At 41.5% G+C, this 144,179-nt stretch overlaps 4 protein-coding genes, 2 long non-coding RNA genes and 1 pseudogene across 9 annotated transcripts in view; 1 reads left to right on the top strand and 6 right to left on the bottom strand.

The window, feature by feature from the left end:
* hdac5 (histone deacetylase 5) overlaps positions 1 to 1,782 on the bottom strand; it is a 73,601-nt gene extending 71,819 nt beyond the window's left edge. The window contains exon 1 of the mRNA XM_051389090.1: positions 1,697 to 1,782. The gene's annotated coding sequence lies outside the window, so the exon portion shown is untranslated. The remainder of the gene's footprint in view (positions 1 to 1,696) is intronic.
* A 24,625-nt stretch (positions 1,783 to 26,407) lies between these two features.
* LOC127357064 (uncharacterized) lies at positions 26,408 to 48,887 on the bottom strand. 3 transcript variants are annotated; one of them, XR_007882127.1, is made up of 3 exons: positions 48,687 to 48,887; positions 39,983 to 40,063; positions 26,408 to 26,527 (listed from the first exon to the last, which is right to left on the bottom strand). It is a non-coding gene; the product is annotated as an uncharacterized LOC127357064 (long non-coding RNA). The 3 variants fall into 3 exon arrangements; XR_007882128.1 differs by lacking the exon at positions 39,983 to 40,063 and adding an exon at positions 30,748 to 30,828; XR_007882129.1 differs by lacking the exon at positions 26,408 to 26,527 and adding an exon at positions 34,687 to 34,702.
* Positions 48,305 to 59,614, top strand: LOC127357037 (transmembrane ascorbate-dependent reductase CYB561). The gene is made up of 6 exons (XM_051389201.1): positions 48,305 to 48,412; positions 49,828 to 50,035; positions 56,085 to 56,183; positions 56,289 to 56,392; positions 56,497 to 56,654; positions 57,298 to 59,614. The coding sequence occupies exons 2-6, from the start codon at positions 49,831 to 49,833 to the stop codon at positions 57,488 to 57,490; spliced, it is 759 nt and encodes a 252-aa protein (XP_051245161.1). The 5' UTR covers positions 48,305 to 48,412; positions 49,828 to 49,830; the 3' UTR covers positions 57,491 to 59,614.
* Positions 59,615 to 60,702: 1,088 nt separating this feature from the next.
* Positions 60,703 to 111,281, bottom strand: LOC127356969 (protein TANC2-like). Its single transcript, XM_051389071.1, is given in 30 exon segments — positions 60,703 to 64,253; positions 64,255 to 65,328; positions 66,218 to 66,318; positions 66,585 to 66,719; positions 66,845 to 66,936; positions 67,198 to 67,330; positions 67,533 to 67,708; positions 67,890 to 68,013; positions 68,110 to 68,243; positions 70,826 to 70,919; positions 71,091 to 71,282; positions 72,267 to 72,365; positions 72,539 to 72,676; positions 72,753 to 72,875; positions 73,545 to 73,653; positions 73,745 to 73,941; positions 74,139 to 74,273; positions 75,056 to 75,256; positions 75,338 to 75,418; positions 76,784 to 76,956; positions 77,051 to 77,282; positions 77,870 to 78,006; positions 80,793 to 81,059; positions 81,167 to 81,292; positions 84,189 to 84,506; positions 84,583 to 84,751; positions 85,983 to 86,122; positions 95,230 to 95,337; positions 95,558 to 95,665; positions 110,970 to 111,281. Coding segments are annotated over 29 exon segments (5,898 nt in total). The 5' UTR covers positions 95,616 to 95,665; positions 110,970 to 111,281; the 3' UTR covers positions 60,703 to 63,421.
* Positions 111,282 to 113,394: 2,113 nt separating this feature from the next.
* On the bottom strand, positions 113,395 to 127,818 carry LOC127357001 (synaptic vesicular amine transporter-like; annotated as a pseudogene).
* An 8,704-nt stretch (positions 127,819 to 136,522) lies between these two features.
* LOC127357004 (ornithine decarboxylase-like) overlaps positions 136,523 to 144,179 on the bottom strand; it is a 14,280-nt gene continuing 6,623 nt past the window's right edge. Inside the window, exons 6-9 of one of the 2 annotated variants that reach the window (XM_051389149.1) lie at positions 138,311 to 138,394; positions 137,743 to 137,902; positions 137,311 to 137,432; positions 136,523 to 136,812 (exon numbers count right to left, since the gene is read on the bottom strand). In XM_051389149.1, the coding sequence (XP_051245109.1) occupies positions 136,570 to 136,812; positions 137,311 to 137,432; positions 137,743 to 137,902; positions 138,311 to 138,394 (609 nt within the window). In that variant the 3' untranslated portion in view covers positions 136,523 to 136,569. The remainder of the gene's footprint in view (positions 136,813 to 137,310; positions 137,433 to 137,742; positions 137,903 to 138,310; positions 138,395 to 144,179) is intronic. The other variant, XM_051389150.1, reaches the window with a different exon arrangement.
* Positions 141,916 to 144,179, bottom strand: part of LOC127357066 (uncharacterized) — a 3,606-nt gene continuing 1,342 nt past the window's right edge. The window contains exon 3 of the long non-coding RNA XR_007882131.1: positions 141,916 to 142,176. This is a non-coding gene — a long non-coding RNA (uncharacterized LOC127357066). The remainder of the gene's footprint in view (positions 142,177 to 144,179) is intronic.

Below are 144,179 nucleotides of genomic sequence, written 5' to 3'. Positions count from 1 at the left end.
CAGTTGGACTCCTGGAAGCGACTGCACCAAGAAACAGTTTTTCTCCATGTAATACCCAGAACTCTGCAGTTTTACACATATTGTTGTACAGATTAAACAATGAGATATGTTTATTAGTGAACTCTAGAGCTTTTTTTGTTAATTTTGGACAGAGCCAGGCTAGCTGTTCCCATTTGGTTTCCAGTTTTTATGCTAAGCTAAGCTGCTGGCTGTAGTGGTATCAGCTATAAACTATAATATATAACCTTTCTGCATTAAAATGCCTATAAACTTTAGAGCTACGCTCTATATGTAGTTGAGTTGTGTTCTTCCATTATCCCAAATGTTTCCAACAAAGTTCAAACTCAGAGAAATCTGTCATTTTATTCAGGTAACGCTGCGTTTCACCGGTCACCTGTCAATGGCGTCATATCCCCTTTGTGCCTGCGTCAGCGTTGTGGTTGTCTGACAGAAGCTGTCACACATTGACTGGGGGAGAATCAGTGTTTTTAGAGGTTAGCTTTGGAAAGGAGGAGACCTCTGTGGATAATTGGGCTCCCTGTAGAAACCTCCTGAACCATGAACACAGAAGGAATCCTAACCGGGAGAAGCTGACTGCAATGACGCCAATGGTGGTGAAGACAACAAGTCACGCTACTTCACGACATCACCAAACTTCGTCTCTGTTTTGATGTGAGAGACTCCCTAACGGCAGAAATTACATATTGTACGTTTGACTCTCTCTCTCTCTCTCTCTCCCTCTCTCTCTCTCTTTCTCTCTCTTTCTCTTTCTCTCTCTCTCTCTCTCTCTCTCTCTCTCTCTCTCTCTCTCTCTCTCTCACACACACACACACACACACACACACACACATAAACACACACATACACAAAAACATCTGAGCCTGTGCTAGAGCTAGCTGAAACTGGTTTCAGGTGATATGATGGACAAATGAAATTCACAAAATGACCTACAATTTCTGTTCCATCCAGAAATAAGTGTTTCTTTAATTGTGACCTTGGTCCACACCAGTGGGTGGATATAAAATCTCAGACTAATAGAAGCAAAGGTTCAAACCCACACAGGTAGAAAATGTGTCCAGTCATACTGAAGGAGGGCCAAAGACTTCATTATACTGGTAAGAAGGTGGAGGAAATGGGCCCACTGGTGTCATTAAAAGTTATAAGACAATAAAAGATGGAGAGGGGGGAGAGAGAGAGAGAGAGAGAGAGAGAGAGAGAGAGAGAAAAAAATGAACGAATAACACGTCAATATGAAGCACACACACACACACACACACACACACACACACACAGCAAAAGGAGCAGTGGTGAGTCAGCCTCCTGTGAGTCACAGGAGAAACTAGAAATGTCAGACAGAAAAAGAGCACGCGCACACACACACACATACACAAACACGCACACTCACAGCAAACACATTCATACACACACACGCACACACACGGCAAACACACGCACACGGCTGTAGCCACCAGTTTCTGACATTAATGAAGATAGCCCTGACAACTGTTCTCTTTTCACCTTCTGAGTTAAAGAAAGAGTGGAAGGCTTGATACACACACACAAACACACACGCACACACACATGCAGACACACACACACACACACACACACACACACACACACTGATCACAGCGCAGCAGCACATTTTCAGCTAAAACTGTACCAGCAGTGTTACCTCCTCAGACCTTAGACTAACCTCTGATGGTAAAAGGAAGCTCCTCAATAATCCTCCATCTCTCTGTGTCTCCCTCTGAGACCCTCGAGTCCCCCAGCAGGTCCCCAGACCCTAGGGTGAACACCACAGATCCCGCTGCTGCAATAGATACTGCACTTCAGCCTGATCATACACGAGATTATCCAAGACTGCAGTGCCCTCCAGAGGAGACGAAGGGAGGATGCATGGATGTTAACTGACAGTCAGTAGTTATCAGTACTTAGAGATACAGACTCAACTACAAAATCAACTTGAACTCGTTTGATTCTGATTGTCAATTAATGACCGATTGTCATGAAATTTGGTCTGTTATAAATGTGAGAAACTGAACGTGTGACTGGTGACTGGTGATTCAGTCACTGGGGGAGGATCTAATCAGCTCTTGATTCTCTTTTCACTTGGGAAAATGCTGCAGGCGTGTGCAGGTTCTGGATGTACAAACAGACGAAATAATCAAGCAGGCACTGCTAGTCAGACCAGCACTGAATACATGTATACTAGTGTGAGGTGTCACATATAATATCAACACATGTTGGGCTACAGATTACCGTCTAACTGTCTACAACTGGCGAGAAAGGGGGTGTGTGGGGAAAAGAATTCACCTGTAGAATTATATGTTTTTCTGTCGACAAATTTCACAAAAACAAACAACAATAGCGTTGTAACAATATAATAGATATGGAAATCTACATTTTTAGAGAAACTGACAAAAGCTAGGATTCTGTATAATTTATACACACTAGATTGCAGCCTGCAGGTCCCAGTGGAAGTTGTGGCTATTCAGAAGCTTTAGATTAGATCTGCCCTCAGTGACTGAATTATTTCCTACCAGTAGTAACCAGTATCAGTTTCTCACATTTATAACAAACCAAAATTCATGACAATCGGTTTAGAATTAAGCGATTTACAATAGATTTTGTAGTGAAGTCTGCATCTCTCATAGGGATAGATATATAGCAGATTTTGACCTCCACAATATGGCGACTGTGCAGACGTATAGTGGCGGCATACAGCAGTGGACAATGTAGTATCTATGTTTCTATGGCGGCCACCCCTAAAAAATGCCTGGTTTGGTGTCAAACACTCACAAATTTAACACACGTTAAATAACACGTTAAAAAATAAGTTAATTTAATGATCTGTTATGTACACATTTAAGACTCAGCGATAGGCTTAAGTTCAATTAAAAACAAATAATAAAACAATATATTGATTTCTAATGGCAGCTTTAGATACTTCCATTCAATGTGCCAGAATAATGTAATATTTTGGGCATTCCAAGCAAATATTGATACATGGATGGTAAATCAGAAAATATCTCTTTAGATCCACCTCTGCCTGCTGACATGACGCAGTGTACAGGGGGTCTGAAGATTTGCTTTGGCCTTACAAATCTCACGTTGTAAAGATGAAACAGCTCGCATCTATGTAGCAGAGTTAAATACCAGCTGTGCAGTCTGTGTGTAAAATGACACACTGTACGTCAGCAACTGGCGCCTGCATGTGTGATACACACATCCTGCTGCTGATGGCGGCAGGTATCTGGAAAGCAATGTATTATGATCCACACGCTTATCACAGTGATAGCAGCTGAACTGAAGAGAAAGAGAGATTTTTCAGTTGTTATCTGGTTGTATTGCCTTTCTCTAAGACCTGTCAGTCAAACCAAACAAGATTTATATTTAGGTGGAGTGCATACAGCCTGCTTCTCTCTGCCCCACCCTAACCACACCTCACCTCTCCAACTCCTGTCACGCTCTGATGACACTTCAAATAACAAACTGTTGTGTTCTCTTGTACTAATGTCAAATATGTTTTCCCTTATCATGTCAGCATGAAATGTTTTCAGACAGTAACAGTCTTGTAGTTTCAGTTCATTAATGATATCCAAATATACATTTTAACGAGTTAAAAGATCTGAGGACTTAAAGCAGCCAAAGTGAGGAAGCTGGAGGGAAAGGTGGGGGCCACTGGGAGAAAGCCTCAAAACACTTGTTAACTAAGTTGTTAACTAAGGAGACCCTTAGGGCAGTAGTTCCCAACCTTCTTCCATAAGGGACCCCTTGTCGTTGACTAAATTACATATTTCATGGATATTTCATATCATATTCAATGCATAACAATGACAGTAGAGAACGACTAATAAACTGCATAATGAACCCAAACAGTGAACACAATAACTGAAGGAGGATTTGGATGAATTTTGAGCAGATTAACTTATATATTCAATTCCTGTGAATATTGATAAGAGATTTTTTCTCTGATAAGAGAGTTTTCCTGATATTTTTAGGAAGTTTTTATACAATTTGCGACCCCCAGGTTGGGAACCATTGCCTTAGGAGACATGCTGGAGGAAAAAAAACAAAACTTTTGTATTCCCCTGAGAAATATTTTGAGTGTCAAAAAGTCCTTCTGGGCAAAACCATATAAAATGGACAGTATGATGCTGTCTGTCTGAGGTGTTGGGATCTATTGGGAGGAGACTCTGAATGGAGTTCCTGCCTCCCAGTGTCTGCTCAAACAGACTCAGAAGAACACAGTTAAATCCTCTGTATTAAGTGAAACTCCTCAACTCTTTGCTCATTAAACAGGATGAGCTGCTCTGATTGGAAACTCCACTCCACCTGCCTTTGTCTGGTTTATTTCATCAGTACTGTAATCAAAGTGAGTAGGATTTGTGTGGATTTGATTATTTGATTTCACTGTTTGGCAGTTTAACAGCAACCTGTCGTTCTGCAGCCTCTGCCAGCACCCTGCACCCTCCGCCTCCGCATGCAGATTCTGGCAGACTGTCACAACTTGAATTTACCGATGACCTGACTTTGAACGTTGCTTATGCAAACTGCCGACCACAACGAATCATTAAAGTGCAAAAAGGAAGCATTAAATATAATATTGGATGTAAACTGCATGTGAGAGACATAATTAAACATTTTCAGGTCTTTACTTGGTTACTTTACCATTAATAAGCTGAGCTAAGCTCATGGCTTTTAACAAACTATAAATGTATGTATTTTAGAAATGTTGGACCTGGTTTTTATTATATTAACCCTTCCTTCTCCAGGAAACTATATCCAGCGCTATGTCAAGGATGTGACCATTTCTTCCCCTCATCACTTCCAGTATGCTGAATAAATAAAAATGATACATGTTTAGCATTTTTGTTTTCTTTTGGTGAAAGATTTTTATTTAATTTTTTTCTAAAACAAATTTTTGTCTGAATATTATTTAATAAAGTTCACCAACATAATGTGTGTAAGCTCATTTGTTCATAGTTGTGCTGATGTGTGTACAATAATGCAACTACTATAAATATTGTGAGACTTTGTATTCAAACAGCAAAACTGAAAAGTCTCTGTAACAATAAAATTGACAGCACAAAGAATATTTAATATATTAATATTTATAATTTGGACTTTTGCTTGTAAATGACAGCTGTGATGGGCTGGACTCCCCCTGAGGACGGCTTCTAGTTTATACTGGATACACCTGTGTGCAACAGCAAACGCCCATGAAAGACAATAACAGTTAGATCCCGACTGATCCTGTGGTCAATTGGAAATATTTAAATGTTAAAAGAAGGTGCGTCGGCTGTGCTACGTGTGTAAATGTGCAGAGCACTGGGTGATGCGCGTATCGCTGCTGCTGCTGTGTGATGACTACAGGTATTTAATAAAGGGAGGAGAGAAAACTACGTATAAACCGTTGTGAGGAACAAACAGCACTGATTATGTATAGTGAACAACATTATTGGTAAAACTCATTAATCTCATCTGTTACAGAGAGGTTTCTTTATGTGCTTCCTTTAAGTACTGTGTTTAGGGAATAATGTACATAGTAGTGTGAGAGTGGACAAACCTGACAGATAGAGTGAAAAAAACAAACTATTTTGAATATATGTAGAAATAGTTTTTCATAAATGAGCCTGGAATGTGTCAAAATGATGCACAAGCCTGCTGAGATTTATAGTCAGAACCTATAAGGAGCAGTTCATTTAAAGAGTGAAAGCAAACTTCTATCATACAATAGAGTGAGGACGCAGTCAGAGCTGGACATTTCTTAGATTCATAGTTAGATATGGACATGATCTCAGGTGTTTTGCACATTAAATGGATAAAAGTTGAAATCCAGAGGTGAGATGTGACTGTAGAACAGATGTGCACAAAAGGATGGGGAGGATTCCACGGTTGCTATGTTTGTCTCCAGGTGCATCATTTATATTCCATTATCATTTAAAAACAAACAAAGCTTCTCAAAGTCAAGAAAAGTTTTTCACGAGTTTTACTCAACGATTTCTTCAAATTTAGAGCTTCTACTGAGGATTGTCCGTCCTGACAAGAGCCAAAGACTCACTGAGACTGATTAAAGCGACACAACTAACTTCCATCATGGAAAATGTGAGATTTGAACACTTTGAAAGTCTGTGCTGTTGTCTGTGTTTTACCGTCGAGAGGCCTTAAGGTTCACTGATTCATTGCTAACAGGCTGTGGCACACATGATAAAGAGAATAAACACGCATAGTACAAAGAATATATTGCAAATACAATTAATATAACGGATTAATAAAGTGCAGGGAAGAGAAGCGCCTGTTCAGGCCAACGCATGCGCGTTACACATAATGTGGGAGTGGGTTACTGTATCAATGTACACTGTCTGGCTGTATCACCTCAATACCGCTGTTCATTAAAGCAAATAAATGAATGAAATGCGCAGAAAATAATTACAATTACCGTCTTTATCTTTAAAAATATCCAATAAAATAATTAAAATCACATATTTACATCAGCCAGCTCCCAGCTGAGATAGATAGTGATATTGTGAATTGTCATAAGTACAACTGTGAGGTCCTTGAACTTATTTAATTGTCATCAGTAATTTGCCTTTATATTTTCATGCATTATATGAATATATATATATATATATATATATATATATACAAGTGAAAAAGTACAGCCTCTGAAATGTAAATGTAAATGAAAATACTCTCTTGGTTTCTCTGGATGACATTTCTACCAGCTGTTTCTGTCTAAAGCTAACTGAAGCTTCAGATAGGGTTGAGTCTTCCTTTCTAATCTGTTTGGTCTCATCTTTTTCGAATTTTATGTTGTTTTCTTCATGTAGCGTCTGTCAAACCTGATATACTCCAGTCTTAATGTTCAGAATGATTCCCCTCAAATGCATTAACACTACAGTAACAAACCTGTTAAAAAATAATAGGAGTAGAAAGTACGGATATTTGGGTAAAAATGTAGGGAGTGAAATAAATAAGAAAAAAAATAGTCAAGCAAAGTACAGATACGTTTATTTCTTGACTTACAAACCCTGTCTGGAAGTCAGGGGCCCCTGTGTCACAATCTGGGTTTAAAACCTTCATTAATTCAGATTTGGTTGAATTTTCCTAAACTGTCGTCTTTAATGTGTTACCGCACAGTAAATCTGGGGCCATGTAGTTCCAGCACTGAAAAACTGTGCACACTGTAAGAGTGTGAGTAATGGGAGTTAATAGGGGCCCAGTACTTCGTTGTTTTTCTCCAGCGGGTAATTTTAGCCTGTTTTGGAGGACATGTTAGGGAGCAAAAAAGCTCCATGAGATGAAAAGGTCAGCAGGCCTCTGTTTGATAAAAAGTGATTTTATGGTGAAAGTAAACTATTTTGCAGCCACTGGTGCTATGAAATCTACATTATTCAATGCCACTTGTTGCTTGTTGAGCCTCATTCTAACGTGTGTGTGTGTGTGTGTGTATTGTTGCAGTGTGACGTTCTCATCCACCTGAAAGACACTCAATACGGGAGGAAGAGGAGAACTTCTGCACGACAGGCACAAGGTGCACAGAAGTCTGGCGCTCGCAGCAGGTGTCCGTGCTGCAGGGAGGACCAGGTTAGACATCTGGATTAAAAGATTAACAGAACAGTTCAAATTGTTTAGTCATACGCTGCTCAAGAATTCCATGTAGAAAATACTTGAAGTTCATTTGTATTGTCCTTTAAGTTCTTACTGCAGAACTTAAATGGACAGAATATGTAAAGGGTCTTTGACTTATCTGTAGTTCATCTGATGGAGATTGTCTCTTGTCAGATTATAAAAATATAAATGTTAGAGGGGTGGACTCGAGTCACAAATCTATTGACTTCAGACTCGACTTGACAAAATTTGAAAAAAAGAATTCCCCTGATCCAATTTGTCTGACCAAATCTGACTGGGAACTTGACTAGGTAGTTGCCTGTCTTGTCTTGGGACTTAAGACTTGCAAAACAATGACTTATCCACCTCTGTTAATAGTAAAAATGTTATCAGAGTCTGACATCCTCTCGTGTGCTGCTGACCTTCCCCAGGTGCTGACTGTGACCCCAGGGCCCCAGCAATCCGCTGCTAAAGCCAAACTTCCCCAAAAGAGGAAGCGGAGATCCGAGCCCAGTCCTAACAAACCCTCTGCAGAACATCCAGAGAAGCTGAATTTGGTGCCCAGGCCTCTATCCGCCATCCCTCCTGCTGAGCTACCTGTTGTGTCAGATGTGCTGCCCAGCCCCCGGCCCTCCACTGCTGATAACCAGCTGAACTCCACTGCTGTAAACGATGACAGCCCACTGAGAATACACAACTATTCTGTGGAAGATTACCAGCAGATCTACCACGAGGTGGTAGATGATATGCTGAGGTATGTTTGTGTCATAAATTCAAAATAAAATCACAAAGTTTATCACTCAGCCTTTCAACATAGAAGCTTTTCAATCACAAGAATCATCATGATTACATTTCTGTACATTCCACTCCTCATAGATACAAGAATGGCCGGGCTCGTCCATACAGTCTGGGGCTGGGACTACGAATTAAACAGAAGCTGTGGGAGCGACTGAATCGCCCCACAATGACAGTGTCAGAAAGTGATGGTGGACTCATGCGTGTGGACATATCATATGGAGTTGGAAGTTCTCCACCCCTTCATAATATTGACACGCTGGGAGAGCCGAGCCCTGCTCAGCCACCAAGTAAAAGGGCTAAGAACTCAAAGTGACACTGAAGGAGCAGTTACTCTGCATCTGTAAATATTATACTAGTTCAATAGAATAGGGTTTTTTAAACATCAGTAAATGCAGCCTTTAATTCAACCTCAACCTCAACCACCACCTATCACCTGCCAGGACTACAGTCTCCTCCACCCACTTCAGATCTAAACTCTGCCTTCCTATGACATCAACCATCTGCTCCTCTAGTCTCCACCTACAGACAGCAGAAAACTGTAAAGACATGCTCCACTGAAACCTTCTGCCAGAAACATCAAATGCCCCTCCTAAATCTAACATTTTAACTCTCTAACCTCTCTTTTTTTAATTCTAGAGCCTCTTCCAGCAACCTGCACCTTCCTCCACCTACATCCTGTGCCTAAAAACTGCAGCCGCCTCCACCTGCAGATTCTGGCAAAATGCTAGGACCACAAACTCCACCTGCAGCCTCTTCCAGCAACCTGCAGCTGCCTCCACCTGCAGATTCTGGCAAAATGCTAAGACCACAAACTCCACCTGCAGCCTCTTCCAGCAACCTGCAGCTTCCTCCACCTGCAGATTCTGGCCAAAGGCTGAGACCTCAAACTCCACCTGTAGCCTCTCCTAGCAACCTGCAGCGTCCTCCACCTGCAGATTCTAGCCAAAGGCTGAGACCTCAAACTCCACCTGTAGCCTCTTCCACCAACCTGCAGCCTCCTCCACCTACATCCTGTGCTAAAAAGCTGCATCTTCCTCCACCTGCAGATTCTGGCCAAAGGCTGAGACCTCAAACTCCACCTTTAACCTCTTCCAGCAACCTGCAGTTTCCTCCACCTGCAGATTCTGGCCAAAGGCTGAGACCTCAAACTCCACCTGTAGCCTCCTCCAACAACCTGCAGCTTTCTCCACCTGCAGATCCTGGAAGACAGCTGAGACCTCAAACTCCACCTGTAGCCTCAGCCTTGTGGCAGAAAACTGCGGGCTAAACCTCCACCTACATCCTGTGCCAAAAAGCTGCATCTTTCTCCACCTGCAGATTGTGGCCAAAGGCTGAGACCTCAAACTCCACCTGTAGCCTCTTCCAGCAACCTGCAACTTCCTCCAACTGCAGATTCTTGCCAAAGGCTGAGACCTCAAACTCCACCTGTAGCCTCTTCCAGCAACCTGCAGCTTCCTCCACCTGCAGATTCTGGCCAAAGGCTGATACCTCAAACTCCACCTGTAGCCTCCTCCAGCAACCTGCAGCTTCCTCCACCTGCAGATTCTGGCCAAAGGCTGAGACCTCAAACTCCACCTGTAGCCTCTTCCAGCAACCTGCAGCTTCCTCCACCTACATCCTGTGCTAAAAAGCTGCAGCTTCCTCCACCTGCAGATTCTGGCCAAAGGCTGAGACCTCAAACTCCACCTTTAACCTCTTCCAGCAACCTGCAGTTTCCTCCACCTGCAGATTCTGGCCAAAGGCTGAGACCTCAAACTCCACATGTAGCCTCCTACAACAACCTGCAGCTTTCTCCACCTGCAGATTCTGGAAGACAGCTGAGACCTCAAACTCCACCTGTAGCCTCAGCCTTGTGGCAGAAAACTGCGGGCTAAACCTCCACCTACATCTTGTGCCAAAAAGCTGCATCTTTCTCCACCTGCAGATTGTGGCCAAAGGCTGAGACCTCAAACTCCACCTGTAGCCTCTTCCAGCAACCTACAACTTCCTCCACCTGCAGATTCTGGCCAAAGGCTGAGACCTCAAACTCCACCTGTAGCCTCTTCCAGCAACCTGCAGCTTCCTCCACCTGCAGATTCTGGCCAAAGGCTGAGACCTCAAACTCCACCTGTACCCTCTCCAAGCAAACATGCAGCTTCCTCCACCTGCAGATTCTGGCCAAAGGCTGAGACCTCAAACTCCACCTGTAGCCTCCTCCAGCAACCTGCAGCTTCCTCCACCTGCAGATTCTGGCCAAAGGCTGATACCTCAAACTCCACCTGTAGCCTCTTCCAGCAACCTGCAGCCTCCTCCACCTGCAGATTCTGGATGAAGGTCTGAAGAACCTCTGTCAACAACGTCATCTGCAACCTGCAGTTTCTTGAAAATACCTGCAACCAAATTCCTCCAACATCCAGCAGCCTGAGACCTCAAACTCCACCTGTAGCCTCTTCCGGCAACCTGCAGCTTCCTCCACCTACATCCTGTGCTAAAAAGCTGCAGCTTCCTCCACCATCAGATTCTGGCCAAAGGCTGAGACCTCAAACTCCACCTTTAACCTCTTCCAGCAACCTGCTGTTTCCTCCACCTGCAGATTCTGGCCAAAGGCTGAGACCTCAAACTCCACCTGTAGCCTCCTCCAACAACCTGCAGCTTTCTCCACCTGCAGATTCTGGAAGACAGCTGAGACCTCAAACTCCACCTGTATCCTCAGCCTTGTGGCAGAAAACTGTGGGCTAAACCTCCACCTACATCCTGTGCCAAAAAGCTGCAGCTTTCTCCACCTGCAGATTCTGGCCAAAGGCTGAGACCTCAAACTCCATCTGTAGCCTCTTCCAGCAACCTGCAGCTTCCTCCACCTGCAGATTCTGGCCAAAGGCTGAGACCTCAAACTCCACCTGTAGCCTCTTCCAGCAACCTGCAGCTTCCTCCACCTGCAGATTCTGGCCAAAGGCTGAGACCTCAAACTCCACCTGTAGCCTCTTCCAGCAACCTGCAGCTTCCTCCACCCACTGATTCTGGCCAAAGGCTGAGACCTCAAACTCCACCTGTTGCCTCTTCCAGCAACCTGCAGCTTCCTCCACCTGCAGATTCTGGAAGACAGCTGAGAGCTCAAACTCCACCTGTAGCCTCTTCCAGCAACCTGCAGCTTCCTCCACCTGCAGATTCTGGCCAAAGGCTGATACCTCACCTTCTACATTCAGACTCAGTCAGTAACCTGCAGTTATCACCTCCCCCATCCGATTCTGGCAGACAGCTGAGACCTTAAGTCTCTTGCAAATGTCTGCAGCCTCTTAGAGGCAACCTGCAGTTACCTCCACCTGCAGGTACTGCCACCTGCAACCCACTGTCAGCCAACAGCCACCAGCCTCCACCTGAAGATTCTGGAAGACAGCTGAGACCCAAACCCCTTTGAAAACTACAACCCACACCACCATCTGTTTTATGAAGATTGTAATTGTAAAGTGTTGTCGAAAAGTGTGTGGGTTACCTTTGTAAACTGCTTCAATAAAAGTGGAGTAGACTGTAACTGTTTTAAATTATTTTTTAATTAAATGAAACCAACTTAACAGTATAAGCAACACAATAATCGATTTATGAAAATAATGAAAAGTAAAAATATTCATATTTTTTTCACTGGATTTGTATTACCAGAGAAAAGTCAGTAACTACAAGGGACATTCCTTTATTTTATCACTTAAAATATACTAAATGTACAAATGGTACATGTGCATTTTTTCTACATATTATTCAATATAGTTTTCTGAAATAGTGTTTGTAGGTTTACTTGTATAATCAAAGGCCAGTGATGTCATTAGTTTCTCTAATGAAATAATCTGAAAACCAACCAAAACCATTTCAGTAAAAATACACATGGATGGTGCAAATCCAGTAGTGAAAACACCCTGTAATAATAAACTTGTCATCACAGAAAATATTTAATATTTCATTTCAATTTGGACTTTAACTTACCAGTCAAATGTCCTGACAGCTCTTATGGGGCTGGACTCCTTACCTCCATCCTCTGCCAGCAACAGGCAGCTTTCTCCTCATCTGAAATCATTGGGACGTCATCATTACCTCACAGATGATACTGACGTATTTTGACTTTCAAATCATTAATTTAATAGAATGTGTTGTAGCTTATTACATGGCCAAGGGGGCATTCGGAATTATACTAGTACTTTTACCTTTGATAATGATAATAAGTCCATTATTTACTGTACTTAAAGTCTCCTTCCAGTCAATAATATGTTTTTCACTGTGCAGAATGCCGTCTGTGCAGAGTTTGACACTAAAAGGATGTTTTCACATTCCTCTGCTGAAAGTGGAAAGTTTCTCTGTTCTCTGTACTTGAACATTTGATTGTAAGGGCCGGGGCACTAATAGTTAACAACTAACAGTTAGCAACTAATTAGTAAGATGTAGAAACTTGAAGCCGCACATTCACTGAGAATGGACTTTACAGTGAAGTAGGAGACATCTTGTGTCCAGCAGGAAACTTTAGAGATGAACAACATTTGTATATTCAGAGATTCTGGAAGTGTTAATGAGGTAGAAGGAGGAGATGGGTTTTTAAGGGTTTTAATGTGGAAACCTTTTTGCAGGAAAAAACAAATCAGACACACAATATTGTTTCAAGCAGACTATTGTATATATATCTTGATACATATCTGGTGGGAATCTTAGTAAAATGTGGGTTTAAATCCTGCAAACATTACTACCTGAATAAGTGCTATTACACTACTTACATCATAGGTCACTGTAATGGGCCAAAACAAAGCAGTAGCTTACAATACAAAAATACAAATTATGCTCCATTACACTTTTTGAATCGATTGAAAATAATTAGAAACAAGTGCATTTTATTATCAGCATCACTAGTCCTATCAGTGCTTGTAACAGTATTAGGAGTAGCAGTATTAGTCCTATTGTTCTAACAGCAGGAGGAGCAGGTATGGCAATAGTAGCAGTAATGTGACACACATGATAAAGAGAATAAACACGCATAGTACAAAGAATATATTACAAGTACAATTAATACAACGGATTAATAAAGTGCAGGGAAGAGAAGCGCCTGTTCAGGCAAACGCATGCGTGTTATACATAATGTGGGAGTGGGTTACTGTATCAGTGTACACTGTCTGGCTGTATCACCTCAATACCTCTGTTCATTAAAGCAAATAAATGAATGTAATGCGCAGAAATTTAAATAATTTCCCCCTGGGATTATTAAAGTATTTCTGATTGTGATTCTGATTCTGATAAAATAATTACAATTACCATCTTTATCTTTAAAAATATCCAACAAAATAATTAAAATCACATATTTATATCAGCCAGCTCCCAGCTGAGATAGATAGTGATATTGTGAATTGTCATAAGTACAACTGTGAGGTCCTTGAACTTATTTAATTGTCATCAGTAATTTGCCTTTATATTTTCATGCATTATATGGTAAAATACTGGTTTGGAGTAATTTAATTGGAAATGTATTTTGGAATTTGCAACACTAAAGCACAACTGACACCATAAAGGTCTGAAAGGTCCAGTGTGCAGAGGTGGCAAAAGTTTTACTCCAGTAGTAGTCCAAAGACATGTGGAGTAGAAAGTACGGATATTTGGGTGAAAATGTAGGGAGTGAAATAAATCAGAAAAATAAATACTCAAGCAAAGTACAGATTTGTTTATTTCTTGACTTACAAACCCAATCTGGGTTTAAAACCTTCATTAATTCAGATTTGTACATACATGTTGAACTTTCCTAAACTGTCGTGTTTAACGTGTTACTGCACAGTAAATCTGGGTCAATCAATCAAAATCCAAAATAAAATATTGTTTTGTGAATGTGGAGAGGGTTCTTTATGTGCTTCCTTTAAGTACTGTGTTTATGGAATAATGTTCATAGTAGTGTGAGAGTGGACAAACCTGACAGATAGAGTGAAAAAAACAAACTATTTTGAATATATGTAGAAATAGTTTTTCATAAATGAGCCTGGAATGTGTCAAAATGATGCACAAGCCTGCTGAGATTTATAGTCAGAACCTATAAGGAGCAGTTCATTTAAAGAGTGAAAGCAAACTTCTATCATACAATAGAGTGAGGACGCAGTCAGAGCTGGACATTTCTTAGATTCATAGTTAGATATGGACGTGATCTCAGGTGTTTTGCACATTAAATGGATAAAAGTTGAAATCCAGAGGTGAGATGTGACTGTAGAACAGATGTGCACAAAAGGATGGGGAGGATTCCACGGTTGCTATGTTTGTCTCCAGGTGCATCATTTATATTCCATTATCATTTAAAAACAAACAAAGCTTCTAAAAGTCAAGAAAAGTTTTTCACGAGTTTTACTCAACGATTTCTTCAAATTTAGAGCTTCTACTGAGGATTGTCCGTCCTGACAAGAGCCAAAGACTCACTGAGACTGATTAAAGCGACACAACTAACTTCCATCATGGAAAATGTGAGATTTGAACACTTTGAAAGTCTGTGCTGTTGTCTGTGTTTTACCGTCGAGAGGCCTTAAGGTTCACTGATTCATTGCTAACAGGCTGTGACACACATGATAAAGAGAATAAACACGCATAGTACAAAGAATATATTGCAAATACAATTAATACAACGGATTAATAAAGTGCAGGGAAGAGAAGCGCCTGTTCAGGCCAACGCATGCGCGTTACACATAATGTGGGAGTGGGTTACTGTATCAATGTACACTGTCTGGCTGTATCACCTCAATACCTCTGTTCATTAAAGCAAATAAATGAATGTAATGCGCAGAAAATAATTACAATTACCGTCTTTATCTTTAAAAATATCCAATAAAATAATTAAAATCACATATTTACATCAGCCAGCTCCCAGCTGAGATAGATAGTGATATTGTGAATTGTCATAAGTACAACTGTGAGGTCCTTGAACTTATTTAATTGTCATCAGTAATTTGCCTTTATATTTTCGTGCATTATATGAATATATATATATATATAAATATATATATAAAAGTGAAAAAGTACAGCCTCTGAAATGTAAATGTAAATGAAAATACTCTCTTGGTTTCTCTGGATGACATTTCTACCAGCTGTTTCTGTCTAAAGCTAACTGAAGCTTCAGATAGGGTTGAGTCTTCCTTTCTAATCTGTTTGGTCTCGTCTTTTTTGAATTTTATGTTGTTTTCTTCATGTAACGTCTGTCAAACGTGATATACTCCAGTCTTAATGTTCAGAATGATTCCCCTCAAATGCATTAACACTACAGTAACAAACCTGTTAAAAAATAATAGGAGTAGAAAGTACGGATATTTGGGTAAAAATGTAGGGAGTGAAATGAATAAGAAAAAAAATACTCAAGCAAAGTACAGATACGTTTATTTCTTGACTTACAAACCCTGTCTGGAAGTCAGGGGCCCCTGTGTCACAATCTGGGTTTAAAACCTTCATTAATTCAGATTTGGTTGAATTTTCCTAAACTGTCGTGTTTAATGTGTTACCGCACAGTAAATCTGGGGCCATGTAGTTCCAGCACTGAATAACTGTGCACACTGTAAGAGTGTGAGTAATGGGAGTTAATAGGGGCCCAGTACTTCGTTGTTTTTCTCCAGCGGGTAATTTTAGCCTGTTTTGGAGGACATGTTAGGGAGCAACAAAGCTCCATGAGATGAAAAGGTCAACAGGCCTCTGTTTGATAAAAAGTAATTTTTTTGGTGAAAGTAAACTATTTTGCAGCCACTGGTGCTATGAAATCTACATTATTCAATGCCACTTGTTGCTTGTTGAGCCTCATTCTAACGGTGTGTGTGTGTGTGTGTATTGTTGCAGTGTGACGTTCTCATCCACCTGAAAGACACTCAATACGGGAGGAAGAGGAGAACTTCTGCACGACAGGCACAAGGTGCACAGAAGTCTGGCGCTCGCAGCAGGTGTCCGTGCTGCAGGGAGGACCAGGTTAGACATCTGGATTAAAAGATTAACAGAACAGTTCAAATTGTTTAGTCATACGCTGCTCAAGAATTCCATGTAGAAAATACTTGAAGTTCATTTGTATTGTCCTTTAAGTTCTTACTGCAGAACTTAAATGGACAGAATATGTGAAGGGTCTTTGACTTATCTGTAGTTCATCTGATGGAGATTGTCTCTTGTCAGATTATAAAAATATAAATGTTAGAGGGGTGGACTCGAGTCACAAATCTATTGACTTCAGACTCGACTTGACAAAATTTGAAAAAAGAATTCCCCTGATCCAATTTGTCTGACCAAATCTGACTGGGAACTTGACTAGGTAGTTGCCTGTCTTGTCTTGGGACTTAAGACTTGCAAAACAATGACTTATCCACCTCTGTTAATAGTAAAAATGTTATCAGAGTCTGACATCCTCTCGTGTGCTGCTGACCTTCCCCAGGTGCTAACTGTGACCCCAGGGCCCCAGCAATCCGCTGCTAAAGCCAAACTTCCCCAAAAGAGGAAGCGGAGATCCGAGCCCAGTCCTAACAAACCCTCTGCAGAACATCCAGAGAAGCTGAATTTGGTGCCCAGGCCTCTATCCGCCATCCCTCCTGCTGAGCTACCTGTTGTGTCAGATGTGCTGCCCAGCCCCCGGCCCTCCACTGCTGATAACCAGCTGAACTCCACTGCTGTAAACGATGACAGCCCACTGAGAATACACAACTATTCTGTGGAAGATTACCAGCAGATCTACCACGAGGTGGTAGATGATATGCTGAGGTATGTTTGTGTCATAAATTCAAAATAAAATCACAAAGTTTATCACTCAGCCTTTCAACATAGAAGCTTTTCAATCACAAGAATCATCATGATTACATTTCTGTACATTCCACTCCTCATAGATACAAGAATGGCCGGGCTCGTCCATACAGTCTGGGGCTGGGACTACGAATTAAACAGAAGCTGTGGGAGCGACTGAATCGCCCCACAATGACAGTGTCAGAAAGTGATGGTGGACTCATGCGTGTGGACATATCATATGGAGTTGGAAGTTCTCCACCCCTTCATAATATTGACACGCTGGGAGAGCCGAGCCCTGCTCAGCCACCAAGTAAAAGGGCTAAGAACTCAAAGTGACACTGAAGGAGCAGTTACTCTGCATCTGTAAATATTATACTAGTTCAATAGAATAGGGTTTTTTAAACATCAGTAAATGCAGCCTTTAATTCAACCTCAACCTCAACCACCACCTATCACCTGCCAGGACTACAGTCTCCTCCACCCACTTCAGATCTAAACTCTGCCTTCCTATGACATCAACCATCTGCTCCTCTAGTCTCCACCTACAGAGAGCAGAAAACTGTAAAGACATGCTCCACTGAAACCTTCTGCCAGAAACATCAAATTTTCTAGAGCCTCTTCCAGCAACCTGCACCTTCCTCCACCTACATCCTGTGCCTAAAAACTGCAGCCGCCTCCACCTGCAGATTCTGGCAAAATGCTAGGACCACAAACTCCACCTGCAGCCTCTTCCAGCAACCTGCAGCTGCCTCCACCTGCAGATTCTGGCCAAAGGCTGATACCTCAAACTCCACCTGCAGCCTCTTCCAGCAACCTGCAGCTTCCTCCACCTGCAGATTCTGGAAGACAGCTGAGAACAAAAACGCCACATGTAGCCTCTTCAACCAACCTGCAGCCTTCTCCACCTACATCCTGTGCTAAAAAGCTGCAGCTTCCTCCACCTGCGGATTCTGGCTAAAGGCTAAGACCTCAAACTCCACCTGGAGCCTCTTATAGCAACCTGCAGCTTCCTCCACCTGCAGATTCTGGCCAAAGGCTGAGACCTCAAACTCCACCTGTAGCCTCTCCTAGCAACCTGCAGCGTCCTCCACCTGCAGATTCTGGCCAAAGGCTGAAACCTCAAACTCCACCTGTAGCCTCTTCCACCAACCTGCAGCCTCCTCCACCTACATCCTGTGCTAAAAAGCTGCATCTTCCTCACCTGCAGATTCTGGCCAAAGGCTGAGACCTCAAACTCCACCTGTCGCCTCTTCCAGCAACCTGCAGCTTCCTCCACCTGCAGATTCTGGCCAAAGGCTGAGACCTCAAACTCCACCTGTAGCCTCTCCCAGCAACCTGCACCTTCCTCCACCTGCAGATTCTGGCCAAAGGCTGAGACCTCAAACTCCACCTGTAGCCTCTTCCAGCAACCTGCAGCTTCCTCCACCTGCAGATTCTGGCCAAAGGCTGAGACCTCAAACTCCACCTGTAGCCTCTTCCAGCAACCTGCAGCTTCCTCCACCTGCAGATTCTGGCCCAAGGCTGAGACCTCAAACTCCACCTGTAGCCTCCTCCAACAACCTGCAGCTTTCTCCACCTGCAGATTCTGGAAGACAGCTGAGACCTCAAACTCCACCTGTAGCCTCAGCCTTGTGGCAGAAAACTGCGGGCTAAACCTCCACCTACATCCTGTGCCAAAAAGCTGCATCTTTCTCCACCTGCAGATTGTGGCCAAAGGCTGAGACCTCAAACTCCACCTGTAGCCTCTTCCAGCAACCTGCAACTTCCTCCACCTGCAGATTCTGGCCAAAGGCTGAGACCTCAAACTCCACCTGTAGCCTCTTCCAGCAACCTGCAGCTTCCTCCACCTGCAGATTCTGGCCAAAGGCTGAGACCTCCAACTCCACCTGTAGCCTCTTCCAGCAACCTGCAGCTTCCTCCACCTGCAGATTCTGGCCAAAGGCTGAGACCTCAAACTCCAACTGTAGCCTCTTCCAGCAACCTGCAGCTTCCTCCACCTACATCCTGTGCTAAAAAGCTGCAGCTTCCTCCACCTGCAGATTCTGGCCAAAGGCTGAGACCTCAAACTCCACCTTTAACCTCTTCCAGCAACCTGCAGTTTCCTCCACCTGCAGATTCTGGCCAAAGGCTGAGACCTCAAACTCCACCTGTAGCCTCCTCCAACAACCTGCAGCTTTCTCCACCTGCAGATTCTGGAAGACAGCTGAGACCTCAAACTCCACCTGTAGCCTCAGCATTGTGGCAGAAAACTGCGGGCTAAACCTCCACCTACATCTTGTGCCAAAAAGCTGCATCTTTCTCCACCTGCAGATTGTGGCCAAAGGCTGAGACCTCAAACTCCACCTGTAGCCTCTTCCAGCAACCTACAACTTCCTCCACCTGCAGATTCTGGCCAAAGGCTGAGACCTCAAACTCCACCTGTAGCCTCTTCCAGCAACCTGCAGCTTCCTCCACCTGCAGATTCTGGCCAAAGGCTGAGACCTCAAACTCCACCTGTAGCCTCTTCCAGCAACCTGCAGCTTCCTCCACCTGCAGATTCTGGCCAAAGGCTGATACCTCAAACTCCACCTGTAGCCTCTTCCAGCAACCTGCAGCTTCCTCCACCTGCAGATTCTGGATGAAGGTCTGAAGAACCTCTGTCAACAACATCATCTGCAACCTGCAGTTTCTTGAAAATACCTGCAACCAAATTCCTCCAACATCCAGCAACCTGAGACCTCAAACTCCACCTGTAGCCTCTTCCAGCAACCTGCAGCTTCCTCCACCTGCAGATTCTGGCCAAAGGCTGAGACCTCAAACTCCACCTGTAGCCTCTCCCAGCAACGTGCAGCTTCCTCCACCTGCAGATTCTGGCCAAAGGCTGAGACCTCAAACTCCACCTGTAGCCTCTCCCAGCAACCTGCAGCTTCCTCCACCTACATCCTGTGCTAAAAAGCTGCAGCTTCCTCCACCTGCAGATTCTGGCCAAAGGCTGAGACCTCAAACTCCACCTGTAGCCTCTTCCAGCAACCTGCAGTTTCCTCCACCTGCAGATTCTGGCCAAAGGCTGAGACCTCAAACTCCACCTGTAGCCTCCTCCAACAACCTGCAGCTTTCTCCACCTGCAGATTCTGGAAGACAGCTGAGACCTCAAACTCCACCTGTAGCCTCAGCATTGTGGCAGAAAACTGCGGGCTAAACCTCCACCTACATCTTGTGCCAAAAAGCTGCATCTTTCTCCACCTGCAGATTGTGGCCAAAGGCTGAGACCTCAAACTCCACCTGTAGCCTCTTCCAGCAACCTACAGCTTCCTCCACCTGCAGATTCTGGCCAAAGGCTGAGACCTCAAACTCCACCTGTAGCCTCCTCCAGCAACCTGCAGCTTCCTCCACCTGCAGATTCTGGCCAAAGGCTGAGACCTCAAACTCCACCTGTAGCCTCTTCCAGCAACCTGCAGCTTCCTCCACCTGCAGATTCTGGCCAAAGGCTGATACCTCAAACTCCACCTGTAGCCTCTTCCAGCAACCTGCAGCTTCCTCCACCTGCAGATTCTGGATGAAGGTCTGAAGAACCTCTGTCAACAACATCATCTGCAACCTGCAGTTTCTTGAAAATACCTGCAACCAAATTCCTCCAACATCCAGCAACCTGAGACCTCAAACTCCACCTGTAGCCTCTTCCAGCAACCTGCAGCTTCCTCCACCTGCAGATTCTGGCCGAAGGCTGAGAACTCAAGCTCCACCTGTAGCCTCTCCCAGCAACGTGCAGCTTTCTCCACCTGCAGATTCTGGCCAAAGGCTGAGACCTCAAACTCCACCTGTAGCCTCTTCCAGCAACCTGCAGCTTCCTCCACCTACATCCTGTGCTAAAAAGCTGCAGCTTCCTCCACCTGCAGATTCTGGCCAAAGGCTGAGACCTCAAACTCCACCTGTAGCCTCTTCCAGCAACCTGCAGCTTCCTCCACCTGCAGATTCTGGCCAAAGGCTGAGACCTCAAACTCCACCTGTAGCCTCTTCCAGCAACCTGCAGCTTTCTCCACCTGCAGATTCTGGAAGACAGCTGAGACCTCAAACTCCACCTGTAGCCTCAGCCTTGTGGCAGAAAACTGCGGGCTAAACCTCCACCTACATCCTTTGCCAAAAAGCTGCATCTTTCTCCACCTGCAGATTGTGGCCAAAGGCTGAGACCTCAAACTCCACCTGTAGCCTCTTCCAGCAACCTGCAACTTCCTCCACCTGCAGATTCTGGCCAAAGGCTGAGACCTCAAACTCCACCTGTAGCCTCTTCCAGCAACCTGCAGCTTCCTCCACCTGCAGATTCTGGCCAAAGGCTGAGACCTCAAACTCCACCTGTAGCCTCCTCCAGCAACCTGCAGCTTCCTCCACCTGCAGATTCTGGCCAAAGGCTGAGACCTCAAACTCCACCTGTAGCCTCCTCCAACAACCTGCAGCTTTCTCCACCTGCAGATTCTGGCCAAAGGCTGAGACCTCAAACTCCACCTGTAGCCTCTTCCAGCAACCTGCAGCTTCCTCCACCTGCAGATTCTGGCCAAAGGCTGAGACCTCAAACTCCACCTGTAGCCTCTTCCAGCAACCTGCAGCTTCCTCCACCTGCAGATTCTGGCCAAAGGCTGAGACCTCAAACTCCACCTGTAGCCTCTTCCAGCAACCTGCAGCTTCCTCCACCTGCAGATTCTGGCCAAAGGCTGAGACCTCAAACTCCACCTGTAGCCTCCTCCAACAACCTGCAGCTTTCTCCACCTGCAGATTCTGGAAGACAGCTGAGACCTTAAGTCTCTTGCAAATGTCTGCAGCCTCTTCTAGCAACCTGCAGTTACCTCCACCTGCAGGTACTCCCCTGCAACCCATGTCAGCAACAGCCACCACCTCCACCTGAAGATTCTGGAAGACTACAACCCACACCACCATCTGTTTTATGAAGATTGTAATTGTAAAGTGTTGTCGAAAAGTGTGTGGGTTACCTTTGTAAACTGCTTCAATAAAAGTGGAGTAGACTGTAACTGTTTTAAATTATTTTTTAATTAAATGAAACCAACTTAACAGTATAAGCAACACAATAATCGATTTATGAAAATAATGAAAAGTTAAAATATTCATATTTTTTTCACTGGATTTGTATTACCAGAGAAAAGTCAGTAACTACAAGGGACATTCCTTTATTTTATCACTTAAAATATACTAAATGTACAAATGGTACATGTACATTTTTTCTACATATTATTCAATATAGTTTTCTGAAATAGTGTTTGTAGGTTTACTTGTATAATCAAAGGCCAGTGATGTCATTAGTTTCTCTAATGAAATAATCTGAAAACCAACCAAAACCATTTCAGTAAAAATACACATGGAATGTGCAAATCCAGTAGTGAAAACACCCTGTAATAATAAACTTGTCATCACAGAAAATATTTAATATTTCATTTCAATTTGGACTTTAACTTACCAGTCAAATGTCCTGACAGCTCTGATGGGGCTGGACTCCTTACCTCCATCCTCTGCCAGCAACAGGCAGCTTTCTCCTCATCTGAAATCATTGGGACGTCATCATTACCTCACAGATGATACTGACGTATTTTGACTTTCAAATCATTCATTTAATAGAATGTGTTGTAGCTTATTACATGGCCAAAGGGGGCATTCGGAATTATACTAGTACTTTTACCTTTGATAATGATAATAAGTCCATTATTTACTGTACTTAAAGTCTCCTTCCAGTCAATAATATGTTTTTCACTGTGCAGAATGCCGTCTGTGCAGAGTTTGACACTAAAAGGATGTTTTCACATTCCTCTGCTGAAAGTGGAAAGTTTCTCTGTACTCTACTTGAACATTTGATTGTAAGGGCTGGGGCACTAATAGTTAACAAATAGTTTGGAAGTCAGTCCTGATCGGGCATGCAACTAATTAGTAAGATGTAGAAACTTGAAGCCACCAGTGCACATCCACTGAGAATGGACTTTACAGTGAAGTAGGAGACATCTTGTGTCCAGCAGGAAACTTTAGAGATGAACAACATTTGTATATTCAGAGATTCTGGAAGTGTTAATGAGGTAGAAGGAGGAGATGGGTTTTTAAGGGTTTTAATGTGGAAACCTTTTTTCAGGAAAAAACAAATCAGACACACAATATTGTTTCAAGCAGACTATTGTATATATATCTTGATACATATCTGGTGGGAATCTTAGTAAAATGTGGGTTCAAATCCTGCAAATATTACTACCTGAATAAGTGCTATTACACTACTTACATCATAGGTCACCGTAATGGGCCAAAACAAAGCTGTAGCTTACAATACAAAAACAAACATTATGCTCCATTACACTTTTTGAATCAATTGAAAATAATTAGAAACAAGTGCATTTTACCATCAGCATCACTAGTCCTATCAGTGCTTGTAACAGTATTAAGAGTAGTAGTATTAGTCCTATTGTTCTAACAGCAGGAGGAGCAGGTATGGCAATATTAGCGGTAATGTGACACACATGATAAAGAGAATAAACACGCATAGTACAAAGAATATATTGCAAGTACAATTAATACAACGGATTAATAAAGTGCAGGGAAGAGAAGCGCCTGTTCAGGCCAACGCATGCGCGTTACACATAATGTGGGAGTGGGTTACTGTATCAATGTACACTGTCTGGCTGTATCACCTCAATACCTCTGTTCAGTAAAGCAAATAAATGAATGTAATGCGCAGTTTATAATTTTTTTAAAATAATTACAATTACCATCTTTATCTTTAAAAATATCCAATAAAATAATTAAAACCACATATTTATATCAGCCAGCTCCCAGCTGAGATAGATAGTGATATTGTGAATTGTCATAAGTACAACTGTGAGGTCCTTGAACTTATTTAATTGTCATCAGTAATTTGCCTTTATATTTTCATGCATTATATGGTAAAATACTGGTTTGGAGTAATTTAATTGGAAATGTATTTTGGAATTTGCAACACTAAAGCACAACTGACACCATAAAGGTCTGAAAGGTCCAGTGTGCAGAGGTGGCAAAAGTTTTACTCCAGTAGTAGTCCAAAGACATGTGGAGTAGAAAGTACGGATATTTGGGTGAAAATGTAGGGAGTGAAATAAATCAGAAAAATAAATACTCAAGCAAAGTACAGATTTGTTTATTTCTTGACTTACAAACCCAATCTGGCTTTAAAACCTTCATTAATTAAGATTTGTACATACATGTTGAATTTTCCTAAACTGTCGTGTTTAATGTGTTACAGCACAGTAAATCTGGGTCAATCAATCAAAATCCAAAATAAAATATTGTTTTGTGATTGTGGAGAGGGTTCTTTATGTGCTTCCTTTAAGTACTGTGTTTATGGAATAATGTTCATAGTAGTGTGAGAGTGGACAAACCTGACAGATAGAGTGAAAAAAACAAACTATTTTGAATATATGTAGAAATAGTTTTTCATAAATGAGCCTGGAATGTGTCAAAATGATGCACAAGCCTGCTGAGATTTATAGTCAGAACCTATAAGGAGCAGTTCATTTAAAGAGTGAAAGCAAACTTCTATCGTACAATAGAGTGAGGACGCAGTCAGAGCTGGACATTTCTTAGATTCATAGTTAGATATGGACGTGATCTCAGGTGTTTTGCACATTAAATGGATAAAAGTTGAAATCCAGAGGTGAGATGTGACTGTAGAACAGATGTGCACAAAAGGGTGGGGAGGATTCCACGGTTGCTATGTTTGTCTCCAGGTGCATCATTTATATTCCATTATCATTTAAAAACAAACAAAGCTTCTAAAAGTCAAGAAAAGTTTTTCACGAGTTTTACTCAACGATTTCTTCAAATTTAGAGCTTCTACTGAGGATTGTCCGTCCTGACAAGAGCCAAAGACTCACTGAGACTGATTAAAGCGACACAACTAACTTCCATCATGGAAAATGTGAGATTTGAACACTTTGAAAGTCTGTGCTGTTGTCTGTGTTTTACCGTCGAGAGGCCTTAAGGTTCACTGATTCATTGCTAACAGGCTGTGGCACACATGATAAAGAGAATAAACACGCATAGTACAAAGAATATATTGCAAGTACAATTAATACAACGGATTAATAAAGTGCAGGGAAGAGAAGCGCCTGTTCAGGCCAACGCATGCGCGTTACACATAATGTGGGAGTGGGTTACTGTATCAATGTACACTGTCTGGCTGTATCACCTCAATACCTCTGTTCATTAAAGCAAATAAATGAAAGTAATGCGCAGAAAATAATTACAATTACCATCTTTATCTTTAAAAATATCCAATAAAATAATTAAAATCACATATTTACATCAGCCAGCTCCCAGCTGAGATAGATAGTGATATTGTGAATTGTCATAAGTACAACTGTGAGGTCCTTGAACTTATTTAATTGTCATCAGTAATTTGCCTTTATATTTTCATGCATTATATGAATATATATATATAAAAGTGAAAAAGTACAGCCTCTGAAATGTAAATGTAAATGAAAATACTCTCTTGGTTTCTCTGGATGACATTTCTACCAGCTGTTTCTGTCTAAAGCTAACTGAAGCTTCAGATAGGGTTGAGTCTTCCTTTCTAATCTGTTTGGTCTCATCTTTTTCAAATTTTATGTTGTTTTCTTCATGTAACGTCTGTCAAACGTGATATACTCCAGTCTTAATGTTCAGAATGATTCCCCTCAAATGCATTAACACTACAGTAACAAACCTGTTAAAAAATAATAGGAGTAGAAAGTACGGATATTTGGGTAAAAATGTAGGGAGTGAAATAAATAAGAAAAAAAATACTCAAGCAAAGTACAGATACGTTTATTTCTTGACTTACAAACCCTGTCTGGAAGTCAGGGGCCCCTGTGTCACAATCTGGGTTTAAAACCTTCATTAATTCAGATTTGGTTGAATTTTCCTAAACTGTCGTGTTTAATGTGTTACCGCACAGTAAATCTGGGGCCATGTAGTTCCAGCACTGAAAAACTGTGCACACTGTAAGAGTGTGAGTAATGGGAGTTAATAGGGGCCCAGTACCTCGTTGTTTTTCTCCAGCGGGTAATTTTAGCCTGTTTTGGAGGACATGTTAGGGAGCAACAAAGCTCCATGAGATGAAAAGGTCAACAGGCCTCTGTTTGATAAAAAGTGATTTTATGGTGAAAGTAAACTATTTTGCAGCCACTGGTGCTATGAAATCTACATTATTCAATGCCACTTGTTGCTTGTTGAGCCTCATTCTAACGTGTGTGTGTGTGTGTGTGTATTGTTGCAGTGTGACGTTCTCATCCACCTGAAAGACCATCATTACGGGAGGAAGAGGAGAACTTCTGCACGACAGGCACAAGGTGCACAGAAGTCTGGCGCTCGCAGCAGGTGTCCGTGCTGCAGGGAGGACCAGGTTAGACATCTGGATTAAAAGATTAACAGAACAGTTCAAATTGTTTAGTCATACGCTGCTCAAGAATTCCATGTAGAAAATACTTGAAGTTCATTTGTATTGTCCTTTAAGTTCTTACTGCAGAACTTAAATGGACAGAATATGTGAAGGGTCTTTGACTTATCTGTAGTTCATCTGATGGAGATTGTCTCTTGTCAGATTATAAAAATATAAATGTTAGAGGGGTGGACTCGAGTCACAAATCTATTGACTTCAGACTCGACTTGACAAAATTTGAAAAAAAGAATTCCCCTGATGCAATTTGTCTGACCAAATTTGACTGGGAACTTGACTAGGTAGTTGCCTGTCTTGTCTTGGGACTTAAGACTTGCAAAACAATGACTTATCCACCTCTGTTAATAGTAAAAATGTTATCAGAGTCTGACATCCTCTCGTGTGCTGCTGACCTTCCCCAGGTGCTGACTGTGACCCCAGGGCCCCAGCAATCCGCTGCTAAAGCCAAACTTCCCCAAAAGAGGAAGCGGAGATCCGAGCCCAGTCCTAACAAACCCTCTGCAGAACATCCAGAGAAGCTGAATTTGGTGCCCAGGCCTCTATCCGCCATCCCTCCTGCTGAGCTACCTGTTGTGTCAGATGTGCTGCCCAGCCCCCGGCCCTCCACTGCTGATAACCAGCTGAACTCCACTGCTGTAAACGATGACAGCCCACTGAGAATACACAACTATTCTGTGGAAGATTACCAGCAGATCTACCACGAGGTGGTAGATGATATGCTGAGGTATGTTTGTGTCATAAATTCGAAATAAAATCACAAAGTTTATCACTCAGCCTTTCAACATAGAAGCTTTTCAATCACAAGAATCATCATGATTACATTTCTGGACATTCCACTCCTCATAGATACAAGAATGGCCGGGCTCGTCCATACAGTCTGGGGCTGGGACTACGAATTAAACAGAAGCTGTGGGAGCGACTGAATCGCCCCACAATGACAGTGTCAGAAAGTGATGGTGGACTCATGCGTGTGGACATATCATATGGAGTTGGAAGTTCTCCACCCCTTCATAATATTGACACGCTGGGAGAGCCGAGCCCTGCTCAGCCACCAAGTAAAAGGGCTAAGAACTCAAAGTGACACTGAAGGAGCAGTTACTCTGCATCTGTAAATATTATACTAGTTCAATAGAATAGGGTTTTTTAAACATCAGTAAATGCAGCCTTTAATTCAACCTCAACCTCAACCACCACCTATCACCTGCCAGGACTACAGTCTCCTCCACCCACTTCAGATCTAAACTCTGCCTTCCTATGACATCAACCATCTGCTCCTCTAGTCTCCACCTACAGAGAGCAGAAAACTGTAAAGACATGCTCCACTGAAACCTTCTGCCAGAAACATCAAATGCCACCTCCACCTGCCAAATCCTCCCAACACAGCTGTTTCAAACCTCTGCCTGCAACCTGCACCACTGCCTCCACCTGCAGATTCTGGCCAAAGGCTGAGACCTCAAACTCCACCTGTAGCCTCTTCCAGCAACCTGCAGCTTCCTCCACCTGCAGATTCTGGCCAAAGGCTGAGACCTCAAACTCCAACTGTAGCCTCTTCCAGCAACCTGCAGCTTCCCAACTCCACCTACATCCTGTGCTAAAAAGCTGCCTCCACCTGCAGATTCTGGCCAAAGGCTGAGACCTCAAACTCCACCTTTAACCTCTTCCAGCAACCTGCAGTTTCCTCCACCTGCAGATTCTGGCCAAAGGCTGATACCTCAAACTCCACCTGTAGCCTCCTCCAACAACCTGCAGCTTTCTCCACCTGCAGATTCTGGAAGACAGCTGAGACCTCAAACTCCACCTGTAGCCTCAGCATTGTGGCAGAAAACTGGGGCTACCACTGCGGGCTAAACCTCCACCTACATCTTGTGCCAAAAAGCTGCATCTTTCTCCACCTGCAGATTGTGGCCAAAGGCTGAGACCTCAAACTCCACCTGTAGCCTCTTCCAGCAACCTACAACTTCCTCCACCTGCAGATTCTGGCCAAAGGCTGAGACCTCAAACTCCACATGTAGCCTCCTCCAGCAACCTGCAGCTTCCTCCACCTGCAGATTCTGGCCAAAGGCTGAGACCTCAAACTCCTCCTATAGCCTCTTGCAGCAACCTGCAGCTTCCTCCACCTGCAGATTCTGGCCAAAGGCTGATACCTCAAACTCCACCTGTAGCCTCTTCCAGCAACCTGCAGCTTCCTCCACCTGCAGATTCTGGATGAAGGCTAAGACCTCTGTCACAACATCATCTGCAACCTGCATTTTGAAAATACCTGCAACCAAATTCCTCCAACATCCAGCAACCTGAGACCTCAAACTCCACCTGTAGCCTCTTCCAGCAACCTGCAGCTTCCTCCACCTGCAGATTCTGGCCAAGGCTGAGAACTCAAGCTCCACCTGTAGCCTCTCCCAGCAACTGCAGCTTCCTCCCCTGCAGATTCTGGCCAAGGCTGAGCCTCAAACTCCACTTTCCTCCAGCAACCTGCAGCTTCCTCCACCTGCAGATTCTGGCCAAGGCTGAGAACTCAAACTCCACCAGTAGCCTCTCCCAGCAACTGCAGCTTCCTCCACCTGCAGATTCTGGCCAAAGGCTGAGACCTCAAACTCCACCTGTAGCCTCTCCCAGCAACCTGCAGCTTCTCCACCTGTAGATTCTGGATGAAGGTCTAAACCTTTAACATTTGCACCTGGTTTTTGAAATACCTGACAATCCTCCACACCAGAACCTGGACCTCAAACTCCACCTGTAGCCTTTCCAGAACCTGCAGCTTCCTCCACCTGCGATTCTGGCCAAGGCTGAGACTAACTCCACCTGTAGCCTTCAGCAACCTGCAGCTTCCTCCACCTGCAGATTCTGGCCAGAGGCTGAGAACTCAAACTCCACCTGTAGCCTCCTCCAGCAACCTGCAGCTTTCTCCACCTGCAGATTCTGGAAGACAGCTGAGACCTCAAACTCCACCTGTAGCCTCAGCCTTGTGGCAGAAAACTGCGGGCTAAACCTCCACCTACATCCTGTGCCAAAAAGCTGCATCTTTCTCCACCTGCAGATTGTGGCCAAAGGCTGAGACCTCAAGCTCCACCTGTAGCCTCTTCCAGCAACCTGCAACTTCCTCCACCTGCAGATTCTTGCCAAAGGCTGAGACCTCAAACTCCACCTGTAGCCTCCTCCAGCAACCTGCAGCTTCCTCCACCTGCAGATTCTGGCCAAAGGCTGAGACCTCAAACTCCACCTGTAGCCTCTTCCAGCAACCTGCAGCTTCCTCCACCTGCAGATTCTGGCCAAAGGCTGAGACCTCAAACTCCACCTGTAGCCTCTTCCAGCAACCTGCAGCTTCTTCCTCCACCTGCAGATTCTGGCCAAAGGCTGAGACCTCAAATTCCACCTGTAGCCTCTTCCAGCAACTGTTCCCTGCGATTCTGGAGGCTCTACCCCTGTTCTTCCTACCCTCCTAGCCTCCTCCCTCTCAACCTGCAGCTTTCTCCACCTGCAGATTCTGGAAGACAGCTGAGACCTTAAGTCTCTTGCAAATGTCTGCAGCCTCTTCCAGCAACCTGCAGTTACCTCCACCTGCAGGTACTCCCCTGCAACCCATGTCAGCAACAGCCACCACCTCCACCTAAAGATTCTGGAAGACTACAACCGACACCACCATCTGTTTTATGAAGATTGTAATTGTAAAGTGTTGTCGAAAAGTGTGTGGGTTACCTTTGTAAACTGCTTCAATAAAAGTGGAGTAGACTGTAACTGTTTTAAATTATTTTTTAATTAAATGAAACCAACTTAACAGTATAAGCAACACAATAATCGATTTATGAAAATAATGAAAAGTTAAAATATTCATATTTTTTTCACTGGATTTGTATTACCAGAGAAAAGTCAGTAACTACAAGGGACATTCCTTTATTTTATCACTTAAAATATACTAAATGTACAAATGGTACATGTACATTTTTTCTACATATTATTCAATATAGTTTTCTGAAATAGTGTTTGTAGGTTTACTTGTATAATCAAAGGCCAGTGATGTCATTAGTTTCTCTAATGAAATAATCTGAAAACCAACCAAAACCATTTCAGTAAAAATACACATGGAATGTGCAAATCCAGTAGTGAAAACACCCTGTAATAATAAACTTGTCATCACAGAAAATATTTAATATTTCATTTCAATTTGGACTTTTACTTACCAGTCAAATGTCCTGACAGCTCTGATGGGGCTGGACTCCTTACCTCCATCCTCTGCCAGCAACAGGCAGCTTTCTCCTCATCTGAAATCATTGGGACACCATCATTACCTCACAGATGATACTGACGTATTTTGACTTTCAAATCATTCATTTAATAGAATGTGTTGTAGGCTATTACATGGCCAAGGGGGCATTCAGAATTATACTAGTACTTTTACCTCTGATAATGATAAAAAGTCCATTATTTACTGTACTTAAAGTCTCCTTATAGTCAATAATATGTTTTTCACTGTGCAGAATGCCGTCTGTGCAGAGTTTGACACTAAAAGGATGTTTTCACATTCCTCTGCTGAAAGTGGAAAGTTTCTCTGTACTCATTGAACATTTGATTGTAAGGGCTGGGGCACTAATAGTTACAAATAGTTTGGAAGTCAGTCCTGATCGGGCATGCAACTAATTAGTAAGATGTAGAAACTTGAAGCCACCAGTGCACATCCACTGAGAATGGACTTTACAGTGAAGTAGGAGACATCTTGTGTCCAGCAGGAAACTTTAGAGATGAACAACATTTGTATATTCAGAGATTCTGGAAGTGTTAATGAGGTAGAAGGAGGAGATGGGTTTTTAAGGGTTTTAATGTGGAAACCTTTTTGCAGGAAAAAACAAATCAGACACACAATATTGTTTCAAGCAGACTATTGTATATATATCTTGATACATATCTGGTGGGAATCTTAGTAAAATGTGGGTTCAAATCCTGCAAATATTACTACCTGAATAAGTGCTATTACACTACTTACATCATAGGTCACTGTAATGGGCCAAAACAAAGCAGTAGCTTACAATACAAAAATAAAAATTATGCTCCATTACACTTTTTGAATCGATTGAAAATAATTAGAAACTAGAGCATTTTATTATCAGCATCACTAGTCCTATCAGTGCTTGTAACAGTATTAGGAGTAGCAGTATTAGTCCTATTGTTCTAACAGCAGGAGGAGCAGGTATGGCAATAGTAGCAGTAATGTGACACACATGATAAAGAGAATAAACACGCATAGTACAAAGAATATATTGCAAGTACAATTAATACAACGGATTAATAAAGTGCATGGAAGAGAAGCGCCTGTTCAGGCCAACGCATGCGCGTTACACATAATGTGGGAGTGGGTTACTGTATCAATGTACACTGTCTGGCTGTATCACCTCAATACCTCTGTTCAGTAAAGCAAATAAATGAATGTAATGCGCAGAAAATAATTACAATTACCATCTTTATCTTTAAAAATATCCAATAAAATAATTAAAACCACATATTTATATCAGCCAGCTCCCAGCTGAGATAGATAGCGATATTGTGAATTTTCATAAGTACAACTGTGAGGTCCTTAAACTTATTTAATTGTCATCAGTAATTTGCCTTTATATTTTCATGCATTATATGGTAAAATACTGGTTTGGAGTAATTTAATTGGAAATGTACTTTGGAATTTGCAACACTAAAGCACAACTGACACAATAAAGGTCTGAAAGGTCCAGTGTGCAGAGGTGGCAAAAGTTTTACTCCAGTAGTAGTCCAAAGACATGTGGAGTAGAAAGTACGGATATTTGGGTGAAAATGTAGGGAGTGAAATAAATCAGAAAAATAAATACTCAAGCAAAGTACAGATTTGTTTATTTCTTGACTTACAAACCCTGTCTTGAAGTCAGGGGCCCCTGTGTCACAATCTGGGTTTAAAACCTTCATTAATTCAGATTTGTACATACATGTTGAATTTTCCTAAACTGTCGTGTTTAACGTGTTACCGCACAGTAAATCTGGGTCAATCAATCAAAATCCAAAATAAAATATTGTTTTGTGATTGTGGAGAGGTTTCTTTATGCGCTTCCTTTAAGTACTGTGTTTATGGAATAATGTTCATAGTAGTGTGAGAGTGGACAAACCTGACAGATAGAGTGAAAAAAACAAACTATTTTGAATATATGTAGAAATAGCTTTTCATAAATGAGCCTGGAATGTGTCAAAATGATGCACAAGCCTGCAGAACCTATAAGGAGCAGTTCATTTAAAGAGTGAAAGCAAACTTCTATCATACAATAGAGTGAGGACACAGTCAGAGCTGGACATTTCTTAGATTCATAGTTAGATATGGACGTGATCTCAGGTGTTTTGCACATTAAATGGATAAAAGTTGAAATCCAGAGGTGAGATGTGACTGTAGAACAGATGTGCACAAAAGGCTGGGGAGGATTCCACGGTTGCTATGTTTGTCTCCAGGTGCATCATTTATATTCCATTATCATTTAAAAACAAACAAAGCTTCTAAAAGTCAAGAAAAGTTTTTCACGAGTTTTACTCAACGATTTCTTCAAATTTAGAGCTTCTACTGAGGATTGTCCGTCCTGACAAGAGCCAAAGACTCACTGAGACTGATTAAAGCGACACAACTAACTTCCATCATGGAAAATGTGAGATTTGAACACTTTGAAAGTCTGTGCTGTTGTCTGTGTTTTACCGTCGAGAGGCCTTAAGGTTCACTGATTCATTGCTAACAGGCTGTGGCACACATGATAAAGAGAATAAGCACGCATAGTACAAAGAATATATTGCAAGTACAATTAATACAACGGATTAATAAAGTGCAGGGAAGAGAAGCGCCTGTTCAGGCCAACACATGCGCGTTACACATAATGTGGGAGTGGGTACTGTATCAATGTACACTGTCTGGCTGTATCACCTCAATACCTCTGTTCATTAAAGCAAATAAATGAAAGTAATGCGCAGAAAATAATTACAATTACCGTCTTTATCTTTAAAAATATCCATTAAAATAATTAAAATCACATATTTACATCAGCCAGCTCCCAGCTGAGATAGATAGTGATATTGTGAATTGTCATAAGTACAACTGTGAGGTCCTTGAACTTATTTAATTGTCATCAGTAATTTGCCTTTATATTTTCATGCATTATATGAATATATATATATATATAAATATATAAATAAAAGTGAAAAAGTACAGCCTCTGAAATGTAAATGTAAATGAAAATACTCTCTTGGTTTCTCTGGATAACATTTCTACCAGCTGTTTCTGTCTAAAGCTAACTGAAGCTTCAGATAGGGTTGAGTCTTCCTTTCTAAACTGTTTGGTCTCATCTTTTTCGAATTTTATGTTGTTTTCTTCATGTAACGTCTGTCAAACGTGATATACTCCAGTCTTAATGTCCAGAATGATTCCCCTCAAATGCATTAACACTACAGTAACAAACCTGTTAAAAAATAATAGGAGTAGAAAGTACGGATATTTGGGTAAAAATGAAGGGAGTGAAATAAATAAGAAAAAAAATACTCAAGCAAAGTACAGATACGTTTATTTCTTGACTTACAAACCCTGTCTGGAAGTCAGGGGCCCCTGTGTCACAATCTGGGTTTAAAACCTTCATTAATTCAGATTTGGTTGAATTTTCCTAAACTGTCGTGTTTAATGTGTTACCGCACAGTAAATCTGGGGCCATGTAGTTCCAGCACTGAATAACTGTGCACACTGTAAGAGTGTGAGTAATGGGAGTTAATAGGGGCCCAGTACTTCGTTGTTTTTCTCCAGCAGGTAATTTTAGCCTGTTTTGGAGGACATGTTAGGGAGCAACAAAGCTCCATGAGATGAAAAGGTCAACAGGCCTCTGTTTGATAAAAAGTGATTTTTTGGTGAAAGTTAACTATTTTGCAGCCACTGGTGCTATGAAATCTACATTATTCAATGCCACTTGTTGCTTGTTGAGCCTCATTCTAACGTGTGTGTGTGTGTGTGTATTGTTGCAGTGTGACGTTCTCATCCACCTGAAAGACACTCAATACGGGAGGAAGAGGAGAACTTCTGCACGACAGGCACACGGTGCACAGAAGTCTGGCGCTCGCAGCAGGTGTCCGTGCTGCAGGGAGGACCAGGTTAGACATCTGGATTAAAAGATTAACAGAACAGTTCAAATTGTTTAGTCATACGCTGCTCAAGAATTCCATGTAGAAAATACTTGAAGTTCATTTGTATTGTCCTTTAAGTTCTTACTGCAGAACTTAAATGGACAGAATATGTGAAGGGTCTTTGACTTATCTGTAGTTCATCTGATGGAGATTGTCTCTTGTCAGATTATAAAAATATAAATGTTAGAGGGGTGGACTCGAGTCACAAATCTATTGACTTCAGACTCGACTTGCCAAAATTTGAAAAAAAGAATTCCCCTGATGCAATTTGTCTGACCAAATCTGACTGGGAACTTGACTAGGTAGTTGCCTGTCTTGTCTTGGGACTTGAGACTTGCAAAACAATGACTTGTCCACCTCTGTTAATAGTAAAAATGTTATCAGAGTCTGACATCCTCTCGTGTGCTGCTGACCTTCCCCAGGTGCTGACTGTGACCCCAGGGCCCCAGCAATCCGCTGCTAAAGCCAAACTTCCCCAAAAGAGGAAGCGGAGATCCGAGCCCAGTCCTAACAAACCCTCTGCAGAACATCCAGAGAAGCTGAATTTGGTGCCCAGGCCTCTATCCGCCATCCCTCCTGCTGAGCTACCTGTTGTGTCAGATGTGCTGCCCAGCCCCCGGCCCTCCACTGCTGATAACCAGCTGAACTCCACTGCTGTAAACGATGACAGCCCACTGAGAATACACAACTATTCTGTGGAAGATTACCAGCAGATCTACCACGAGGTGGTAGATGATATGCTGAGGTATGTTTGTGTCATAAATTCAAAATAAAATCACAAAGTTTATCACTCAGCCTTTCAACATAGAAGCTTTTCAATCACAAGAATCATCATGATTACATTTCTGTACATTCCACTCCTCATAGATACAAGAATGGCCGGGCTCGTCCATACAGTCTGGGGCTGGGACTACGAATTAAACAGAAGCTGTGGGAGCGACTGAATCGCCCCACAATGACAGTGTCAGAAAGTGATGGTGGACTCATGCGTGTGGACATATCATATGGAGTTGGAAGTTCTCCACCCCTTCATAATATTGACACGCTGGGAGAGCCGAGCCCTGCTCAGCCACCAAGTAAAAGGGCTAAGAACTCAAAGTGACACTGAAGGAGCAGTTACTCTGCATCTGTAAATATTATACTAGTTCAATAGAATAGGGTTTTTTAAACATCAGTAAATGCAGCCTTTAATTCAACCTCAACCTCAACCACCACCTATCACCTGCCAGGACTACAGTCTCCTCCACCCACTTCAGATCTAAACTCTGCCTTCCTATGACATCAACCATCTGCTCCTCTAGTCTCCACCTACAGAGAGCAGAAAACTGTAAAGACATGCTCCACTGAAACCTTCTGCCAGAAACATCAAATGCCACCTCCACCTGCCAAATCCTCCCAACACAGCTGTTTCAAACCTCTGCCTGCAACCTGCACCACTGCCTCCACCTGCAGATTCTGGCCAAAGGCTGATACCTCAAACTCCACCTGTAGCCTCTTCCAGCAACCTGCAGCTTCCTCCACCTGCAGATTCTGGCCAAAGGCTGAGACCTCCAACTCCACCTGTAGCCTCTTCCGGCAACCTGCAGCTTCCTCCACCTGCAGATTCTGGCCAAAGGCTGAGACCTCAAACTCCAACTGTAGCCTCTTCCAGCAACCTGCAGCTTCCTCCACCTACATCCTGTGCTAAAAAGCTGCAGCTTCCTCCACCTGCAGATTCTGGCCAAAGGCTGAGACCTCAAACTCCACCTTTAACCTCTTCCAGCAACCTGCAGTTTCCTCCACCTGCAGATTCTGGCCAAAGGCTGATACCTCAAACTCCACCTGTAGCCTCCTCCAACAACCAGCAGCTTTCTCCACCTGCAGATTCTGGAAGACAGCTGAGACCTCAAACTCCACCTGTAGCCTCAGCATTGTGGCAGAAAACTGCGGGCTAAACCTCCACCTACATCTTGTGCCAAAAAGCTGCATCTTTCTCCACCTGCAGATTGTGGCCAAAGGCTGAGACCTCAAACTCCACCTGTAGCCTCTTCCAGCAACCTACAACTTCCTCCACCTGCAGATTCTGGCCAAAGGCTGAGACCTCAAACTCCACATGCAGCCTCCTCCAGCAACCTGCAGCTTCCTCCACCTGCAGATTCTGGCCAAAGGCTGAGACCTCAAACTCCTCCTATAGCCTCTTGCAGCAACCTGCAGCTTCCTCCACCTGCAGATTCTGGCCAAAGGCTGATACCTCAAACTCCACCTGTAGCCTCTTCCAGCAACCTGCAGCTTCCTCCACCTGCAGATTCTGGATGAAGGTCTGAAGAACCTCTGTCAACAACATCATCTGCAACCTGCAGTTTCTTGAAAATACCTGCAACCAAATTCCTCCAACATCCAGCAACCTGAGACCTCAAACTCCACCTGTAGCCTCTTCCAGCAACCTGCAGCTTCCTCCACCTGCAGATTCTGGCCGAAGGCTGAGAACTCAAGCTCCACCTGTAGCCTCTCCCAGCAACGTGCAGCTTTCTCCACCTGCAGATTCTGGCCAAAGGCTGAGAACTCAAACTCCACCTGTAGCCTCTCCCAGCAACCTGCAGCTTCCTCCACCTACATCCTGTGCTAAAAAGCTGCAGCTTCCTCCACCTGCAGATTCTGGCCAAAGGCTGAGACCTCAAACTCCACCTGTAGCCTCTTCCAGCAACCTGCAGCTTTCTCCACCTGCAGATTCTGGAAGACAGCTGAGACCTCAATCTCCACCTGTAGCCTCAGCCTTGTGGCAGAAAACTGCGGGCTAAACCTCCACCTACATCCTTTGCCAAAAAGCTGCATCTTTCTCCACCTGCAGATTGTGGCCAAAGGCTGAGACCTCAAGCTCCACCTGTAGCCTCTTCCAGCAACCTGCAACTTCCTCCACCTGCAGATTCTTGCCAAAGGCTGAGACCTCAAACTCCACCTGTAGCCTCTTCCAGCAACCTGCAGCTTCCTCCACCTGCAGATTCTGGCCAAAGGCTGAGACCTCAAACTCCACATGTAGCCTCCTCCAACAACCTGCAGCTTCCTCCACCTGCAGATTCTGGCCAAAGGCTGAGACCTCAAACTCCACCTGTAGCCTCCTCCAACAACCTGCAGCTTTCTCCACCTGCAGATTCTGGCCAAAGGCTGAGACCTCAAACTCCACCTGTAGCCTCTTCCAGCAACCTGCAGCTTCCTCCACCTGCAGATTCTGGCCAAAGGCTGAGACCTCAAACTCCACATGTAGCCTCCTCCAACAACCTGCAGCTTCCTCCACCTGCAGATTCTGGCCAAAGGCTGAGACCTCAAACTCCTCCTGTAGCCTCTTCCAGCAACCTGCAGCTTCCTCCACCTGCAGATTCTGGCCAAAGGCTGAGAACTCAAACTCCACCAGTAGCCTCTCCCAGCAACTTGCAGCTTTCTCCACCTGCAGATTCTGGCCAAAGGCTGAGAACTCAAACTCCACCTGTAGCCTCTCCCAGCAACCTGCAGCTTCCTCCACCTACATCCTGTGCTAAAAAGCTGCAGCTTCCTCCACCTGCAGATTCTGGCCAAAGGCTGAGACCTCAAACTCCACCTGTAGCCTCTTCCAGCAACCTGCAGCTTCCTCCACCTGCAGATTCTGGCCAAAGGCTGAGACCTCAAACTCCACCTGTAGCCTCTTCCAGCAACCTGCAGCTTCCTCCACCTGCAGATTCTGGCCAAAGGCTGAGACCTCAAACTCCTCCTGTAGCCTCTTCCAGCAACCTGCAGCTTCCTCCACCTGCAGATTCTGGCCAAAGGCTGAGACCTCAAACTCCACCTGTAGCCTCTTCCAGCAACCTGCAGCTTCCTCCACCTGCAGATTCTGGCCAAAGGCTGAGACCTCAAACTCCACCTGTAGCCTCTTCCAGCAACCTGCAGCTTTCTCCACCTGCAGATTCTGGAAGAAAGCTGAGACCTCAATCTCCACCTGTAGCCTCAGCCTTGTGGCAGAAAACTGCGGGCTAAACCTCCACCTACATCCTTTGCCAAAAAGCTGCATCTTTCTCCACCTGCAGATTGTGGCCAAAGGCTGAGACCTCAAGCTCCACCTGTAGCCTCTTCCAGCAACCTGCAACTTCCTCCACCTGCAGATTCTTGCCAAAGGCTGAGACCTCAAACTCCACCTGTAGCCTCTTCCAGCAACCTGCAGCTTCCTCCACCTGCAGATTCTGGCCAAAGGCTGAGACCTCAAACTCCACATGTAGCCTCCTCCAACAACCTGCAGCTTCCTCCACCTGCAGATTCTGGCCAAAGGCTGAGACCTCAAACTCCACCTGTAGCCTCCTCCAACAACCTGCAGCTTTCTCCACCTGCAGATTCTGGCCAAAGGCTGAGACCTCAAACTCCACCTGTATCCTCTTCCAGCAACCTGCAGCTTCCTCCACCTGCAGATTCTTGCCAAAGGCTGAGACCTCAAACTCCACATGTAGCCTCCTCCAACAACCTGCAGCTTCCTCCACCTGCAGATTCTGGCCAAAGGCTGAGACCTCAAACTCCACCTGTAGCCTCCTCCAACGACCTGCAGCTTTCTCCACCTGCAGATTCTGGAAGACAGCTGAGACCTTAAGTCTCTTGCAAATGTCTGCAGCCTCTTCTAGCAACCTGCAGTTACCTCCACCTGCAGGTACTCCGCTGCAACCCATGTCAGCAACAGCCACCACCTCCACCTGAAGATTCTGGAAGACTACAACCGACACCACCATCTGTTTTATGAAGATTGTAATTGTAAAGTGTTGTCGAAAAGAGTGTGGGTTACCTTTGTAAACTGCTTCAATAAAAGTGGAGTAGACTGTAACTGTTTTAAATTATTTTTTAATTAAATGAAACCAACTTAACAGTATAAGCAACACAATAATCGATTTATGAAAATAATGAAAAGTTAAAATATTCATATTTTTTTCACTGGATTTGTATTACCAGAGAAAAGTCAGTAACTACAAGGGACATTCCTTTATTTTATCACTTAAAATATACTAAATGTACAAATGGTACATGTACATTTTTTCTACATATTATTCAATATAGTTTTCTGAAATAGTGTTTGTAGGTTTACTTGTATAATCAAAGGCCAGTGATGTCATTAGGTTCTCTAATGAAATAATCTGAAAACCAACCAAAACCATTTCAGTAAAAATACACATGGAATGTGCAAATCCAGTAGTGAAAACACCCTGTAATAATAAACTTGTCATCACAGAATATATTTAATATTTCATTTCAATTTGGAATTTTACTTACCAGTCAAATGTCCTGACAGCTCTGATGGGGCTGGACTCCTTACCTCCATCCTCTGCCAGCAACAGGCAGCTTTCTCCTCATCTGAAATCATTGGGACGTCATCATTACCTCACAGATGATACTGACGTATTTTGACTTTCAAATCATTCATTTAATGGAATGTGTTGTAGCTTATTACATGGCCAAAGGGGGCATTCGGAATTATACTAGTACTTTTACCTTTGATAATGATAATAAGTCCATTATTTACTGTACTTAAAGTCTCCTTCCAGTCAATAATATGTTTTTCACTGTGCAGAATGCCATCTGTGCAGAGTTTGACACTAAAAGGATGTTTTCACATTCCTCTGCTGAAAGTGGAAAGTTTCTCTGTACTCATTGAACATTTGGTTGTAAGGGCTGGGGCACTAATAGTTACAAATAGTTTGGAAGTCAGTCCTGATCGGGCATGCAACTAATTAGTAAGATGTAGAAACTTGAAGCCACCAGTGCACATCCACTGAGAATGGACTTTACAGTGAAGTAGGAGACATCTTGTGTCCAGCAGGAAACTTTAGAGATGAACAACATTTGTATATTCAGAGATTCTGGAAGTGTTAATGAGGTAGAAGGAGGAGATGGGTTTTTAAGGGTTTTAATGTGGAAACCTTTTTGCAGGAAAAAACAAATCAGACACACAATATTGTTTCAAGCAGACTATTGTATATATATCTTGATACATATCTGGTGGGAATCTTAGTAAAATGTGGGTTCAAATCCTGCAAATATTACTACCTGAATAAGTGCTATTACACTACTTACATCATAGGTCACTGTAATGGGCCAAAACAAAGCAGTAGCTTACAATACAAAAATACAAATTATGCTCCATTACACTTTTTGAATCGATTGAAAATAATTAGAAACTAGAGCATTTTATCATCAGCATCACTAGTCCTATCAGTGCTTGTAACAGTATTAAGAGTAGCAGTATTAGTCCTATTGTTCTAACAGCAGGAGGAGCAGGTATGGCAATATTAGCGGTAATGTGACACACATGATAAAGAGAATAAACACGCATAGTACAAAGAATATATTGCAAGTACAATTAATACAACGGATTAATAAAGTGCATGGAAGAGAAGCGCCTGTTCAGGCCAACGCATGCGCGTTACACATAATGTGGGAGTGGGTTACTGTATCAATGTACACTGTCTGGCTGTATCACCTCAATACCTCTGTTCATTAAAGCAAATAAATGAATGTAATGCGCAGAAAATAATTACAATTACCATCTTTATCTTTAAAAATATCCATTAAAATAATTAAAATCACATATTTACATCAGCCAGCTCCCAGCTGAGATAGATAGTGATATTGTGAATTGTCATAAGTACAACTGTGAGGTCCTTGAACTTTTTTAATTGTCATCAGTAATTTGCCTTTATATTTTCATGCATTATATGGTAAAATACTGGTTTGGAGTAATTTAATTGGAAATGTATTTTGGAATTTGCAACACTAAAGCACAACTGACACGATAAAGGTCTGAAAGGTCCAGTGTGCAGAGGTGGCAAAAGTTTTACTCCAGTAGTAGTCCAAAGACATGTGGAGTAGAAAGTACGGATATTTGGGTGAAAATGTAGGGAGTGAAATAAATCAGAAAAATAAATACTCAAGCAAAGTACAGATTTGTTTATTTCTTGACTTACAAACCCAATCTGGCTTTAAAACCTTCATTAATTCAGATTTGTACATACATGTTGAATTTTCCTAAACTGTCGTGTTTAACGTGTTACCGCACAGTAAATCTGGGTCAATCAATCAAAATCCAAAATAAAATATTGTTTTGTGATTGTGGAGAGGTTTCTTTATGTGCTTCCTTTAAGTACTGTGTTTATGGAATAATGTACATAGTAGTGTGAGAGTGGACAAACCTGACAGATAGAGTGAAAAAAACAAACTATTTTGAATATATGTAGAAATAGTTTTTCATAAATGAGCCTGGAATGTGTCAAAATGATGCACAAGCCTGCTGAGATTTATAGTCAGAACCTATAAGGAGCAGTTCATTTAAAGAGTGAAGGCAAACTTCTATCATACAATAGAGTGAGGACGCAGTCAGAGCTGGACATTTCTTAGATTCATAATTGGATATGGACGTGATCTCAGGTGTTTTGCACATTAAATGGATAAAAGTTGAAATCCAGAGGTGAGATGTGACTGTAGAACAGATGTGCACAAAAGGGTGGGGAGGATTCCACGGTTGCTATGTTTGTCTCCAGGTGCATCATTTATATTCCATTATCATTTAAAAACAAACAAAGCTTCTAAAAGTCAAGAAAAGTTTTTCACGAGTTTTACTCAACGATTTCTTCAAATTTAGAGCTTCTACTGAGGATTGTCCGTCCTGACAAGAGCCAAAGACTCACTGAGACTGATTAAAGCGACACAACTAACTTCCATCATGGAAAATGTGAGATTTGAACACTTTGAAAGTCTGTGCTGTTGTCTGTGTTTTACCGTCGTGAGGCCTTAAGGTTCACTGATTCATTGCTAACAGGCTGTGGCACACATGATAAAGAGAATAAACACGCATAGTAGAAAGAATATATTGCAAATACAATTAATACAACGGATTAATAAAGTGCAGGGAAGAGAAACTTCTGTTCAGGCCAACGCATGCGCGTTACACATAATGTGGGAGTGGGTTACTGTATCAATGTACACTGTCTGGCTGTATCACCTCAATACCTCTGTTCATTAAAGCAAATAAATGAATGTAATGCGCAGAAAATAATTACAATTACCATCTTTATCTTTAAAAATATCCAATAAAATAATTAAAACCACATATTTACATCAGCCAGCTCCCAGCTGAGATAGATAGTGATATTGTGAATTGTCATAAGTACAACTGTGAGGTCCTTGAACTTATTTAATTGTCATCAGTAATTTGCCTTTATATTTTTGTGCATTATATGAATATATATATATATAAATATATATATATAAAAGTGAAAAAGTACAGCCTCTGAAATGTAAATGTAAATGAAAATACTCTCTTGGTTTCTCTGGATGACATTTCTACCAGCTGTTTCTGTCTAAAGCTAACTGAAGCTTCAGATAGGGTTGAGTCTTCCTTTCTAATCTGTTTGGTCTCGTCTTTTTCGAATTTTATGTTGTTTTCTTCATGTAACGTCTGTCAAACGTGATATACTCCAGTCTTAATGTTCAGAATGATTCCCCTCAAATGCATTAACACTACAGTAACAAACCTGTTAAAAAATAATAGGAGTAGAAAGTACGGATATTTGGGTAAAAATGAAGGGAGTGAAATAAATAAGAAAAAAAATACTCAAGCAAAGTACAGATACGTTTATTTCTTGACTTACAAACCCTGTCTGGAAGTCAGGGGCCCCTGTGTCACAATCTGGGTTTAAAACCTTCATTAATTCAGATTTGGTTGAATTTTCCTAAACTGTCGTGTTTAATGTGTTACCGCACAGTAAATCTGGGGCCATGTAGTTCCAGCACTGAAAAACTGTGCACACTGTAAGAGTGTGAGTAATGGGAGTTAATAGGGGCCCAGTACTTCGTTGTTTTTCTCCAGCGGGTAATTTTAGCCTGTTTTGGAGGACATGTTAGGGAGCAACAAAGCTCCATGAGATGAAAAGGTCAACAGGCCTCTGTTTGATAAAAAGCAATTTTTTTGGTGAAAGTAAACTATTTTGCAGCCACTGGTGCTATGAAATCTACATTATTCAATGCCACTTGTTGCTTGTTGAGCCTCATTCTAACGTGTGTGTGTGTGTGTGTGTGTGTGTGTGTGTGTGTGTGTGTGTGTGTGTGTATTGTTGCAGTGTGACGTTCTCATCCACCTGAAAGACCATCATTACGGGAGGAAGAGGAGAACTTCTGCACGACAGGCACAAGGTGCACAGAAGTCTGGCGCTCGCAGCAAGTGTCCGTGCTGCAGGGAGGCCCAGGTTAGACATCTGGATTAAAAGATTAACAGAACAGTTCAAATTGTTTAGTCATACGCTGCTCAAGAATTCCATGTAGAAAATACTTGAAGTTCATTTGTATTGACCTTGAAGTTCTTACTGCAGAACTTAAATGGACAGAATATGTGAAGGGTCTTTGACTTATCTGTAGTTCATCTGATGGAGATTGTCTCTTGTCAGATTATGAAAATATAAATGTTAGAGGGGTGGACTCGAGTCACAAATCTATTGACTTCAGACTCGACTTGACAAAATTTGAAAAAAAGAATTCCCCTGATCCAATTTGTCTGACCAAATCTGACTGGGAACTTGACTAGGTAGTTGCCTGTCTTGTCTTGGGACTTGAGACTTGCAAAACAATGACTTGTCCACCTCTGTTAATAGTAAAAATGTTATCAGAGTCTGACATCCTCTCGTGTGCTGCTGACCTTCCCCAGGTGCGGAATGTGACCCCAGGGCCCCAGCAATCCGCTGCTAAAGCCAAACTTCCCCAAAAGAGGAAGCGGAGATCCGAGCCCAGTCCTAACAAACCCTCTGCAGAACATCCAGAGAAGCTGAATTTGGTGCCCAGGCCTCTATCCGCCATCCCTCCTGCTGAGCTACCTGTTGTGTCAGATGTGCTGCCCAGCCCCCGGCCCTCCACTGCTGATAACCAGCTGAACTCCACTGCTGTAAACGATGACAGCCCACTGAGAATACACAACTATTCTGTGGAAGATTACCAGCAGATCTACCACGAGGTGGTAGATGATATGCTGAGGTATGTTTGTGTCATAAATTCGAAATAAAATCACAAAGTTTATCACTCAGCCTTTCAACATAGAAGCTTTTCAATCACAAGAATCATCATGATTACATTTCTGTACATTCCACTCCTCATAGATACAAGAATGGCCGGACTGGTCCATACAGTCTGGGGCTGGGACTACGAATTAAACAGAAGCTGTGGGAGCGACTGAATCGCCCCACAATGACAGTGTCAGAAAGTGATGGTGGACTCATGCGTGTGGACATATCATATGGAGTTGGAAGTTCTCCACCCCTTCATAATATTGTCACGCTGGGAGAGCCGAGCCCTGCTCAGCCACCAAGTAAAAGGGCTAAGAACTCAAAGTGACACTGAAGGAGCAGTTACTCTGCATCTGTAAATATTATACTAGTTCAATAGAATAGGTTTTTTTAAACATCAGTAAATGCAGCCTTTAATTCAACCTCAACCTCAACCACCACCTATCACCTGCCAGGACTACAGTCTCCTCCACCCACTTCAGATCTAAACTCTGCCTTCCTATGACATCAACCATCTGCTCCTCTAGTCTCCACCTACAGAGAGCAGAAAACTGTAAAGACATGCTCCACTGAAACCTTCTGCCAGAAACATCAAATGCCACCTCCACCTGCCAAATCCTCCAAACACAGCTGTTTCAAACCTCTGCCTGCAACCTGCACCACTGCCTCCACCTGCAGATTCTGGCACAGACATGCATCCTTAACAACCCCTTAGAGCCTCTTCCAGCAACCTGCAGCTTCCTCCACCTTCATCCTGTGCCAAAAAACTGCAGCCTCCTCCACCTGCAGATTCTGGCCAAAGGCTGAGACCTCAAACTCCACCTGTAACCTCTTCAGGCAACCTGCAGCTTCCTCCACTTACTTCCTGTGCTAAAAAGCTGCATCTTCCTCCACCTGCAGATTCTGGCAAAATGCTAAGACCACAAACTCTACCTGTAGCCTCTACCAGCAACCTGCTGCTTCCTCCACCTGCAGATTCTGGAAGACAGCTGAGACCTCAAACTCCACCTGTAGCCTCAGCCTTGTGGCAGAAAACTCCAGGCTAAACCTCCACCTACATCCTGTGCCAAAAAGCTGCAGCTTCTTCCACCTGCAGATTCTGGCAGACAGCTGAGACCTTAAGTCTGTTGCAAATGTCTGCAGCCTCTTCTAGCAACCTGCAGTTACCTCCACCTGCAGGTACTCCCCTGCAACCCATGTCAGCAACAGCCACCACCTCCACCTGAAGATTCTGGAAGACTACAACCGACACCACCATCTGTTTTATGAAGATTGTAATTGTGTGTTGTCGAAAAGTGTGTGGGTTACCTTTGTAAACTGCTTCAATAAAAGTGGAGTAGACTGTAACTGTTTTAAATTATTTTTTAATTAAATGAAACCAACTTAACAGTATAAGCAACACAATAATCGATTTATGAAAATAATGAAAAGTAAAAATATTCATATTTTTTTCACTGGATTTGTATTACCAGAGAAAAGTCAGTAACTACAAGGGACATTCCTTTATTTTATCACTTAAAATATACTAAATGTACAAATGGTACATGTACATTTTTTCTACATATTATTCAATATAGTTTTCTGAAATAGTGTTTGTAGGTTTACTTGTATAATCAAAGGCCAGTGATGTCATTAGTTTCTCTAATGAAATAATCTGAAAACCAACCAAAACCATTTCAGTAAAAATACACATGGATGGTGCAAATCCAGTAGTGAAAACACCCTGTAATAATAAACTTGTCATCACAGAAAATATTTAATATTTCATTTCAATTTGGACTTTTACTTACCAGTCAAATGTCCTGACAGCTCTGATGGGGCTGGACTCCTTACCTCCATCCTCTGCCAGCAACAGGCAGCTTTCTCCTCATCTGAAATCATTGGGACGTCATCATTACCTCACAGATGATACTGACGTATTTTGACTTTCAAATCATTCATTTAATAGAATGTGTTGTAGCTTATTACATGGCCAAGGGGGCATTCGGAATTATACTAGTACTTTTACCTTTGATAATGATAATAAGTCCATTATTTACTGTACTTAAAGTCTCCTTCCAGTCAATAATATGTTTTTCACTGTGCAGAATGCCGTCTGTGCAGAGTTTGACACTAAAAGGATGTTTTCACATTCCTCTGCTGAAAGTGGAAAGTTTCTCTTTACTCATTGAACATTTGATTGTAAGGGCTGGGGCACTAATAGTTACAAATAGTTTGGAAGTCAGTCCTGATCGGGCATGCAACTAATTAGTAAGAGAAACTGTAGAGAATGTAGAAACTTGAAGCCACCAGTGCACATCCACTGAGAATGGACTTTACAGTGAAGTAGGAGACATCTTGTGTCCAGCAGGAAACTTTAGAGATGAACAACATTTGTATATTCAGAGATTCTGGAAGTGTTAATGAGGTAGAAGGAGGAGATGGGTTTTTAAGGGTTTTAATGTGGAAACCTTTTTGCAGGAAAAAACAAATCAGACACACAATATTGTTTCAAGCAGACTATTGTATATATATCTTGATAGATATCTGGTGGGAATCTTAGTAAAATGTGGGTTTAAATCCTGCAAACATTACTACCTGAATAAGTGCTATTACACTACTTACATCATAGGTCACCGTAATGGGCCAAAACAAAGCAGTAGCTTACAATACAAAAATACAAATTATGCTCCATTACACTTTTTGAATAGATTGAAAATAATTAGAAACAAGTGCATTTTATTATCAGCATCAGAATGTTATAAGGAGTTCGGTGTAGACCTGCTCTATTTGAAAAGTGTCCTCAGATCACTTCTGTTATGAATTGGCGCTATACAAATAAAATTAAATTGAATTGTATTGAATCACTAGTCCTATCAGTGCTGGTAACAGTATTAAGAGTAGCAGTATTAGTCCTAATGTTCTAACAGCAGGAGGAGCAGGTATGGCAATATTAGTGGTAGCTCCAATGGTGTGGGTGTTTTATAAGTGGGTGTGAGGCACATTAATCGGGTTGCTGATTGTTGCTGATTGTTGACTAGTCAGCCTCTAATGAGCAGCTATGATTCACTGACAGACACTCCCATCCTCCCCCTCTCTGCCTCCTTTTCCTCTCCACCATCTCCTCTCCTCCACCCTCCATCGCCCACCCCTCCCCCTCTCCCCACTTCAGTGTTGTCAAGGCAACAAACCTTTAAACTGGAGCTGTGTTAGTCATCAATCCACCCAGTTCACTCCCCTTCCCCCCACCCTTCTCTCTTGATGTTATTGTGACGTTTTTGTGACGAAACCAATGTAGTGATTTTATCTGAGTATTTATTTATTTATTTATTATATATCTGAGTTTGACTGCAAGAGATTCCTTTTATATAATACAGTAGCAACATAACAGAGGGCTGATAGTAATAATAATAACATGGTAACAATGCTCCTAGTGTTAGTGTAACACTGTATTTAGTTATTTCCTCACCCTCCTGCTGTCACATGGGTTGCGCTTGTTCAGGAGGGCTTCCAAAAACACACACACACACACACACACACAGGAGAGAGAGAGAGAGAGAGAGAGAGAGAGAGAGAGAGAGAGAGAGACGTATCTGCACAGTCAGGGGAGGAGGAGGCGGATCTGTAAGTAGACTCCGGGACTTCCTAAGCTGAGCAGAGAGCAGCCAGCAGCGCAGTAAGTACATCAGCTCTTTATTATTCCCACTCGTGTTCCCATATGGAAACTGCTTGTTTAATGTTGTTATCACCACCAGAGCAGGAGTTAAATCATACCCTCAGAGTGAAATATAGTGTGAGTCGTGCAGATCCCAGGTAACAGGTGCCAGCTCACCGTCGGAGCCGAAGCATTACAGCAGCCTATAATTCCCCTGTAATGTCCCTGTGGCTGTGGCAGTGGGACTGAGTGGTAATGGACCTGTGATGGGTCTGGACCGGGAGTGAGAACTCACTTATAGGAGGTTGTAATAATGACTTCTGTGAGCGCAGGGTGCAGAAGCTGCGATGAAGAGGCGAGCGGGCAGAAAGCCGTTTGATCTGAGTTCATTTCTGCTCATGTCCTCGTATAACTCCGTCCTCAGCTCGGTGCGACACTTCCTGTATGTAATCTCAACGTCATGTTTGTAGTATGACTCTTCGGCTGTTAGAAAACACGATAACAGCAGCAGATGTGGGTTCCTTGTCTTTTTATTGGATTTTATAAGGAGCTCTGTGAGTCGTATTTCACCCTTAAAGCTGCAGCAAAACTTATAAAAAGATTTTTTTTGTCATATTATCTGAAACGTTCACTATATTCTGACAGTAGAACATGAGACAGATAATCTGTGAAACAATCAGGTTCCTCTGGTTCCTCCTAGAGCTCCTAATGGGATTTGCGACAATCTACCAAACAACCAATCAGAGCTGATCTGAGCTACTGTCAGGATATAGTGAAAGTTTAGCAAATATGAAAAAAGGTTATTTCTATAAAACCTCCCTACTGCAGCTTTGAAATGCTTTGCTCCAATTGAGTAGCTTTTACTTACACTTGTACTTTTATCAGCCTGTCAGACTTGATTTGGAGTTCACAGCGGAAGTAGCCTAAGTAATTAATGTTATAAATAAAACTAGCTGTATATAAAGTAGCTAAAAGGAGCTCCACCTCAACCAACTACAACAATAAAATGCTACTCATACTTAATGCACCAATAATAACGATCCAGTAATACAATAATGTAGACCAAACACTGTCAGGGGCAATTCTGTATAATGAGTAATTTTACTTTTGATACTTAAAGGACATTTTGCTGATAATATGGTACTTTTACTCAAGTCAAATTTAGAATGCAGAACTGATGATACACTAATAAGGTTTACATTAATAACATATAGTAAGATTAAACATTATTTAAAGATCCCCTCCAGACATCTATTAAGACAGCATGCTTGGAACAATAATGTGTGTCTGATATCTTCTTTCTGCTAAAAACCTCCTTCTACCTCATTAAAAATGTCTTTCTCTACCTCAGCTTCCTAATCAAATTCATTTTAATTTAGTTCAACAAAGAGCACAGCCCAAGGCATGAGTTCATTCTTTGTATTTGTCATTCTCAGATCATGGAGGACTCTGCTCCACGTACCGGTCGCTCTATGTTTGCGTGTCTGGTGGGAGCGTCACAGTTGCTGGGTGTGACATCGGTGGTGCTGACCGGTGTGTGGATGGGTCACTACCACGGGGGCTTCGCCTGGGACGGCTCAGCGCGGGAGTTCAACCTGCACCCTCTGTGCATGGTACTGGGGCTGGTCTTCCTGCACGGCGACGGTGAGTCTGATCACTGATTACTGTCAGTCTCAGAGGAAGCTGTACAGTTTCACTATCCCATAATTCATTTTATTAACATTTTTAAGGACCTCTACTATTTCAGTGGACAAAAGGTATCAGCATTGAAAGGCTGTAGTTACATGTGCCCCAGACTACTTAACACCACTTTAAATGTATTGAATGATAAACTAAACTTTTTTTAAGGCTATCGTATCGCATAAAAAGTGAGGACCTGATGTGCCTAGCTTTGAGTTGGCATGTCAACACACAAATGCTACATTAGCATTAATCTTATACGCATGTCATTTACCTTGGAAGACTGAAGCCAGAGCTGGGAATGACATAACACCTGTGTTGACCATGTTCCAGTACAACAATCGGTAAACAAAGCTGGCAATACCAGTTGATAACGCCGTATTCTGTCCATACAAACACCTTTACAGCATATCCACAGACAGAAGTTGGACAGTACTGTGTGTACGACTGATTTAATAACAGACATAAAAGACACAAGTGCTAATAAACAGTATATTCCTACAGCTTACAGCCATTTTAGATTTTGAGGTCTGGGTTGGTAAGGTTCTTCTAACTTTCCTAGTTGCAAATCTGACTTCAGGGGGTGTTCCAGTTGAAATTTCCAAATGGGACCTCAGGAAGTCCGTCTTCCCAGTTCAAATGGAACACACCATTAATGCAAGGCTGAGGCTGAAAAGAATCTGGTCAATGCACCAAAAAGAAAAGGGTCGAAAAGGGTCGTTGTTGGGCACAAAGCGAGCTACTCGCCAGCTTGTGAATGTTGACACGTCCACGATGGCAAGCAAAGAGTGGCAGAGGCAGCAGTGACCTGTTAGCGGTGCTACATGAAAAGTTAAGATTCATAATCTGGGTACCATGAATGTCTGTACCAAATGTCATGGCAGGTTATTTCACATTGGACTAAAGTGGAAGAATGACTTACTGACTGAAAAAGGGTCAGTCTGAATTGTAGCAAATCTGGTTGAGAACCACGTCAAACTGACTGATCCACTTTATACTTCTACATTCAGTCCAGAACTATATTAATTCAGTCAGTTGGGGAGAACCAGGGCTAAGAGTCTACAGCCACGTGAGCGGCTCTGTATGGCCGGGGATATACTTGCTTTTAACTACACTATCGCGTGCATATGATGGCTGCCACGCATATCCTGCATCCGTTTGGAGCGTTTCTTGTCGGCTGCGATGCGTCCACAATGCAAATGTAAAAATGTAAATGTAAAAAAAAAGAAAATTAAAAATGCAATTATAACTCAGGCCTCAGGTGTAGGCACATTGGTGTGCTAATATGCTCACAGTGGCAGTGTACATATGCAGATTTTCTGCAGGTATACAGAGTGGAAGTCCTGTGGTGCATTAGCTTCTGTAAGTCAGTGCAGTCTCTCCTTTAGCATTCCTTTCATAACTGGACAGATGGTTTGTTACATGGAACCATCTGGGAAGTCCTCGTTGGAAAAAAATACTCAGCAGGTGATTGGATGAACCATCCGTCTATTACGTCTATCTCCAGTTCTGATATAACTGATGCTAGCATCATCTACGCTAACCTCTAAAGGAGTTGCTGTTGTTTAACGAACAGTGTCTGCGTGCTGCGTCACACCTAGCGCCCACCCTGTAGCTGCCAGTACTTCCACAAAGGATGCTGATTGGTCCGTAACCACTGTCCTGGCCAACAACTCACAGATGTAAGCCTGGAAAGATGGATTGTCTTGTGATCTTGCGAGTCCAGCTGCCTTTCTGAAAACAATAAAGCGTGTTATTGAAACTGGTGAACATTAAAATAGATTTTCCTTGCAGGAAGTGAGCCGTCGTCCCTGCCTACCATATCGCTGACATCACTGATATCTTCAGATTAACCCTGCTGATCTTAAATCAGATTGTAGTCATGGTTACGCCATGTCATTTTCAGATAACATTCCGTAAATTAAGTGAAACAGGAAGCAGAGGTCAGCCGATCGTGGAGGCTGTATTTTAGTCAGCCTGTTTTGTGTGTGTCTGTGGTTATGAGTGTGCGCATTAGCCTCAAGCACTCTGTCGCTGACCTGTTGCATTAAGCTAACAGTACCCAGACACCCATCAATCCCCCCACCCCCACCCAGTAAGTCTGATTTAGAGAGAAGGAATGGTTTGAATCATTGAACATGCCAGTTTGTGCGTGTGTTTTTGGGACATATCCAGTGAAGCTTTGACAGAGTGGCCCCACAGGGAATGGAACCAATGGCAGAGGAAGAGCCAGTCAGCAAACTGAGCAGCGTCTTTCAGCTACAGAGCAAAGGGGATGCTGTGTGAAGCCATTTGCATAGCCATGTTTGAGGAGTGGTTTTGTTTAAATTTATCTAAACAATCTGATGATGGAAGCTTTAATGACCATTTGGACCAATTTAGGTTTGTGGTCAATCTGACAAAAGGCTCATAATATATGTAAAATGAACAGGGACTCTAGAAAGCAAAGGACATAAGGAATAACAATGGGAATAAAGTGGTCAGTCAGTGGGGTTGCCTCCAAACAAATATTTGTAATTTTTTGTAACAATCTGACAAGCACACCCATTTCGTACAATGGCCAATTGGCCAGACGTGAGGACATGTGAACATAGGCAGGATTTGAACTTCTCCCTTAAAGCCGCCCTCCACACAAAGATCAGTGTCCCTTCCTGTCCCTACAGTGTGCTGTTTGAATGCTGTCTGTGCAGAGTTTGACATTAGAAGGATGTTTTCACATCCATCTGCTGAAAGTGGAAAGTTTCTCTGTGCTTATTGAAAAGCTGATTTTAGGGGGCGGGGCCTACCAGCATGATTTGTGACATCACAATAGTTAGGAAGTCAGTCCTGGTCCAGTATGCAACTTGTACAGTGTGATGTAGAAACTTAAAACCACCAGTGCACATCCACTGAGAATGGACTTATTGCAGGAAAAAACACATCATATTATTGTTCCAAGCAGACTATTTGTATATGTCTTAATACATGTCTGCAGGGGGTTTTTAAGGACACCAACATGTAATGCTTCAAAATGCTGCAGCAACATTAGTTCATTCCAGTGAATCAGTGGATTTGCTCATGAGGGTGAAGTAAATCTTTCTCTGTGCCAAAGTGGACCATATCTGATTGTTTTATTGTTATTGCTCATATGTGACTCAAATCTTATTTTTTAATGTGAATAGTACAAATAAATCAGAATTGAGCACTATTGGCTTGCAGTGTGAACATAGCCGTTGACCCTTGAATTTCTACCACTAGCAAGCTGTCTTAACACTGTTGACACAGAGCCAGAGAGACCAAAATGGAAGAAGCTAATGTAGCTTATAGTGTTGCACCATAGTTGAAAGCGCTCCACAAAAGAATGGCCGACAGACAGCAGTCGATGATAAAATACAGTGTGAACTTATTGTCCCCTCAGTGACTGAGCAGACGAGCAAGCTTGTTAGCTTCAGTAATTCCTATTGAATGAAATGATGTTACAGTCCGGAGAACAAAATAATGGAGGAGTAAACGGCCCTAGCACAGAGCAAATAGGAAGAAGCTCCAGGTGCTAACATAGGCTAGCACTACCGTGTTCTCTGCTGGCTACTGTTAGCTCGCCACCTACAGTATCTTACCAACTAGCCCTGTGAGAAGACTCTTTGTCACCAAGTCTAAATATTTCATGAAGACGTGTGGATGAAGACTGTGCCACATCCTGGGGTGACCAGGCCTTTAAGCCTTCTTATCATTCTACACAAAACTACTTCCTTTATTTTTTGTGGTACAGCTGAGTGCAACCACACCATGACTGTCAAAAAGTGTGCGTTTAACAATTATTGTCTGTGTGACTGCAGACTTTTCACCCCACCTTCCAGTGCGGCACTTTTGCCTTGGCAACGCGTGATAGCCCACGAGCTTGATCATTTCAACAAAGCCTGGCCTTATCGTGAAGATTGCATTCCTCCGACTTAAAACGACTGTGTGAAGATAACAGGAATGTGTAGCTGTTAGCTCGTACAGCAGTTTTACTCTTTATATGCTGTTGGACAGTGCCTGAATTGGACCAAAAAAGGTTCAAGGCTCAACCCTAAACACAACATAACACTAACACTATTTCTTTTGGCGTTTTTCTTCTGTCTTCTGTGGGCTTACACAGAGAGCGTTTAGGAGTACCTCACCAGCATACCAAGGTCCAAAAAATGAGCTTGTTAGGGGCACTAAAGCATCTAAGCAAAGAATACTGAGGTCCATACATGGTGTACCCTCAATGGTGGGTACGCCCATAAGAAACAGGGGTGGCAGTACTCAGTAAGAAGTAAGGACATGTGGACAATCAGACGCCAGTACTGTTGGAACGTGCAGGGATTTCACCCGACAGCAGCAGACCTTATAGAAGAATGCACATAAAATGTTAAACTTGTTTCTTTTAAGGGTCAGGCTACTGTCAAAATTGCTGGCGTCCACATTTTGCATGATGTATTTTTCTCGTGCTGCCTGCTCACGCTGCCGCAAATCCTGCCGATGTCTGTGGTCCCAGAAATAAAGACCGACGGAGATGTCGCTGTCCTTCATCCTCTCTGTTTCGCGCCTGCAGCTCTGGCTACTTTTGCTAATGAGAGTAACCAGATCAGTTCAACTGGTTCACAGCTGTCTGGTACAGAGCGAGATTGCATTAGAGCGATAAAAGCAAAGGTCAGCTGGACATTAGGCGAAGACTGACAGGGGGGTTAGTAAGAGATGGAAACACCCTGAGGGGGGACCTCACCCACACACACACACACACACACACACACACACACCTCAAAGCTGATTCGCTATGATCACGTCCACTCTAATGTGGATACAATTGACCACTAATCTTTTTTCTCTGCGATCTGTATCCGCACTTAATCAGCAAAAACAATGTGAAGCTGCTTAGTGGGAATGGTGTGTAGCTGCTGGCACAGGTGGCTGAAAGAAAGGATTTAAACTGAACACAATAAGCATTTGTATAGAGTTCAACTGTTTGCATAGATAAAAGGAAACACAGCTGGAGGTTCTGCATGAATGTGTGCTCTCTGTAAGCCTCTTTACACCTTCTACATGTGCTGTAATGTCTCTTATTTGTTGTCTCACACATGGGATGATCCCATCCATTTTCAATGCTATTGAATGCAGTGGTGCTGGTTTATTTATTGCACATTGTCCTTTTGCACTACAATTTAGTGTTTAGAGTTGAGCAGCTAGATAGAGGTTGGGGCGAACGATAACTTCCGTCTGTTTGATTTACACTCTACAGACTCTGTATGGGCTCATATTCTGTCCTCCCTATTATCCTCACAGCTACTTTGTACGTGCTGGCCAGCCTGCTTTCCAGAAGCACTGTTAAGTTGCCAGACCGTGCTGTGATTCCATATCTAATGATGCTCTCCCAGTAAAACATCAGATCAGCATGATCTGGCTGCTCACTCCTTAAGTCCCAAAAGAAAGTACAGTCTCTGCTTCAGTCTATTGGTGATCAGTGTATGTTTTCCAGCGAAGAAGGTTGTCTATGTGGACACCTGTGTGCTTTTCTTGTATTTGATTACCACTGGCACCATGTCCTGTGTTTTTTTGTGACATTTAAAATAAGATGGTTGGCGTGACACCAGATGATAAAGGTGGCATTCTCATTGTGGTACACAGAAAGGTCCATGTCCCTGTGGAGAAGGATCAAAATCGCAGTATCATCAGCAAATTTTATAATATCATTATTTGGGTGTACTTTCCTGCAGTCATTCACAGTGTAAAAAAATATCTGGGTTTATTATTTTGAGTATTTTTGCTTGGTTGGTATATATATATATATATATATAGTCCTCCTCCTCCTCCTCTATTCCCCCTGATTTTGAAACCACTTTTTGTTCTTGGTGAAAGTTTTATTTGAATGAATAAATGAATGAGTGAATTTGATGCCTCAGCTTGACACGGGACCACAACTGAGACTGTAATAAACTCATTATGTTATCAGTATGTGTTAAAATACTAAAAAATGTACCTCTCTCTCTCTCTCTCTCTCTCTCTCTCTCTCCAGCCATCCTGGTCTACAGAGTGTTTCGAAATGAGGCAAAGAGGAACGTAAAGCTGCTCCATGGCATCATTCACCTGCTCGCCCTCATCATCAGCATCATAGGTGAGTGAGATGTGCATGTGTCAAAGTGTGAAAAAAGTGTGTGTGTGATTCAGAAACTGAGAGAAAAAGATACCTAAATTATAACTTCTCTCTCTGTGTGTGTAGGCTTTGTAGCTGTGTTTGACTTCCACAGAGCAGCAAAGATTCCAGACATGTACTCTCTACACAGCTGGTGCGGCATGTCTACCTTAGTCTTATTCTGCATACAGGTACACACACACATACACACACAATATATACGTACATAATACATATCTCAAGTGTAATGTGTGTAACAATAACACTTACTTTTTGGCCCCTCTTCTTCTGATAGTGGGTGATGGGTTTGATGTTCTTCCTGTTTCCTACTGCGTCGTCCTGGTTGCGAGCCTCGTATCTCCCCATCCACGTGTTCTGTGGTCTGGTTCTGCTGGTTATGGCCGTAGGGAGCAGCTTGCTCGGCATCACGGAGAAACTCCTCTTCAGCATCGAGTATGTCTGTCTGACTGTCCGTCTGTACCTGCCTGTCTCTCTACTTTTTAATCATTATAAAAAAAACACAGTTGCTCACTTACCTTGAGTGCTATTTAACAATGTGGATAGCATTGGTTTTATATGAGATAGAATTCTACCAACACACCAACATAATGGAGGTGAATGGAATTTTAACAGATGTTATTTGGACTGTTTCTTTGATAGAAAGTGTTTCCAACCAGAAAGGCAAAAAGGTCTTTTAAGTATGCTTGTTTACACCAACAACTGCAGGTACAAACAATGTCAATGGGTTCCGGTCTTAAAATGCTCATTTTTAATCATACACAGAAGTCAAGCACACAAAATGGCTGTTGTTTTGTAGATGCATTTTTGATGATAAAATTACAAAGTGTAATGCTGGATTACATGCTGCATCATTCCAGGGCAGTTTGAATCCAGGGTGAAAAATTAAAGCTATTATATTGAGAAAACAGAATGTAAATACATTGGCCAACCATACATTGTTCAAAAGCTGGGTTTTTAAGGATTATACAACATTCAGTACATTTATTTCACTTATGTCTTATTATTTACATATCTGTACTGTATATACTTTGTGTCTATTTGTATCTGATATAAGTCTGTCTCTCCCTGGGCCCAGGTCAAGCTACTCTCTGTTTGCCCCAGAGGGGGTGCTGGCCAACATCTTGGGGATCCTGTTGGTGTGTTTCGGGGTGCTGCTGGGCTACTTGATCACCAAGGAGGAGTACAGACGTCCGCCAAACCCTGAGGAAGAGTCTCTGTCTGTCCACTTTAAGACCCTGACTGAGGGCGGGTCACCCACCACACCCTGACCTCAGTGAGACGTGTGACACCTCCACCTCATTGGACCAGTGTCCTGCCAACAGACTAGCTGTGCTACCAGTCTCTGTTAATACCTACTTTTCAAAAGTTTAGGTTTGTCCATCAAATCATGGACCGAAAGCGTTAATGATATCTCTATTATCATACCAAAATTATTTATTGGAACTTATGCTTTTATTTTGACAATTAATTAAAAAAGAATATAAAATATAAGTGAAAAATACGCATTGCAGTAAATGGAAAATAATTGTCATTATAAGTGTCTGACAACATTCTGAAAAGGATCCCTACAGAGATAGACCTTTTTCTGAAAGAGTAAGATCTGTTTTGCTTGGCCAGCATCAGTTATATTGCTCTGTTCAACGCCACCAGACTCCATTGACAAAAACAGTGATTTTACCTTGTAACGTTGTGACACTTAATTCAAACTCGACAGATACAAAATAAAACTCACCACAACCTTGGTTAGTCTTTACTGGCCAGCACTATAAATGTCTTTAGTTGATGTCTGGGACTGGTACCAGCTTACATAAAACCCATCAAAGTATGATCCTGTCTTCACTGTACACACTGTTATGTGTTTAGTCCTCCTCAGCCTGCTAGTGTTGCAAAGTGTGTGAATGTTCTTAAATGTGGATTGGCAAAATACAGTTTCGCTAACTTTGGACAGCCACAAATCTGTTATTGCAGGAAATGTTTTAGTAGTTCCAACAAAATGAACAGAGTGATACATCTGCTCTAGTAAAGATGTTGACTGATCGAGTCAGGGCTCGCATTCTCCACGTTCATTCATACAACACTGAAAGGTTAACAAGTTTAAGAGTATTAAAGCTGCAGTATGTCATTTTTATACAAATATTTTTGTAATGTTTGTTGAAACTTTCATTGTATTATGTAGTACACGAGACAGATAATCTCTGAAAAAATCACATCAATTATCTTTCTTTGCTCTGATTGGTTGTTGTCATCCAGGCCTGTTAGATTCTTGCAAATGCCGTTAGGAGCACTAGGAGGAGCCATTTTATTATTATTATGTACGACACAGTGAAAATTGTATCAAATACCACAAAAAGATATTTTTATAAAAGTTACCTGCTGCAGCTTTAATCTAGGACCTTCAGTATTTGGACCAAGAAGAAAAAATAAGAAGTGCCAATTTTAGAAGTTGTAGTTATTTCAATGTATTGGATATGTGTCTTATCAAAATTGCATATTTGCTGCTGCTATGTATATAATTATTTGTAATTTATGTATATTGAGCATATATCACGCACAAATCTCCTCTGAACTTTTCCAGTTGAATTAAGTTGTTGCTTGAATGTACACTGGGCGGCTGTGTCATTGAGATAAATCTGATTGGACTACTGGCAGATACGGAATATTCAAGGACTCAGATAGTCTTGGCTTTGTAACACACCAAAAGTCAAACTGATGACAAAGTGTGCTCACATTTGATTATCTCTTAATCTACACATTCTATTAGGAACCACCTATATTACATATATCTGCCATCTTGATTTTCACTATTGGGGATTAACCACTGAGCATAATAAAAAATACATTAAAAATTTAAAAATAGATTTTTGGAAGTGGTATAAGCTGTAATTCAAACTTTTAGAAAAGGTTTAGCTTTTGTGAAAATAATTTGACGCACTGCTTTTGTAGGTCACAACACTATTAATTGGGTTCTAATTAAGTCCTTTTATTTGATGTCCCACAGTATCTATACCTGTCCCAGTCCCACGTGGTGAGAAGCCCAGTCAGTAGTTTGTCCATAAAACATAATGCATAAACAAAATGTATTCCATTTTACCATTAGTAAGCTGTCTGTATTTAAATGGACTGTCATTAAAAAAAAAAATCTGTTCAGTGTTTATTCAGTAATGTATGTATTATTGATGCATTTTTACCTAAAGCTGTTAAATTCCTCTTTCAATGTGTTTAATTTAATTAAAAACATAGTTTTTGGGGTTTTACTGGCTTAACTTCAGGACTTCTCACTAGTGCCTAATACAAAGCTTTTACCGATGTTGTTTGTCTTTGATATTGTCATCTTTTAAAGGGCAGTCTTAATCTCATTGGGACAACCTGAAATAAAAATGTGTGAAATGGCAGTTTGTCCGGTTGTGTTTTTCACCTGACTTAAAATTCTGATATAATTTGAGATGTGAAAGCTGCATCAGGCGTGGCCAATCAGAAGCAGAGTAGGGCGGGTCTTAACTTCGTCATAAGATTTGTAAATTTGAGGGCCAGAAACACGACAGAAAAATAAACATATAACATTGATGCAGTTTTAAGCTGTATTGCCAATGAGGTAAGGTTTCTTCAAACTAGAATACTTGCTTGCAATTAGAGCTAATGGCCTCAAGGACAGCTTTTTAATACAAGGCAAACAGGAATTTGAAAAATGTTCACTATAGACCTGTTGACTGTTGGCCTGTTGAATGTTCAGCCAGTTCATTCATAATTGTTGTTTTGCACTGAATGTTTTACTACCTGACTGATTTGAACTGTTCCAGTTCCACTATATTGTTATTTTCTAATAATAATTTTTTTCAAAGATTCCAGTATTATTTAAGTGTTTATTGCATAATATATGCATAAATCTAGCATGTATTTTGTTACAGGTTTGTAGTTTAACAGTTTTATAGCTATGGGTAGTCTATTGCAATTCATTTTCATAAATTGTACTGTAATGTGTTAGAATTAATCTGGCATATTGGTTAATTTGACCCAGCATTTGGGTAGAGTATATAACAAATATGTAGTTGAAACAACCCAGAATTGTAATTAATTTGACCCAGCATTTGGGTAGAATATTTAACTCATCTGTTGGGTCAAGGACCAACCCATCTTGCTGGGTCAAATTAACAACTGCTGGTCTGGTGCAATATTGATCCAGCGGTGGGGTTATAAAACAACCCAAGTTGGGTTATTTTTAACCCATCATTTTTCTGTGTGTACATGAATAAAAGATTATGTCAAATTGTTAACAGCCCCCTGGGTCAATCCCCTAAAGGTGTGTCCACAGCATCAGTCATTGTCTATGTGAGCAGCCGTGCAGTGCATTCTGGTAGTGCCACGGTGCATTTTGAGGGACAGAGCGTCAATCCTCCTGCGTCCAAAAACACCCCTGTGGACATGTACCATAACACCCGAAGAGAGAGAGAGACAGAGAGAGAGAAAGAAAGAGATACAGACCTGTCTTTCATTCAGCTTTATTCCTTTGTAATGTTAATTCAGCAGTCAGTAATTTCAAGAGCTGACACATTCATGTCGTTTTAAATGTTTAAATCATCTTCTTCTTACTGTTAGAGCCATCCTGGGTTATAAATATTAACCTATGTTACACAAAGTGAAAAAGCCCACAGTAAACCCACTGATGGGGGAACACACACACACACACACACAGTAATGCTCGATTACATGTGGGCTCGGGACCCCTAAGCAGGTTGGGGGTTACATCCTACATGTACAGCACAACACATTGTTTTATTGGCAGACAACACATCTGTCATCCAGCTCATCAAGGATTTAAAGCTAACACTGATGCACTATGACTATCCTTTTAATCATGTGAAACTCTTGGACATCCAATTAACTTGCTAATAATGTACTTCATCCTTCTAAGTGGCCAGACTTACACACCGTCCCCAGCAGTCCGACCGTGGAAACGGCTCGTGAACCAGAGTGGTTAAGCATTACCACGTCTTCTCACAGCTGGAAACTCCTGAGCAGTAAGAAATAAGGGCAGTGGTCACAGAGACTGTACCGTGACAGAGAGGTCAGAGGTCATAGGTTCTATCAGCATCAGCGTGTCTGAAACCAGGCTGATTTATTAGAAACAAAAAGAAATGTACAAAAATCAGGCATTTGTGTGCAGAAAATACGCTTTAAAAAAATGAACGCTTAGTCCCACCTCTTGTTAGTCACACTAACCCCCTCCCCTTGTTATTGTCGCTGCGCCTGTCAAGCTCTACATTCTCACACAGCAAATATTGAGTTTTGATGGGGGCGAGAGATTTACCACAAGTCACAATGCCTTCTTGATTGAAAGGGGTGAAAAATGGCCTTTATATCAGCAATGCGTTCATTTCTGTTAAACTAAATGAAATCGTTATTTTTAAAGCTTTAATTATTATTTTAAGATCGAAACTTTGAAGACCTGAAGTTTTAATCGCAGAGCCTACACACAGTGGCTAAATACTACACAGTGGAGATGCTAGTGGGTGACTGGTGCCTAGGATGTAATGCTAAATTACTACTGTGTTAAGCTAATTAGCCAGGCACGCTAATGATTGCAGCTCAGGTTAGAGAAGATAAACCAGGTTAAATCCATTCCTTACACTTGCGCTTGCTTGGTTTTGGAAAGGCTAGGAATAAAAATCCACCACACCAACTGCAGAACTTTAAAAATCCAGTGCTTGACAGGCCATGCTGTGCTTAGTTACGGTTGCTAAGCTATGATTGGACAATCGCTGTTTTGGGGGAGGGGTAACTGACAGTAGAAGGAGCCAATCACCAACTCAGGGGGCATGTAATCACTATGTTTCCATGGCAATGTAAGGGTCCCTGGTGTATCAGTTGGGATCCTTGTGGTTTGCATAAATTAGGACTTTCAGGACTATGTAATACAAAAGGCCTTCATAGAAAAAACAAAAATAACTACCTAAACCAAAAAACAAAAGGAAAAACAAATCCAAAAGTCTTAAAAGCCATTTTTACAGGATGTTCATTGCAGATGGATGACACCACACACAAGCAGGAAGAGAGACTTTGCTCTTATTTTTTTGTCTCTTTGAAAAGCTGGTTTCCATTCCCATGTCCTGTGTGAAAAACCCTCAAATAAACATATAAAGGCAAATCCAAAAGGAATATACAGCTTCAAGAGAAACAATATTTATACCAAAGTTTAATACAGATATAACTTAAAAAAGATAAATATCACATATTTTTGTTTGTATGTACAACAAGTCAGTGCTTTTTCAATGACAGCATTATCCTAGTTTCTCAAACTATGGCTTGGGACCGGGTCACTGACCAGCATCTGACTGGCACAAGTTTTGGGCCTGGATCTTGCACTCACTGTGTGTAGGTTTCCAGTCGTTGTATCATTTAAGCGCTTCAAACTTGAAAGGAAAATCTTCTTTAAAGGCGTCAGCAGCAGACGAAGGTGATAGTGGTGCTTATGTGTCTCTCTTGTCCCACCCAATGTCACCGTCTAGAGTTGCGTAAGTGAACTTGGCAGAAAAACTCCAGAGCAGTGCATTATGGGCATTCAGTGAGACTTCAGTTTTGAAATGTCCTGTAAGCCAGAGATGAACAGGGAGGAAGGAAGGAAGTGCTACCTGGTGTCTTTCTTGTGTTTACTTCTGATTTTTCCCCAACTCTTTCTCGTCCTCATTGTGCTTTCTAATGGCAGGAGCTATCTCATGTTCAAGCACTCTCGTCCTTCGCTCATTCCCTTCGTCCTTGTGTCGTTTCTTTGTCTCTGGCTGGTTAGTTGTCAGACCTGCAATATGTTTCATAGCCCATTTGCATGTTTAATTTCTACCTTCCCATATCTCTTCTGAACAATAAAGGAATCCGTATGCTTCAAAGGGATTGCTTCTTTTTCCGAAACCTACGATCCTGCAAGCATGCCCACTCCATGCAGCCACTGGCCAGGTAGGCAGGAACTTCTCTCTCAAGCTCTCTTGTACTCCCTTTCTAAGAGAGACTGAAAGTGTGTGCTGTTTTCAACGATTATTGCGTCTCGCCCCTCTGAATGTTGTACGGACAACAAGTCGTACAAACTAGTCAGTTTCAAGCATAGCTAGGCCTTAATAATTCCAAAGCCTAACTGAAGTGCACTCGTTTCTTTTTAACCACTCTTCATTTAACCTCTTCCCTTGTCTCTGACTTAACGTTCAAGCTATTCTCTACACATTGGACTCTACAAAGGGTCTTTTTGGTTTGACAGGAGAGATAGGTCCTGTCTGTCTGTCACTCTGGATCACTGGCAGTGTTCGAGCCAGCTTCACATCCAGGTAAGAGGGATTCTGACTGACAACCTGCACCGAGCCTTCACTCTGATGACCACTGCCCGGCAGCACCTCGTAGTAGTCGCGCTGGTTGTCATGGAGGAGGTGACCATTGTGTGCATTGTTGTTGCTGCGGTTGTGGTAGGCGATAGAGGATGGCTGGAGTTGCCCAAAGCCTTGATTGGTGGGGTTTTTGCTCGGCGAGGTGACGACCGTGTCCACTGAAGACACGGCCCAGGATCGAGAAGGGCTGAGACAGGACGCAGAACTGGAAGGGGCTTGTTGATACTGCTGGTGCACCCTCGCGGTCCTGTCAACAACGCCCATAAAAGGAGTGTTCCGGGATGAACGGCCAGCCTCTCCAGGATAAGTCCCGCCTCCTACCATGCATGTTTCAGACTGAGGGGAGGAGATAAGAAAGAGATCGTCATGGTAACCAGAAACCTCTCCAACAGAGGCCAGATCTGATGGTAAATCCATCTGCTGGGCGGAGGCAGACGTTCTGAAGCCTGGGCCGTGATTAACGGGCCGCCCACCTGCGAGGCTGCCGCTGCTGGTGGAGAAACGGACACTGATACTCTGGGAGTGGACAAGAGGCCTCGGGGGAGGAGCTGGGGCGGAAGCTGGGTGGGCACTGAGTGGGCGCCGCAGTCCCCCCTGGTGGTGGTATTGATAATCGTGTGATGATTGAAGGCTATCAGGAGGTCCCAATTGTTGCCTCAGTAACTTCCATGGGATAGTAGGCTGCTTTGGACTGGTTCCGGCTTAACTGACGGGCCTGGCCAAATCGATTAATCCCTGCCCTCTCCCCTCCTCCTTCTCTCACATAGGCAGATGCAGGTCTTGCCTGGCAAACATAGTCAACATCCACATCATCTCGATATGAAACTCCAGAGCTCAGACTAGCCTGGACCTGCAGACTAGGCCTGATATCTAGGGGGTTTGGGCAAATGCCTTCCCCCAGCTCGGCCAGTTCTTGGGGTAGCTGGCCAAACTGGGAGTAAGCAGAACTTCCCAAAATCATGCTGGAGTGGGCTGAGGAACTGGGCTGACTGGTTCTGACAACCTGGACTTTGGCTGGTTGGAGCCACTGGCCTTGAACAGGGTTCTGCTTCTGAAAGGATCTTTGATTGGGCAGATGGTGGTGCTGCACTCCCTGGTTCTGGTCTGAGTGGTGGAGACCTGAGATGGACTGCGGATGGTGGGCTGAGATGGACTGCGGATGGTGGTGCAGACCTCCATTTCCTGACAATGCAGGCATACTTTCCGACATTGGGCTGGCTCGCTGCTGATGCTGCATTGGGGAGGGAGGCGGGCTGAAATGGCGGTAGGAGGAGGACGGGGGAGGAGGCGCCGAGTGACAGGGGGAAGAGGAGGAGGGGGAGTGGGCGGGGCTGGTGAGGTGATGATAAAGGTGAGTGGGGGAGAGCGAAGAGGGTGATGGCCCTCCAGGGCGGCAGTGGGTGTCAAGACTTTGAACCACAGGTGGAGGGTGGAAGGAGGAGGAATGAGGATGAGCGTCTCCTTCTCTGTAACTCTCCTCTTCCTCCTCTTCCTCCTCTTCCTCCTCCTCTGTAAGCCCCTCCCTGTCCTGCACCTGCAGACAACCTGAATCTCTGCTTCTCGCCTCGTTGATGGACACATTTTGCTGATAGACATGATGTGATGAAGGAGGGGGTGAGTCTTGTTGTTGTGCAGCCTGCCGACACTCTTCCTTAACCCGGGACAGCAGGCGCTGGATCTCCCGGTTGGATGGGCACAGGCGGCTGGCCTCAATCAGGTCCTCCAGGGCGGCATGGAACTGTCTGATTGGTGACAGAGAGCGAAGGCAAAGACAGTGATATGAAGGTAGAGTGTTGCAATAACTGATGCAGAGAAGTATAGGGGCACAAACTCAGAAACAAAAAGTAATACAAGAATTCGTCATGTTTCTGATACATTCCTTCATCCTGTCAATGTTCCCAACTCAGTCTTCAGTCCAACACTCCTACCAGTTGGTTAACTGAATTTTTATGTTTTGAAAGGTGTTGACTCAAGAACGTAACTGAACCCAGGATATCAAGGGCTTTCTGGTTGTCTGTTGTGGGAATGTTGCGCGCTACAATTACTGATTTCACAGCAACTCTCCTAAGAAAATTGTGATGTTTTTATATGAATTTGCAAGAGAAAGAGAAAGTTATTTTTGTGTTTTTGGAACAGTTGCAGTGATTGGCTAAAATTGCAAGGTTGCACAGGGATTTGTTGAATTTTCATTAACTGTTGCGATCGCAACATTGCAATTTCCTGGAGGGACTGCTTTTAGCTCTGCCATTTAGCTACTAAAAGTTCTGTCTGTGACTATAAGACCATGCTACATCACACTTGGGTGTGGTCACAACAGACAGGTGCTGCAATGTTTTGCTTCATACCAGATTTAGCGTGATGCTTCTCTCTAGAAATATAAGCTGCACCCTGCCTCGTTGCTCATCTGGAGGGCTGCCAGAATCAACACAAAATGAATGTTCCTTGCAGCCACTTTAATGATTGTAACACAGAGAATGCTGGAAGCATGAAACCTTCTACCTTGATGACTTTCAGCTGGACATTAATAAAAGAGACCTGCCTTCTAGACTAATGAATAATACTTTTTGTATACTCAGTTAACTCGGACTATTTGTTCGAGTTAACCATTTATCCTTATGTCGCTATAGTTACCTGTGGCTGCGTTTGGCACGGGCTCGGGCGTAAAAAGCTTCGTAGGATTTAGCTTTCAGCTCTAGCGCCTTGGTAGCAAACTCCTCAGCAAGGACAAAATCCTGCAAGCATATAAAATGATTTATGATGGTACGATGGGGGACATAAGATTTTGAGAGATTAATTTCAAAATAAATGAAAAACATTCTTTCTTGGCATGAAACTAAAGCACATCATAGGTAACAATGCAATTATGAAGACCATAGATTACAAATTATTTTGTAATTTATCTCCAATGTGTACCTGTGTGTGTGTGTGTGTGTGTGTGTGTGTGTGTGTGTGTGTGTGTGTGTGTGTGTGTGTGTGTTGGATAGAGAGAGAGACTCACATTCATCTTGCGGTGGCAGCGTGACAGGTTGAGCAGCACACATACTCTCAGCTGTCTGAACGTCTTCAGCTCATCCCCTGGAAACTTCTGGAGAGCTGACTGATAGGAATGAGCAGCTTCCCTCACTTTACCTTGCTACAAAATCAAACACACACACACACACACGCACAATAATTAGAATATTAAATAAATGTGCGTGGGTCTGGTTAAAATGTTTATTTGTGTGTGTGATTGAGTTTGCCTGTGCTTGCGTGTGTTACCTTGTACAGTCTGTCTCCCTCTTGCATCAGTTTACTCAGGAGAACCATTAAGATATCTGGTTTAGAGGTCGCCATGGCCCAGGTCGCTGGTCCTACACACACACACACACACACACACACACACACACACACATTTTTTATAGCAGTTTCAAACCCTTTCATTGAAAACACATTTGAATGACATTCAGTGGAAAATTTCAAGATTGGTTTAGGTGATTGTAGTACCACCATCTGGCCATTTATAAAACACTTGGTCCTAACAACTGTACCACAAAGGTTAGACTGGATTCCTTGCTTCTACACCAATCAACAACACGTATGATAGGAACAGCGCTACTGAGTTATGTCTCTACCTATTTTGGCTCCCTTTTTGAGCAGAGCAATGACTGCTGAAGTGTTCCTGCAGCCCACCGCTCGGTCCAGAGGACGCATCCCGCTGCAATCCACATGCTCCACAGATGCACCATGATCCACCAAGTACTGCACCTAACACAGGAAAAGGACACAAGCAAGGGCAACATTTAGCATGATTTACTGAAATTCAACAAGGGACCTAGTCCTGTCACCTGCTTTCTTCACTATTGCAGTCAATAAATACTACCACCATGTGGTCCTCTGCAGACGGGTACGGCAGGGACAGACATGCTATTGCTAAAACATGGTAAATACAACTGCCTGTTTCACGCACCACTTCTGGGTCACCACAGAAGGCAGCCAGGTCCAGAGGTGTCCGTCCACTGCGGTCCGCATGAGTAGTGGCTGCACCTCTGTCCACCAGCTCTCCGACCAACTGGAGTTTGCCTTTCAGACACGCCCAGCTCAGCGCCGTCAAGCCCTCCCTGTCGGTCTGGTCGAGAGAGGCTCCTGGAACCACAGAGAGATTCATCTCAGCTTAGGGTCAACAATAACATCGGGGTCAGAGGTCAGCATTAGGATTAGACTAGGGTATTTTAAACAATTAATGCCAGCCACTAATAAAGAGAGGGTGGAATTACCTATATTACAATGTTTAAATTGGTTAACTCAGCATAATGTAAGTGGTTACCATGATCCAGGAGCAGCTGGGCGGTGGTCATATGTCCCTCTGAGGCTGCTGTCATCAGAGCTGTACGACCCTGCTGGTCCACCATGTTCACCTCCACCCCGTGATTCAATAACAACTCCACCACCTGACCGAGACAGACAGATGCTCAACATCTCTGGAGCAGAATCAGACTGTGTTTACTCAGTGTGTGTGTGTGTGTGTTCTGTGCTTTCTATTGTACCTGCCAGTGGTCACGTCTCACGGCACTGAAGAGCGGAGCCGCACCCCGCCTGTTGCCTTGCTCAATAGCAGCCCCCTGATCCAACAACAGCCTGCAGACAGCCAGCCGGCCACTTCCCGCTGCTGCTGTCAGAGCTGACGCAGACAGACAGACAGACAGACAGACAGACAGACAGACAGACAGACAGACAGAGGGAGGCGGTTGGAAACAGGTTTTCTAAATGTCAACATATACATTAAGTATATGGCATGAAAAAAAATGACGAGATTCCAAACGGGTCTTATTCTGTAGGAATTTAAGATATGATTTTAACCAAAAGAGAAGAGTTCCATAAGTTAGTTAAATGAAGATGAAATGAGCAGTTAATCTGTGAATGATCTGCAAGATTTGAACTGAATCATGTACACAAATGTACATATTTGGAAAACATTATTATCATATTTTGTAAGTTGAAAGTTGAGTTTCCAGAAATAAAGAAATAAATTCATTTGAGTGGGTAGCAACTGTTTTTTGAGAAGAAAAATGTCATGAAGAGTTGTGGAAGATGTACTCCTCCTTAATATGATGCAGTATGAGAAGCAAGGATAGAATATAGAATAATAAGGGGCTGTGAAGACCACAAAATGTCATACTTTCATAAGTATGCTGCTAGATTTGGATCAGTCACTGTTTAACTTTAAATGCAGCCTAGATGACAAAAGTCAGCCAGTGAACATGGATGGTGTAAAGGTGCGATCCATTTGTCTCGTGAACTCGGAACCCGTTTTGGAAAGTGTAAATCTCGCAGCTATCTCGCGACATTTCACCAAGACACACCCCCTTTTTGGTCGGAATTTCAGCTGTCCAGCTCGGGGTACCTCACAGTACACCGAGCTCAACGGGGGGGGGGGCACGTACGACCCGCAAAACAAAGATGGCAGCGCCCATATTGAGATGTATTTTCTTTGTATTTGTACTACGTTGGTTGTTTTAATGTCGATTTTAAATGCTCTTACACACTTGTTTACATTGCTGCTTTAGTCCGGTCACCAATTTATGCATTGCACGGTGTTGCTGTGCGTGCAATACAATGTAAAGTTTTGTTTTTGAGCTGGTTTGCTAAATAGGCTAATGTAGCTAACAATAACACTAGCCTGCCACTGCCCCTGGTGGCCCCTGGTGGCCCCTGGTGGCCCCTGGTGGCCCCTGGTGGCTCGAGACAAACGCCACAGCACTTGTTGAAATTGAAATAGGCGAAAATGGCAAAATATTATTGAAATGTAAGACTTGCAATAACGGAATTACTTGAAATGTTAGTGTGTCTGTAGAAAAACATTATAATTTCACATTGAGCTTGTTTAGAAGAGCCACAAGCAATAACAAGAAAGCTGCTGCACTTCTTTCCGACTTGTAATGCCCAAAGACAAACTGGAACGCTGTAAGTGGTACAAGCCAGGCAATGACGTCATGTTCTCGCGGCAGAACAACTCGGGCTCCGAGTTCACGAGACAAATGGATAGCACCATTAGTCACCTTTTAAAGCTACAATCTGTAACCTTTCTGCATTAAAATGCCTATAAACTCTAGAGCTACGTTCTATATGTGGTTGAGCTGTGTACCTCCATTATTCCAAATGTTTCCAACAAAGTTCAAAGAGAAATCTGTCATTTTATTCAGGTAACGCTGCGTTTCACCGGTCGCCTGTCGATGGCGTCATATCCCCTTTGTGCCTGCGTCAGCGTTGTGGTTGTCTGCCAGAAGCTGTCATACATTGACTGTTTATCCAGTCTAAAGCCACATTTTTACCATCCACTGTTTAGATCTTGGTGCTTTTTACCTATATATATCATTTTAACTGGAGGGAGGACTTTAGTCATCGGCATTGTGTAGTATATGTAAGTCCTGCAGTATCATCAAGTTCACTAATGTCAAATCCTTCTATGTTGTGACACAAGTTGAATCTTTTAGGACATTATGACAAACAGTGTCACAAACATTTCCTCATGCTGATGGGCAGTCCCACTATTATTCTGACAGGATTTGTAGTGTGTATCTTGGGCCTGAGCCCACTGATGTGTTTACAGGCTGTAGCTGTACGTGTGTTTATGCATCCGTTGTCTGTGTATATTTAGCACCGTACTCCCTGCACACAATATGCTGCATGTGCTGTAACACCCAGGACCCCCACTGACTCTTATCCACCCCCACCCCCCGATAGACACTCCATGTCACATGTAAAGCGTCAAGTCCACACATCTGATTCAATGCATTACACTTACAAACATCTTCAGGATTATCCCTTTGCACATTACAGGTTCAACTGTGAACTTCTGCACAACTCTCCAGCCTTAAAAACAGATATATTGCACATATTTTCTTTTATTATAATACTATATTTTTTCCTAATTCCTGTACTACTTCCTATTCATATTCAGGTACTCGCTTTTTACCTTCTTTATTGTCTCTCTGTTAATCGTTATGCATCAAAATACCAACAAATTCTTTGAACCTACATCAATAAACCTGATTTTGAATTACTCAGTTCTTTTTTTCCTAAGATGGTGGGAGCCCCACAAGGAGTGGCACAGTGAACACCTCCGTCCACAATGCCCTTAAGTAATAAACAAACTGTTGAAATGCAGTGTTTGAAGTACTTTCTATATCTTATAAACTATCTCTGCTGATGTTTGGTATTCTGTTTATTTTGTGTAGTTGTTGTGGACAGTTTCTGTAGTACCTGTCTCTCCCCACAGACTGTCAGGTGTGTTGATCTCAGGTCTCTCCTCATCTTCCTCATCTTCCTCTGGAAGATCCAGCAGGTATGACACCATCTACACACACACACACACACACACACACACACACACACACACACACACACACACAAACACACAAACACACACAATAACAATTGTTACAAACATATCAGCAATAACAGAATTTCATGATTCAGTATCACACAATATTATAAAGGTGTGTGTGTGTGTGTGTGTGTAGCTGACCTCTGTGTGGCCCATGCTGGCTGCTGCAATCAGAGCCTGCTGCACCGCCTGGCACCTGCTCGCCCCCCTCTGGCCACAGCAGGAGGTGCAGCTCCAGTCTGCATGCTTCAGCAGGAAGCGCAGGACCTCGAGGTGGCCACGCTGAGCCGCATGCACCAACACACACCGACCGGAGCTGTCCACATGACCCGCCTGAGTACACAGGGGGAGACAGAGACTTAGATGCAGTGTCCTGTGCACAGGGATCACTGTGCAAATAGAAAACAGTATGAACATTGCTTCACAGCAGTGACACCACAGCCTCATCTCAACACACACATACAGTAAAGGAACACACATACACACACACACACACACACACACACACACACACACACACACACACACACACACACACACACACACACACACACACACACACACACACACACAATGCTTGAGCTCCAGCTCAATGTTTCTCTAAACCAATCACTGAAACCAATCTTCAACAAATCTGCTTTAAAAAAAAAGGTGCCGCATCACTTTTCTTTGACCTATTATTCATTATGATGGTAAAGTCTACTATAGCTATTCATACTTTTTTATGTATTTACTTTTGATACATGGTATACCTGTTTAACTGTACTTCCACACAATGTATTATTCCTGTTTTATGTATTGTATTATTTATGTATGGACATAAAGGGTTTGTGGGGCCAGTAGGGGGTAATGTGTGTTAAAACTTTTTAAATGTTGATAACTCAGCTGTAATGGAACTCTTCATATACATATTGAAAAAAAATAAATAAAAAAAACAGTTGGAGACTGACAGATTCTGCTGCTGGAGGAGTGGGTTTCACACGCTGCTTGATGCTCCAACAAGCACTTTATTTGAAGCACAATGACGCCTTAAGAACCCAGTTGAAGCACAGATTTGTAGATCTTCTTATGTAACTGTAGCATCTCTCAAATGATTCTGATGGCACACGTCTTTGTTTGTAGAAACATGTAATGTGAAATCCCACAAAACCCTACAAATGATCAGTGGACATGAGGGGGTAGTGGCGTCGGGCTGCTGTCTACCATGGTGTCATTCTTGTTACGACCACAGGATGGCACCAGAGGAAACATTCTTCAAATCCTGCACATAATGGCTTTAAATCCTCAAAGCTAGAAAATCTATGAGGAGGCAGCTACCTTAGCCTTGTGCTGACTCAGCATGGTGACAATGTCCAGATGTCCAGCCGCAGCAGCGAATCCCAAGGCGGTCAAACCATCCTGTGACTGTGCACCCACCTAGAGATACAACACAAGAAGAATCAAGCGTGGTTGTACTAAATTGGCACAATCTCCAGTTAGAACCTAACAGAATGTTTCCATAAAGTCGGGTATTGAAGATATTGCAACGTCAGTGATAACACAAACCTTGAAAATCCAGAAGAACTATAAAAACAGAAAGTACTTTTTACCTGAGCTCCGTGGTCGAGCAGCAGTGCCACAGCGTCACTGTGGCCCAGGTGAGCGTGGACACACAGCAGTGGGGCGTTGTTGAGGACATCACTGCGGTAATCCACATCAGCCCCGCCCATAATCAGCAACCTGCTCACCTGGACAGGTAGGGGGCCAGGTTACAGTCCAACTGTGTCTGCCAGTGTGTGTGGATGTGTGTCAGACCTGTGTTACCTTAATGTTGGGGGTGTAGAGGTTGCGCAGCGATGAGACAGCAGGGCTCAGGCTCTCTGTGCTGTATGACAGCCACAGCCCCTGCAGAACTGAGGAGGAAACCCCAAGCTTCTTACTCAGACCCTTGAGATGAGAATGGATGGACAGTTAGACAGGTAGATATATATAGATATATATATATATATCTATATATATGGACAAACAATTTCTGTTTCAATAAATCCAGCTACTTGCTGGAAAAAAAGAAAAATTGCTGTTTACACCGACCTGTCAGTTCAAGCTCAAACATGAGCACAGAAACTCGCCCTCACACAAGTTACATTAGAGAAAAAAATAAGTATTGTTAGCATAAAAATAACTAACATTAGCACAAAAGAAATTCCTGCTGTTCGCCTGCTACACAAGTTAGGTTAAGTATTATCTGCCACACAGGGTTCAAAAAAATTCTTCTGTGAAAAGTTATAAGCGTAACTACGTGATGCATTTTCCATCCAAAGCATCAGCTCAAACTGATCACCAATGCACTGATCATAGAACCTGCCAAATGCTTGCACCACTCATTAGACACAGGTGTTTGTTCCACACCAGTTTGTGTGCAAAACTACCCACCACCTTAATAAATCCAGGGCAAGACGCTAATAGCTAATACTGCGCTCCGAATTAGATACTGAAGATTTTCCACCCATTACGTGTGTGATTCATTCAGTTGAAAGCGGCAAAACAAGTCCTCATGTCGACCGTCTGCCTATACTGACTCACTTGAAGACTTTGTGTGGGTGTGTGTGAGCTAACCTTGTAGATGTGAGCCTTCAGGATGTGATGTCCCAGCTCCAGTGTCTGCTGTCGGTTCAACTTTCCTTCCTGTCTGCAGAGCCAGAAGGCCAGGAGAGTGTGACCGCTCCTGGAGACAAACAGAGACACATCTCAGTGAAAACCTCTTCTCTTTCTTCCTCCATCTTTTCCACCCTCTCTCTCGCTGCCTGTCGGTGTACCTGGGGTCGCAGAGAAACCTGTCGTCCTGACCCTCCTCTCTCCACATCAGCCACTCCCTGAAGGAGGCGTGGTTTAGCATCCTGCTGCCGTCGTTCCGCCGCAGCAGGAAAGAAGAGAGCTGCTCCAGGCGGTGCGCAAACTCGCCCCAGTGCAGCGTTCCTCCGTTCAGAGCGCCCGCGTTCACCACCTCAAACAGCTGGAGGGGGAGAGGACAGGAGCAGTCACATTACAAGTGCAAGCCATGCTACCCACTCTGTGAGGCTAAGCTAAATGCTAATGTCAGCTTGGTAAATGCTTAAATACTGCTGACATGCTTATATCTGTAGGTGTAATGTTTACTATGTGTTCACCAACTTAGCGCTATACATTAAGCACAGCCGAGGCCGATGGTACCTGCTGGTCGGTCAGTGGGTGCAGTGACGCCACAGTAACGTTGAGCAGTGGAAGAACTCTCTGAAAAGATGACTGGGTCGGAAAGCGCATGTTGAGCTGCAGCAGGTAGACCTCTGCCAGACTCACAGGAACCACCTACACACACACACACACACACACACACACACACACACACACACACACACACACACACACACACACACCTTTAAAGTCTTCCTGTTTACCATCTATCAAACTGAACATGTCTACTGAAACAAACAATTCTGGTATCTAAATGACTACACATCTAAATGAGTCAGTAATTTATTCAATTGTGATGAAATGAATGAACTAATTAAGTGACATAACTCAACCGACAGTTTAATGCTTTCAGGACCTAATCGTCAGCTGACACTTCAATCACGTTCAGCCTTAAACTTTAACTGAAATTCCCGATAACCCTGTAACCCTTCAAGATCACATCCCCAGTCATATTGTCCCCCTATTTAACACTGTATGCCAGAAAAACTAAACATGTCTCTGGGTTTGTATATTGAAATTCAATCATTTTTCCTGTAAAACTAAATGTGGCACATGCTCATGTAAGCATGAACTCACTGATTCCAACCAATAATATCATGACATTCACCTGTTAATCAATCATTAACTCTTAGAGATACAAAGTGAAGAAAAACATAACTTAATCAGTGACTTTGACTGTGACAGTGACTAACTTTCCCCTCTGATGTCTACCCTGCCTCAACTCAGCTAACGGCAGCTACAGCAGCCCGGTTCCGTTACACGGCCTCCCGGCATCCGAGACTAGCTGACATTAGCTGACTCAGCCATCAAACTGTCCTCCATTTCCTTTCCTACGATCGTTCACTTTACCTCCACACACCGTTCTTTCTCCCTTCCTTCCCCCACCCCTTCCTCACCTTGAAGCTGGAGCTCTTGAGGACCAGGTATCCTCCCTCTATGAGATCCAGGGTCAGTTTCAGGTAGAGGTAAGAGCCCTTGCTCAGGCTCTTCAGGTGGCTGATCAGCTTGGCCAGTGCTGCGTTGTCAAGGCGGCCATTGCTCAGAGACACGTTGCTCTGGATCTCAGTGCTGCTGTGTATGCGCTGCATCAGGTAAACCTGAAAACAACAGACATGTCGATGTACAGACAGACAGATATATTGAGAGACAGACAGACAGACAGACTGTGTTCACGTTACCTGCAGGTCCTGGTCTATGGCGCTGTTCTCTTCCATCCTGTCTAGAGAGATGTGGTGAAAAGGCAGAGAAGCTGTGATGTCCTGATTGAGGAAAAGAAAAGGAAAGAGATTTTGTAAGTTCAAGCTTTGTTGTGCTCTAATTGACTGTTTGCTAAGCCCAGCCCCTCCTTAGTTACTGTTGCTACGCCAAGCTTTGCATACTCATATACAGTTTACAAAGATAACAAGGGAGGATTTACACTTAAAATGGTGTCGTTTTTGGCTGGATTGCAGTATAAACACTTAAGTCTTTCCCTGACTTACTGAGTGAGTGAGTGATAAAGTTACACCATTGGTCCGTCGAGTGGTGGACTTTACCCTTTGGCCCGTTGCTCTTTTAAGCAGGCACAAACGTTCAGTCCAGATTGTGTGAGTACAGGCGCAGCACTCTATGGCTGTCGCTAGTGGGCTCATCCCTCGCTCACACAGCACTGAAGATTTTTAGTCTGCGCCCACTTACTACGTGGGCCCCACCTTGGTGTCGCCTTGTGCATCAGTTGAGCTGAGACTGGACAATAGGCTCCCACAAAGAACTTTTTCTTCAGTTAGTTAAATGAACCAGTTGGACCCACAGCTTAGCGGGCTGCGCCTACACTCAGAGAACCTGGAGTTATGGTACGTAACTAATGTTCTATTTCATAAAGATCATCACCAGCGGGTTAAGGGTGAAGCAGGATATGGTCCTTGCCCCACTGGGTCCCCTGGGTTCTGGGTTCTGGGTTTACAATGTGACAATTTTCTCATGATTTTTTTTAACAAAATAAGATTGAAGACGAATTATGACTGAAAACGATTCCTTTATGTCTCAGACAAAAATCACCAAAATATATTTTCTTATCAAATTATTGAAAACTAGGTAGGGTATTCCCTTTTCTTTGCAACAGTGAAACAGAAGTCTTTGTGCCTTCATACCACGATTCATTTTTCATCTCACTGATAATGCGTCACAGCGTCATTTGTTATCTTATGTGCACAGATGGCACAGACAGCACAACACATGATATTCACCATGAGGGAGTGAAGCTGGAAAACATAAAACCTACTTCAATGCATTACTAATGTGTCCCAACAACATCATGTTTTTGAGTTCAAACATCATCAAATATTGCTCTGTGAGTAGTTTTTGTCTCTTTGTGTTGTGTTTTAGTTTTGGAAAGACAATGTTTGACTGATTAAAAACACAACCGTCTCATACCAAAGCCTAAGGTTTTATTGTGTAAAGTGTCTTTTTGCTTCTAAGAAAAAGGAGTCATAAATCTTTGATTTTTGAAGGGAAATTAGCAATCATGAATACTGCTGGGTTGAACACAAAAGCTTACATTTGGTTAAAAATGCCAAACTCCGGCTGTTTGTGATTGTGTGTGTGTGTGTGTGTGTGTGTGTGTGTGTGTGTGTGTGTGTGTGTACCTGCTGACTGGTCTTGACAGTGGTAATGACCTTCAACCAGGAAGGAAATTTCTGGACGTTTTGGGACAGGAAGGAAGTCAGTGTGTCACCGTAGTCCGGCCGGTGGAACTCTGCTTCGTCCAGCCCATCAATTAGTATAATAAGCCCCGCCCCATCCACGTGCAACTTCCTCTCTGGCAACAAAAACAATACAGAAAGAACAGGTTAAGTCCTGACCCTGGCTTTACAGAACAGAAGCTAGCAGAACGCAGTAGAATCCCTATGTACCCCTGTAGAGAGCGTCCAGCGGCTCCAGTATTCCTCTCTGGAGGGCAGAGCTCGGATCCTGGATGCAGGAGCGCAGACTAAGCGTGCTCTGTAGCTGTGGTGAGCGGTGCAGCAGCTCCCGATAGGCCGACAACTGAGGGGCGTCACTTAGCATCGCCGCCATGTTGTGGACGAACTCCGGAACCAGACAGGTGTGACAGTTATCAGCTTGACAGAAATGATATGAGACTACCTGCAGAGATGGACAGGAAGACATATTTGCATGATTGTGGAGTTCTCTACAAGCTGTTTTCATTTCAGATGCAATGTGTTATTTTTGCCTAGTGTCTTGGAAGCGCAAAATTATGAATGACTGGAAAGCTGAGACACATACTTTATCCCACCCCTGCATAAGTCAGTGCCCCATGTGTGCCACCCCAAAAAAGTCCGCTTCTGTCTCCATTCCTCATGCTAAGCTAAGCTTACATCTACTGCCTCCAGTACACATTTACAGTACAGACTGCTGATCAAACTAGAGTGAATAGTTTTACATGAGTGAAAGTACAGAGTTAAACAAAAAGTATGAAAAGTAAAAGTACCAGCCTTCTCAGTTGTATCATTACAGATGCATAAACATGTAAGAAGCATTTTTATGTTGTGGCTGTGCGAAGTAAAATCTTAACAACTTTATACTGTTGGGCAGTTTAATACAATTTTATATTCTAATTATATTTTTTGTTTCTTTTTTATGTTAATGTACTTTGTTACTATCAGGAACTGCCTTCTAGTAATCTATTGTGTGACACACTAGATCTTCATTAAGTAAAGGGGGGATCCTACCTGTCCTGCAAGCCTCCTCAGCGCCTCCTCCTGTCTCCTCCTCATCTCCGGAGTCCCTGGACAGCTTCCTTCTCCTCCTTCCTCTCCTCCTCCCCCTCTTCCCAAGGAATCTTGGGAGAAAGAAACAGCCTCTACACCTGGAATGAGGGTCAGGGGAAGAATATTAGAGTTTTTCTATAAACAGTCTCTCTCTTTCTCTGTGGACGCTGCCTTCTTTACTCTTAACTTCTGTACATTTCTACTGCTTTTGTGTATTTTTTCCACTGCGTGATTTAATGGGTTTCTCTGGTGGTTGGCTTGGCTGTGAGTCTGGTTGCTGGTTGGGAGCCTGGCTGATTTTATTGGGTTCTGCATGATGACTCAGCTGTCTCTTACAGAATGAATAATAACCTCAACCCGTGGCTGGAATAACTCACTGGGGGTCCTTTTGGCAAGCATGTGATACTGACTCCTGCCAACAATTTACTATGTCCCCTTCAAGCGCCTTCCAAGTACAGAGTATGCTGTATAAAATTAAGCAAACAATAAAACATTGCTAAAACGACAGGCTTTTTTTAATCTTTCTGTAACTATGACTACTTTTTGTTTCTGGACATAATTTTACATCCTCTACATTTACATATTCTTGCAGATTTGCAATTTTTTTTGCATTAACTGTCCAAACCCATGAGAAAGGACAGGTCCAGTAACCATGAATTAGGGGTGTAATTCAAAGCTACCATCTGTATCTATATTTGTTTGCCACAAAAACACCTGTATCTGGATTGATAATGGTTGAAAATTCTGCATCATTTTCTGTGTGAAATTGTTTTCTACTGCCATTTATTTCCCACATACATATATGCATAAGGTAAGCTGCCAACAAAATATAGAAAATTACGTACAAATGTTTATACCATGTACCTAAATCAAACAAATAAAGAAGCATGGCTTGTAAGCTGTATAACTGTTAATCACTGTAAAGCGATAAGAAAATAAGAAAAAAATGTTGAAATGGATTACATAGAAAATCGCTTAAAAAACAAATATTTTAAGTAACACAAAGTCAGTTTTTTAATTTAAAAAGATCCTTGATTAAGCAGCTTTTACTACTAATTTTAAGTGACACCAACATAGTTTTGTAAGTTACAGAAACATTCCTGATTTTGTTTTCACGCTACAAACAAAAATTACAAAACTGTCAATGTCACTTAAAATGACTAAAACTACTTAATCAACAATGTGTTTCAACTTACAAAATTTAGTTAGTTTTATTTAAAACATTCGATGTAATCAGTTTTAACAATTTCTTGAGTTAAATTAACTGATTTTACAGTATGAATAATAGAATCAGAATTGCATTGGGCCATATTTTATATTGCATTTTCTTCAAATAAAATAGGAGGAAGTCCAGACAAAAACGGGCCATACTGTAACCAAGTAAGTAATTCCAAAGTTGAAGTGTGTGAAAAAAAAGGGAGAAAGCTTTCACAAATATCTGAAAATCTCTTGGCCATTTTGCATGCACTCACTAGAGACAGTCCCCAACTCCAGCTCATCATTTTCCACCCGCTGTCATGTCATACAAGGTGCCAGGTTTCATTATCAGATGAGGATGTAAAAATAACATCTGCACAACATCAGTCAAGCTTTATTCTGCACAGTGAAGGGATGAACCTCGCTATATCTCTGTATCTACATCATGTGGCAAATCTATATCATGGAAAGTCACGCTGTTTTGGCCACTAGCAGCTCAGAAAAGGTCTGAATGTGATGGATATTTGACAAGATCTGATGTTATTTTTATTATTTCTACCAGGATTTGTAGACATTTATCCTCAATGGACATCTCTGTAACGTGTAGGTGCCACAGACTGTTGCAAAGCCTGTATAATGACTCTGAGAAGAAGTGGTTGCAGGTCAGTAGGAAGAAGTGGTAAAGATTGGAATGCTGTTTGTATCTGTTCATTATCTGTTGCTAGCTGAATAATGAACTCCCGTTCATTTACTATGACTCTCACCTTACTGGGAATCCACACATCATTTGCATGAGCACGCATGGTTATGATTCATGAGGACTGGATTCAGACTGGTGAGGTGCAGACCAGTGGGAGCTTCAAAACAATGTTTCAGCTTCTCATCACGGAAGTGTCTGAAGCTTGTACTTGCAGGATCCACTCCGTCAGGCTGTGAGACTGTTCTTCCTCTTCCTCATTAATACATTTTTATTTTTATTTTTATTATTAAACAATACAAAATGTAGTGATGTGGATGTGATTTGTGAAGGTTTAACGGCATATTAACTTTGAAATTAGTTAAGTAATGAAAGCTTTGTGTTGAAAACTTAAGGTTTACCCATGGACTGGTTGAGATGAACAATTGTATTTTGTAAGTAGATTAATATTGGAATGTTGTATGTTTTATATTTATGGTCATTTATCTCTCTTGTAAATTTCTGTATCAACCAAATATTATAGAAAGATGATGTAATCTTACAGAGTAAACCTTGTATACAGGTGATCTGTAACTGTAGTGACTGTAGGACTGCAACTAATGATTATCTTCATTATTGATTAAGCAATTAGTTGTTTGGTCCATAAAAGGTCGAATAGGATGACAAATGTTCGCCGTTTCAAATCGTCCAAGGGGAAGTTCTTAAATGTCTCGTTTTGTCAAAAGATATTCAGGTTGGTGTCACAGAGGACAAACAAAAGCAAAAAATATTCACATTCAAATTTTCTTAAAGAATTACTCAAAATGATTAATCAATAATAAAACGTAGTTGGTGGTTCATTCAATAGTTGACAACTAATTGATTAGAGGACTAATCATTGCAGCTCTCCATGACTGTATGAGGGAAAACAATGAATGAAATGAAAACAAGATAGTCATTTGGTCAATAAAGCCCAGTGTGTAAAAGATCCAACAATCTCTCTGTGCTTACGTTTAGGCATGGTCTGGTTGCCGGCAGCGGTTGGCCACATCCGGTTTCCATGACAACTGAGCGCCACCAGGCGGGCGATGATGGCTGTTTTTCCAAAGCCCATGTTTCCGACGATCACCACGCCCCGACTGATCGATGGGTCGCTACTGCGAAGACAAGCATCCACTTCCTGGAAGAGCCACTCCCTGCCGGTGAACAGCCAATCAGACGAGAGACTGGGAACCTCAAAGTGGAGCGGCTTTAGGTTGAGAGAGGGAGTGAAACGAACTGCTGGAGAGGACGGGAAGAATAGTAATGTAATAAGTATTATATTACTGCTTTTAAATGGTTGTCTGTAAGTGTGTTTGTATGTGTGTGTGTTTTAATGCGTTTACCTCTGTGGTCCTGTTGACTCCGACTCCCAGAATTCTGTCTGGGCATTCTGAGGGATGTCCTTGAAGGGATGTGTCTCTGCTGCTCATCCAGATAGGCTAGATCTTCAAGGTGGGCAGAACTAGTGGCTAGAGGGAGAGAATGATGAAGAAAGTGGATTTTATGCATAGACAGTAGCACTTCAGTTTTGGATGGGCATGAAACTCTTCTGGTTGAATCATCAGCACAAAAGATGAACAATATCTCGTTCTTTGATAAAATTTCAAATGGACATGACAGTGTAAAGGTTCAAGGTCCAGTGTGTAACATTTAGGAGGCTCTTTTTGCAGAAATGGAATATAACATTCATAGATATGTTTTCATTGATCACTTGGAAATCAAACACTAAGTCTACATAGGGCCGCAAGTTTTTGGCAAGTTTTGTGGTTTCACCTATGCACCACTTGATGCCACTAAACCATCTGATCTAAACACACTGGTCCTTTACATTTTTGATAAGTACTTTTTGTGTGCAGTTTAAAAACAATATACTGCATATTGACAAGTAAGCTTTTAGAGAACCAGAGTAGCTGTTCCTCCCTGCTTTCAGTCTTTATGCTACCATAGACTAAACATGTTCTGATTCCAGCTCTGTACTGGAAGTAAAATTCATCAATTTTGAATTATTAGCTCTTTTGCAAAGAGTTCGACAGGAAGATCAATAAAACTCTCATATCTGTATCTTAAACATGAAGCTGCAGCCAAAGATAGCTAGCCTGGTTCTGTCCAAGGGTAACAAAAATAAAGCACTTCTAAAAGTTCACATTTGGTTAGTTCAATCTGTACAAAAACCATAATGTAAAACTGATGAATATTTCCTGGTCTTGAGCTGTGACTTCCTGACTTCTCCACTGGTTGCCTAGCAACATCACGGTGTTGACAAATCTTCCTAAATGGTGCAGAACTTTACAGTTATTCAGTGCTGTCTTGTTGCTGATCTTAAAAACAGTGCCCAGGGTTCAACCACAACAAATAGATCCATAACCTGTAGCAACAGCATGAACACATAAAACAAGACTGAATCTAAACCACAAACAGAACCCTGGGTTTAAACACTGAAAGTCTTGTTTCAAAACTGTATGAAGACCTACAGCGGTTATGTAGATTTGTGATTAAAAGTCAAACTTGGAAAGAAAATCAAACGTTGTCTTCCTTTTCTTATCTATTGTTCGTTAAGTGAAGGACAGGCAGAACTTCACTTCCACTACAGTCGCTCTTAAGCTGATTTTAAGCGCTGACAAATGTTGGAAACTTTGAATTCTTTTAGTTCCCGACAAAAACAGACAGAAACCTACCGAATGTTTGATCCAACCAACCCAGTTACAATCCACCACAGAGAATGGCAGCGCTGGCTGCGCCTCGTATCCTGAGTGCATGTATGTGTGTGTGTTTTGAAAAACGTCATACATGTCACTTCCTTCCTTTCCCAAAGGCTTTCAGTTTTTTATGAGACACAGAGAGGGGAAAAGAGGAAGAGGAAGAAAGGGAGGATGAGATGTGAACATGTCGGCCGGGCGTTTTCTGTTTTGTAACTTCACCTCACAACCTACAGACAGGGAGCTCATTATCACCTCCTTTCTGTTTACCGTCTACGACAACTTAAATAATCATGTTATGGTGTTAGTATGCATTTATTGAAATCTGGGCAGAGCAGGGCAAACCCCCCCCCTTCAGTCTTAATGCTAAGCTAGGCTAGGAGACTCCGCCTCCGCACTTAACACTCAGACATAAGATTAATATCAATCTTCCTATCGTACTCTTAGAAAGAAAATATATAGGTGTACTTCCAAAATGTTGAACTATTATTTAAAGCTGCAGTAGGTCATTTTTATAAATCAACTTTTTTTATATAATATTTGCTGAAACTTTCACTATATCCTGACAGTGGTCCATGAGACAGATAATCTGTGACAAGATCAGGTTGCTCTGGCTCATTTTAGCACTCCTAATGGTATTTGCAAGAATTCACTGGGCCTGAATGAAAACAACCAATCAGAGCCAAGAAAGATAGTTGAATGTTGAGTCCCATTCCCAGGATGTCAAATACTTTGGGACTCTGGAAACGAGACTCAACAATCAACTATCTTCAAGCCTCCAACCCAAAGCGTCTTTCTATCTTTCTGGGCTATTACTATTTCACTGTGTCTTTAAATCGGCCATAACTATTGGGGTTTTTGTTGGCCAGCTGGGGCAACGGAAACAAGCTGTGATCACAGCACGTCTATGTTATTGCCATTAACAGTTGCCTCTTTACATATCCAGCAGATGTGGAGCCATATTTGTTTGTGAGACAGCAGTAAAGCTGTAACACCAAACCAATTAGCTAAATGAAAATGCTTAAATGCTAAAATAGTAGTTGAGTGGAGCTGCACAGTTTGGTGATGATTCTCTGTGGATTTGTCATAATGAGTGACCACTTGCATATTGTACATATTGTCTCTTTTTATTGTCCATATAATATTTTCAGTTGTCAATTTACTGATTGATTTCATCTTTATTTATTTATATATATATTTTCTTACTGTGTTTATTGTTATGTACCAATATACTGAGGAAAATCCCTTGTATGTGAAAACCTACTTGGCAATAAACCTGATTCAGATTCTGATAAACACTGCTTATTGTGCTTATTGTTCTGAACAACACAGGCAATGATTGTTTAGAATCTTGTTTGTAATGAAGGTGAAATGAGGCTGTTAGCGTGGTTAACTGTATATATTCCTCTGTTTGATAGGAGCCCTGTCTCAAACCCAGAGTGGACACATCATGGGAGTAAGGCTTTGTTCGCTCACTATAACTAGTGAACTCACTACAGAGAAAAGAGTGATGTATTTCCTTCCTCACAGGAAAGAGTGTGTGGGAGTGTGTGGGAGCACACTGCGGGACTGGAAACCACTTGATTCACTTACTCACCCACTCACACACACACACACACACACACACACACACACACACACACACACCATCAACCATTTGCCATCTTACCAGCAACCGAATTAGGGCGGGGCATGAGGTAGAGAGGGATGGAGTGGGTGGAGCCTGATGAGCGAGCGGAGCCGGGGCCTTGGTCTGGGTGGAGTTTGTTGAGGCTGTAAGTGGAGGCGGCCATGTTGTCCTCCACCCTGTACAGGAAGCCGTCATTCACTCTTCCTGCTACCATGCAGGAAGAGGAGGTGGAGGCCACCACCGGCCTGCCCACCTGATGCCAGAGGTTCAGGCTGCTGCCATGGTAACTATCACTGGGGTACTTGGCACAGCCATCCCGCTCCGCTGCCGACTCAGCGGAATAGCTGGTCAACGTGGCTGAAAGACAGAAAAGGTTAATCATTTGGCAGCGCGAGGGTTTCTTCTTGAAGGAGCTGTATCTACAGTGAGTCACCTATGATGCCGCTGTCTCTGCTCTCCAGTGTTGAGGTTGGGGAGGTGACGGAGGCGTTGTTGGAGGAGGCGTGCTTGTTGTTGTTGTTGCCCTCCCCTCCAGCAGGAGGCTGCAGTGTGGAGCAGGGGGAGGTGCTGCTACTGGCCAGACTAGAGGAAGGAGAGATCCTCTGTGGGAAAGAAAAGATTTTCTTACTGTTATAACCGATCATATTAATCAGTGTTTGGTTTATATTGCATGTAAAAAGATAAAGCATGTTTACATTTTAATTTGAAAGAGCAGAAGTATGAGAAGAAAGAAACGTTTACTTAATATCCAAGTTATGTGATACAAAATGTACATATATTTATACAGTTCAAATACTAGCATACATACTGTACCTGTACAGTGCATCCAATATAGTTTTAGTTTCTGCTATAGCAAACCTATTGATATTTACAGATTCTACATCTCAGTGCTACATCAGATTGATGTTTTTAAACTGTTACATCTACCTATACAAGTAAAGATGCTTTAAAGAACATGTTGCTACATGTATTTTACTTTTGGTATTTGAAGTACATTGCTAATTTCTTATAATAACAATAATACTAATCATAATAGTTTCATTTTCTTGAGTAATCTCTCAAATTTTTGGTTGTATTCAAATGATTGCATTAAATACACCAATCAGCCAGAACATTATGACCCCCTGAGCACCCTGGTGGTCACAATGTTCTGCAGCCCCATACCAACAAACTGCTCTGCACTGTGTGTTCTGACACCTTTCTATCAGAACCAGCATTAACTGTTTCAGCAGTTTGAGCTACAGTAGCTCGTCTGTTGGATCAGACCACACGGGCCAGCCTTCTCTCCCCACGTGTATCAATGAGCATTTTTCCTGCGTCTAACACATCAACTTTGAGGACAAAATGTTCACTTGCTGCCTAATATATCCCACCTACTGACAGGAGCCATGATAACCAGATAATCAGTGTTATTCACTTCACCTGTCAGTGATCATGATGTTATGGCTGATCGGTGTATATGACCATGCAACCATGAGGCAAAAAAGAAACAAGATGTATTCACTTTAGCTCAAGCAAGAATTAAATCTCTGAAAATTGAGTACGCTTTAAAGCATAATGAAAAGAATGGAAACCTACGGCCGTGTGAGGGATGCAAAAAATCTAAAAGCAAAAGATGATTCTGAGTTCAGATTCTCAGACTATTTTATTTTTACTTACTACTGCAAATTATACAGAACAAATGAAAAAAACACATTCAATTATTATTATTATTTGTGTTTTTACAAATGCTGAATTTGGATTTCGGGATTTTCTCTTTACTTATATCCAACTACTACAGGACATTCAACCTATATGTGTCCAAGTATCTGTGTCTCTGTGTGTGTTAATCACCTGTCCATCATCGTGGGCGTGGTAAGGGGCCCCCGGCTCTCCACCGACTACCTTTTCCCCAAGCAGGAAGCCCAGCCTGGTCATCAGAGCGTCAGCCGCCTCGTCTACTGAGGGCGGGGGTCCTAACTCCTCATTCTCACCTGGAGAGGGAGAGAGTAAAGAAAAGAGGAAGGGGTTTTTCATTAGTCTGAACAAACTGAACTGTAAAAAAACAACAGCTAGAGGAAACTGAGAGAGCAGTGTTAAATTGGAGCACGTACAAAATCGGAATTTTGCAATGAAAACATGTTTTGTGCAATAACGTCTCACCTTTTAAGACAGTTAGATTTTATACATCCAGAGAATTTCTATAAAATCCAGACCAGGCCTCTGATTGAAACCTGTGTTTATCTGTCAAACACAGCTCTCATGTCACTACGGTCAATGTGAAGCTCTCACATGAAGTCTTAGCACAAAGACTGGAAGTAGTTGCAAACAGTTAGCCTGCCTCTATCCAAAGCTAACGAAAACCACCTACCTCAATTTTTCCTTTCTTTTCTTTTCCTTGTGGGCTTTTTTTTTTTTTTTTTTTTAGCTCCCTGTAATTTTCTATTCCCCCTCCATATTTACTTATCTCTCTCTCTGTTTTTCTTTTTTTCCCTCCCTTGTCAATTAATCTGCCTTTCTTTCTCTCTCTCTTCTTCTTTTCCTTGGCTTATACACCACTCCCCCTTGTTGCTCCTCAACACACACACACACACACACACACACACACACACACACACACACACACACACACACACACACACACACACACACACACACACACAGAGGACTTCTTTACAATAGGCTGCACTGTGCCCATATCATTTACCCTAACCATTGTTTTTTGTGTGTGTGTTTGGTTTTAGTTTTTCTGTTACACAATGCGTAAGGTCCGTCTGGTCTTGTTTCACCTGTTTGTCTAATCTAAAAAAAAAAAAGATCACTCCACACAGATCTGATGTAACCTTCACATTAAACCATGCAATAAAGAAATTAAAAAATCCACCAACCAGCAGCTCTACAGCTCCCACGTTATAGCTGCTTTGTTTAATCAGTACAAAAACCGAGCTGTGTTATGTTTTGTAATATTTCTTAGCTTGGTGCAGTTACAGTTAAATTGTGAGGTGCTGGTAGGAAGATTTTGTTACTTTTGTACGGAGCCAAAGGTTTCCAGTCTTTATGCTAAGCTAAGCTAACAGGCAGCTTAATATTTATTATACAGACAAGAAAGTGGTATCCATCTTTCTCATTTAACTCTTGGGAAGAAAGCGAATAAGGCAAACTATTCCTTTAATTTCAGCTTTGCTGGAAAGCCTTGCTGTCAACTAACAGCATGGCCAAATACAAATGGAGCTACATAAATGGAATTGTCAGTGGTGGAAACACACTGACGGAGAGAGACTGACCACTGGAACGACCCAGAAGATAAAAAGTCATCCAAAATGCACTGTTCTCTCGGGAATGAGGGCTGCAACTGATGATTATTTTCATTGTGGATTCATCTGTCTGCCATTTTCTCGATGAACAAATGACTTGTTTTGTCCAAAAAATGTGAAATGGTGAAAACCATTGATCACTGTTTCCCAAAGCCCAAGGTGACATCCTCAGATGTTTGGTCCACAACCCAAACATATTCAGTTTACTGTCATAGAGGACTAAAGGAACCAGAAAATATTCACATTTGAGAAGCTGAAATCAGAGAGTCTGGACATTCTTAAAATATGACTCAAGACAAATAATCAATGATCACAATAGTGGGCAATTCATTTCATAGTTGACAACTAATCGATCAATCAGCTAATCGTTGCAGCTCTACCCTCCATCCTCAGTGACATACAAACCCTGCCATAGAGCCCCGCCTCCTCACACTATGAGTGTGGATCTGTCCAATCAGGTTGAAAAATGGGTAAAAATCTGTCCAATCAGAAGAGATTATAAAAATAGAACAACTCATAAGAGAACTTAAAACACACAAAAAAGTGTGAACTCTCCAACGCAAAGCCCAATGGGAAGACAGTGTGTGGAACAGTAATTGATCTCCATATTAACATATTCACTATATTCACTATCATGACCTAAATATGCCAAGAGCACACACACATGTGCACACACACACACACACACACACACACACACACACACACACACACACACACACACACACACACACACGAGACTGTAAGCCACAGCATGAAAGCTCATACTCTGTCTCTTTCTCTGACAGTCTATAATTACTGCTATAAATTGCTGACTGTTGGACTAAATACCAGAGAAGCATCGCACACACACACGCACACAGACTGAAAATAAAACCAACTGAACACAAAGCACATTGGGAAGACTGTGTGTGTATGCATGCACACACGTGCATGTGTGTGTGGTCAGTCAATGACAGGGTGTGTGAGTCGTTTTTAGAGGAAGAAAAATAAAATGGAAAGATCAGATACAGCGAGCACAGACTTTTCCATTTCTGTCTCGTTAACTACTGCAGCCTCTTATTCCTTCTGTCAGTCCCTCTTTCCTTCCGTCCTTCCTTCCTTTGTCTGTCCATCTGTCTTCCTTTTACTGTACCTCTCTGTCTTGCTTCGGTCTTTGTATACCCATCTTCCCAAAAGATGAGTGTCTGTGTGCTTATTGACAAGACTACTGTATGAGGAACTCAGGTTTGGCACACACAACTACTTCCTTCACTTTCCATGTACACAACTGAGTGCAACACTAAGAATGCCTTTGAGGAAAGACTGTGCACCATTACCCCGTTTCTGAATGATTATTGTTTTGATCTGTTGATGGACCTGTCAATCAAGACACTGAGAGAATCTTATCTCCATGCTAAAAGGCATTATGGGGGATGTATGACCTGGAACAGAAGATGGGACAGTAAACAACATCACTTCCTCTCTGAACAACTGTTACATTCTACAGGCTGACAGGTTGAACTTTAGTTCATTGTGTTCATTCAAGGGACCTGTGATGTCAGTGACCTGAGGGATCAATACATATAGAAAAAAATAACGATTGTTGTTGTCAAGGTCGCCGACATCAACGAGGCAAGACGGGCCATTCTTCCAATCATCGCTCTGAAAATACTTCTATCCTTTGTCAGACTATGAAAAGACCGGATTCACTATCTAAAAAGCTGGTCGACATTGATAACTTCATTAGCTTGCTAGTTAGCTAGTGTTTTGCTAACTATATATAAATATATATTTGGTTTTCTTTTCAACATAGATGAGCCTAGCACGTAGCATATCCAGCACAGGGGGAGGAAGTTGACCCAGGTTCTGACAGAGCACAAAGGAGCGGGACCTAGGAAGGGTCAGTTAGCAGGGCCAAAGTAAATGTGTACACATTTTTCACATCAATTTTAATTTAGGTGAACTTTGACATGCTAATTCACGCTACTGACATTAGCGTCTTGACAGTGCTGACCTTTAAGGGAATGGAGGAGGCTAGTTGAACCGTCCACTTTTATTTAACCTCACCTGCCGGAACTCAGATAACTATCTAGCTAGCTAACATTCAGAGAGCTCACTAGTTCATAGAGATTTGTCCCTCTTCAGTGTTTATTGACTGAAATGTTCTACCATACTGAGAACCAGCTAGTGTGTTAGCTATTAGCTCCCGAGCTACAGCAGTTTAATTACTAGCCCTGCGAGTAGCTAACTGGGATGAATTAGGCCGCGACCAAGCATCGCAGAGCAGGTCACACTGGCAGGAAGTCATACAGAAACAGCATACAGAATCCAGTCATAAAATACCATGCGCAGACTCTGGATCGAATTTCATGCTTTATCAACACTGTGGCACCAGGACAAACGTCAGTCAGCCAGAGGCCGGTTAGAGGAGATTTAAAGCAAAGCAAAATCTTTTTCAAAAGACAAAAAACACAAGTAAACAACGTATGGCAGGCAACGCGCTGTGAAGACGCTCCACCACTGAAGACGCCCGCGGCGGATCATGGAGCCAAACCGCTGCCAACCTAAGTAGGTCTGTGCCCATTATACTTCCACTAAACAATTTACCTGGGAAACACTACAATCTTGGATTTTCGATGAATTTTGGATTCATCCAAACGGATCCAACAACGGTGATATTTTGTTCATGAGTGTAATGGCTAAATATTCTTTGAAGGTGGACTCTGGTTCTAGAGGGAGTTTACCAAAGTTTGAAAGAAATAACTCTGATGATGTCATCAGGGTTATCCAGACTAAGTTCATCTGGCGGTTTGTGCTCAGTGAGAAAAACACCTGAATACCTTCTGTCCATACTCACAACTTTCACTGATATATACAACACCAACAAGATTCACTCCCATTTATGAATATGAAAGAAAGCCTCTGACATTGACACTAGTGTAGGAAGTTTTGACCCGGCTGAACCAAGAACATCGGGACATAGAGAGAGTCCTTCTCTCACCTTCATCCTCACTTCTTCCTCTTCCTCCGGTGGGGCGATCCACCCATTCCTGACACAGCTCAGAGCTGTCCTCACGGGACAGACAACAGCAGGCGTAAAACAACAGGCGGTGCAGGAGGGAGGAGGCATGGACCCCCGCCGCTGTGACACCTCCATCGCAACCGCAGCCGTCCACCGGTCTCCACGGGCGACGGACAGAGGACCGTTCGTGCCGACACCATTTAGATCTGGAACGGGCGCACGCTTTCAAAATAGCCGCCGTGCAGTCCATAGCTCGCTGGCAGTGAGGTTCTGATTGGTTCAGAGGGGTTCCATAGAGAGGGCTGCTACTGCCCCAGAAAACAACAGTTACCACGACGAATGGCTCTTCACCTCAGCAGCTAGCAGGGTTTGTTGAATCGCTGTTGTGCTGTTTGCCCTCTCCATTAAGCTTTCTCGCTCAAAGGTTTAAATGAACATGATGACATCACTATCCAGTCCTCTTCTTTTTGGTCCTGAGCTCCTCCTCCTCCGGAGTACACAAAGGAGAGAGGGAGAGAAAGATGATATGAAGGAGGTAGGATTGAAGAGATAAGAGGAGGAAGAGGCTCTCCAGGAAAGGAAAAAAAATACTAGAGGTACTCCAACTTGTGAAGCAGAATGACTGCAGTTGATAAGCAGGACAGACGTGAATACTGTGGTAATAGCCAAACTCCTCACATGTTCAGTAAAACTACATTGTTAGTTTTAGTCCACACTCTTTCAAACCTGACCGCAACTCACAGCAGATCTGGACGGTGTAATCCACTGGTTAATATCCTTTCTAGCCAAAAAATGCAATCCTTTTTCATTCACAGGTAGAGCCTCCTCAAAAGCAAGCAAAGAGAGAAAACAGCAACTGCAGCATGAAGTGGAAAGAGCAGATCTCGTCACATATGATATCCTCTTTGGTCAGACGCACAGCAAGTAAAGTTTTGGAGTTTTTCTTTCAACAGCGGAGCCTCCATATCTGGTCTGAAAGGCGACCTCCCTCGTCTGACTGCACCGCAAATCAAAACCTCCCCTCCTCCAACCCAAAACACCACACACACACACACACACACACACACACACACACACACACACACACACACACACACACACACACACACACACACACAGGAGAGAAAGAGAAGGGCTGCAGGAGGAGCTGAACTGAGCGAGTAATCTGTTACATGTAAAGGAGCGCGAGGAAAGTTTAGAAAGACAGTCTGGTTTTCTTTCTTCTTGCAGCGGAAAAACACAGCCGGAGAGAGAGAGTCTGAGGGAAGACTCAGATGAAGGTCGGCAGAGCAAAGAAATGCTGCAATTCCAGTGAAACTCCCTTTCCAAGAGGGACAGAAGAGCGTCTGACCACAAATCACAGTGAAGATGGAAGGCTGTAATCCACTTAAGTCCCAAAAATGTGAAAAACGTAGAGAGAACAGCGCAAAATAAAGAGTTGGACTGAATTAAACATCAGTTCAGTGATTAGATGTGTAGCTTATGTTTAAAAAAAGTTAAAAGAAAAGAAGAAAAAAGAAGAAAGATATGCTGCTGCCCATAAAAAAAGAGTGAGAAAAGTTGCAACAAATCTGCTCGAGAAAGAAGTTTTCGGCTGGCAAACAGCGTAACAGATAGAAAAATTGTTATTTATGCCTTTTTAGACTGATTATTCTCCCCAAAAAATCATTGCCATAGAACTTAAAACATAAAAAATGCCCCTTAACTCTGGATACTATGTCAATGTTGTGTTTGCGACTTCCGCTAAGCCGTGTCTGAAATGGGCCAGTACTCACAGGTACTGACTATTGGACCATCTGATTTTTGTCCACGAGTACCCTCACTTCTTCTTGCGTACCACCGCTCCCTGATGAGTCTAGGTACGTACCCCTAAACAACCTTGTAACGCTTGATCCAAAGACCTGCCTTACTCTGCCTCTGATTGGCTAGCGTCATGTTGCCTTTGTTGGTTTTGTTGGATAGGTTGTGGTAAGGGTTGTGCTCAGTTAGGCTACTGGCACTGTATTTGGTCCAATTCAGGCCTTGGGTTTAAGCATGTGATTTAAAGAAGCTTAACTTACCGAATTCCCCTTGAAATCAATGAAACAAGGTGGTGGAAACACTACCACTCTTGTCCACAGGGGGCGCCAGACTCAACACAAAACAAAAGCGATCTTTTTTTGGAAGATTTAACGACAGCTTTTCCATTCCACAGATTACTAAACAAGAGTGCAGTTATTGAATATAAAATAAAGTATAAGAATGCATTACAACTGCACTTTGGTTTCAGCCTGTTCTGTTGTTGTCTGCTGCAAATTTAAAAAGCAGTTTTTGCAGAAATTGTGCATTTGTATGACATAGTAATTTTTTATGTAGTAAAACAGATGTCAAAAAGTCCGATTCAGCGTCTTCACTACATTTTGACCAAATATATGAAGAGGGAGAAGAACAGAGAGAAGAGAAATAAACTGGAGTCAGAGCTTGTGTATGTACTGACTTTAAGAAGTTGCCTTGGCTCATTATGTTTCTGTTTTGACAGAGAGCGAGCGGTAGAGAGACACAGACAGAGAGTCAGAGAGAGAGTCCACATGGTAATGTTTAGGAGAAGTCTTGTCAAATCAACCCTGAGGAGGAGGAAGAGGAGGAGCAGCAGGGGAGGTTGGCAGGGGGTTGGGTTACATTTCTGTGTTTTCTCTCTCACTAAGGCACAGAGGGACGATCAAATGCAAGGTCAAAGGTCACCCCCCCCAAACCCCATTTGACGCAGTGTAACAGGTCACAGCTGTGAGAGAAGAAGAAGCAAAAGAAACTACTCTAATGCTGGTTATGGTTTCTCCTTGATTCTCTCTCCCATTTCGACCAGTGGATAGACTTCATGGGGGGGGGGGTATTCCTATCTGGCTTATGGCTGGACTAGCCTGTAAAACGATTACATCACAATTGGGCCTAATTGCCTGAGTGTGTTTGTAGTCTGATCACTAAGATACGTCCCGCTGTCCAGCTTTTTTGGCCCTGAGCCAAGTTCTTTAATTTCCCATATCTGCCTATTCCGAGTCCGATCTGATACTTATATGATTTAAATGTTGACTGAAGGACCAGTGTGTAGGATTTAGCGCCATCAAGCAGTGAAGCTGCAGACTGAAACCATTTGAATTCAGTTCAGCCTTCCAATCATGTAGGAAAAACCACATTGGCTAGAGCCAGTGTTTGGTTGCTCCGTTCTGGGCTATTGTAGAAACATGGCGGTTCAACATGGGAGAGGACCTGGCTCATTGGATGGTAACAAAAACACAATGAGTCCTGTATTCAGGTGATTATACACAAATGAAAACATAGCTATGAATATTATATTCCATTTCTGACAATAGATCCTCCTAAATGTTACACACTGGACATTGTGTCTGACGCTGAAATAACACCTCTACATTACATATGTTTACGCACATATATCACAAGCTTCTTGATCCAAATACTGAGGGCACTGGTTGATAAGCCTAAATTATTGATCTGATAAGGATTAATGCTTAACATTAAAAAAAAGAGCTAATCTGCTTCATAAGGTCTGTGTGGGTGTGGTCTGATCAGATTTGATTGACAGTGGCCAAACAACCCCACCAGCTGTCATCAGATTTGAATTCAGTTGCTTCTAAATCCCGATTGGTCCGCCGTAATATGTGACATCACTTAATTCCAACTTTGCCTGCCCACTTCAAACCATTGAGAAGAGCACAAAAAATACAAAAAGCAGTAACTCCCTCAGGTGAAATAACCAAATCTGTTGGAACACTGGCAGAGAACAGTGTGTTCATGAAGGATCACATCACTGAGAGAAAGAATCTGATTGAGAAAATACGTTTTCAAGACTTTTAAAGCTTTAAATAACTGTGGAGTCCAGCTTGAGAAATAGATCCATGAGTGTAAAGGCTTCTTAAAAGTTAGCACTCAGGTCCTCATGACATATCCTGTGATGGTCTGAATGTGGGACACACACACACTACAGCAACCAATGGTCCAATCAGCGTCCGCCTGTGGTCAGACTTTTCTGCAGTCACAGAATATGTTGTGACGCAGACATGTTTGTTTTGCTAATGTTAGCCCCGTAGCTGTCGTCAGTTCAGCTGGAGATCGCCATCTGTTTCTCCCTCTGTGTGGTGAGTAGGCTATGTGTTGTCTTGTTTGTGTTTGTGTGAATGTGTGTTCCTGTATTTAACTTATGACAGATTGTTATTATACTGTGTGGGAGTGCACCAGATAGATAGACAGATGGACAGGTAGATAAACAGACAGACAGACAGATATATAGATAGATGTGTGCATTTCCATCTAAGACAATCTGATATACGTATCTAGGTACATGACACAGGTTTAATATTAGCATCCACAGACTCCTTATCCCCTGCATAGGTGACTCCATGCCGTCTCCCCAGGTGAGTGTTAAGATCTGTTGCGCTACCGTTGTACTTCATTGCTGTCCGACAGATCCTACAAATGGACAGAGTTTTGTCCAACTTTCCTTCCTTCTTATAGAATCCAAATGTCTTTAGATTTGTTGTTAGTCTTGTTGCTATTGTCGCAAGACTCTCGTATCGACCCTTTTTCCTTAAGTCAACTGATTCATTGAGAATCGGACCATCGGTTGTACCAGTACCGTACCGGTTCATGGTAATTTCAGATCAGGTCAGGGGTCCACGTACCGATGAAACTTACTTGTATCAGTAAATCTTTTAACCCATAATAGATAGATAGATAGATAGATAGATAGATAGATAGATAGATAGATAGATAGACAGATAGATAGTCCTACCAGTTCTTTTTGTCAGACGAAGGTTGAGGAGAGGAGAAGAGGGAAGTGAACGAGTGAATCCCTCCATCATCCCGACATCCGACCCCTCTGACTCTATGCTACTGCCACCTGTTGGAAGAGAGAGAGAGAGAGTTTGGAGACTGAAAGCGGTCGCTGCATGCAATCATGCAAACAACCAGAGGCTCATATCTGCAACCTGCCACCTAGACATCAGAACGGATCCTCTCTGTAGAATGAGATATATGGAGCTACTGACGTTGCCGAATGGAGGCAGTCCTTATGAACGGAACACAAGACAACACGTGTAATAACACATGGAGGTACTGACCACTGTTGTTCTTTCGGCTTTTGCCTCCCAGCAGCATCTTCAGGCTGTTTCGGAACATGGTTGCTCACGACGACACGTCACACACAACACACTTCCTACCAACACCTCCTGGAGAGAGAGAGAGAGATAGAGAGATAGAAAGAGAGTCAGTGAACTATTAAAATGTGTAATTTCCTTTCAAGCTGTGTACAGCGCTGACATTACAACCCGACGCTTCTCTCTATCACTCAGCTGATACTTCGATACCAATTGGCTGCTGCACCACCTTAACCTCCTCCTTAATGTGTGAGATTCTTGGTATCTTTGATTTAATGTCCGTGTAATGTGTTTATTCCCACAGACCTCCCTTAAAGAGCAGAACCTTACTCGATACTGATTCCTGAATGATACTTTGTTCGATACAAATTTTATACAACTTATTTTAACAAAAAGAAAATACATTACGGTGCAATTACTCACTTCAAAGGAGGAAGTTGTTAAAAGACCTGGAGCAACTGCTTTTCCTTTGTGCACTTTACTCAACCTGGTAAACTGGACTACAATGAAGAACTACAGTATTGGACTGTACAAAAACTATAAATCAAAGGAATATTAATCACAAAACATTATGGCAGCAATACATTTAGTCTAATCCAAAGAAGCAGAAGAGGAAGGGAACGACTGTGTGTGGAATGTTTATGGCACTGGGAAATAGTGAGACCTCTTACGTCTCTGTGCTGGAGACCAGCTACCTCCGTCAGGTTCGGTGTGCTCCTCTGCTTTTACCTGTCGCTCTGTAAACAACACGGTGCCGTCCGAAAAGCTCGATGCGGAAGCGGACGATGTGGTGAACGGACGCGCCAACTTTGACGTTTGAGCTGTAGATCGTATGTATAGTATGTATGTAGTATGTATTAGTAGGTAAGTTAGCTAGCAAATAGCAAGCTCATTAGTTCATAAACAGCTCCCCGCCTTTAAGAAACGCTTTATTGAATACAATGATGTACAGTCGTGAGAACAAAATGCCAGGGGGAGTGAATGCTCCAGTACAAAGATAACAGAAAGAAACACAGACAGCTACTGACGGACTAGTGCTAACGTGTTCCAGGTTGGCTAGGGTGTTTCAGTATTTCTAACTAACCAGCTGTGAGCAGTCAGAATGTCACCGAGCTTCTACAAACCAACATTTTGCAAAGACGCACACAGAAATATTTCGCTGTGCAACTTTCTGATGAGACCCGGCCTTCTGTAATTATTCCAATTTTGGATTCAACCTACATTCTACCTGGATGAACCAATCCGCACAGAACCTACACCGTCTGTCTGTTTGTGTGTGTATGACCATGCTTGTTTTAAATACATACTTTATGAGTGTCCTGCAGCGAAGCAGCTGACTCCGCAGAACATCTCATTTGTCCAACTGGCAGCAGAATCATTACACACACACACACACACACACACTCCACACCCCCTCTCTTCTTTTACTACAGTGTGACTTTTAAACACACCCAACTTGCTGGCTGGTAATGTTGTTGCTAGGCAACCGTCTGCTGTTGCTAAGCGAACCATTAATGAGAATGTGTATTAGAATATAACCCTGCTTGCCTACTGGTGTATGCCTCTGTGTTGTGTGTGTGTGTGTGTGTGTGTGTGTGTGTGTGTGCTGTTACAGGACTTCATGAGGGTCACTATAACAACTGACCAAAAGGTGATTTAATTAGGGGAACAGAGAGCTTCTATGTGACTGTAACAGGAAAAGCCTCAACACACCCTGCCAACCAATGTTGGGACACTCAGTAAAGGTACAGAGGTCATTTTGATTAAATTTCCAACTGAAAACCTGGTCCAACCCTTTTGATTCTGTAAGACAGCTGTTTCAGTTAGGCAGTATATCCACAGTAACACACACACACACACACACACACACACACACACACACACAGAGTCACTTGTTTGTAATTCACACAGGAAAACGGTCACATACGCCAATGCTCACTGACATTTTGGGCGTTAAATAGAACTACAATATAAAAATGACACAAATTGTCTGTCAATTGGGTATTTTGTCATTAAGTCCTATTAAGTTGACGGTTAACGACGCCTCCTCCAAATAAATGCAGACACGGAGCAGCGCCATGCAAGCACTTTAGCCTTTTCTTTCCCATCTGCAGCCTCAATAACCTTCCCAGAGCGAGTTTTCCCCATTTTATGTGCCGTTAAAACAATACTGTTTGTTAGGCAACAGCTGAGACGCCACACCCCAAGGCTTGCTGAAAGATGTTCCCTGTAGTGTGTTAGGTCAAAAAGAAAGAACACCACTTTAAATAAAGTCAAATAAAGGAAAATTCAAGACCAAATTAATGGTCAACCGATATGGGTTTTTCTGTGGCCGATGCTGATATGTAGAGAGCAAGGCGACTGATATAAAGCCGATATCAAAACAAAGACAAGTCATGTAGAATTCCATAACTCCATGCACATTATTATATTAATCTAATATGGTTTTAGACACTTTTAGATGGATCTTTCCATTTATTAATGAAACCAAAATACATTGGTTTTAGAATCTGACAGGTATTTAAGGCAGAGTGGGGACAGTATGTCATTCAACTGCATTATTTTAACATATATATATATATATATATATATATACATATATATATTGCTAGTCAGTAACTGTTTCAGATGAGCGCAGGCATTGGCTGATTTATCTATAGACCAAAAATTCACAAAACACAAAATAAGAATAGAATTGGGCTGAAAACCAAGATCCAAACTTCACCTCTTTCTCAGTTTCTCTCTCGCTTTCTCTAATGAACTCAATTACTCACCCACCAGAGCAGAAGATTACTATTCTACTATATACACACACAAATACCCGACTTATTGTTTGAGTCGGAGTGAGAAAGATAGTGTGCGTATTCAGAGAGTGTGTTATGAAAGTGTTTATGGGGTTAAAACACAGCAGATGTCACATTTTTAGGCAGTGTAAGTAAGCACTGACCTCTGTCCCCCTCTGGCGACCAGCACTGATTACAGCAGCACGGTTGCTTTTCCTGTCTCACTCTCTACTACGGCGCACATCCACTGGCTCCACTCAGGGGACGTTTCATCAGCAAATAAATTCATATTTCAATTTAACTTAATTTACTAAATGAGCCACAGCTAGCGGTGACAACCAGTGTCAGCACCTAATATAGTGTCTCAACATCTGGGCCCATTATGACCGAGGATGTCAAACTCAACACTCAGTCAAATGATCTCTTAGATGTTTGTTTTGGGTGAACCCGCCTGAAGGTGCTCAGTAATCTCATGCTATTAGCACTGATGCCATGTTGTTACATTTCATGTAATGGCTAAAAGTTGCTAAAAACTCACTCCTGTTGTTTTCAGTCTTCCATTTAGAAACCGTGTAAAACAAACCTAATAAAATGGCGTGAGATTGACCATCACACATTTTGAATTGTGAAACGTGTGTTATCAGATACGGTGCAGTGCTGAAAAAAGATAAAGAAATGATGTGTAATTTTGAACCTTTACAACATGCCAATGGCATCGGCTTATGTGGAATGCTTCCGTGCTATAACCCTCAATCACTGAGGAACTGGGCACACGTACACAACCTTCATTTCCACTGCCAGTTACCCATAAATGGACATAGAAACAACTATAACGCCACATTACGCAATACCTTGACAAAAGGACAAAATGTTTACTTCATGTATTGTATTTTGTAATCTGCCTCATTTTGTCATGAACAGCATGATTACAATATGTAATGCATTCCACTGCATTATGTGGTTATTACAGAATACAGTGGTTACATTCTTTTATGTAATATTAATATACTAATAACCAACCAAAATGGACTTCATCTGTACATTACATTTTTAACCTAAATTAAACTTCCTAAATATTAAATTAGACTATAAGCTGTGGTCCCCCGTTGGTGTTATAGTAAACTCTGCTCTTAGTCTAAATAGCCACATAAATACAGCAAACACAGCCAAACTCAGTGACTGCATGTCAATATCCGACCTGGAAAAACGCCTTCAGGCTTTTATTTCCAGCAGGGTGGACTGTTTGAAAGAGCTCCCCAAAAAGACTGTCAAAGAGCTTTAGCTTATTCAAACTTCAGTTCATCAAAAAGTGCAACTCCCTCCTGTGTAACAGCCGTCACAATGTGCAATCATTTATTACAAAATGTAGGAAAATGTATTGGGTTCAGGCAGTTATGAAAGGTGGCAGTTTATTACAATTTCACTGAAGATGCATTACATTCAGTTGAGTTATTACATCATGTGTTGTTACAGTCCTTTATCATCTGTTTGCATATCGATACTTCTGCCTGCTTCACCACTCCATGAAAAGAAAGTCACTGCAAAGAACGGCAAAGGGGAAGTGCAGTTTCACCGACTGTATTATAGCGCCCATAATTTATCACCTGGAACTGTAAACCATCATCACATGACTCTGAATCCTCGTTATTAACCATCAGGAGGATTATCAATGGTTCATTTATAGAGCTCAATTTAAAACATACTGCTTCACAATTCAGGATACAATGTAAAGACCATTAATGCAGGGAAATGGTGGCAATTATTTCAAGACAACAACAACGCAATAATTGAAACTGGCAAACAACCTAAACAAAATGTTTTCTTTTAGATTATATTTCCTCCTCATCATATCACACCCAGCTATCTCTTGTATGTGTGAGCTCATTGCACATTCTTCTTCTAGCAGTTTGTGTGTGAGAAATGGCGTACGCATGGTGTGCATCCTTTCTACACCTAGCCACAGGTGTGCAGCGCACTGTGAGCAGTGGGTTTATTTTACAATGAAGTGCACAAATCGCCATGAAAGTCTTGGCTTGAAATGAATTAAAAGGAATTCTTCCTCCTCCTTAGCACCCCCTCCAGCTGCTGGAGTTAATATTTCTTATTTCCACAGTGGTTTTGGCCTCCCCCCAAATCCCGATAACGAGAAACACCGTTGTGCCTCTGCACCATTACAGACTGAAATGAAACATATTATCATATATAAGCAAATTCCACCTACTCTGACTCTGCCGGTTTGAGTCTCAGCATCGTGACACGACCTTTGAATCAGTGCTAATTTCTATGTCTACAGTAATGCTCACACTGAAGCTCTCTGCTTCTGGTGTTTGCTGCTTTATGATAATGGACATGGTCTCACACGTACAGTAGACTCAGGTACATGGTAGATGAGGCATCCCATAACAAGGTGTGGCAGACAGCCGTGTGTTCTCTTCCTCAAATTCTCTCTCTCTTTCCATTGGTCAGTACATTTCCTCTTGGTTTGGGGGGGCAATGTTGAGTGTGTGTGTGTGTGTGTGTGTGTGTGTGTGTAACCATGGGAGAGTAGATCAGGTGCTCTGAAAACTACAGCGAGTGAGAGAGAGGTGACTCCACAAGGACGAACCCCACCATGCCCAGATGCTGTGTGTGTGTGTGTGTGTGTGTGTGTGTGTGTGAGAGGAGAGAAACAGAGAGGAATGGATAATCTCCACAGTGTGTCGCTGACTGAGCGGTCAGATAAGACACTGCTGTCAGTAAACAACTCTTTATATTTGTGTTTAAAGAGACACATAGCATCAAACCTCATTCAACAGAGCAACAACCGGTCTCAGCCACAGGTGTCTCAAAACCTGGGCAACTAAAGTCCGACCTATCTGCACAGCCAGTCTAGGGATAAGCTTAATAAGCTTCCCCTTAAAGCCTCCAGCTGCAGCAGTCAGATGTCATCTTGTTCTTTAGGTGTAAACACAGCAGCGGCCAGCTCAGCCTTGCATGTGTGCGTAATGTGTGTCAGTGTGCTAATCCTTGGTGACAAGCGAGCAGGAATGATGGGATTGAGTCTGGAAACCAAGTCTGCATCCAGACACACACACACGCACACACACACACACACACACGCTTGACTGAACAGCAGCACATACATTAATATGACAGTGCATGTGTGCAGAAAGGAAAAATGTAAATGTGCTGAAGATAAATTAGACTGCGGCTAGGAAAACAGAGCAAGACTCCCTTTGTGTCTGGCTGAAGAGAAAGACACAACAATGAAATAAAAACAATAAAATATCAAATAAATAAAAGTATGTTTGTTCCATATTCAGATTTTTTAAATGACTGTTAATTTGCAGTTTATTTTATTTTATTTTATTTTATTTTTATTTGATTTTGACCCTAAGTCCCATATTTAGGGGCCTCTGGCACATTCTAATACCACTATTCCATCATACACACTGATCTTACGCACACTGTGCTTTTAATGTGAAGGGGGGGGGCATTACATAAATGATGGCAAAAACAGGAAACAAAAAAGCATGAAACACACAATATCACACAGAGATGTGGGAAATGAAGAAACTGAGTCACCCATGCAAGTCTGCAGCCAGTAAATGTGACTCAGCACTGACGTGGTGAGAAGCTCATTCATGTGAGTGTGTATCTGTGTGTGTGAAAGAGAGGGAGATAAGTGTGGTATCTGCATGGCTCTCTCTCTCTCTCTCTCTCTCTCACACACACACACACACACACACACCATCTGTCGTCAGTTACAGCTCCATCTGACCTCCTCTAACTTTTCTGTCTTAAACACACAAACACAAAAAGCTTTTTGTCCAAATTCAAGAACAGAGAAGACAATAGACCAACAGTTCTAATCACACATTGGGTGCTTAGCTTCATGCTACTGTTTAGCACAGCTAGCTACATGTTGCTGTGAAACCGTAGTGCTTTAAAATGACAGTATTCCTTTTACATTACTAAAGTATTACAATATAATTCACACATCTAGCCACTGGAACATAACCTCTGGGTACGCTAACGTACGGGAAGCGCTTTGAGAGTTCTTCGTTGACCTAAACTGGTTGCTAACAGCAGGCTAACAAAGCCGTTTGAAAATAGCCAGCGCAGGTCCTTCAGTACATTAGTCCTCTCTTTTAATGTGTTTCCTTGTCGTTCTGTTATTCTGATCAGTTAGAGTAATTACACCCTGCACAGTCAACTCTCCATGTTACAACCCAAACATAAGCTATCATCATGCTAGCACGTTTACGGACAGGAAAGTGGCCCCATTTTATTTCTGCAACAGCGCACACAGAGACAGATGGACGACCCAATTACTGCTCAACACGGTTTGTATTATTACCATCGGCCATACCGTATAATTAGGCTATGACTGTCATTATATACAAAATCATCTAAACCTCTGTTCAGTTGTGTTTACTTTGGCTAGTTCAAATAGTGTAGGCTACAGGTACAAGTACATTTTGGCTGTAGACAAAACACTGTATATATTATTTATTATATAATACTAATAACTAATTAATTTAATCTTAAAATGTTTTAATGTTTTACATCTAGATTTTGAAAAGACGAACATGATTTTTATGTTTTCTATTTTCTTTTTTTCAGATTTTTGTCTCTGTGCACCCAAAACTCGTTTTGTTTTGTGTTGCGGGTAGATTTCAAGATTGTATTGGGATTGTTGCACCCTGTTTTTATAACAACTTTTCTAAAAAAAAGTGTATTAGATTTTAAGGCTTTTTATTTTTTTGGAAAGAATGTTGCGGTGATTGGGCAAAATTGCAAAGTCGTGTAGAATTCACAGGGACCGGTTGAATGTGTTAATAGTTGTAATGACAACATCACAACTTCCTGGAGGGAGAAACTAAATTCTCCTGCAACAGACACGGCTCTAAAAAACCTTCCAAAAGCGAAGAAAAAGAGAAATACCTGAAATATGGACAGCAATGAACTTCGGTACACACATTCATGGTCCCCAGAGGATGAATCGAGTCCTCTTTTCCCTGACTTGCTACAACGGAGTGAAGTTAGCACGACCCATAGAGTCACAATGGCCACATTTCTTTTTAGCTACACATACTGTTTAAAAAAGGTATAATTCTTTTTCTCTTTTGAAGTGCTTTCTGATGCAGACCTCGTCAATAACAGTCTTTTAGATTTTGAGGTAATATCTCAGTCAGGTCTCAGTTTTGTTCAGGAGGTGTGTATATTTTCAGACGTGGGTCGCCGTGTGTGGTCTGAATAATGTTGCTGATAGCCTTCAGTGGTCAGGATTCCATGTGGCGTGCTGTCATCCTTCCCCAACAAGCCTGAATCACACAATGTGTCTGTGAATCATTAGTCATGTTTACTGTCAGTGTCTTGCTTTCTTGCTCAGTCACACATTCTGACTCCTACTGATCCCAACTGAAAATTTCTTCTACCACTTTCTGACTTGCCCATTTTCTGGTATTTTTGTGGCTATTAATGAATAATCCTATTTTAAACAGTTTAAACAATTTGACACTGTTCTGTTTTGTATCCGACTGGGACAACTAAGATGTGAAAATGGGTACTACTTTCCAATAGAGCTCCTTTTATGAAGACAGTTGTACTGTACAAATCAGGTACAAGTCATTAACAGGAAAGAACTTTTGGGTTGTGAAAAAAAATCTATTTAATGGAGCTGACCCTATGACCAAAATCCATTTATTAACAACTTATTCAGCAGTTATTAAAGGATTACCAACATTTATAACAGTATAACCAAACAATAAGAGACTGGACTAGGGGTGTTTTTATAAACTTTAAACCCCAAATTTGTTCCTACTAATGGTTTGTAATGGAGCTATGAAGCATTAATAAATGAGTCATTAACCACTGTCACAGCCATTAGTTACATTTAAACCTCTCTATATTTGTATATTCATCAAGGGTGGCTTATTACAAAGTGGTTATGGAAATATACAAATGATTAGAAAATTTCTTCAAATGCCAAGGAGAAGAACAGACGGACTTGTCAAGACTGGCAAGTGTATGATGGGAAATGCGGTTCTACGATCGTTTCACCATTGGTGCTATTAAACCGCAGCAGGTAGGAAACTAGATTACCCAATGAAAGGAAAACACCTTCCTCATTTCTTTGGTATAACTCATCCACTACACAAAAGGAATAACAATTTCAAGAGAAAATCAACATAGAGTCTTAGTAAGGTGTTGGGACACCACAAGCCTTCAGATGAGCTTTGATTCTGGACATCTCTGGAGCTCTGCTGCACTGGTTCCCAACATTTTTCCACAAGGGACCCCTTTTCTATCATTGAGTCAACTGACAACGGGGCATTTTTTGGATATTTCACGTTATATTCAATGCATAACAATTAACAATGCAGAACTGATTAACTGTACAATTGTAGGAAGTTTGTGCAAAACGAATGATAACATTTGGAAAGACCAATATTCATGGTCCCCAGAAGATGAATCCTACTGACCTTTCCTCTAGCACCACCATGAGGATAAGATTTGAAGTTTTGAGTGAAATATCTAAAAAACTATTGGATGGGTTGCCTCAAAACGGGACTCCACAAACCGATGGGTGTCATCAAGATCACACTTGTACTGTGCTGTACTTTGTGTTCAGTTCTAAGTAGCAAATATTAGTATGCTAAACGAAGACGGTGTACATGGTAAACATTATGTGCGCTTAACATCAGCATGTTCCCATTGCACCACTGCGCCTAAGCACAGTCTCACAGAGCGTCTGACTGTAAGCGACTGTTAAATCCACAACGTTGTTGAACATGCAAATTCAATTCAAATCCCTCTACCTGTTCTACCTGTTCCTAGATCAAATCTATCATCTCTGTGTGTGTTTGCACAGCAGACATCCTTTTCTCCAGGAACTTCACTAGGTCCTCGTGGGGATTCTCAGACGATCCGAGGCATGCTGGGAGCTGTCCACCCTGCTCCTCCTATAGGTCACTAGGGTCTGCACTGACTGATTGCCCCCTCTTCCCCAACACCTCAGAGGGATTTCCCCTTTTAACAAACCCACACAGGGAGCTGCTGCTCGCTATGAGCAGAGGATACGGCCAGTATCATTCACACAACTTGTTCAGACACACACCTACACACACTAAACCCAAAGCACACATACAGTACAGGAACGGTCTGTTTGACTAGGCTTGGTTGTGTGTCTGTGTGTGTGTTTGTTATTAGCAATAGTTGAGTGCAGATGGCCCCACACACTTTCTCACACACACACATACACTCTCTACCAGGCTCTTATCTCTCTTCCCCAGAGAAGCAATCCTGACTTCCTGTAATCGCTCAGGACTCCCCTCAGTTTGCTCACATACAGGAAGGGAGTGTGTGTGTCAGAAGAAAAAAGTTCCTGTAGATAAACAAACAAAGGGCCAACTGCTATGCTCACCTTTTACCCTTTCTTCTCGCTGTAAACAGTTTTCACTTTTACACCCTTTGAAGTCATTTAAAGCTTCTTGAGGCAGCTACACAGCGGCGGGCCCCGGCGGCCCCCGGCGGCCGCTAGTGGAATTTGAGGACTCACTCAGAAACGTCTCCTGCCTGGAGACACGAGCAAACTAAGTCAAAGTTTGTGCGTGGGGAATTCACCTGGATGGAAGTTGTCCCACTGCTTTGGTAAACTCAACCTGTTTTCATTTACTTCCACTTCAGTTAGTGGTTTCCTACATTATCCAGAATGCATTTCAAAAACCCTCACAGGAGGCCTCATCTCGCTTTCACTTACTAATTTTATACCAGATGGAAAAAAAACCAAGCTCATCTCTTTGCATACTATGAGAACAGCTGCAGCCTAATAGAAAGGGTACACATGCTGATTAGTGCGGGGAAGTTCCATTTCATCCAGTACTCGTAAAAGAGTGTAAAATGTGTCAATAGTAAATAAAGCAACTTTTATTTACAATGGTTGAAAGTTCTGTAAACAGTTCTCTTACTCTTGTGATCAGATACATTGCCCTGAAGCTCAATTCAGAGTGCGAACTTCCGGCTGAAGCAGATCATTTTGTTGGTTGAACAGATACAGATAATGGTGTCGTTCCTATGGTGCTTTTTATCAAACATCATATCTCGCATTGTCTTACTGTATTTTAGCTTATTTTTATCTGCTTTAATTTTTTCACTCTTTAATAATTCCTACTTGGCTACATTAGCTCCATTCTGATTCATTGCTTCAGATCTGATCTTTTTTGTTTGGCTGTTCACATTACTTTTTAAATGTGGCCTATATCACATTCCAGTGTGAGCAGGTCAGGGCCCTGACACTGAATTCTGATACGACAGTTCCCACTGAGGTCCCACAGAAAAATCTGACCTGTATCTGATTGGACCACATGTGAGTGGCCCAAAACAGAACTGGAAAGACCAGATTCCATCTGATCCGTGCCGTTCACACCATCATGAAAAAAACAGATATATAAGTAGAAAATCTCATTTGGGCCTGCAGTGTGAACGTAGCCTTTGTGTCTTTTTATACTGCCTGGTGTTTCTTTCATATCTTTTCTTCATGCCTCTCTGGCTCATGTAAAGCAATTTAAACTGCCATGTTGTTGGAAGGTGCTATGCAAATAAACGTGCCTCGCCTTATGCTGTATATGTATGCTATATACCACAGAGCCAGGACTGTCTGGCCCAGTAGTACTTCTCCAGGGATCACTGTTCCATCCGAAGAGAACAATAAACAATACTGTGAAAACTGCGTACCCAATTACTGCTACAAAATAATATTCAATGATAAGAGAACTGATGTTAGACATATTATTTTACCATGTAATATGGGAATTTTAGTAAATTTATGGATTCAAAAATAGGGTGATCAAGTACACCTGTTTGTTCCACTATAGGGTTTTAATCAGTACTTAGTCAACTTCAAATAACTTGAAAATATAATGACAGAGAGAGAGAGAGAGAGAGAGAGAGAGAGAGAGAGAGAGAGAGAGAGAGAGATTTTACAAGAATGCACCAGGTAAAGCAACAGTGAACAGATGTGCAGATGTCCTTCGGTGCCGCGTTGGTTTCCAGGCTACGTCATTAACAACAAACCGGCTCCACTGTGAAAATGGTAAATCACAGTGGCATGCTCTACTGGGTCTGGACCTCCAGATATATTGAGTATTTGAGTTTTGGGTTTTTTGAGTGTAAGTGTTGTGCACCTTTTGGGCTTCAATAGAGCAGGGCTGGATGTGTTGGTACTGAGTGGAAGAAAAGCACCTTACGCTTCATCAAGGAGTGGATTTAGAGCACAGTCTGCATTATCATACATTTTGCACTGCATGCAGACAGTGCAGACACCATGCCAATATCATTTTCACAATGACCCAACAAGCAGTGGACTGCTGCTGACCCGCTCTACAGGGGTGCCGAGGGCTCAGAGAAAAGACGTTAGAATCCCCTGAAAGAGAATCATCCAAATGCTTTAAAATAGCTTGATGATACAGAAAACAGCCAGAGAGGCACCGAGCAGCAGAGTACTCAGGACCACAGCTCCCAGTGAGTCCAGTTGCAGTTGGTGGACAGCAGGCATAAAATGATCTGGGTTAGATTAACAGGGACGTTATTAATCGCAGTTTTGTGCAACAGAAAATCTGATTAGCTAATTAACCAAAGAAACTATTTTATTACTTTTTTTATTACCTTACACACGACGCCACAGAACTCTATTTTACAAAAAGGAGAAGAAAAGCTATACCATAATTCTTTTATTTGGTGCTGTACTTGATGCTACACTGTCCAATTAGAGTTTTATTATTAATAATAGTTATAGAGAGCGGAATGTGAGAATACAAACACCTGTACACTGTAATACAACAGGTACCAGTTAAATTACTTATTCATGTTTTCAGTTTTGCTTACATTGTTTGTGTGTATTTTGTTGTGGCGGTGCTGTGGTGGACTGTTCTATGAAAAGGTGTTTTTGATATTTTGGCCTCATCACAATTTGTTTGTTTATAAATAAATATATTTGTTTCATGGCGTAAATAACAAATACAACATTGCACAGTCATATAATGATTATTATTAAATACCAGGGGCGTAATAAAATATTGTATAATGATATTTAGTTTTGTGATATTTTATCTCAAGAGCACTGTATCCACTTTTGTGTTTAAACCCCCAACAGCTAAATAGCAGTATTCCAAACGTTGGCCGGTATGTTTTTTTCTCCAGTTGGGTTTTGGTGTGCGTCAAGCGTCCAAGGTCGGTTTTTATTCCTGGGCTGTCCCTAGGCACGGTTGGCTCTACTCCGCTCTTAACAGCAGCCATTTGACTGATAAAGCGTGCAATATCCTCAAGATGGTGAGAAAGAATTGTCTGACTAGTCACTTACGGATTTATGTAAGAAAAAAAAAAAAAAGAGGCCCTGTAAAAAAACATAATGTTTTTCCCCAGCTATATCAGTGCCAAACTGGGAGCATTCTTACTGGGTTTGTTCCACCACTGCATGGCGACTGGACGACAAACTGCTGAAGGCTAGCTACAAAGACGGAGGCACAGGCGACTCCATCATAGATATATTACCCTCTGCAATGTGGAAAGCTCAAAAGATCATCAAGGACAGCAGCCAGGCGGTCCACACTCTATTCTCACTCTCACCATATGGAAAATGATAGCAGAGCATTAAATCACGCACTGCCCATTTCCCAGACAGTTTCTACCCACAGGAAGTCAGAACTGAGCCAACACAGGCACTGCACACGAACACTGAGGATTATTTTCTGGTCCTTCATACTTAGTGATAAACATACACTAGAAAAGGAGTATTTAAGAATACATTTGTTCTGGCAGGTGATATAAAGTGTTAAAAACTGAGCAAAACATTCATCATGGCACTGCATTGCCATGGTATTTAACCAAGCCCTTATGTTTTGGATTCCTTTAATTAGCACTAGTGATGCTGTGTGATTGATCTAATTAAACTAATGACTGACATGGTGGGGGGGCTTTTAATCAGAGCAGTGTTAAACCCAGACTATGAGCTACAGGGTTAGGCAGATTAACATGGGATTACACCCATCTGCACGGCCACTGTCTAGGAAGAGAAGCCAGAGAGAGGCTGGGAGGAGACACAATATGAAACAGCTTGGTCAGAGTGATCTGCTTCTGCACAAACATGTCCGAAGAAGACCACCATAACCGCAGTTTTAAACTTGGGCTGCACAATCGAAATATCCAAATCGCAATGTGTCCAAGTGCAATATCCAAATATCCAAAACGTGTGACAGAGCAGCATTATAATGAAGGACTGTGGGTCTGAAGACTTGCCCTGGCCTACAAAGTCCAGATCGAAGAAAAACTGTTTTTTTGGCACCGCCCGACAAATGTCACACCATCCTGATTAAATAGTTTTCTTCAGTGAAAATTAAATATTCGATCATTCCCACACTAATCATAATATGTTTGATAGCTATCTATTTATCAGCTAGCTATCTATAAATCAACCAATATCTAGCACAGATAGATAGATAGATAGATAGATAGATAGATAGATAGATAGATAGATAGATAGATAGATAGATAGATAGAACCAGAGACATACATGTTGCATGTTCATGCACATGCACATGTATGTGCTAACGCGTGCACCACAGTGTGTGTTCATCAGGATGGGGACAGTGTTGAGTTCAGACGTGTGGCGCGTTGTTTATGTTTTTATGGCAGGTTAGTGTTCCACCGCTCCGTCAGGACTCCAGACAGCAAGCATGAAACCGTGACATTCCTGGACAAACCGGGACCTCTGGTCACTGTAAGCTAGATAGATAGATAGACAGATAGATAGAACCAGAGACAGACAGACGGACAGATAGAGACATAATCATCTCTGCCTGTACAGCCTACACACACACACACACACACACACACACACACACACACACACACAGAGCCAGCAGAATGATAGATTAATATTGGACATAGTGTTGTGGAAGATAATCCCGTCATTTCCACACAAAGGATTTCGCTTTCCTGCCAAAACAACTGTTAACCACCAGCTGGCTCAAACACGCGTCCGGCCCAGGGCGACGCTGGGAATCTGAAATGGGACCAAAATGTGGGAGAAAACAGGGGGGAGCTCGAGGAGGGCGGGAAAAGTAAAACCCTTTCCACACACACAAACACGCGTACACACAGTTCCTCGTGAGGGTTATCTGTTACCCTGTCCTTTAGTCTGTATAGTTATTTCCTCCCCCCCTTCCTCCCAGTACAAGCACAATGTTGTGCTGGTGGTGCTGGTGTGTGGCTCACAATAAAGCTTCCCTACAGCAGCACCTGTAATATCAGCAACATGGAGCAATGTGTCTCTGTGGCATTTCAGGAGCTTTTCTCATTGACACAGCAATATTTCTGCAGTCAGTCAGAGCTGCTGGGTTCTGTATCTTACAGTCATTATAGACCAGATCACAACAAAACAACAAAACAACAACAACAAAATATCAATATTTATATTAAGTATGAGACATTATCATGGACACTATTCTATGATATGGTTTCCTCTGATATGGCTGTGCGGGTAGGAGATGAGAGCATCCCCTCACACACACACACACACACACACACACACCATACTGAAACAATAAACCTGCCTTGAGCGTTTGTTTTCTCAAACCACCGGCGATCAGAAGAACGTCAGACCGGCAGATAATAGGTCGGTCACGGTCGGGTTAATATCAAGCCCTCGGTGTGTAGTCCTCCGTAAATCCCCGGTACAAACCGACGGAGCCGTGCGCGAGGCGGATTCCCACTCTTCCCAATTCCCCATTCATTACCGGATGTTGGTATCTCTTATCAATACACGGACGGTGACATTACGACCATTATTCGCCTTCCTCCGGTGTGCGCGAGCTGACGTCTGAAGAGCTCCGGTGGCACGAGTCTCCTCCGGTCGACGGGAGGTGATGAATTATTCATGAAGGGGCGTGGCTAATACGCTGACTGTGTGTGTGTGTGTGTGTGTGTGTGTGTGTGTGTGTGTGTGTGTGCGTGTGTGTGTGTGTGTGCGTGCGCGCGCGCTACAGACAACAACAGAGACTGTGGCTACGGTTGGACCAGCAGCTGTCATGATAAAGCGGTCATGATGTACAGGACGACATCTAGTGGTCAACGGACAGTTTACAACTACAAGCACCGTAATCGTCTGTAGGGCAAAATAAACACAATAATGACGTTTAAAAAAGACTCGTGACATGATTGAGGTTGATTAAAGTTCCAGTTGGTCATATTTATAATATTTTGACAAACTTTAATATATCCTGACAGTAGAACATGAGACAGATAATCTGTGAAACAATCAGTTCCTCTGGTTCCTCCTAGAACTCTTAATGGGATTTACAAGAATCCACCGGGCCTGAACAAAAAACAACCAATCAGAGCTGAGAAAGATAGCTGATCGTCTCACAGGGTCCCAAAGAATCTGTATTTGACACCGTGGGAATAAAACTCAACAATTAACTATCTTCAAGCTTCCAGCCCAAAGCATATTAATATCTCTATCGGCTCTGATTGGTTGGTTCCGTCCAGGTCCTGGATTCTTGTAAATACCATTTGGAGCTCATTATCTGTCTCATGTTCTGCTGTCAGGATATAGTGAAAGTTTCAGTAAATGTGACTTTTTTTTAAATATACAAGTTACCTACTGCAGCTTTAAAGGTGAATGAAACTGAAATATTATCATTAAAGGAAAAGTGATATTTTTCGTATTGTAAACAAATCCTATGAAAATACCAAAACCAACAATGAATACATTCCACTAATGTGTTGTATGTCCAAAGCCTGATATTAACAGTAAAAATATATACATGTTTAACTTATTAATCATATTTACTGTATATCATTTTTGTATACATACTATTTTGCATCGCAATATTTTTGAAAAGTTGCAGTGAATGCCTGCCCCCCCCCAAAAAAAATAGCCAGCAACAAGCAGAAATTTTTGTGCCAATCTTTCTTCAGACTTCTCTGTCCAGCTTTTTTTCAGTCAGACATGTAGCAGAAGCCCAGCACAGCCCTGGGAGATGGCACATGTCTGCATTTATAATCTGTCTTTTCTTGCACAGAAGAATAAAAATATCAAAGTATGTTAAATGCTCTGAAAAAATATAGCAACATAAGGGTGGTGAGCTGAGAAAAGTCAAGTCACTGACCATAACATTAACTTGCAATGACAACCTGGCATAATAGATTAGATCACATTCATAAACAGTACACAGTAAAAACGAAGTAGTTCCTTAAAGAACCTAGGGGATTCTCCAAGATGTTCCTACTATAAGAATATGAGCCAATTTGCAGATACATGGTTTTTACTGGACAGGGAGGGTTTCGAAACATTGTAATCTGAAAAGTAACTGGTAACTACAGCTGTCAGACAAATGCAGTGGATTATTATATTATATTATATACAATATTTGCCTCTGTGCAGGGAACTGACGACAGCTATAGTGTACAGATACACGCAAAAATGAAAGAGAATCTATCTCTCATGTAAAACATCGTCAGATAAAGCCAGCACGTCTTTCCTTTCTAAGAGACTCTCTCACGATCCGTGCAAAGCCAGGAAATAAAGTCAACCAAGACACACGAGGAAGGACTCTTTCAACATAAAACAGGACAAAACTAAACTAAAAGCCAAAACAATGACACTAATGCTGCCTATAATACACACCCCTATGTTTAACTGTGGTCCTCTCCTTTGGTTTGTCGACTAGCCTTCAACATCCTACACCATCATGTTCTTCCTCTTCTCTCTGGTTTTATATCTGCCCATCTTTTCACTCCTTTATATCTCGTCTGTCTCACTTTTCCTTACAGGCTTTCATGCACTGCTGAATGAAACGACAGGTGTGATGCTTTCACATCTCACTTTCACTAAAGTTAGGGTGGAGACCTAATTTACCTGTTGGGCCATGGACTAAAAAAAATCCCTGCTTGAGTTTACCCAAAACTAGCAGTTAGTCCAACCAGTGGTGAGTGTTGTGTAGACCTACATAAAATAAGCACAGCAGGAACGTCAGATAGTTTGGACCACAATGTTTAACTATGTATCTTTAAACATTACATTCATGTCTGTAAATGGCATCAGAAATATCCAAGTTTGCAGATTTCACATATCTTCAAATTAATCGGCAGTTGCGACGTCACAGTGATTCGATCTTTTGATACTCACAGTGAAAATGAACAAAACAACAACACAGAACAATTCATTTTCAGACAACAGTTAGCAAATACAAATATTGCAGAGTGGAATGGCACATTGATAGAAGCTGTGATTGAGGACAGTGGTGTATCCTGAAGAGTTGATGTTCTTGCCATTGTGAATGTTGCCCTTAAATGTCAAGGCAGCCCATCTGATAGTTGTCAAGACATTCACTCTGGACCAAGAAGTTGGCCTGACACTGTCTTCCTTGGAGCCATGGTGCTAGTGTGGACATGAATCTTTGTTTTGATTACTTGAAAGAAACAAAACAGAACAGAACAGAACGTCCTCACTCGGTCTTATTCATTGTGGTTTTCCAGAGATGTCATGAATACTTTAATCCAAGTCTACAGTGTGATTCCAACTTCTCAGGCTTCCTTAATTTCCTTTTGAGATTGGCTGGAACACAAGACCAAACAAACAATGACTGACAGCGAATGGGTAAACACTATAAACACCCATGCAATATGAAAAATGCACCAGCTGTTTGTAATCCATTACTAAGTTCGTGTGTGAAGTCCTTCCTAAATTCTTAGCAACTACCAGCCAGTATCTAACTATTTACTAAATCAGGGGCACCAATACAACTTTTGAAATATAGCTAGCAAAGTAAAATGCTGTTTAATATACTGCAGCTGAGCAACTAATTAGCAAATTTTGTTCCTCACAGCTCTCACCAAATGTTCGTCCTGCCGAGATAGACGAAGAAGGAAGATACAGAGTGGAGCAAAGATTATATTTACTGTTCCAATTATGACCATGAGCCAGGGAAAGCCAATGGATGCAACTATGGGACCTGCAATAGCTGGACCTTTGGACAGAAGAGACAACATTCAGCACTTCAAAAGAAAACATTCAGGCACATAGGCTGTTGCTCTGTCGTTAGTAGGTTTAAACCTGTGTTATCTGGAACAAAATCCCAGGGGTTGTGTTCGGAACCGATACTAACGTACTATTCAAGTAAGATGACAAATTGAGTTGGTTATGTACTGCGTTCCAACTGCATAATATATGTATTTTGTGAACACAAGAATACCCGCATGTATACTAGATTAGCATGAATTTCGGGGTATGCACCATGAGCTTTCTGGACATTCTCAACTATGGTGTCAGGATGCTGGCTCTGGGAATCCTCGCTGAATGTTAGCTTTGCAGCAGCAACTGTAGCAACGGTTTGGTAAGCCACAACCTATCGAACGTTAGTTACATTATTTGCTGTGTCGTTGTTTACTCTATCACTGTATTTGTCATGGTATTGGATTCCTCAAGAATTGCATACCCTACCTTTAGCACTGCTTTAGTTAAACCTTTTAAGATAAGTCAGAAACAAATGCTAGTCTACATCTACAGCTGCTTTTAACGCGCAAATACAAATCAAACGTGAACCAAAAACAATAGCCTTTACCCCCCCTTTCTTTAAAATAATATTGGAAATTATTACATAGAGTAGAAAAGGTACTGCTGATTTACATATGTGATAAACAGTTTTCATTCAATGGTAGCGTGGACCGGCAATGTTGGGATTTATTGAGTCATCTGATTCAGAGAAGACCGCTTAAGTATTCTTCAGTGTGAACAGTCTGTTATTGTCTGGTAATCATTCATTTAGTAAGCAGTATGAAGTAGCATACATATAAAAGATGGACATTGTGTCTTCACTTCCTCCCACTCAATACTGACGTAAAAACCCTTTTTTATAGCTACAAAATAACTAATTAAAACCAAACTTGTCAGACACCATATTTGGGAAAAAAATCACATGTACTGAGTTTTTAGTTTGGCCCATGTTCCATCTGCTAACATGAAGGAAGCAGGCTTTATGACCTATACTGCAGTCAGCCACCAGGGGGAGATTTACATGTTTTGGCTTCACTTTTGAAGAGCTGTCATGTGGTCCATCTTTATATATGTTGATGGTTGGTAGGCAATTTTGAACACAGTTGCAGTCTATTAAACCCCATCGCTTGGTCCTCAGAAGCTGCCATTTAAACTGCACAGTCTGCTAATGTGTTAGCAAATAAATCTTTGTTAACAGAACAGGTAAAAGACGTTATATGAATCTCTGTAGGGCTGATGGGAACAGCAGAGTGTGATACAAATCCTTTGTGGATTTGTCATTACAAGACTAAAAGCAATTACGTAAACAGTTATTTGACATCAAACTGGAAAACCTAATGCAGCTTTAAGACCTCGACAGAAACATTCCTGTACCACCTTTAAAAAAAAAAATACAATGACAGACAATGATGATAGAATTGCACGAGACGTTTCCCCCCACTCACAATGGAGCCTCTATTTCCTCATGATGAAATATGCTTACCTACACAGAATCCAATGCAGATTGCAACATCAGCAATAGCATAAATTGTACCGTATACTGGCACATACCTCAGGTCTACCAAAAAACCCATGAGAGGCATTATTGAGGAGTCCACTATGCCTGTCAGGAACAAGACAGTCATTGATAATTTCAACAAAGTACTTTATTAGTTTAACATCAAATATTAGCCACAACTTACCAACTGAGAGGCCAACAAATGCATTCAGAACAATCACATGATAGATGTTCTTTGAAAATCCAAACTGAAATATAAAGAAACATATTTACAGTCTGATAAATAAAAGCTGAAGCCTGACAAAATACAGACAAATGTACAAACTCACCATTCTAACAAAATATATGATGCCACGTTTTACTGCAGTGAGTGCTCCAAATGCTATAGTGTGCATTCATTCACAATTCATTCATATATTGTTATTAATTTGTTTGCCTTTGTTCTGATACATTTTTCCCATGTTTCCCAGTCTGTTCATACTTTGTGGAGTCTGAATAAGGATCAGGAGCTGTATGCTAACTTAGGTAATAGTTAAGTAGAAGGGAAAGCTGGATTCAAGTAACAGAACTTACCAGGGACTTCCTTTCTGTCCAGTCTCTGTGTAAATATTAAGTAGTCTGATAAAGGTCTGGGTGCTCACAGGCAGCTATTAGTGGCACCTCAGTTGAGAAGTGAGAGATAAATCCACTTTTGAATCCCAAAAGTAAAATAAAATAAACTCTGAGGTCTCTTCCTGATCGGCTCCAGGTCAGAGCAGAATCCGGTGTAACTACGGGTGTTTGTGCCTCTCTCGGGCATATTCACCACATTTGTGTCGTCTGCTTTTGCACTGACTCTGTGTAATCTCATCACCCCAAATAATTTGCTTCGCTTTCTGTGTGAAAATGCCATAAGGGCACGGTCACACATTAATTCACACATCACAAATTCAGGCAAATGACAAGTTCCAAAAAAACCTATTTCAGGACATTTCAATTTAAGTACTTTTAAAATATGCAATACTTAATATAATGTATGTTATTGTTGCTGGGCAACACAACATTAGGCAAAGCCTCGGATGATTATAGCTATAAAATAGTAAAATGATGATAAAATACAAGTTAACAGTAATGTAGTTTTGTAAGATTCATCTGACAATGAAAGAAACCCAGATGCGCTTCTATGGCCTGTGGTATCAACAACGAAATTAAGATTCATTGGACAACATACAGTATGACAGAGGCATTACTTTTTATATATACCACCATCCTCACTTGCATGGTCACTTGCATTGTCAAGTGAGAAAATGTCATTAGTACAGTGCAAGTGCCGGGTATGAGGGCTGTAAAATAGAGTGGTCCCATTTTCACAGTAATGGTGTATTTATTGGGCATGTGAGCATGTCCAGGGTAATTAAGAAAGTGCTTACAGAGAACTTTATTTATAGGTCCTTTGTAGACTTAAAGGACCAGTGTGTAGGATTTACTGGCGCCCAGGTAGATTTTAAATTGTAATTACAGAATATGTACACTGTATTTGGAGTCGCTAATCTAAAGTTTCCATCAATTTAATCAATGAGACTTACAGAAATGGTGGTTATTCCGGCCAGGATCATTCCAATACATGCACATAGCCAACTGTGAGAAGAGGATAACAACATAGTATAAACAGTACAGTATTTATATGGTGGTTTTGGTATATTTGGTACCAAAACCATGAAGAAAAGAATGGATGAACATTCACCAAAAAAAAAAAAAAAAAAAAAAGGGACTCACTACAATACTAATAAAATATTTCTCCTTCTTTTCTTTGTACAAACCCTGAAAGACTTATCTGTTTTTGACTCACTTACCTTCCACTGTGTTTTTGTGACAGGTGACCAAAGATGTTGGATGCAATGAGGTAGGATATGCTGTCTGACAAGAAGACAACGCCTGACACAAAGACACCGTGAGATGGAATAAGACAGCAGCGGAGAAATTTACAACTCCAGACTTTTCAAGCAAGATATTCAAACACAAGAAAATTACCTCACTAAAACATGACACCGGGCCTCATACAAGAGCATTATTCCTATCCTAAACCTCTATTACTTTTTCTGTGAGGTTTGGAAATGTCCCGGAAAATGATTTCTTAAAAATCGAGGGAATCATTAGAATGGTACATGATCTGTACATGACATATGTCTGTACAACTTGTGAATTTCGTTCATACCGAATTCTCTTACATCACTCACATGTGCCATTTAAAAACTGATATGTTAGTAGCAGTTACTATCTTGAATACCTAGCTGCCATTTGCTAGCACACATGGTCTTCATCATCCAGATAGGAAGGGCTGTCTCTATTGTGGCAACAACCAGAGTTGTTAAACATATGGCTCCTGGAAAGCAGAATTTAACATGATTATTTTTTACTTTCATTATGTATTTAGAATGCTCATAATCCTCATACCATTCCACAGAGCAACAAAAAGTTATTGACCGATTATTTTAATACTAAACTCAAGTGTTGGGAGTTTTTTTGTGAAATGAAGCATCAAATGACAGAATATATTGTTTGCAAACCCTCCACCCAGAATATATTGTTTGCAAACCCTCCACCCAGAATGACTGTATACATGTGTTCTGTCTGACTCCCCTAGGACATCATTTGTCAGTGCCTTCCAAAACTCACACAAATCACTGTTTGAAAAGTGTTCAAAAAGCACTCTGTTGCCTGACATCTCTGTGGTTAAACTGCATTTGAATAACCGCACAAATGTGGAAATATGATCTAAAATGATGACAAAACACTATCCATTGTTCACTTTTGGACATGTTTGTGAAAACAGTGTCTGAGCTTCGGGCCTGGGAGGCTGTCAGTATGTGCTGCCCACATGTACAGTTGGTGGTTTAAGACATTTGTCAGGACCCATCATGCTGTCACTCACACAGTTGGAGCTAGTTAGTTTCTTCCCTTAAAAATTATTGATTTTGGTTTATTACATCACCAATATCTGCATATAAAAGAAATAGAGTCATGTAAATGTATGCTTCAATCTTTTCAATAAGTCAGATATATTATTTTAGTGTTGGTGTGGGACAAGACTTACAATCTAGTTATTAACAGTCCTAACCACCAGAGGGCAGCAACTGCTAGGCTTCCTACCTGAAAGCTACACTTCTTATCTTAAGGGCTTTCTCGTTTCCTAGTTTGTACATCCTCGATTTTTCTTCTCGCCTCCTCTCCTTGCATCTTAGTCTCTCCCAAAATGAGATGAGAGTCAACTTTACAGTTGCATCATCTGCCCATTGCTGTCTTATAGAATAAGAGTTATCATCTCTGTCAGATAATCATAACAGTGTTTATAACAACTATTTTATATTTACTTTTAATTCAATTCACAATGTGGCATAATGTGACAAGAATGTAGTCGATGAATGTCATACATTTTATTTTAATCATGAAAAATAAAGCTGCTTTTTCACGATAAATCTCACTCATTGCACTATTTTATATAAAAATATTACTTTTTCATTGTGTTCTGTACTTATATAATACTTGAATATATTGTGCCTTTAAGAAATATGACGTTTTAACAATTCCTTGTGTGTCCATAACCAAGCACAAGATAAAGTGTGTCATATGTCCACAGTCTTCTTGTTAATTTGGCATCAATATAATCCATAAAGATAACTTCTTGACTATTCTGTCGCCTCAACCTGCTGTAGTCTCCGTTGTAAGTGGGAAAAAAGACTGAGAGTGAGAGGCGACCCACAGACCGTTAATTCACCGTCTATTATTATGTGTGTCGGTACTTGAGGAGGTTTTTTTGGTCGTTACCATAGTAACTACCTGTATGAAGGTGAAATGGAATGCAGTTAGAACAGCGCCTTATGAGGCACTATACAAACAGTAAATGGCAGAAAGTGTGATCATCTTCAATAACAAATACAACTTATCAATACATCTGTAGAGAGCTCCCACCATGGTTTATATATTCCAGCTGTGTGTTACACCAACGACTAATGGATGATTGTATTTCATTTTAGCATGCACCATGAATATCCATCTCAAACGAGAAAGACTCCCTTGTACTTCCTCATTAAAACTGATGTCCTTTGCACTTAATATTTGCAGGTCTTTGCTGCCCTCTGGTGGACAACACTGAATTTAATCTGCCATGGAAAATTGATATCACAATAAAAATGATTCATTCAGACAAAAACCTTAAATATTATTAATAATAATATAATATTTTTTATGCAATTATGACAGGGAATGTATGCATAAAAAGTAAATACATATAGCAGTGTGTATTGTATTTCACTATTTCTTCGCTTGACAATTTAGGCATTTTAAATCTTCCATAAATTGGGAGTATTTTTGTGAACTGCTAGTGAATTTCAATTCAGCTCAGCGTTCTGGTACGCGGTGGAGTTTTTTGGTGGTGTATTTTGTGCAGAGGCAGCAAGTAACAGCTGTAAAACCAGCATGAGCGACCAGTAAGATTGAAAGGATGCGTACTGTATTCCCAATAATGGAGGAGGCAATTTTGGTCGAGGTGACAAAACATTGAGTTTGGTATTAGAAAACTGGACACAGTCGACAAGTGTCTGTGATGTGGAGACAGGCATTGAGGATACGGAACATACAAGATGACATCAAACTGTATTGTATATACTATTAATGTTATTCAAAATACCAGCAGCAATGAGAATGTATGGATCCTTCAGGAGAGTCAGCAGTGGAGTCCCTTTTTCCATCTGAATTGAAGCATAAAACATACATTTTTAGAGAATAATAAAGTTTTATAGCTTTTTAGATGAATTAAACTTACTGTTTGTTCTGATGTTATCTTTTTGACTACATTCAACCACATTATTTGTAGGAATGGTTTGGAAAGTTTCTATGGTTTGATGTTTAATTAGGTCTCCATTAGTTAACCATTAGTTTTTATTTTTAACAGTTGATAAGTCAAAAATAAAAAAATATGTAAACAACAGCTATATGAATTTTTCGTTTGCATGTTCTATTATTTATCTTTATTATTATAATTATTTAGTCAAATTAAACTGATCAAGTGTTCAGTTGAGAGTTCCTTTTCTTGAACGTGCTACTGCAAGACAGTGGTTGAAATACTTTACCTCTGTTTGTATCCGCGATGGTTGAAAGATGAGGAAATGTAAACCTGTGTGTGGACAGTGAAACAGGACAGTCTGATGCACAAACAAAAACAGTTTCACGCTACTTTTTAAGGAAATGTTTCATCTTATTCATTCAACATTCCACAGTACCTCCGCCCAACACAGCGATGACAGCCAGGACCAGGAATGGAGCCATCTTCCCCACAAACTCATACATCACGCTGCCAAAAGGAGCACCCGCTTCAGAATGTGAACGAGACAAGTGATACAGTGAGTTACAGTTCAACATTAGAGTAGAAGCAGGACATAGTAGAAAATGGAAAAATCATCCTTCAATTAGATTGTCCAGGATTCAAACCTCCATGCTGGTAAATATCTAAGGTTGACTTGAAGTGATACACAGGAAGTCCCTTCTGGTGGCCACCACTGACATGTGTGCTGTGTTTCATGAGTTTCGGAGCATGTTTAGGCCACCAAAAATGATATTAATTTGGCCCAAAAATGGTAATTCCTTGCATTACAATAGGGTCTGCTGCTCGGGCCCTAAAACAAAAGTCACCTACATTCTATGTATTTTTAATTTTTAAAAAAATTTTTTTTTTTTTTCCTACCCCTTTTTTAAAAAAAAAAAAAAACAATTTCAAATTTAAGTGATGAATGAAATTTTTCCCCCATCACTTAACCTGTAATGATGAAATTTCTTTCATTCTTTCTTTTTTTCAGGGTTCTGGCCTTTATTGGACAGTGACAGCTGAAGAGAGCCATGAAAGGGGAGAGAGTAAGAGGGGTAGAAGTACAGCAAAGAGCCCGGGAACTGAATCCTGGGCACTGTTGCGCCCAGCAACAGCACATGGTGCGTGCATTCCACCCATTGACACAGAAAAGATGTCTCATCTCCACTTCCTCCCATTGTACAAAACTGCAGCGAATGTATCCTGGATACGGCCACTGCCATATTGCACTGGCGACATCTTTCGGAGACATAGTCTGTACAGTAGTGATCAGAGTTGGCATCGCAGTATTGAGGTCCAGCCCAAGCGCAAGTAGGGCTCTGCTGTCAATCATGCCGTGAAACCCCTTTTTTAAAGCTTCAAATAACTAATTAAAATAAGAAAAATGAACACTTGAATGACAAGAACTACCTAAAATGACAGAAACCATCTTTGGGAAAAAATTAAATGTAACGTGTACATTTTTTTGTTTGTCCCATTAGCTAACATGGCCACAACTGGCTTTATGAACTACACTGCAGTCAGCCACCAGGGGGCAATCAGGATGTTTTGGCTTTTCTTTTAAGGAGCTGTCATGTTGTCCATCTTTATATATGTCGATGATACACACCTATCAATCCTAGGGCCAAACCAGTGAAGGATATGGCCATTGCACGGCCTCTCTCCTCACGATCCTTTGTACAGATCAGCCAGAATACCCATTCCTGAAGTAACAGAAGTAATAATGAGTGAAAGGGATTTTAATAATTTTATTGTAAAATATTCAGAAAATAAATATATCTCACCTGCCACAGACAAGCAGGATCCACCTACACCTTGCACTGATCTGGCAAGCAGCAGTAACATGTAGCTCGATGAAAAGGCAAACACTTCCGAGAGACAAGGACAGAGACTTATATTGATAATAGATGAAGAAAAATGTCCCTGTCTTTGTGGTAAAAACCCACAAAAAGACATGTTCGATTTCCATTCAGTGTTAATTTTATCAATGAAACAAAGACAATAAATATTCATTTATAATTCCCTGATGAAAATGACACAGAAACTTGAAAATTAAAACCACAATGAAGGAATAAAAAATTAATTACAACATGAAAAGACATCTACTAATCACTGTATGTACACGTTGTAGCACCTGATTAATAAAACAGCATCTTAATCACCCAAACTATCTCTGATTAGCTCTTTGAGCGAGCTAAGCTAACATTACTAAATCTGTTCATAATCACAGATTATTCTATAAGTAAATTATTTAACAATCCTACTGAAAATAAATAACAAATATATTTTTCAAAACCCACTGAAAATTGGACAAGCAATAACAACAAAACAGCTGGGATGAACCACTAAAGCATGCAGGCCAGCAGGAAAATAGTTTTAAAAAGGTAAGCGAACCGAACATGATGCAGAGGTTTGGCTGTGGTCGTAACGTTAGCTTCACTTTCAGCCATCTTTCATGTTGCGTTAAAAAGGAATGAATCCAAGATTAATTTAAACTGTCAACCTAAGGGAATGCTTCTTTTAGGTCTCAAGCTACACCTGTAAGTTTACCTTCCTGCTAGATTTAGTGACTTTTCAGACCGTCTTAATGACTTTAATTCTAAAAAAAAGCCACCAGTGACAAAATTTGTAAATTATTGTGACCGTCAGGTTTAAGGCGAGAAATATATTCAATTATATTGTAAATTATCCCTCTCCCTCTCTGCTCTTGCAACGTGCTCACAGACATCTTTCTCCAGATTTGGGTAATCATATAGCTCATAAATATGTAAATGTTTGTTTGACCTTCTCTGTCACTCTTTCTCTCCGGATCTCAGGATTAGGGTGTTCCCATAGTTTAGCCTATATGTAAATAGTGATAATTTGTTTGATCTTCTCCAGGTCTATGTAATCTGGTGACGTTTAGCTAATTTTTGAGCTAGTGCTAGCTACTTTAATTTGAAAAGAGATGGCAACACTGAACCCCCGGACAATGATAAGTATTTTAGAGAGCAAATATATATATATATATATATATATGACTGCAGTAATGCTAGGTGAGCAGAACTAGAGATAGTGAGCAGCTTGTTCTAACAGTCAGATTTACGACAGCTGTAACCAAAACTGCACAAATAAATGATGGCAACAGTTGAAAATGAGACTCAAGTTTCACTGCCAAAACTAGACTAAACTAGCAAGCAAATGACTCAAATGTGTCTCCTGAAATCACATGCCACAATGTGTGTAATTTTAGTTGCTGCTGAGACAGAGAGAAGGCCCTGCATTACCAAACCTTTGTGTAAAGACCTGTTCAAATTCAAAATGTACAGTCTATGAGTGCAACAGATTGGGTGACATTGCCTGACCTTATGGCAAATGCATTGGCAGTATATATAGTGGACAGAGCTTCCAGGTCTGTGAAGTGAAGCCAATGTGCAAGTGTCTTAAACAATGCATTCTTTCTTTATCTCATTGGGTGCAAGAAAAAGTCAGATACTATTGAGTCTTATGGAGAAATGGCCCTATTTCTCAGTTGATTTCTTAGCTTAGGAATGTGTTTCTTCACGCAGACAGAGCTGTCTGAATGCTTTCTAATGTGATACTTACAGGTGGTCGCCATGATGATTACACAGAAACCAGCACACATTGGGATGTGGTATCCAATCCTGTGCAATATACAGGACATAGGTAACGTCATATGATTTGAACTTGAAAATGTCTGCCCATTTCCCACAGATCAGAGCCACCCACCTGTCAGTAAGTGGCCCAATGAAGGGGTTAGTGATTATCTGTATGGTGGACTTGGAGGCCAACAACAGTCCTACTTTGATGTTTACTTCGTCCAGCTGAGCACCTGCTCCAGAGCAATCAGGGGATGTCTTGGTGGGATCAATGGAGAAAGCTGGATTCTGGTTTGGAGGTGCAAATGTGGAGCCCAGAATTCCTGATTGGTTACTGAGTGAGTGGATGAGAGGAGGACTTACTGTTGTTTCAGTGTTGTTCCCAGAAGTGGTAGAGGTAGCCTGGAAAGTCCTGTACAGGTAACTTGGAAGGATTGGCACTGTCAATAAAGTAAAGGAACAAAAACTTAATCTTGTGTCTTAAATGTGATTTGATTTCTTCAGCAGAACGCCCAAAAATGTATTATCATTCTTACAACAACTTTAATAATCCACTTTTTCTTTTTTTAAATTATTTTTTTATGTTTGTCTTTTAAATCACAGAGTTGTTGTTTAATTTACTTATTTATGACCTTGGAGTTGTTAGCAAAACATGAAAAGTTAATTAGCTTTTTTGGGCAAATGCAAATAATAAGGTTAATAATCTCAGTTATCCTATAAATTATGTTACATGTCACTTCCGTCACTATCCGTGACTTGACCACGTCATGTATGTCACATGATTTACTTAACGTTATTTTAACCCTAACCATGATCTTTCCCTAAACTTAACCAAGTAATGGTCTTAATATTAACCACCCGATAAAAAGGCTTTCTGGCAGCTTGGTGCATTTCATACAAACACTAAAGAGTACGTGATGATGGCCGTGCGTTGGTATTTGACGACCTGGGTTGGAAATACTCCTTTATAAGTAAAAGATTTAGAAGAAAATGTACTTTAAGTATCAAAAATAGTATACATGCAGAAAAATGTTTTCTGTTAGTATTACATAATTGTATTAGGATCACTAGGGTTGTAAAGATTTACAGATACAAGTCGGACATCGGTTTTAACGTTATAGATGCGACTACATTGGCAGGGGACCCCTGGATCATTCCACTTTCGTGAAAGGTTCGTGGTCAACGCAAGGGTCTTGCTCTTAAATACTTGTCAGCCACAACTGGGCGAGGTCTAAGGTAATCATGACAGAAAGTCTTTCTGTCTGTGTCTGTTGGAAAAGCAATAAACAAATGTTAAGAACTGGATCAGATTGAATTATCGTAGCCCTGATAGGTATCATGTATGTAGATCTGTATGGGACCCATCATACAGCTCAAACATAATATCATACATATTGTATATAATAGACAGAGCTTCTGGGTCTGTGAAGCGAAGCCAACGCGTAGTGTCTTAAACCTGTCTCCTATGTAAAGGCCAGCTGGGGGAGATCCATTGGCTGCAATAACACACCAATATCATTCACTTTAATGGACAATGAGCCGACTTCTCACTTAATTTATAGCTCAGTAAACAGTTCCTGATCAATTTAGTTTCACATCTTCTCCCATACATGATGGTAAATTAATGTAAAATAAGGGGCGGGGCTACCTTGTGATTGAAAGGTCATTCTCAGTGAGTCTGTCCAGCTCAATGCACCAAACTCAGATCAAACTGTCAAACTAGGCAGTGCTGACTAAGCAAGATTCTGTTCAGAAACACATTCTAGTGTACTGTTTAGCCATTATACAAGATCGTGTGTGACCAGGCGAGCCACCATTGTTTCCTGTTACTGATAAGTCAAAACTGCGCAGCCAATGAGCGCAGATCAACTCGCAGTACTTCATGCCCGCTGGCTCGCGCTGGCACTGTTTCACTGACCAAAACGCCCAATTTGAGGCTTCAAAACGGTACTCCACAAACCAATGGGTGATGTCACGATAGGTTCACACTTGGTCGGATCACATGATGCACACCCATCACGGATGTATTAATGTGTATGACACATTTAACTGTTGTAAACTATTGTATGGTAGTTTAGATGGAGCTAGTTTAGGCCTTTATAGTTAGGTAATTTATTCCGTAACAATTTATCGTAACCTGTAAAATAACTTAGTCAATGAGAAAAGGTTAGTTAGTTTTCCCTTAACTCAAGTGAAGTACAAGTATCTGACAATTGTACTGTACTTAAGTAAGTGTACCTAGCCACGTTCCACTACTGGTTGGTTTATTGTTTAGATAAAGTGCGGGACAACAGATTGAGCCTACCAATCACTGACAGCAGCATGTGATCCAGGAACAAGGCGATGAACACAATAACCAGGGCCATCTTCTTCAGCTGGGCCTCCTGTCTCAGCCAGGCAAGTAAGTCTAGGTTACACAGGAGACATGAACAGAATTTTTCCATATTCAAAGTTGGTCCAATTCACAGTTTTTGAAAAATGTGATAATGTGAAACTGTGAAGGTATGTATATATACTCCCTTGACAATCTTAAGACATATACACATGTTTTATAAGAATAAGAGAAAAAAAAACATTGCTCAATTTTTTGTTCTCAAAACTTCTGTTCATATTAATTTCAGACTCGAATGAACAACTTCCGGTTAAGCACCACCCATCCCGAGTACAGATACAAATACAGATAATTTACCTATAATACAATAATTATTATGATATTACTTATAGTTATTAATATGATAATTTAACTCCGTAAATGGTGGTTTGTTACTTATATAGGGATGTGATAATGTACTCAACTAATGATTTGATAAAACTTCATTTGATTTGGCTTCACGACATACGATTTTCTCACCATTTTCTTTAACAAAATTAGATATAAAGACAAATTATGACTGAGAAATATTCCCTTATTAGACAAAAATATACAAAATATATTTTATCTTACTTTTCTTTATCAATTAATAGAATATTTTTTTTATTTCTGAGGTAGGGTATAAACTGTGCAAAACAATTCATATTTCCTTTTCTTTGTAAAAGTGAAACAGAAGGCTTTGAGCCTGGATACCACGATTGATATCACGATTCATTTTTCATTTCACAGATTTGAATATTTGTTTCGATATAACAGTCTCTTGATATATCATTACATTCCTATCTTTATACTATGACAGTTTTCCTGAAGTTAAATTTAAAAAGTGCAATATATCACCTTCCTCACAGTATTGCGGTAAATAGAAATATATTGAGTAACCTCTGTATTGGGATACGTATAGTGTCATCTTCTTCTTGCCAATACACAGCCATAATGTAAACAACATATACAGCACAAAATATGTACAGCAGTTCCATCAATATATTTTACAGATAATTTATGCAATCTCTATGTATTCACTTTTGCAGACAACAGTCCAAATATTAGAGAATATTGTAGTTCAAACTTACCCATATTTCAGTTTTTACAGGGTGCAGAACAGTGAAGCAGCTTGCGAGGTGTGACTAGCTTTGGCAGTGTGCAGTCTGCCAGAAAAGAAAAACAAGCAGGAAGATTTACACGGATTTACGGACTACACCTTATCCTGTTGCAATTGCATGATAAAATAACATATTGATTTAGCATCTCAAAGTAATGACTGTGATACTAAGTCATTATTTTGAGAGAATAATTCAAAATATTGAGAAGGTTTTGTCATTATTTTACATGTTCACTTCATTATTTGTTTAGGAGCAGTATTATTGTGATGATTTTGAGTACTTTTTATAAAAATACTCAAAATCATCACAATAATAATGTCATTATTTCAAGTTAAAAAATTGAATTAATAACGTGTCTTCGTACTTCAAGAGCCATGCTCCTTACGGCTCTGCACACAGTGTTCTTGTGAACTTGAGTTGTGTGACTACAGTCTGTGTCAACCCAGTGTCAAAATACCTCGTAGACTTGGTGAAAGTGCATGTTACCATCTGTTTGGTGTTCAAGTTCAGCTGATAGGAGATCCATTCTGCTGAATCCACTATCACGTTAGTATTAAACAAACTGTATATATTTTCTCCAAAAGAACAGCTGCACCTAAAGCTTTTGTTGATAAAAAGATGAGCTTGCCATACTTCTGTCAGGATTTGGTAATGTTTCATTGATCTGTTTGGATGTAGGTTAAGCCAAAGGAGCCATTTGAGTCTGTGCCATACCAAGTAACAATACTGAGAAGGTTTCTCATCATAATGACTTACAGAAATGTTTTTGGCAGGAATGGGCATCTGTAAGAACCAGACAGTTTTGTGCAATGGATGAATTTAGTCTATCTGAAATCTCATCTTAAATTTGATCTCAGCCTTAATCACACTCTGTCTTTGTGAAACCAGTCCCTGTTGTTTTAAAGGCCAAGCTTTAATGCCAATGCTATTTTATCATGCCCATGTAACAGGATAAGGTGTAGCCCTAGGTAAATCTTCCTGCTTGTTTTTCTTTTCTGGCAGACTGCACACTGCCAAAGCTGTAAAAACAAACAAAAAAATGAAATGAAAAATGAATCATGATATTAATCGTGGTATCCAAGACTTCTGTTTCACTTTTACAAAGAAAGGAAATATGCATTATTTTGCACAGTTTATACCCTACATCGGAAATAAATGATAAATAAAAGTAAGATAAGGGATCTTTTTCAGTCATAATTTGTTTCCAGTCTCATTTTGTTAAAGAAAATGGTAAGAAAATCGTATCCTGAAGCAAAATCAAGTCAAGTTGTATCAAATCATTAGTTCAGTCAAGACCACTTTTGTCAAAAAAAAAAAAAATTCCAAAGCAGAATGTGATATTTGGCGGTATGGTTCTGTTATGGGACTTCCTTGCACTTCTATGTGCATATGTGGAAAACCTTAAGGCAGGGAGAGCACACCTCAGCACAACATAATAGCTCAAAACTTCTCAGGTCAGCCAGCCTCTGCCAGCTTTGTTGTGGATGTTCAGCAAGATGCACCCTCTACCTTTGCAGCAACCTCCCGTCATCCAGGTACTCCTCCTAACCCATCACCCAAAGGAAAAGGTGCCCATTCTGCCCTCGCATGACTGGTGACGAAACAAACGCCAAATGTCATGCATATATTTGTAAAACACACAACATTACGCCAGCATACTGCCACTCATGCAAGTGAAGGCATATTCACACACATAGAAACACACACACACACACGCAGGCAAAGAACCTGGGATTGTTTTTTGTGTTTTTGAATTTGTAATTACAATGATCTGAAATTATTCTCAAATGTTAAAGTTTTGTAAAGTTGAAACTTCTCTAGGTTCAGGGAAATAAATCTTCACTCTTCAATATCAAAATGTTTTTTTGCTCTAAAATTGCATCGGTCTATTCTGAGCTGGGGATGTCCTGGCTAATAGTTGACATATACCAGACTATGATAATCAATCAACATTTGATTCACTATTATATCAAAATCATTCAGAATTTTAGCTTTTTTAAAACAAACAAATGCAATATAATGTTGTGTAAAATCGTATCCTAAATTATAGAAATATGGGTCAAGCTTGGTGTTAACGAGTTGGTATTGAGTTAACTAAAAAGGTATTGGATCATAATTTATGTTTTTTAAACAAGTCAAACCAGACTGGGGTCAAAGTTCATGATGGAGGAACACTACTGCATAGTTGACAGGAAGGTATTACAAGGGTTAAAATGTTCAATCATATTTGTAAAAAGTTTTTATGGAACAGTTAAAGTTCATGGATAAAGTTAGAAAAGCTTTGTCTAGGACATGGGCTATTTATTATGCAATTACTGTATCTTTTGCTCTGGAGTTAACATGGATAGCACATATGAATATTGACATCACAGAGAAAGAGTGGGACACATCTCAGCTCAAAGACAATATACTGTATATTGATTTAACATTGTGTTATTTTTTCCCTGAGGCCTCCCCAGGCCCAGCATCTCCATGAATCCTGCTGGTGAGCTTACCTGGTGTCAGGATGTTGGCATTGCTTGTTCAATCCAAATTCAGCATTCAGGATGAACTTTCATCCTGCAGAAGACCTCAGGCCCGTTCAGAAAGACCCAAACATCAAGCTTCCTTAAGCGTCCTCAAAGTCAACAACTAATAATGAGGGATTTGATACACGGGTATCAAAGCATGACTACAGCTCCACCTTCGTCACTCTGTCAGACTCTCTGTTGCTGGTAAGGAAAAATACATTTCCAAACCTTGATTTTGTTGTTAACTTATATTAAATTATGTTGAAATTACAAGACATTAAAATTAAGAGATACACCTCACCTCAAATGCAATATACTTGATCAGCCATAACATTGTGAGCACTGACAGGTGAAGTGAATAACACTGATTATCTGGTTATCATGGCTCCTGTCAGTATATATCCTACCATATATTAGGCAGCAAGTGAACATTTTGTGAAGGGCCACATTGTGATGGCTAGACGACTGGGTCAGAGCCTCTCTAGAACTGCAGCTCTTGTGGGGTCTTCCCGGTCTGCAGTGGTCAGTACCTATCAAAAGTGCTCCAAGGAAGGAAAAGCAGTGAATCAGAGACAGGGTCATGGGGGGCCAAGGCTCATTGATGCACGTGGGGAGAGAAGGCTGGCCCGTGCAGTCTGATCCAACAGACGAGCTACTGTAGCTCAAACAGCTGAAACAGTTAATGCTGGTTCTGATAGAAAGGTTTCAGAACACACAGTGCATCACAGTTTTTTGGTATGGGGCTGCAGAACATTCTGACCACCAGGGTGCTCAGGGGTCACTGATTGGTGTCTACTTGCTCAAACATTGTGTTATTCTATATAGTATTTTTCAGTTCGTCTCCCCAAGCCCAGCATCTCCATGAATCCGGTTGTCACAATGGAGACATCACTTGTTTGATCTTAACTCGGCATTGAACATACTGACCAAGACCTCAGGATCATTCAGATGCTAACTTCAGTTGTTTACTCCCATTAGCAGGGCACCACCAGGAGTCTTATGGAAAAGACAGGCTCTTTTGCTGGACTTAAACCCTTTCTTAGGCGTCGTCGGTGGGCCTGACCCCATCGAGTTATGGGAGCTTGTCACCAGGTGTGGGCCAGAGAAAAGAAAGAAAGCAAAAAGAGAGGATGAACAGAGAGAGAAAGAGTTTTATACCTGGATATTGTGTCATCAAGTTCCAGTTATCAATTTACGGTCATAGGAAGGATGAGAGATGACAACAAGTGACCTGTCACAATAAAAGTTTAATAAATCACACCAAATGAATGAGTTCATATTTAAAGGTCCTTGTTGTCCCAACATATATCCTCCCTTTTATCTCAGGAGTGTACCCGATGTGTGATCCTGAGAGCAAGAGTGTATAGTCCATAGCTGAAAGATTTAATTTGACAGTTCATTAAAATTTAGTAACATCTGGGCATTTCATTAATAAACTGAGCATCTGTCAACTACTAAACAACTCTATCTTGACTAGGCAAGAACAATTAACAAGTCACAAAACCAGAAAAAACATGACAAAAACATTACTATACCTAACAAAAATAACCTGTGTTTCTCAGTTACTTGTATACAGAAAGGTTAGTGGTGTAAATCAGTTAGGGTTGCAGAGAGAGGAACACCTAAAATTAATTTATTTTTGGAGTGTGTTGAGTAAGGACATGTGTATTACTAACTGTGCGTCATCATGAGTGTGTCCTAAGCTAGTGTTTGCATCAGTGATCTTAAAAATACTACCAAGGAGCTTATCAAACAGTGGTGTCAAATCAAACATCTGGAATGTTGCAGCTGCAACCATTGCTTTGGTCTCACCAGCTGTAAAAGATAATTCTTCATTCAAGGCTTGTCAGGTAATTTCTGACACTGGGAGGTTGCACCTATATAAACTTGTGGACCACTTTAGAACTGATTTTCCACACTAGTTTAACTTCCTTTGGGTTGCATAGGGCAAGTCAATGAGGTTGTTACCTAACTCCCTAAGGTAGTCATCAATATGTTAATTGCAGTTGTGGATCTGGATAATAATTTTCCATATCTTTAGCTATAAACTCAAGTGCTTCAAGGTGGGACACTGTGAGGTTGTTACCGGGGAAGGCGAGGCTAAGCTAATGCTAAATGCATGACAGAAACAGCCAGGTACAAGCTCTGTGTGTCATGGGGCCGGTGGCACACTCTGTCTTAATTTAAGGGGGAGCACTTTAATTTTACAGCAAATGAAGACAGTTTGCCATTCCTACAGAGCAGGTTTAGCTCAGAATAGCTAGCAGCAATAGTTAACTCTTAAGGTAACCCTACGAGGGCTTAAAATCAATAATCTCAAATTCCTTAATTTGACGAATGAATCAATTTCACTACAAAATACTTGTTTGTAAATTCAGCTGGATGTCTACTGCGGTCTTCAGGGGCAGCATATGGTGCCTTCATGAGTCATCCCATTCAAGATAGTTCCTGCATAGCCCCAATTTGGTCCTTCCACACTGCTGTTACACTCTTTTTTACAGACTTAAACAAGCCAATGGTTCTGGCTCACAACTAATATGTTAAACAATGTAGATAAAATGGAGCGAAGCTAGTTCAGGCAGTCAACTCGAGCTGCGCTGATTACACACATGACATGCCATGGAATGGCGCCGGCGACAACGGCAGCCTGTCATGGCAGCTCCTTTCATTGTTGTAGTTTTAGTGTGTTTTCAGTGTGTTTTTGCTATTTTGAACTCTTTTCTTACTTTCTTACTTTCTTACTACTTTGTTCATGTCGCCTAAATACTTTTTTGACGTTTTTGAGCACTTTTTATTTTTTGTTTACGCTGGTCTCCATGGCGACGGGGAGTCGCATTGTTTTCACCCGCGACCAGATGATCGCCCTGAGGCCCCCTAGCATCCTGACTGGAGAGAGACCCTCCATACCGGAGGAGCTGAGGAGGAGACGGTGAGGCTGCAGAGCGGGGGTTAAACGGAGGATAAAGAAGAGGAGCTTTAAACTCTTCATCCCTGCAATCATCGAGCAGATACCGGACTCCGTATTGCTGCTGCTGCTGCTCTGTAAACTTTCTCAGTTATTAATTAATCTGACCATTATTGTAAATGCGATGTCTCTCGCCATCTCTGTCTCGGAGAGTGAGTCTCTGTCTGAGGGGAAGATATTGGCTTCATCCCCGACACCCAGACTCAGTCAGCTGAGGTCGCATCACCCGCAAATGACTCACCTGCGGGCCCGTGCACTGCATGTTGGAAGAGCTGTATGCTCGCTACATCTCAGTTCCATCCGGCCTTAACTATGAAGAGCTCTTCAGTTACCTCTCGGTTCAAGAGAGCTCCACTGATGTCCAGGACTCGGGTTTAAACACTGCTAATCAAACATCGCATCTCCCGTGCCGACCATGTTCCTCAAAGATCTGATCCTGGCCCCGATACTGAAGAATCATTGCGTCTCCTTGATGTGGAATCTGCTCTGACTGTCATTAATTAATTCCCTGGAAACAACGCGTTTTCAAACAACCAGGGCCATTTTTGGAAGATAGTAATCCAGATGTCAGAAAGCATTGCTTTTGGCGTCTATAGAATGTCCATATGTGAAGTTATGTGCAACGTAGAGAGGAGCTTGATACCTTGGCTATAAGCTGTAATCTCAGTACTTGTCTTTCTATGGTGGCTCTCTTTTAGGAGTATCATAAGTCCTTCTCTGCCAAAGCTGCAATGTACATTCAGAATTCAGTCAGAACTCCGTGCTAATTTCTGTAAATCAGCCTCCAATAGCAGGTCTATGCTGGCTTCCAAAAGTAACCCATGTCTGTAAAAACCTGCAGTTGAGCCAGAAGTAGTAAAGGATCTTCTTTTCGAAGAGGTTATTAAGGATACATGTTAGGTCATTGTTAAAATCGCCCTTCTCCTTCTTCAGAGTATATTATTAGGTGTTTCCACAAGTAACAAAACGTTTCATCATTGTTTTCTCAGCTCTTCGCGATTCTTCCATTCCGAACATATATGGCTTAATTTCTCAAGAGCCGTTTTCCTTCTATGCTTGGTAGAATGCGCAGTACTCAGAGGTTAAGGACAACTTACACCTGCCCACCTCCCTTCCCGGCGCCATCCCCACTACATTGCCAACTGCAATGAACCAGCTTTGGGGGGCCCAGCTTTGCAAAAGCTTGAGAACCCCTGCCTTAAACAGTTCTAAATTCACTGTTCTTTATGAACTCTACCCAATTGTCGTTTGGGGCAGCAGATGGTCCCAGAAACATTATGGTGTTTTGTGAGCTGCCATAGTGGAAATAACTTATAGTCTGTGCATTTATTGTTTTTACTTGATCTTAACATCTTCAAATGCAAGTATCAAAGCTATGCTAGCAGGGATTCAGTTTCACATTCGATGTAAAGATCCAGCATCCCAGAGTCTTCTGGGAAATCCTTCCACTCAGCTGCTCCTCAGTGGCTTTAAATGGCGCATCCTCAAGGCAACGATAAGACTCCTCACACAATTCACTGAGGCATTAATTGTTTTCACTTATATTGATGTAATGTTGGAATAAGTTAATGGCTTTTACGGGTTTCGCAGGGGTGAATATGCATGCAGATCTCATCTTAATCCTCAGCATAATCTTCCCTTCTCTGATTTAACCTTACAAGATCACATCACATGTACTCAATATTCTTGAAGCACTCATAATCAGATAGATCTCACCAAGGCACTCAAATCTCATTGCTATGACTAACACTACATTTTGTCCTTTCTCTTCTATGATGAAATCCCTGCATCATCGCTCCAACCCATCGGTTGGCTCCCTTGTTCATCATCGTTGGTTGCAACCCATGGCGAGATCCCGTTTCTGCTTAAGCTGTGTGATCTCTGCTGAGCTGTGGCCTAACGCACACACTATCCCTTCACTATCTAAGATCGGCGCAGCTGTCCATCCGCCCGCATCAACCAATCTACCAAGGCTAATGTCAGGCTCCACAAGAAGGGATTTTGACCATACAAAACTCATGAGCTCCTGCTCCCCTTAATGCATTTAAAATATTTATTTGCTGACACCCCAACTGGTCGAGGCTGACGACCACTGAGCCGAAGGGTCTGTCCTAGGTCTTTGTCGCCAAGTGCTTGCTCATGGTGGTACTGTTGGGTCTCTGTAAATGTTGTAATGTTATAAGGAGTTCAGTCTAGACCTTCTCTATTTGAAAGTGTCCTGAGATAACTTTTGTTATGAATTGGCGCGATACAAATTTAATTGATTAATCATATATTTGCATATCAGGTGGTTGCTGGATTTGGAGTATCTATATCTTTGCTACATGGGAAAAGTTCCCGGGTAATACTTTGCTAAGTAATATATTCCCTCATGGCTTGAGGTGCTCATAGGGAATAGCCACACGGCAAAACCCACACATAGCAGTTCACTAGGTAGTGTATTCTGCTGGGGCCAAGGTGCTTCAGGGAATGGCCACACGGTGGCTGGTGTCAAGGTCCACACATAGCAGTTCACTAGATGGTGTATTCCACTGGGGCCAAGGTGCTTCAGGGGAAAGGCCACACGGCGGCCAAGGTGCCAAGCCAAGGTCACACATAGCAGTTCACTAGATAGTGTATTCCGCTGGAGCCAAGGTACCAAGCCAAGGTCACACATAGCATTTTCGTCACTAGATAGTATATTCCGCTGGGGCCAAGGTGCTTCAGGGGAATGGCAACACCGCGCAGTGTAAGGTCCACACATAGAAGACTGTTTCACTGATGGCATCAGGCTCTCTTCCGTGCTGTTTTGGGGGGTTAAGATATTTGCGATGAGGTCGGAGCCTAGACGGCAAAATCTAAATATGCTATACTGCTTAATAAACATTCCAAACGTGAGTTGGCTGACTGAAATATAAGTTTAGGTAAAAACGGACAGTTTCACAGCTTCATTAACAACATGCAATGGAGGTCTTTTTTAGCCAAGTCTTTGCTGCACTCTGTAGAAAAACAATCACAGTTCGTGGATTTAACCCTTTTTGACACTATTGGAGCACATTGCTAACTAAATTTTACAGACATGTTCAAAATCCACTTTAATTTATCTAGCCTACAACAGACAACAGAAATGGCCATTTTCATGACATACGTGTATTTATTTATCCTTTTAATGTATTTAATTACTTATTTCTACATTACTTCATTATTTTATTAATTTTTATCTCATTGTTTGTCCTTCATACAATTCAGCAGCACCTTATATACTGTATGACTATTTTTACTTGACTTAACTAACTTAAATGTGAGAAAGGTTTAAGGCGTGCCATGTTTCAGCTGTCACAACAGGGTAAATGCGTGTTCTTTCAAATCCACAGTATTCAGTGCATAAACTAACAGTGTAAGCACCCGAGTTGTCGATGAGAAGCCAGTCCCCCACGTGCAACTCAGGAAGCCAGTAGTCGTCAGATAGTTTATCAGTGCTGTCGCAGGTTGGACCCCAGATGATAGACTGGTACTTCTGCTCACTGCTCTTAACAGCCTGCATAGAGCACAAACATTGAAATATAAAACCTGCATCACACTGGTTCTCATATTCTACTGCAGTCTATTTGTTTCAATCCCATTTTACAATTTCAAATAATTTTAAATTACTGAACATGATGGTGATATCAGGTTGCGTCATTGTGCATAATTTAGAGCCCAGTATACTAAGAAATGACGTCTATATTGAACAATTCCACACCTCAAGATTTAAGTCCATGTCAACACTAAGTTTCAATGCAGGAGGTAGTGTCCTCTTTAGGTGGACAATACGGTTGTGGAGGTTGCAGTCTGACTTCCATGTTCTCTGTGAACCTGCAATAATGCCTTTCTATTAACCATAACCAGAATATTACCCTAACCATAACAAACTATCTTTGTTGCCTAACCTTAACCATACCTTTACCATAGATTGTTTGTTAAATGGCAGTCTTTACCTAAATTTAAAGCTGCAGTGAGTTCTTTTTCTAAAAATATATAAGAGAAGGATATTTACCCTGTGACAGTATGGTTCAAACTTGTAGTAAGAAGGTTCATCGACGATGGGACTCAGGGAACCGTACAGTCCATCATTAAGGTAGTACATCATCGTTCTGTCCCGGCTGTTTTCCACAATTTCTGGAAAAAATGCACACAAAGTAATAAAAGTTACTAAAATGGCAACTAGATCTATCAAATATGCAATTTTAAAGATGTTGAAAATAATAGGAAAAAGTTCCTTTTTATCTATGGTCCTCAACACAGATCAAAGTGAGTAACTACTCAGAGGCTGGGTTACTGAATATGTAGTAGTGTACTGACCAGACACATCTGATAGTCACCCACCCCTCTTTTATTTTAAATCAAGATACATATAAATGAAACTGCACTTTGTATAGTTCTGACATATATGTGTTGATACTGGATAGAGAACAGATCTATACATTACCACTGTGTTCCGTATCATCTAGGATGACTCTTTTGGCAATGACGTTCGCTGCCAGTGTAAAGGATGATTCCACATAGTATCGGCCTGGCTCAGCGATGATCTCCACTTCACTGTCAGAGGGGAAGTATTCATCCAGTGCTCCATTAATGACTTCTGAAACCTAGGAAGGCAAAACACAATAGCATAATAACATATATCCCAGGTATGACACATCTATAATTAAATTAATAATTACAACCAAAAACACATTCTCAATAGTGGAAGGATGTGGATTTCTGCATAGAAGAGGCTGGTACCACCCACTCTTGCGAAATTAAATAGGCCAATATGTATAAACACAATAATTTATTAAAAAGATAATAAAGGCAAAACAGATAAAACACACAATACAAAGTCTAACTTAAAGGAACTAAGTAAAGGAAAAAGGTGTTTAAACACTATTCAAAGCTAACCTGAAGATAGTTTGTTACACAGAACGATCTGGGGACACTTGACAATAAAATAGTTGTTGTAGTTATTTGAGTCATTACAATGCATTACAACAATAAACGTGTGTTCTTTATTTTACCTCTTCAAATGTGACTTTGAAGTCATTTCTCCCAGGGAACCCTCCACCAATGTCCAAGAGAGTCATCTGGAATCCCAACTTATTCTGAAAAACATATCAGTACCACTTTATAGTAAGGCACCGTTTACCAAGGGTGTAGAAGTTGGGATATGGAGAGAAGTGTTTGTGACAAGCTCAAACCAGTGTGTAACATTTAGAAGGATAATATTCACAGGTATGTTGTCATTAGTGTTTTTGTGTTTTTGTGAAATTAGAATGAATTCTTTTTATCTACAGAGGGAGCAGGTCCACCATGTTGAACTATCATAATCATACAGTAGCCCATAATGGACAAACCAAACACTGGCTCTAGATGGGGCCTTCTGTGAGTTTTGCGCCCACCATAGTTTATCCTACTTGTTGGGATATTCAGTTGGTTGCAATCTGCATCTTCACCGCAAGATGCCACTAAATCCTATACACTGGACCCTTAACTGTGACGGCTGCGACAAGTGAGTCACAGAGGTAAGGGCAGGGGCCTGGTGCAGTCTCCTTGAATTAGAACTCAAATGTAGTTGTCAGGCATTAAACAGAAATTTAATTGAGAATTGAAGCCATGGGCCAAATTGAAAAAACTAAAATATGAAATGATGATAAAAGGGCACATATCTACAGTGGCATTTCGAGATAAAGTGGGACACTGACTTATGCATGTGTGGCATGACGTATGTGTCTCAGCTTTCTAGTAATTCCCAATTTTAATTAGACCCCTAACACATTTATACCATATACCATATGGTTTTTGCCCAAAATTGCACTCACAGAAATATTTAAGCCTGATTCATAAGATTTATGTATTTCAATTGCATATAAAATTTCCATCCATTTGAATTACTTATATTTAACATAAACAGGCCAATAAACTTTATGTGCTGCATATTTGTCATTCAAATGTAAATGAAACAATTAAGAATGAGATTTATGTATTAATACTAATAAACTCAATGTGTTTTAGAATAAACAATGACATATTTATGTATTCATCATTAATAAATCCAATTTGTTTCAAATACTTAACAAGTGTGTGTATTCAATATGAATTACTCCAATGCATTTGAAATGCTTAGAAAAAGGTTTATGCACTTTATGCAATTTAAATGAAATGCAAAAAGTTTATGTACTTGAAATAATAAACCCAATGCATTTGACATTTTTAACCAGATTATTATTATTTTTTCATTCAGCCTGTACCTACAGTAATATCTACAATAACAATGTTATAAACAGTTGGATCAGCTTGTTTAACATTTTATTTATTAGGCTTCTCAAGGCATGTGGAAAGTTAAGGCACTGAAAAAACTCAAAGGCAGCAACACATCACACTAAACCACCTCCATTCGGCATGGTAAAAGAGGAACTGGCAAGACATACTTGGACACAGAACCAGTACTCATTCACATGTGTTGAAAAGAAGAAAAACAAACACCAAAAGGAAATGCCCTCATTTCAGCATGCAAAAAATACAAACAAAAATAAACCAAAAACATAAAAATAAAATGTACTCATTTGTGCACATTTAGGCAGAGAAATTTTACTTATTTTGCCACACAATAGCCTAACATATGCAAACATTTAAACTAAGTCAAGGGAACACTGAACTTGCTTCTAGGTTCCTGGGAAACACAAATACATACTGTAAACAGTACACCAATAAGAAACTCCCTCAACAACTGTACAAGTGTGCAATACTTGAGTAGTATGGTAAATCAACCTGAATAACAGTAATACTTACAGTACACCATCACTTCAAGGAATCCCTAACATATGTTTACATGACAATCCAAATAATTGATTTAAGGCTCAGTGTCTGGGTGGCTTTGCACAACCAGAAGTATGCATATTCAATTTTGATAAATACAAGTTAAGGAATATACAAGTACAAAAATGTGGGGAAAAGCTAACTCACAAGTACTGAAATTTGCAGCAAGTCAACCACTTTTCTGCTCTGCATTCTCCAGAGGGCAACATCTGTGCATTGGGTGAATTACACAGTCACATATTAACTTTCAGTTTTTGGACTTTTGGTCTCTGAATCAACATAAGCACATTTGCTTTGATCATTTTAAATGTTAAACATTTGGAAACAGACCTTTCTGCATCAATAACAAACTCCATCAAGAACTCTGCTTAACTGTATGAAACTTCAAGACAGGTAAATCAAGCAGGATAACTGTATGCTTACAGTACACCAACATTTCAAGGATTCCCAGACATTAATTTTTTGAAATTTGAGTCATTTCAAGGATTCCCAGACATTCATTTTTAGAAATTTGAGTCATTACCTGATCAATCCAAGATACTGCTATAAAGCTAAGTGGTTGAGTGGCTTTGCACCACCCCACTGACATGTTTAATTACAAGTGCATGGAGACATTCTGCGGCAATAACAACCAAGAACTGTAAACACCTTCAAGTACAACACCAACATCTGCATATATCTCAGCACCATCCACCCGAATGACGTAGATGCCCATTGTTGTCTGTGCAATCCCCAACTCAGCCTCTGCGCACTCGCTGTCCTGGAGAATAAACAAAGAAAATTAGTTGTGTTAAAAACTTCACAGGGAGTGTTCTCCAAAATAAGTAAAATGGATGTGTCCCACCAAAAAGACTTTGAGAGGCAATCCAAAGCTTAAGTTTTAAAGGATGCACAAGACATGTTTGTTTGGGATTCATTGTCATTGCTTCTTTCAAGCCCTCCCATTTGCTAACCGGTAGTACTACTATGGTTCACACACAAGCTACACAAGCGCTCCAACCACAAGTTACTACACAGTTCTGACAGTATGGCCGCCACAGAGCAGTCACGGCGTACTACTACTCAATCTGAGAGGTTCATCACTTCATCTCCATCCAAACAGTCGCCTATAAAATGGTTGGTGACTGCCGTAATAATTACAAGTCTGGTCATTGTCCAAACCCGGCACATTGGTCATTGAGTGACAACTGCTTCTACATCCCTGCGGCTAGAAGCCAACACGTATTATATTCAAGGATGTTAGTAAATGGCTATCCCACTTCCTCCTCGACTGATAAGAGAAGGAGACACTCCACCAACCAAGGTCTTTCTCAAATAGCATTAATGTTGCTACTAGCCGGTGATATCGAGCTGAACCCGGGTCCGCTCTCCTGGCTACCTGCCAGTCAAGTTGCCAACGTCAGCCACCCAGCACAGCAAAGACTGCCAGCATCACAAGCCAGTGGTGCTAACAGCAAGCCGACAAACATAGCCTTCCAGCTACCTCACTCATGGCTACCAACATTAACGCAGCCGGAGATGAAAAGAATGGTGGACTTACTTCATCTGCCACCCCCTGTGTTCCGATGGGTGTCCCTCCGCTGCAGCAACTTCTGTTAGATGTTGATCCCCTGCGGAGAGGCGGCGAGGCCCAGGGCGCCGGCGGGTCCGGGATGGTAGCCTTCAGGGACATATCGGCCGTTAGCGGGGCCGTGCCTACAGCTCCCAGAAGTACAGCAGCTGATGGTTGGACACCACACAGCTGATGGCCTGTCGCCCAAGCAGCTAACCTCTTCTGTGGGTTCGCATGGGGCCCTTCAAATCCCTCTATGCTCCAGTGAGCCATCAATAACCATGGCTGCCAGCGGAGCTATGTCCTCCATCCCAGGTCCAGCAACCGGTGAGCATCAACATCTCCTGCACCTGAGTGGGGCTTCCACGGTCACCAGTGGGGCCAAGCTTACGGCCCGAGGTCCAGTAGCTGGTGATCTTCAACCGCTCACCCTGCTTGGCAGGGGGACCCAGGCATCCACGGTCGCTGCACCCATGCTCCCAGAACCAACAACTGGTAAACGCCAACAACATGCCACTGGTGCGAAACAATCCCCACACAAAAATCCAGTGATGAAAAGGTACCGGTCCTCAAAACTCTTTCAAACATTAAACCATGCAAGAACAATATGGTACCCGAAATATAAAAACAAGGGGTCTAATCATTGACCGTCAAAAATTTCAATCAGCACGAAATAAAGTAACATTAGCATTACGAAAAACTAAAGCAAACTTCTTCTTAAACATAATTGAGAGTGCAAAGGGAAATTCAAAAAAAGTGTGGAAAGAGATCAATAACTTAACTGGCCGACAGACCAAGCAGAGCCGTAAAGGACTGGAACTAACCATAAAGAATCAATTGGTGAACAATCCTGTCACCTTGGCTGCAGAATTTAATTCTTTTTTTTATAAATTCTGTTCAAGAAATATCAAGTCTGTTCACTGCACATGACTGTGTTTACCATCCTGTCAATTGCGAACAGCCTGTTTTTAACATAACTGAAATCTCTGGTAGAGAGGTAATGAAAATTATTTGCTCTCTTAACAAATCTAATGCCAAGGATGACTATGGATTTAAAACTTCACATGGAGTCACTTGTGTGCCCCATCATTCAGCTGGTAAATCTGTCTATTAGGCATTCTGTTGTCCCAACTAACTGGAAGGTGAGCACGGTGAATCCAATCTACAAATCTGGAAGTAAATCTGAAATCAACAACTATAGACCAATTAGTATTCTTCCTGTTATCTCCAAAATATTGAAAAATTGGTGGCTAAAGAGTTAGTAGAACATCATAATAACGGTTATACAGCATTACACCCGATGCAGTTTGGTTTCCGGACTCACTATTCCACAGAGTCGGCCATAAGTATGTTTGTCGAAAAAACCAAGTGTCTCCTGGATAAGAACAGCTGTGTGGATCCCTCAGGGATCCATACTTGGACCTATCTTGTTTTCTCTTTACATTAATTATTTCTTTGATGTCTGTAAGGGTGTTAATGCACAGTTGTACGCGGATGATGATGATGATGACGGTGATTTTCACCCGTGAAAAACAAGACAGAGGCTGCTCAAATACTTACAACAGCAATGGCTTGTGTTCAGGACTGGCTCTTTAAATGTTAAAAAAAGTGTCTGCATGATTTTTGCTAAAAGGCCGCCAAACATTGATCATTCTGGTGTCTTTCTGGGAGGGGAGGAGCTTGCTTTGGTGAGGGAGTTCAGATACTTGGGAGTCATTCTGGACTCGAATCTGGAATAATCTTCCCTCCACAATAAGGGAATGCCCCACATAATCTTCTTTTAAAGGACAACTAAAACAATGGCTCAAATGCAATCAAAAGTGCGACCACTAATTGGACTTGACACTAATTGAACATTACTTTTTAATACATCGTTATAGCCTGTCTGAGTCTGGTATTTTTATGATTGTGTAATGGTAATGTATTGTGCTGTGTGTGTTGTCTCCTCTATTTGTATTTTATCTATTTATTTGCTGTCTCTTCTATTTGTATTTTTTCTATTTATTTTATTAAGGACTGCGGATGCAAATTAGCTGCTTTGCTATAGTCCGGCATTTTTACAGAGATGTTTTATTATCGATGTTCAATAATGTGCACTGTCCCTATCCAAAAGTAAAGCATTATTATTATTATTTTTTTTTATTATTATTTTATTATTATTATTATTATTATTATTATTATTATTATTATTCTATCCTTGCACCGTCAACTGTTTTATACTTTACCAAGGTCATTTACAGCTGACAAGTTTCTCATCTGGCTCACTAAAAAAAATTAGAATATGCACTTTCTGATTGTATAATAAATGTTTTACATGAGAGAAAAAATGTTGATTGTGTGTATTAAGCTTCTTTAATACAAAGACCATCAAAGGTCTCCAAGAACTAGAAGGTGGTGAATGTTTGGTTATGAAATCACAAACCCATATTTGCTACATTAAATTAATATAAATTGCAAATCAGTTTAACTATTAAAAAAAGAAAGGAGGGGACAAGGATGAAGAGAGAGAAAATTTAAGA

The sequence above is a fragment of the Dicentrarchus labrax genome, unplaced genomic scaffold (genome assembly GCF_905237075.1).
Source record: "Dicentrarchus labrax unplaced genomic scaffold, dlabrax2021, whole genome shotgun sequence".
Taxonomy (NCBI): Eukaryota; Metazoa; Chordata; class Actinopteri; family Moronidae; genus Dicentrarchus; species Dicentrarchus labrax.
Note: the sequence above shows the minus strand (reverse complement) of the source record. Positions and strands in the feature narration are given on the sequence as shown.

Bases quoted from the DNA above. Each gene is read 5' to 3' on its own strand.
- LOC127357037 (XM_051389201.1), top strand. From the start codon at position 49,831: ATGGAGGACTCTGCTCCACGTACCGGTCGCTCTATGTTTGCGTGTCTG. The intron at 56,393-56,496 runs GTACACACACAC...TTCTTCTGATAG, and splicing joins TAGTCTTATTCTGCATACAG to TGGGTGATGGGTTTGATGTT. The intron at 56,655-57,297 runs GTATGTCTGTCT...CCCTGGGCCCAG, and splicing joins AAACTCCTCTTCAGCATCGA to GTCAAGCTACTCTCTGTTTG.